This window comes from Coccinella septempunctata, chromosome 8 (genome assembly GCF_907165205.1).
Source record: "Coccinella septempunctata chromosome 8, icCocSept1.1, whole genome shotgun sequence".
Classification (NCBI taxonomy): Eukaryota; Metazoa; Arthropoda; class Insecta; order Coleoptera; family Coccinellidae; genus Coccinella; species Coccinella septempunctata.
The window spans coordinates 15,655,479-15,799,657 of record NC_058196.1 but is presented as its reverse complement, the minus strand read 5'-3'; the positions used below and the strand labels follow the sequence as shown (position 1 = coordinate 15,799,657).

At 35.3% G+C, this 144,179-nt stretch overlaps 1 protein-coding gene and 1 non-coding gene across 4 annotated transcripts; one reads left to right on the top strand and one right to left on the bottom strand.

The window, feature by feature from the left end:
* Nucleotides 1–16,558: 16,558 nt before the first annotated feature.
* Nucleotides 16,559–16,630, bottom strand: Trnat-ugu. The gene has a single exon. It is a non-coding gene; the product is annotated as a tRNA-Thr (tRNA).
* A 17,524-nt stretch (nucleotides 16,631–34,154) lies between these two features.
* LOC123318911 (pituitary homeobox homolog Ptx1) lies at nucleotides 34,155–124,722 on the top strand. 3 transcript variants are annotated; one of them, XM_044905693.1, is made up of 6 exons: nucleotides 34,155–34,510; nucleotides 42,358–42,715; nucleotides 75,381–75,515; nucleotides 89,961–90,214; nucleotides 121,405–121,785; nucleotides 123,666–123,803. In XM_044905693.1, the coding sequence occupies exons 2-5, from the start codon at nucleotides 42,439–42,441 to the stop codon at nucleotides 121,744–121,746; spliced, it is 1,008 nt and encodes a 335-aa protein (XP_044761628.1). In that variant the 5' UTR covers nucleotides 34,155–34,510; nucleotides 42,358–42,438; the 3' UTR covers nucleotides 121,747–121,785; nucleotides 123,666–123,803. The 3 variants fall into 3 exon arrangements, with proteins under 3 accessions (XP_044761628.1, XP_044761625.1, XP_044761626.1); XM_044905690.1 differs by having other exon boundaries at nucleotides 34,162–34,510; nucleotides 121,405–121,729; nucleotides 123,666–124,722; XM_044905691.1 differs by having other exon boundaries at nucleotides 34,164–34,510; nucleotides 42,358–42,712; nucleotides 121,405–121,729; nucleotides 123,666–124,722.
* The last annotated feature ends 19,457 nt before the right edge of the window (nucleotides 124,723–144,179 follow it).

Below are 144,179 nucleotides of genomic sequence, written 5' to 3'. Positions count from 1 at the left end.
CGAAGAGATTCAACATTGTGATAAAATACGTAATAACAGAAGTTTTTACGTAGAACGGGCAACATAGCGTTGATTTAAAACCCAAAAATGTTTTGACAAGCTTCATAACCCCACATTTTCTTACTATAAAGAGTGAAATGTGACAAATTTCCATGGCCAACCGACTGCTGAAATAAAAGTGAATGAAGTATACATAATATCAAATCCAAAGAGTCTCACTTTATATGTCAAGATCACAAAAATTACATTTCAAACTTCTAACATCAGTCAGGACTGTTCCAGAGTGTTCCAATAGAGCTTTAGTTTATAGAGGCCTGATGAGGAGATGAAAATCTGCGAAACGTCGCCAAATATATTTAGAAAGTTCTTAAGTATTTGTCTTTATTCCCACAAAGAATACCCCCAGTTAAAGAAGTGTTACAATAACCTAAATGAGAAGTCACTTCAACAGAGTTAACAAAGAGAATATGACAGAATGTGTTCGGAAAACACGGAGAGTGGGGCTGCTGCTTAGGTCAATTAACGCACCGCAGAATTGGGGTACTTAACGTGGCCATTGAAAGACTATTGAAAGGTCGGAGGGGAGCTTCACTCATATGAAGCAGTGAAGCTGCATTAGTAATCAATTTCTTGCAAGCTGCAAATTATCACTTCGGCAAAGAATTTCGTGCCGGCTGGGAACGGCGAGAACTGTGCGCGAGTACATGGGAAATTCAGAGTAACACCGTCTGCTCCGACAGGAAGTGCGGATAGAGCAGGAATCCAACAGACGCCGACGGCAGGGAGCCGAGGAGCTGCCCGAACCCGACCACCACGAGCCCGAAAACCTGGAAAGGGTTCCAACAGAGCTTAATCCTTTTGATATCTAAGATATCTGGGATAAGTGAATTTTCCTCTGGAGAGGAGTGTGAAAGCCGCAAGGCTAAAGTCATAATAATAATAATATTGAATCATGACAATGCTTATGTTCTGATCAGTTACATATTTAATTCATTTGAGTATTTCGTCCGAAGTTTAGTGCGAATTGTAAATTTCATCATCATTATTTTTTCTGTATCGGGTTGGTTCAAAAGATACAGGCTGTTAGAAAAATCATAAAAATGTTATTTTCAGTTCTATCTCACAAACGGTTTTGTTGAATGTAACCAATTTCGGAATATAGTTTTCATTTATTTGATTAATCTTTTTCGTACACAAGATTTCACACACGTCTGCCACTTTTCTAATTACTACCCTTACGTAACATAAAAATACCAAAAATTCAAAGAACCCAATTCTTGAAACTAAGTTGGACGTTATCTAATGAATATTTAAACGTTTTGTAAAATAAAAATATTCCTCATATTTTCCCGTATAATGCGCCGTTTTCGAGTAATTTGATGTTTAAAAATAAAAAATATCTGTGAAATTCGAGAAATTGGGTACTTTGATGGAATTCAAAAGTTGTTAAAAGATCGACAGATAAGTGTAGTGTCACAGATTAAGCTAATTATTTTAAAGTTGATTTTGTTTTTCCAGGGGTGGCACAGCTCATTTTGAAAACTTATATCTTTCTATCAGGGCCGAATGAAAAAAATTTGACACTTGTCGCGTACCCACACGTTATTCAGTATTTCAAAGAAGTCGAAAACTCTGGTTGTCGGAAGTTTCATTTGAAATCCATTGATGCAGGGAAAAATCGGAGAAGATAAATTATCAAAAAATGATGCGGCTTCAGGTACAAAATCTGGTAAATATTCTTGCACGTTTCATTTTGTGGTTGAACATTTCTCCCTTGTTATGATTAGATTTTCTAGCAAATACTCATTCAATATTTTCACGGTTGCATGTTGCATGGAAAACTTTGTTAACACAATACCAAATTTTTGAATTCTACTGAGTTGAAACTATCTTAGGGCGCCAAATTGGGGCTCTGCCTAGGGCTCCAGTTTGGCTAGCGTCGACCATGCGAAGACTCACCCTGTATAGGTCCGGAAAGGACTGTTAGTTATTAATTCTCAAAGAAATATTGTGTAACGGTGTAACAACAAAAAGAGTGTCCAATATTTCCAAGTTGTAATAAATTATGAATACATTTATGATTTTAAGATTCGTCGATATTCGCCTGCTATCCTCAATCATTAATGGTCTCTGCTCTTCAGAGTTATTTGCCAATAAAGATTAGAATGCTCATGCATTGATTCATCTTCCAAAATGAAACCAATCGAAATCAAATTAAATAAACGACCACCTCGAACAGAAAAATTACAGATGCAATCTTGCGAAAAGATTAACCAGCCAATTGAATCGAAATCCGATCCGAGTTACATCGTAATCTCAGGCAACCCTCCTTCCCCATCCTCCCCCCTGTCATATGAACGCAAACAATAGGAATATACGATATAATATTTGACGTCGAACATACGTATATCTGCGAGTCGGGCGGGAGCGAGTACACGTCGAGACCGGAGTATTCCCCCTAGATTTCGGCAGATCTCCCTAATCCTTATCTGAGCGAACCAAGCACGACCCACGCCTTAGCGTCACTATTGAGGCGCTTCGCTGTGCAACACTTCACATGCTTCATGCGGAGGATTATGAAATAAATAGATAGTGTGTAATAGGGACGTGCATCCCTTCTGGATGTGGAATGCATCCCGACGATAGTTTCCTGTTATGGGAGTTATGGACCGTGAGCAATACTGACTAAATTTTCCTCTGCTTTCGATTCGAGTTCAGAATTATCCACTCAAATTTTGTGAGCATGCTAACTTCTTTTTCCAAGTTATTTGAACTGGCATTCAGCAACCAGTTGATGGAATTTCACCTACAGTCTGCTTTCTTCAAAAAGAACCAACATGGCAAGTGGGCAGGTCCATCCAAACTGCGGTTTATGAGTTCATCAATAGAGTAACTAAGCATTTGAAGGCATTTGAAGATGGAGATTTGGCACTTGGTATATCTTTCCAAGGCCTATGATTGCTTAGATCCGGAGATACTATACTTCATTCAAATTCATTTTAGCAGTCGGTTGGCCATGAAATAATTTTCTCAAGTTTTCGTATACTTCATTCACTTTTATTTAAGCAGTCGGTTGGCCATGGAAATTTGACACATTTCACTCTGTATAGTACGAAAATGTGGGGTTATGAAGCTTGTCAAAACATTTTTGGGTTTTAAATCAACGCTATGTTGCCCGTTCTACGTAAAAGTTTCTGTTATTACGTATTTTATAACTATGTCGAATCTCTTCGGAAAATATGTGACGAACATAATTGAAGTTCATACAAACTGATTGAAGGCATACCAAATCCAGTTATTTGCATGGAAAATACAAGAGATTCAGTATAATATCATAATATCCACTAGCTTGAGGATAGTTAATGTTCGTTATCTTCTTTGGCTAAAGTTTGAATACGTTACATCATTTGTAGATTTCAAAAATATAAACTCGAAGATGAAATGCATATGATGCAGTGGTTGGGAATGGGTATCTCCCGAAGTAAATAACAGATAATTACAAGAATGTTAAATTCTTCAACACAAATCATCTTGCATCAATATAAGTAAAATGAATTGAAGGAAGTTTCAGGTTGAGATGAACTTCACCTTTGAACAAATACTTCAAATGAATAAACAAGTAACAGGGCAACTTGCGCGTATTTGTGGCTATTCATCTTAATACATTGATATAATAATGTATTTATTAGTATCTTAAGACATTTACATTGTATAGGACAAGTCAAATGAAAAATAGAAAAATCCATTTTAGGGAACTTATTCTCCGACGACATTTATCGAAAATCCTGTAGTAAACTTTTCGCATTAATTCACTCAAACATAAAATTCTCAAATGCCACCACTTTTTTGAGTCTCCCAATAGAAGGAAATTCTTTGTCATCCTCTTCATTCACAATCTTTCTGATTGTGGAAATATTCAGCTGAAATATAAGTCGATTAGATTCAGATGAAACATTATATAAATTCTCTTACATTGAATATGTTCGCTACCGTCTGACGTATTGTGGATTTTAGAATATCAGGGTATAACTATTTGAATGAGCGGACCTGAATTCTAAATAGCACTTCCTGAAACCCTGTCTTCTCTTTTTTCAATCTCTTTCGGCATTTTCGTAATAAAAATTGATATAAGTTGTGGCAACTGCGTTATGACATTAACCACATTTCATGAGTGCCAACCTAACTTCGTTCTAGTTACAAAAACTTGAGAAAATTATTTCATGGCCAACCGACTGCTAAAATAAATTTGAATGAAGTATAACTAGAACGAAGTTAGGTTGGCACTCATAAAATGTCGTTAATGTCATAACGCGGTTGCCACAACTAATATAGGCACCTTTAGGGTAATGTCAGACGCAGCGGTTTTGTCCGAGACGTTTCTCGAGAGTAGAACCGTATCGGAGAGTCGTCAATGGGTTTCAAATGGACCGTGTCAGACGTAGCGATATGAATCGCCAGGCGATTTTAAAACCGACTCGAAGGGTCGTCGGGACCACTATCCGTCTCGGTTTTTATGAGCCTTTCGTACAGTCATCAGTGGTATGTATATGGAACATGTCAGACGCGGCGATTTTATCGTTCTATTCACGACCTCACACTGCCTTGTATTTTGGATATAAACCGACGCGATTGAATCGACGCGTGTGACATCGAACAGGCGATCGCTAGCGGGAACCGTCTCGGTCAAAACCGCCGCGTCTGACATTACCCTTACACTAACGCTCTTTCCTGCGCGACTAGAACGCCCCATGCCAATCGCTTGCGAAAGAATGCTAGTGTAAAGGCAAATCATTCACTCGGTTTTTGGACGTGTAAAAATTCGCGAGCGACTAGCCCGAGTGACTGAGTTTGTTTGGATTCGGGGCGTTTGTGTATTCGCGCGGGTTTCTAATTGAATAAGTATATACGTTCAAAATTCGTAAGTACATGTAGGTATGCATTAATTAATGATTATTCATACAAGTTTTCAATTTATAAGAAACATGGGAGATTCAAGCTTCCGGAGCAGCGTCGGCATCCATTCTCAAATAGTTCCTGAAGTCCATAGTAAAATTTTCACGCAACTCATTCAAGAGAGGCATATGTCCATATGTACGATTTTCCATACATTCTTTCGCTCAACATCTTCTGTTTCTCTTCTTTGGAATATTCAGGTACATTGCCAAGCACAAAGCTACTTTCAGTTAGCGTATTTTATTCAATTTTTCCATTTCAAGCTATGGAGTGCCGCTAAAACCGTTGAAAATTTCAACATGCCACGAGTCACGCCAACCTCTCGCTTATAATGAGAGATTTCGAATTGGACGCTCCAAAGCACACGCAAGACTGCGCGAAAAGCCGTTGCGATCTCAAGACACAAAAAAGTTAACACGCGCCACTCCATACCGCGCGAAAACACGAGTGACTGGCACTCGCGATTCGATCGCGCGCGAAAGAGCGTTAGTGTAAAGGTACCTTATCAATTTATATTGACAGAGACTGGGTTTCAGGAAGTGCTATTTAGAATTCAGGTCCGCTCATTCAAATAGTTATACCCTGATATATTCTAAAATCCACAGACGGTAGCGAACATATTCAATGTAAGAGAATTTATATAATATGTTTCATCTGAATCTAAACGACTTATATTTCAGCTGAATATTTCTACAATCAGAAAGATTGTGAATGAAGAGGATGACAAGGAATTTCCTTCTATTGGGAGACCCAAAAAGTGGTGGCATTTGAGAATTTTATGTTTGAGTGAATTAATGCGAAAAGTTCACTACAGGATTTTCGATAAATGTCATCGGAGAATAAGTTCCCTAAAATGGATTTTTCTATTTTTCATTTGACTTGTCCTATACAATGTAAATGTCTTAAGGTACTAATAAATACCTAATTATTATTATAACATCAACGTATTGAGATGAATAGCCACTAATACGCGCCAGTTGTCCTGTTACTTGTTTATTCATGTGAAATTTTTGTTCAAAGGTGAAGTTCATCTCAACTTGAAACTTCCTTCAATTCCTTTTACTTATATTGATGCAAGATGATTTTTGTTGAGGAATTTAACATTCTTGTAATTATCTGTTAATTCCTTCGGGAGATACCCATTCCCAACCACCGCATCATATGCATTTCATCTTCGGGTTAATATTTTTGAAATCTACTAATGATGTAAGCCGAAGAAGATAACGAACATTAACACTCCTCAAGCTAGTAACAATTATGATATTATACTGATCTCTTGTGTTTTCCATGCAAATAACTGGATTTGGTATGCCTTCAATCAGTTTGTATAAACTTCAATTATGTTCGTCGCATATTTCCCGAAGAGATTCGACATTGTGATAAAATACGTAATAACAGAAACTTTTACGTAGAACGGGAAACATAGCGTTGATTTAAAACCCAAAAATGTTTTGACAAGCTTCATAACCCCACATTTTCGTACTATACAGAGTGAAATGTGTCAAATTTCCATTGCCAACCGACTGCTAAAATAAAAGTGAATGAAGTATACTCAGGAAGCTCTATCAATGTGGAATAAGAGGAACAGCATTACAGTGGATTAGATCTTATTTACAACCATCGGACCCAACTAGTAAAGTTTATCATGGATGGGATAGAAATAAAATCTGATTTGGAAAAACTTATGTTGGGGATATATATAATATAATAGTTCAGGGAAGCATATTAGGACCACTTCTTTTCATCATATACATCAATGATTATGGTATTGAAATAGACTGGAATCAGATCATGAACGTGCGTTATGCAGATTATACTAACCTTCTAGCATCAGAAATAATGAAATATTCAGAAGAATGGTTTGCAGACAACAACTTATTTATAAACAGCACTAAAACTAATATGGTTGTATTCAATCTAAACAGCTCAAGGCAAAACTACTCCGGAGAAATAGAGTTAAATGGAAGGTAATTTGAAATATCTAACGAATGTAAATTTTTGGGTCTCATTGTAGATTCTAGTTTGAGCTGGGTGTCGCATATAAAGGCTCTCAGAGGAAAACTTGGATTCTCCATCTATGCACTGACATTATTGGCCAATTAACTCAACGAAGGAATTCTGAAATCAGTATATCATGCTACCGTTGAGTCAAAAATCAGATTTGGAATAATTTTCTATGGTACAGGAAACATGACTACACCCTTCATACTTCAAAAAAAAGGGATTCGTAACTTGGGAAAATTAAAATATAGAGAATCCTGCAGAGGAATATTCAAGAAAATTGGCCTGCTCACAATATATGCTATACAAATTCAAGAGTGACTCGTATTTTTCCACAAAAATCCACTTCTCTTCGATAAATTCAAAATTGAGCACAGTTATGCAAAAAGATCCCTTGATTTTAACTACCCCAAGTATAATCTAACAACCACATTTGTTTGAATATTTATTGGAATTGGAACCTTATTCGATTTCAGAGTTTGTACCCTGAAAGTTTTTTTTTTTCAATTTATGTATTGTGACCCTATTTAATTTCATATAGCCTAAGTATGCTGTAGGTAAAAAGATTTGAAATTAAGAGATTGCTGTTGTTGTTTTTGTTGTTGTGGAGGAAACTTAATTTTATAAAAACGAGTTCGTTACTGTCTCATGAAAATAGTGTTGAAAGGGTATAAAAACAAGATTATTTCAAAGTTGAGTCTCTTGGTAGGTACAACTAGTAGTGGTAGTAAAAATAAATCATACCACCCTAAATCGTTTTCGAGCCGAGAGTTGATATTTCATTAACGAAACGACTCTTCAAGGTGTCGTCCCGTATGGAGTCTATCAGAAGCCCTCTGAATCTCTCGACTCGAATTCCCCACTTGACGTTGTCTTGTCCACCTAGATGCACGATGCGTCCGCCACAGAAGACTCCTTTCTAAACTAGAGCACTTTGGTATCAAATGGGAGCTGCTCCGTTGGATTGAAGCATTTTGGAGTGCTCGTTAGTTTTCAGTCAGAGTGGATTGGTCGTGGTCCCAGAATGTTCCACAGGGTTCGGTTCTTGGCCCGGTACTGTTTTTGGATTGTGTGGCATATCTTACGGATGTGATTTCTTGATCGCAGTCTACCTAAGCAAACGACCGCAAGATTTTCTCTTTCCTCGACAGTCCAGCGTAAACTGAATCGTATTACTGAATGGTGCTGAAAATGGTTCCTTCCTTTGAATGTTGCGAAGTGTAAATTATATCTTTTAGATAGATAATCCTAGGCGAAGCTACCATATCGATGATGTTCCACTTCAGGCTGTTCGACGACATTCTGAGCTCAGGCTGACCATCTCGGTGAACCTGTCTTGGTCCGGTCATGTAGATGGTGTTGTGGCATGGGCTCGGAGAATCATCTACCTGAGTAGAAAAGCATATCCTCGTTACTCTATCGATACAGCAGAGGCACTATATACCACCTATGTGCTACCAATAATGGAATTCGATGATCGTCTTGAACTTATCAAGATGTGCTTCGCGTATGCCGTTTGGGGCATCCTGTCCTTCTTACGCTGATATACAGCGTCTGTTGGGTCTTCAGTTTTTCAATAAAGTTGACGTCGTATACATGGCTTGTTCGGATGTGATCTCAGCCATCTCTTAGCTCTCCATGCCAATACCTTCGAGGGCACCAGCAAAAATTGTCTCAAAGGCAGCATTTCTTCAGCAATAGGATTTTCTGGAACTCTCTTCCGGACAGAGTTGTTTGTGGTCCAAGTGTCAACTCTTTTAAGAAACAACTGTACGTACTCAATTGAGTCAATTTGAACGTCCTTTCCTTTCGGTGTGTTATGATGTTGTAGTTGTATTTTTAATTTATGCTTAGGCTTAGTGTGAGTTTTTGGGACCAGGCCTCTCTTTGTAATAATAATGACAGGGTGTCTGTAAACAAATGCGAAGAACTTAGAGAGATGATTCCTCGATGAAAATAAGCAGGGGAGTTCCTATACGAAATCGACCTCCCTTCCAAGATGCAGCCTATGGAAGGCGATGGCGAGTTGACAGTTATAATTTTTTTACAGGTTCTTAAAAACACTGAGTCATAAAACTATGCATAATATACAGCACTAAGTAGATGTTTATCACACATTTTTTTAGATCTCATAACTTTATTATTAGGGGTTGGAAATAACAACCCCTTATGATTTTACTTCAAGAATTGTTTTCGTGGGATAGATTCTTAGAAAAATAAAATTCTCTCGTTTTCCATTAAATTCTGGAGAAAAAAAGCAAAATGCAAGATTTAGATACAGTCGATACTTTTCTCGAAATAAATGAAAACTTACAAGCAGTTCTGATCATTCCATTTCATCGATTCCAAGACTGAAGTCGCGTAAACCTTTATGGTCCAACTCTTTTCTTGATTCGAATATAAGGGACAAAGACCTTTGGCAGTCTGAATGGAGTAGGTGCACAATTTTCAACAAAGAATTAGTTACTGATCCCTCGAATAGAGTTCCTGGTTTTGATCTTCCCAGGAAAATTTGAATCGTATAAGAACAGGTCACGGACGTTGCAATAGTATGCTTTCCAGGTGGAATTCAGTTAAAAGCCCTAGTTGTGAATGCGGGAAACCAGAAGAAACCATAAATCATCTGGTTAATCATTGTCCGATTTATAAATTTCAGAATGGTTTTAGAGCTATACATGCAGTTTCCGAATCTTTTTTGAATTGGGTTGTCAATTCTAGGTCAATCTGACATATTGAATCTAATTTTATTATTTTACCTTTTTCTGCTTTTGTTTTCCCCTCTATTTCAGATTAAAGTTTCTGGTACCTTGGAGAAGGATTTCTGGATTTTCCTTTTTGTTGGAGAAAGAATCAATTTTTGCAGTGCCAGATGCTCTTCAATATGGAATATTTCAGCTTATTTCGTGAACAATTAAAATCCACTACACTTACGGGGAGAAAGGGTTTTTTTTACTGAGGTTTTCCCTAAGCTCTTGTATCATATACCAATTTGTATGGTACTATATCCCATACAGTTTTAGCTCTGACTCAGTGTTTTTTAGAACCCGTAAAAAAAATTAAAAACTGTCAACTCGTCATCGCCTTCCAAAGGCTATATTTTGGTCTATTGGTCGTCTATTTCGAAACAAATTTATAAGAACTATCCCTGCTTACTTTCATCGAGAAACCATCTCCCAAGTCCTTCGCATTTGTTTACAGACAGTAGAATCATAGAAAAAATCCTAATAATTATCAATCAACTTTATTTTAAATACATTTAGAATACATTTAAAATGAAAGTGGTGGTAAAGAGTAGGTAAACAAGAGCTCCTTGCGGCCGTCGTGCCGGCAATTTTCTGTCAACTTAATTTGAAAGCAAAATTATAACGCCTGATTCTTTTCTTGGTACCATTGTACCATAATCCAATTGTAGTATATTAAGCATGCCTTGAATTTCCCACCACAAGAAAAAGACAACACTCCTTCTTTGGTCTGTTATTCCTATTCGTTGGTTTAGGCTGAGTCTATGATCTAAAGTCAGTTGTCAATTGTCAATAGTTTATGAGAGTATCTTATGTCTAAGCCGCCAGGTCCGGGACCTGCGCTGCCTATCTGTCGTACATCTGTCAAGAACTTCTTTAATAGTTGGATGGACAGGAAATTTTCCTCTGGATGGAGCATAAGAAGTGGTCTCAGACAGTCGAGGCTTCTCATTGAGAGACCATCCTCTGTGCTTGAGGTCAAAAAACTCTTAGCTCTTGAGAGGAAACAACTGAGTCTAGTGACTGGAGCAATGACTGGCCATTCGTTTAACAAACACTTAAATAGAATGGGACTGACTAGCCGTTCCCTGTGCCGCTGGTGTAGGAGCACGGAGGAAACGGTTGAACACATTTTGTTCTTCTGTATCAACTTTGAGGACTTAAGGATGACACATCTAGGAAACAGAACACCCACAACTCCTATGGTGAGAGGGACACCTCTCTGTCGACTTGTGGCATTTTTGTCAGCATGTCACAGAGTTTAAGTCTCTCCAACTACAAGCGGACGAACAATGGGTCACGAGGCCTCAGTTCAGCCCGGTGGGGCACCGCACGTAGAAGAAGAAGAAGAAGGAAGCCGCCATTGCTTAAATTATGTTTTTATGTCGCTTGAGGTGAATAAATTAAAGTGGAGTTCATTTTATTGGACCCATCATTTTCATTATCCCTATACAGTATTTAAAATAAGACAATGACGCATGAATGCTATAATAAGAATAAAAATATTAGAAGCATATCACCATATCAATAAATTTCAATCGAAGTTGTGGAAGTGTGGCTCTGAAGTGGTCAAATTCTTCCCATACATGGGATGATCTTCCCGTCGGGGTCCTTGATGGCAAGTTCGATTCAGATATATTGTTATTTACATCCGCGGGTGAAATGCTTCTGAATTAGTTCAACTGTTTATCAATCAAACCAATAAACTGTGGTCGATTCAACGAAAAAGAAATTTTCAGATAAAATCACGATATCTTTATTGAACTACCCTTGCGATGGAATCGTTCGATAATGGGAAAAATCAATCCTCAGTAGATATGTGTAGGTATACAGAAGGAATAAATACAATACAAAATAGAATGTCGTTTATCTGAATGAACTGTAATGAAAGATAGGAGAGCTAATTTTCGGCGTCGTTCATATTTCACGGCACATTAACCACCAAAGGGTGTTTTGTCGGGAACCCCTAATTATTATAAGGGGTTGCCCTTTTCCGATTATCTCCGTTCTACCCCATCTATCCCCTCCGGGATCATTACCCGCGTTCATGTCTGGGTTCTGATATCGTAAATCTGTCATTCAATATTTCTCCATTATTTTTTCGGAAACTCCAGCGGAGATGAATCAGTGGAATAGTCAATCTTTTCTTTCACTTGTTTCAAACAAAGCAATAAAGACTAAAAATTTGAATATTTTTATATTCAATAAATATGAGGAGCTATAAAACATCAATTCCACCAAAAGCTGATTCAACTCTGCTGATTTATATATAGGGTGTTTCCTAATTGAATGTCAATACTTAGGGGAATGATTTTTGGGCCCATTTCAAGAAAAAAACTTTGTATGAAGATATGTCCTAAACGTCTTACCTTTTGAGATACAGGGTGCTAAAGTTTTAAAAATAAATCATTTATTATCAATATCAACAATACCACTTCAAATATTTTAATGAAATTTGTCATATATGTATACTATGAATCAAGAGGCATTTTTTGATGTATCACTTTTTTCTGAATTCCCACCAGTGGCGTTCGTACGTAATTTGACCTACCTATTTTGGCAGACATTGATGGTACGCCACAGATTTTTCCTCAAATAAAAATTATTTTTGAAATTCCCAATTATTTCTTACCAAAGTTGATCACTTGACTTTTTTCAATCCGATTCACGGTTTCCGCTTAAAAAAATAAAAACCGTTTCTCTGCATGATCATAACAATATCTTTAATACATACATATCACCATGCAGAGACATACGTAGATTTTTTTAGATAAAACCCGTGCGTCGGACTGAAAAACTTCAAGAGATCAAATTTGCCCATAGTTGAATACAGTCAGTGGCGTGCCGCTGACTGTATAAATAATACCACCCTGTATCTCAAAAGGTGAGACGTTTAGGAAAAGTTTTTTCCTTAAAATGGGCCCAAAAATCACCCCCATAAATATTGATATTCAATTAGGAAACAGCCTGTATATCAGATTAATGGTTGTATTCTTCTTTTCATCTGTAAGTTACAAATCTGTAGCGTACGATCGATCTGTCAGTGTCCGATTCATAGATTCATGAATAAAGCAATTCTGGAAATATTCCTGTAATTATCTTCTTAACAGTGTTACTTTTGAACTACTTATCGTAAATAGTTCCTGTAAGCTACAGATCACTAAAAACGTCAAGAATTGCAATTTTCCTTTAGGCTTATGAAAAGATACAGATTGTCTTACCGATAAAAGCAGAATACCACCATTAATTAACCAACATGTTTAATCAGAATTTTAGGAATCGAAGGTTAAACACCAATGCAACTTGGCATGTGCTCATTACTTTGTAATTAGGTGTTCATTTAGGGGAGACTGGGTACGGTTGAAACACTTTTGCGTTTATCGTCCATAGTATCGGGATTAGTAGGCGAGCAATGTCGTAAATATATTAAACAAAAGACTATTCATCTGTCTACTAATGGGCAATGTTATTTGATCTCAATATATTGTATTTTATGTATCATATCAAATTTAAAGAAAAAATCTAATTGGGTCGATTGAAACAGTGTTTAGGGTTAATTGAAATACATGAACATGTTCTATTGATCATCATAAACTATATTTAAGGTAACAAAATACATTGAATAAAATTCCAAAACATTTTTTTATAAACACCTCATTTTGATACAAATATGAATGATCAAACAAAACAACAGTTTCAAAAAAAACATTACCATTCAGACATAAAATCGATCAAAAAAAAATTGTAAAAACTATATATGAGAATCAATTATAATCAAGAGACTGAAGAAAATCATCCACGAAAAGGAAATAATCCCAGAAATTCAACACGGCTTTAGAAAGGGACATGGAATCGGAACCCAACTCACTAGAATAATGGAAACAATTCTGAAAAAAAAAAAACAAAGAGGATATAAAACAGCAGCAGTATTGATGGATATATCGAAAGCATTTGACAAAGTATGGCATCAAGGACTCATTTATAAAATGTTGAAAGCTGACTCTCCGAAAGAGTTCGTCAAACTTATAAAATCTTACCTGACAGATAGGAAATTTTACGTGAAATTTAACAATGAAACATCGCGCGGAGGTAAAAAATATAGAAGCAGGTGTACCACAGGGATCCTTACTGGTGCCCATACTATACAATACAACGTATTTACAAGCGACATACCAAGAAATCAAGAGGTCACATTAGGTCTCTACGCAGACGATAAGGCAGTCCTAGCCTCAGGAAAAACCGAAAACAGTGCAACCAAAAAACTACAGACAATTGACAAACTGACAAAATGGTACAGAAAATAGAAAATAAAAATAAATGAGAGCAAAATTAAAAGCAAAATGTTCCAATATAAAAACAAGAAACATAATCCAAAGATTAAGATAGCAATTAATGACAAAGAAATAGAATGGCAAAATGAAGTCAAATATCTAGGAATTACAATAGATAAAAACTTGAATATGAATAAACACATAGAGAAAACAGCAAAAAAAGCGAGAAGTATCAAAGGATATCTCTATTACCTTATAAACCGAAAGAGAGAACTGGACCCAGAACTGAAAGTAAGACTTTACAAAGCAATCATTAGACCGACCATGACATACGGAAGTGAAATTTTAATAATGAATACGAATCAGCTCAAAAAATTGGAAACATTTCAGAAAAAGAAACTTAGAGAAGCCCTAGACGCAGAGTGGTACACAAGAAACAAAGAGATCAGAGAGATGGCAAGAACCACAACAATCAAAGAACACATAACAGAACTGTCAAAAAGAGCCTACGAAAGAATGGAAAGCCATGAAAACAGTGGAATAAGAGAAAGTGTAAACTATGACGAAAATGAAAAACGAAGAATCAAGAGACCGAAAAACAGGTTGAGAGAAAACCTGGAGGAGAAACAGAAAGAGAAAAATTGACCGAGAATAATTTAAAATGAAAGAGATAAAATCACTGGAAAACGAAGTAGAAGATAGCAGCGAGAGAACCAAGTTCTGGTCTGCAAATACACAGACACAGGATGCAGGATAGCACTTCGTTGACGAAGGAGTTCTGTTGCTATGTCGAGGTCAAATAAGACCAAAATCGTGGTCAGCATCTATTCTATTCTTTGTCGAGAAATGAAAATTTCTGGTGATACTTCGAGCGATGGTAGTTTGTTAGTTCGATTTAGATCGTAACATTTGTTGATTTGACTATCTGCGGATGTTATGCATCTTAATTAATTCGTTTATTGATCAATATAACTATAGGTTTTCCTTCTGTGCACTCTTCATGACCTCACATTTTACATACTTGCTTTGAAATCATTGTATCCATTTTCACTTTGGTCCATATTCTGAATATGCGAACATATAAACAAGGCAATAGCCACACTTCTTCTGATGATGATGATTCATGTTGCTTGTTAGTTTTTTCCTGTTAGCATTAATTTTAGTCTTTCCCTCATCTAATTCATTTTTAGCTTTGATTAGTTTCAATTCCTTTTAGTTAAGCTAAAATATATATCTGCACAACTAATTAAATATCCAGTTAGCTCAAGCCAACCAAAGTATGAAAATCCAACAGATTCAGACAGGGGGTCAGTGGGTGCTAAAAAATTGGACTCAAACAACCAATCCATTTATCTGATATCGATTGAAATTTATTTTGGGAGGATTTTGCATCTCTTCATAAACTTTTTAGGGTTTTCACTCCCAATCTCTGAAACAAAATCAATTAAAAATGAAATCAACGATTTGCTCCTGCGTAAATTAGTGCAAGAATTTACGCAGGAGCAAATCGTTGATTTCATTTTTAATTGATTTTGTTTCAGAGATTGGGAGTGAAAACCCTAAAAAGTTTATGAAGAAATCCATTTATCTGTTTAGAAGGCGTCCAAAAGTAAGCGAGGACGCTTACTATATAGTTTTCAGGACATTCATCGTTTTGGAACTAATGGTTTACTTTCACTCCTTCGGGCATCTCTTCAAATGAAGTTTGCAATGGCAATTTCATTCGAACAAATAACTGGAGCTGGTAGTTCCCAAAAACTAAGACCTATTAGAAAGCTCATCATGAATGAGGATTCAAAATTTTCCAGGTGTAGGTTGTGCATAAGTCCATCTCTCTTAAGATTCATCAGTTTTATGTTGTTTTCTATGAAACGCTTATCTTCAGGACCAGGTCCTAGATATTAAGAGCAAAAACCATCGAATCCTAAATATTTTGTTATGTTGAAGAATTTTCCTGTTCTCTATTATAATAGTAATAACTGCGTATAATTTACACAAGTTATGATAAAGCATTGTAATATTTTAAAATCTGCATAAATGACGCATATTTTTTAAATATTTTGCCACTCAATATACTGATACTTTCATCCTATCTTACAGCGAAACCTCAAACATTGACTCAATGAAATATTTATCACATTTCATAATGAAATTTGAAGTTGGGAACAGCTGTCAATACCAGTTTTCAGCATATTTATTAGAGTATCCCACAAAGACTATTTCAGTAAAATGAAAAAAAAGAATATTGATATTTTAATCATTTGTTACCGTTGTCCTCAGAAAAGTAACTGGGTGTTTATTTATTTATTTGAAAAAGAAGACATTTCCACAGGGGATACAATTTTTCGGTAGTTTTTTCCGAGTGCTGAACAGCTCATCCATAAGGTGTTTTACGATTTTCTATTCATTCTGGGACACCCATATATTGAGACATTGTGATTACAAATACATACAAACAATACCTATACATTTTTCAAGCATTTCTTCTCATTTATTAAAGCATGTTACTTGTTCCACCCGTTGGATCTAGTTTTTATTGCCATATTAAACGTATTATCCCTCAGGTAGTCATCTAAAAAATTGTTTTTTTTTTGCCTCCTGTGAGGATTGAACTCACGACCCCTGGTTTACAAGACCAGTGCTCTGCCACTGAGCTAAAGAGGCTCCATACTTAGCGGCAAATCAGATTTGTATGTACAGGGTGGGCAAAATTGGTGATACCTAAACTACAACTTTTGAACCCAACGAGATAGAGGAAAATGAATGTGCCTTTCATGTCGTCTTTTCTCGAGAAACTAATAATGCCATCAAGTACATTCCTCTATCTTCTTTTATTTTCAAGTTATAGGCCAAAATTTGGGCGATTTCAACATTGGCAATGATCTCCGATTCTGTTTGTGCTAGGATGTTGAAATGAAAACATTATACAGACACTTTTTTAATAGCAATCCAGTGGCGTACACGTTTGTTTGCTGAGCTATAACATAAGTTTTGTTTTTTCTTATGAAAGCAGTAGTTTAAAATGACTTAGAAAGAATCGCAATTTTTTTACCGTGTCAGAAATATATCATACATCGTACATCGGCTTCAGTATTTCTGAGACATTTTGAACTACTGTTTTCATAACAAAAAACACATCTTTTTGTTATAGCTCAGTAAATATACCTGTTGGAAAAAATCATAGTACGCCACTGGATTGCTATAAAAAAGTGTCTGTATAATGTTTTAGTTTCAAGATCCTAGCATAAACAGAAACGGAGATAATGACCACAGTTGAAATTTTAATTTTGACCCATAACTCGAAAACAAAAGAAGATAGAGTAATGCAGGTGATGGCATTATTAGTTTCTCGAAAAAAGAGGACCCTAATGTGGTATGCATTTTCCTCTATTTCATTGGGTTGAAAAAGTTGTAGTTCAGGTATCACCAATTTTGCTCACGCTGTACAGGGTGGGAAAAATTCGTTTTCTACTAAGGGGCTCTCGAGAACTATAAGAGCTAAAAGAAAACTGATGACACATTTCCTTGCTCTTTTTCAGAGAATGAAAGAATGTTGAAAACCGTAACCTCCGTTCTTTTTTGTTTTGAAGTTTACAAATCTGAAACTTGATCTTTCTACAGGCACGTATTTACGTCTTCGACTGTGCTTAGAGAAATGAAGTAGGTACCTATTTGTAGTATCTCTTAGAAGTTGGCATGCCATTCTGCAAGTTCTGAGAGGCTGTCACCTCACGAATCAAAAGCGGTCTTCTATTGGCGTTGTATAGCACTTGGTCTACCACTTGTTGATCTTTGCGAACAGTACCAGGTACCAGTGGCTAAGTATCGTAAGAGTAAAAGTGATATCATACTTTTTGTAACATTGAATGAATTACGCCTTTGCATTTCTGTTCGATCAAACGATTGACAGTATCTATATGGACGAAAAAATATTGAAATTACTTAATAAGAACTGACTTCACGAAGAACCAGAAGACATTTAATTTTCAAGTTCGAACTGACGTTAAGTTTTAACCCCGCTCAAAATTTTCAACTTTGACAATTGCGTACAATTTTGACCTTGGAACCAAAGATTATAGATTAGAAAGATAGCAAACGAAGCGACTAGAGTGATGCGAGCGCCATCTGTGTTTCAAATGTGTTTTTAAGGCCCTAAGACTGGTTAAAATTTTAATTCGAGGGACATATGAAATTTTGCGAAATGTCAGAGTCATATGTTTTGATTCTCGTATCCATAGACAACCTCGTATCGCCTTTTGTTTTTCAAGCCCGTTCTAGTTGCTGATTATTGAAATTTGTGTCTAATTTCTTGGCGAAATATCGTTCGAAAATTATTGTATAGTGAAGAACTGTGGATAAAATAAAACGAATTTTACTAAGGAAAATGGGAATGTAAGTATTAAAACTGGTAACATGTGACTCGGTCATTCATTGATTTCTACTTTCAGTGCTACGAAGTGGATAAAATTCTCAGGGCGTAGAGGCCTGCAAACACTACTGACTACACCATGTGCAATGAACATTTTACTGCAAGTCTATTGAGAACTGTTCATCCACGTAAATTGTTGTATGCAGGAAGCATCCCTCGCATGAAGGGCTCATTTAGGGGAAATTATGACTTTTATACGTCCATTCAAAGATTCTCAATTGCCTTCAATATATTCAGAAATGCAAAAGTTTTATGGATTTCGATTTGGGAATCGGGTGATTGTCAAATTGTCGTTTGGAAAGTCAAAGTTTTATGAAACCTTCTGTGAGTGTTTTATTCATTCGTCAATCTGTATATTGTGCCATAAAGAGACCATACCATGAAGAAATCATAAAAAAGCATGAAGAAATTATACTGACGGGCTTGAATACAGGTCTTGTATACCTCTGTAAGGTTTTTTCAATTGTGGTTCTGAAAATTTTGTAAATAATATGTAAGTAACGGAAATGTGTATCCTATGACGGTAAATTCAATATTCGTTCATATCAATTTCTAATATAAATTGTACAAATTCAATTTGTAAATTTTTTATAGATTGCAAATAAAAATTTATCACATCCAACAGAGTATTCCATTGATACCAATCGATTCCAAACAATGTTCAGATGAAAACTAACATCCTGGTTACAAAACAAAACCATCCTCTTGTTTTATCGCTCAGGATGTTTGTTTTCCGATCTCAACAAGGTCAATATTGAAATTCAATACAAGGAATAGAGTTCGAATTTCGCGCCCCTCAATTATAAAACAGAAAACTGTTATTAAACAGTTTTTCTGTATTGATAATACGTTTTCAGCGCCATCTCATTGTCAAATGTGTTTTCACTGGCCAAAATGTAGTCGGTTTTTAGTACTAGCGATATGAGGGCGTTTCCTATCTTTCTACTCTATAATCTTTGCTTGGAACATAAATATGTACATGGAATTGACATTGACGTGCTATGAATCTGTTGAGGTACAAACATTCGATGCTTCTCTGTCTAGCGCGACACTAATAATACTATAATATCTGTTAAAGGATATGTGGAGCTGGAGGAAGCTGGAGTTGTAGTACATAGATATATTGATTACTCTCTAACCATCATAATTTTTCTGCAACCTCCACAATTCATCTCTTCTCAATTCACCTGCTAGGTACTACAAAAATCAATGCGACATACAAATGAAATAATTATTTGGGAAGCTGCTGAATACTTCTATGAGTTCTATGTTCGATTACAAGACAATGATGCATCAATAGGAAATTAACCAATAGAAGGGTTCATTAACATTGTATTGTATTGTTGAATTGTACAAATTCAACTTAGTTCATTAATTCAAAACAACGTATATTGAACAGAAATAACACCTTTGAAGTATAGCAGATCACCATATTCTTTTCATTTTTGTGTCCTAGTCAAAGCTCTATCCATTGTCCATAATTTCAAATTTTGTGAATTTTTTATAAATTGCAAATAAAAATATAGTACATCCGACAGCGTGTTTCATTGATATCAATTGATTCCGAACAATGTTCAGATGAAAACTAACATTCTGATTACAAAACAAAACCATACTTTTGTTTTGTTGCTCAGGATGTTTGTTTTATGGTCTCATCAAAGTCGATATTGAAATTCAAAACAAGGAATAGAATTCGAATTTCGCGCCCCTCTATTATAAAACAGAAAACTGTTACTAAACAGGTTTTCTGTATTGACAGTATGTTTTCAGCGCCGTCTCATTGTCAAATGTGTTTTCACTGACCAAAATGTAGTCGGTGTTTAGTACTAGAGATATGAGGGCATTTCCTATCTTTCTACTCTATAATCTTTGGTTTCGATGTTGAACTCGGTTCGAATTAGAACTGTAAAACCTAATCGAAAAAAAAATGAGGATACGGTAAATATTCATTCTCGGGCAACGTTGATATCCTCAGATTTTGTCCAGCAACTGCGTACTGCGTATATGCTGAAAATAGAAAACATTTAAATTTTTTTGAAACTGTCACATCCCCCCGTTATCAAGCAAAAGAAGACGAGACGCATTTCCGATGTACACCATAAGCAATCAATTTTTTACGCATCTATAATCGACTCTACGGGAATACAGTGGGGAAATTAATTCCCGTAATTCATCAAGTGTTTGTCAGGTGGAGAATGGAAATGTAAAACACAATGGCACATTTTTGAATGATTTTAAAGTGTAATCGAGGACAGGGGGACAGCGATCCGTAACAGATGTTAAATCGGTGTATGATGATGAACATGCAGAAAAAGGCACCTGGGGACTCAGACACGCGACAAGTGTATACTACGAGAAATTAGGGTCTGCCTTTTTTCATTTCTCTAAAAAAATACGCCCCATTATATTTTCACTTTTTAAATAATATTCACAGATTCGTTATTTAGCCTGGAGGGATTTTTCAAATAAATTTTTTTATAAAAATTCAAGGTTAATATTTTTCACATCACCCAGTTAATGAATATTGTTTATTCTTGCTTGCTGCATTACTAAGCTGATGATAGTCCGTTGTATACTACATTCACTTTTATTTTAGCACTCGGTCAGCCGCATGAAATAAACTGCTCCACAAGAGTTAGGGATATCTTATGCAATCGTTTTTAAAAGTATGCAATCTTCGGGAAAATCGCTGTAAAATCATTTAAAACTCAATAACAACTTGAATCGATCCAATAAAAATCAGTATGAGACATTTCGTCAATCTGGTCGCCGTTTTTTGAAGTTTGGTTCTTTGCATATGCTTCATGAATGTTCTTATTTTGAAATGAAGTCAGTTTATCAACGGCTTCGATTTGAAACGAGTTTTCTGAAAATGCCAAGACGTAAATTAACAAACACTGAGGCTAATAGGGCTATCGGAATGCTACAAGGTGGCCTGCCTAACTCGGGTTGTTGTAGCGGAAAGGCTCCAAGTTAGCCAAAGTGTGATATGTCGACTTTGGAATAGGTTCAGGGAGACAGATTCCGTGTTGTGAAGACCAAGGCTTGGTGGGCGACGAAAAACAACACCTGCTCAGGATCGTTACATCACCGTTTCGGCGAGAAGAAACCCTCCATCTACGTGTAGAATGCTACGGAATACTCTTCAAGTTTCCATCGAAACCATCAGACGACGTTTGAGAGAGGTGAATCTAGGTTCTAGACGTCCATTAAGAGGAGTTCCATTAACACGTGACCATAAGCGTCACAGACTGGAATGGGCAAGGCAATATATCAATTGGAACGATCAATGGCGTAGTGTTCTTTTCACTGATGAATCCAGATATGGACGATTTTTAGATTCTCGAAGAATAAGGGTATGGACAATCCCACGCATACCCCGTAATCGTCGCTATGTTCAAGAAGTCCATCCATTCATTCCGAGGGGGTAGTGTTATGGTATGGGCCGAGATATGTTTCAACGAGCGCACAGATCTACACATTTGTCCTGGGAATATGACCGCCTTACACTATAGGGAGCATGTCATTGACAATGTTGTGCCAAATTTTCACGCTGCTAAGGGTGAAACTCTTCAATTCTTAAGCTGCATTCACAATCAATTTGCGGGCCGAAGTGCACTTCGGCACGAAATTTACCATTCGCAATAATCTTGGTACCAAATACTCAAATGAATCAAAAATGTAACTGATCAAAGCATAAGCATCAGCATCATCTATAGCCGACACGAAATTCCTTGCCGAAGTGATAGTTTGCAACTTGCAAGAAATTTTGTCTTGAATTTCATTGTGAATGGTAACGGAGAACGCCATCTGCTAAGCTTCCGTGCCGAAGTGCACTTCGGCCCGTGAATTGATTGTGAATGTAGCTTAAGACGATAACGCTAGACCGCACCGTGCAGCCAATAGTTGAGAATGCGCGCGAGGAGCTTGGTATTCCACATTTACCAATATACCTCCGCACTCACCAGATTCGAATTGCATAGAACATGCATGGGATATGTTCCAAAGAAGATTAGATAATCATCAATCTACCCCAGAATCCTTAAATGATCTGAGAGAGCATCTGCCCTGTTTATGGAACCAAATTCCTCAAGAAATGTTCAACAACCTCGTGTGTAGTATGCAAAGAAAATGTCAAGCTGTTATTGATGCCCGTGGAGGCCATACATTGTATTGAAAGTCTTAAAATGCTTGAATTCTCTGGGAATAATATTTCGTTATTTTACTCAATTTTTCTTAACCACCCTGTATACGCTGCAGACCTACAGGCTAAAATTAATTTGCAACTTGAATCATATCAATATAAATTTTCACAACAAAAATCTTATTTCTATTTATTATATCTATATTTTTTTGCAATTTAAGTCAATATCCCTAACTCATGTGGGGCAGTTTAATTAACTAGAACGGAGTAAGATTGGCACTCATGCATGAAATGTCGGTAATGTCATAACGCCGTTGCCACAACTAATATCAATTGATATCACAAAAATGTAATACATTTCGAAAAACTACTTTTTTGGACTAGAATGTCGAAAAGCTGTCTGCCTAAGAAGTTTCTCAATCGACATAGTAATTTATAATGATAAGTTTTTCATTAACCCCTGGAATGGGCAACATCTGCTACGAAAATCCCGGTCCTCTAGGACCCCGGCGATTTGTAACAATTATAAAATCATTTTCGACCGTCGCGTTCGGTAAAAAGCGAGAGTGATTCTCGGAGGGCCCGTAAAAAAAAGGAGGACACCTTCGTGTCCCGTCGTGATTTGTAGCCCCATGCTGAGCCGATAAACGAAGCGGTGTATACACATTAGGGTCCAGATGATGATTGGGAAGCTGCCGCTGTCGGAAAAAGACGAATTGTCACCCGAACTGTCTGGACATCAGTCATTTCATGACAATATTGGTTTTTTTTCTACTCTGCTCTGGTAGGTACTTTCGTCTGGTTTGATGAGCAAAAGGGAAGGATTTGTTGAATATGGAGCTCTTACGAAAATTATCTGAAACTGGCAGTTTTCTGAATCTCCGAATTTAAATTGGAGATGTTATCAAAAATCAATAACATTTCGCATAAAATTGCCTCCGAATATCATAACTCAGTCGACATTTTGACAGTTACCTTGAACATTTCTATTTCCTTCTTATACAGGGTGATTCATAACTATTGGGACAAAGGCTAAGGGCAGATTGTTTGGACCAAAATATGGCGATAGGACCAAATATACCTCAATAAAATATTGCTGTGGAATAAGATAGAGGGCGTTAAAGTTGAATTTTTTATAAGGGGACAGAAAGTCCTCTATTAAAAGAATTAGAAAAGGCACAGAAGTCGGACTATAGGCCACGTAATTTAAGTTTATTCTTTTTATGTTACATTGTTTTTAATTATGCTTTATTGTCGACATAAATAGATAAAATAAATAAATCGTTACTTCAAATCCCCTTCCGATGCTCTGAACTGTTCAATTGATGTGTTTTTCTTGAAAACGGATTGTGTGGAAGGATGTTTCGTTTACTAGAAAACATGCTGTCAGATAGAAGGTTTCGTACGAAGGCGTAGAAGGGCCACATAATATTTTAAAAATATTTTTCCTTAAATTCCGACTTTGAAGTCGGAATTTAAGGAATTTAAGGATAAATATTTTTAAAATATTATGTGGCCCTTCTACGCCTTCGTACGAAACCTTCTATCTGACAGCATGTTTTCTAGTTCTATCTAGATCTATCCTTCCTTCCACACTTCAGATGTGTTGAGTCATTCGGGGCAACTGTGCCCTCTTTTGCGTTTCAAGCCATACCCTGTTTCAAATGTTGAAGCTAGGAAAATTAAAACATATTCATAAGATAGAGAATTTTCTAATCTATAAGAAAACATCAAAAAGCAAACAAACAAAAACGTTTTCTTTCCGCAAACAAGAATTTAATAGAGAAAGTCGGAGTGCGTTCACATGCCCCGTATTGCGGGTAAGTGTGCGCACCCTCACGGGGTAAGTGAACGCAGTGCTTAGTGAACCACACAATCAAAACAAATTACAAAATAATGTCATCAAAATGTCACAATATTAGAGAAATGCTGTTTATTGTCAATACAGAAGCGCCTTTTTACAAGCAGCGCATTATTGTTCTTGCCACAATTCTTGGTGAACACAACACTTGATACATTCCCCTGTTGGTGGCTCTTCATATTTTTCTGAACAAATAGGACAATATTGATCGAGTCTCAACCAAGAAAATCAACAATGTCATAATTTATTCCTCACTGAACTAATGCCCATATAAAGAATCTATGCGCACACTTACCCGCGCACACTTTCCCCAGTAAGCCAAAATTTGAATTGACGTTCTTATAGAGTTAAGCAGCTAAGAGAACCTAAAATTTTTTATTATATATTTAGATTAATATGCCCATGATCGAATAAAATATTGTGAAGGACTGAAGGACTCGGAACTTGGACCTGGCAGAATGTGCAGAGATACTAAAAATTAACAAGAAAACTAGTGAATTTGATTGATTGCAAATAAAAAGTCAAAGAAACGTCGCACGGCGCACTCCTATGAAAAACTAATATGACGATTCTGCGCCCTTGCTTCACCCAAATGAACCCCTCTTTCATACATTGCACAGTCGAGATATACGCACTGCGCACACTTACCCACTGCGCTCAGTTACCCCGAATGACTCTATAAAGTTTGAAAATAAAACCATCCTTCCATATTGTGCCACATGCAGCAGATAAATCCACAAACATAGGTAGGTATATCTTACGACGTAGAGGCTCCAAATTGTTTGATCCGAATTTCACTCACCACTACGTATAAAAATCCACAGGCACAGGGAAAATGTATGTGGAAAGATAAGTGAAAATATAAATATGAGAATCAAAGTTTTTTTGTAAGAATGTGGATGTATCTTTTAACATTAAACATACAGTCTCTGGCCATATTATTAGACGCATTGATTCGATGCGAAATCTCAATTAAACACGGTTTGAAATTGGTTATTAGGATTAGGTTATTGGTTTTTGAATATTGAATTATTAAATTGAATGTATATGTTAATTATACTTCATTTGTGAATGGTTTTCACATATAATATATCATATTCAATAAAAAACATTGATTTATTGATGATTAAACATGAAATTCTAATATTTTGCTGAGCCACCTTGTGTAGCTATGAGAGCTTCATACTATCAATGCAGAATTGTTGGGTTTGCTGCATTCGAGGATGATGATTTCATATGCGGATTATCGGAATAACGTTCGAACCTGCAGCATGCAAGACGTCCACTGGAAGACATGGTCACAAACTTCATACCTACTTTAGTACTGATATTACAACATCAAAAATAAATGCCAAATAGAACAATTTAATGAGAGTCGTAGATAAAACTGACATTCTGTGGAAATGAAATTCAAATATTCTGCTTTTTCCTCGGGCAATACCAGTAAATATAAAAAAAAATCCTCAGTGCGTCTAATAAACTGGCCAGGGACTGTAAGGTAGCAAAATTTGATTCGGTGCCTCTGATCTGTCACAAACGAATGAGCAGCTGGCGAAAAATGGAAAAGTTTTCGGAAATTTTGGGCGTGTGAAAACAATTTTTCAGTTTCAAAATAATAGGTAAGTGGTATTTCGAGGGTAAATGAATTTTATGTTGGTTAAAGCTCAAAATTGTTTTCTCAGTATAACGGTGAAGCTGATTATTACAGTCCCTGGCCATATTATTAGACGCATTGATTCGATGACAAATCTCAATATTGAATTATTAAATTGAATGTATATGTTACATATACTTCATCTGTAAATGGTTTTCACATATAATATATCATATTCAATAAAAAATATTGATTTATTGATGATTAAAAATGAAATTCTAATATTTTGCTGAGCCACCCTGTGTAGCTATGAGAGCTTTATACTATCAATGCAGAATTGTTCGGTTTGCTGCATTCGAAGATAATGATTTCATATGTGGATTATCGAAATAACGTCCGAACCTGCAGAATGCAAGACGTATACTGGAAGACATAGTACTGATTCATACTTAAGTACTAATACTACAACATCAAAAATAAATGCCAAAAAGAACAATTTAATGAGAGTCGTAGATAAAACTGACATTCTGTGGAAATGAAATTCAAATATTCTGCTTTTTCCTCGGGCAATACTAGTAAATATAAAGAAAAATCCTCAGTGCGTCTAATAAACTGGCCAGGGACTGTATTTCCCAATCACGCTTCATACTTGCCCCAAGCCAACATAAATCTAGGTATCAACTTGCTTATTATTCCAAGTGAAAACTAATCACAAACTGAATTTATCAACAAGAAATTGGCATATCTGAAGAAGAACAAAGCAGAATCACCGATCCGTCGGAAACTATCCAGAACGCCATCCGTAGACCTTTTGCTAGACGGCCCGACGCTCAGCGCCGTCGTCCCCCGCCGCCATATTGAATCTCATACCGTCGCCCCTCCCCCTTCCGACCGCGGCCGATCGGCGTGGGCGGCGCCTGGGCCGCAGCGCCTCAGGCCCCCGCTTTGATTGACAGGCTCTTTGATAGCGGCTTCCTAGGTCGGCTCCCTGGAGAAGGGCCCCGACTCTGTTTTATTCCGATAGCGGGCGCGTGTGTGTATGTATATGCTCTTTTTCCGTGTTATTGGGCGCGATTCGCCTCGCCCCGATGGCTCGGGTTATTCAATTATCTCGTGGCGTCGCGACGCCAAAGGGGCCCGTTATTCTGTATACGAATGCGACTTTCGGGTTGTTACTTTCTGGCTGGGGATATTTCGGTTGACGGGTACGCTATAAGTATTTATTCATTCTTGTTTTGTTGTTGTTGGGGAAACCTCGTTTTCTATGAACTCGCGTATCTCCATAGAGTTGAACATATCCATGAGACATTAGGATATCCTTTATAGTTTTATTGATGTCCTACTGGATAATGATGGATGTATTCCACACATATCTAACTATGGAGAGTAGAGAGAAGGAGAACGATAGCCGTACTTAAATGTGTCTCCAAAAACGGGGAACGTAGGGTAGGTGTCGCTGCGATCGCTACGTTTATCGATAAGGGGTGGGGATATAAGCGTCAACAACCTTCATTTTATTTCAGGTTATGTGTCATCGTAATTTTTTCTGATGATATTTCAAATACGTTTCTTCGAATCTATAATAAATATGAATTTTCTGATTTATATGCAATAAAATAAAATTCACTTTGTAAAGGGGACTAAGTAATCAGCTTTATTTATTCATAATAAATGACGAAATTAATGATATTCAAAAGAAATCAGTGATAAAAAAAAAATATACCTACATAATATGTTCATCATTTTTTATTGAAAACATGATATGTTAGTTGGTTTAATGTAATCTTCAAAATTATATACATTCGCAGTGAGGACTAGAATATATCAAGAGCACAAAAGGTAGTAATCTTAAATTTATCACTTATTAGAGTAGATTCTGTTTCCAATACTCAGCTGAGAACCGTTTCAAACGATATATTATGTTATGCCAACAAAATTTTTCAAGAATATCTACTTCTGAACCATGTAGCTTTATTGGTTAGATATTCTTATTCAGAAGAGTCCACTTCTCACTTGGGATGACAATTTCCATTTCGTTTATAATGAATCCATCATCTTTTTTGATATCTTCTCAAAAGTGCTCTTAACACACAAATTGATTCCGAGTCGATTCTTGAGGTGAGGTTTTTTTCAATTTTCTCTCAAAAATGCACTCGGAAATTTATCTCTTCTCCTTTTCTTTCCGATTCCAAAACACTCTTACACTAGCGCACGCTTCAACATTTCACCATGGTCATATGTTGTTCTCTTATTGAAAATCGAAAATAATAATATTGTTCTAATCATTTGTCACCAGGAAAACAGTTCGCTCAGCCAACTTCAACAAGTTTAAATCAAAATTTCGTCATCCCGTGATCGCCAGCGTGCCTATTGGCAAAAACATGAACTACCTCATTGGTACATATTTTAGGGGACAAAAAATCTATGGTCTCAAAGCAGCGATCGTTCTCGTTCTCTCTACTCTCCATATATCTAACAATGGATATCCATAATGTATCTTCTGAAATCAATGTGGATGATCCATGGATATTCAGTGTTAATATAGCATCATGGATGGGTATGTAGGAAAAATAATCTTGGAAGTAGGATTTACAATCCTTAGGAATGAAACACCAAATTCGCCATTGCACCAGCCGAAGACATAACAGATATGCCCGATGATGATGTTATCTAATGATAAATAAATATATCTACACAATATAGGTATTGAACTAGGCCAGCATGCCCCACTTAAATGACCAACAGTGGTGGACTTGCCAAGGCCAAGTAATCCCCGACCTAGGGCGGCCAGAAAACGGCTTCCACAAGGATCAGTATATATGTTTAATTTTACCAATTCAATTTATATACGCTGATGATATTACCTTCGCATATCTACCGTCATTTTGACGATAGATGTATTAGAGAATGGGGAATTCTCATCAATTTGGGTTATCACTGCATATGCAAGTTTAAACTGAATAATTATGAGTTTCATTCATGATTTTTTCAAATTCACCGCGGAAACTATTCAAAATCATTCAAACATTGGGTTTTAAAATTTAAATCGCTTGGTTCGGAGTTTACGATTTGGCAACAGCGTCTACAAGACAATGAAGAGAACAATGTCCGATCAGTTTTTTATAAAATAACAGGTGTTGATCTACAGGCGCGTACTTACTGATGGCGAGTTTCAACTGCAACCGGCCATAAAAATCCCATAAAATTTTACGACCTTCCTCGTTCGTCGCAGACTTCAGAGACAGCCATCTTTGTCTATCTCATCAAACTAATGTATTTGTTGTCTTTTATTATCAAGGCATATTTCAGTCGATGTTGCCAGCTTGTGCAATTCTCACAAAACGGGTTAAACTTTAAATACCCATTTTTATTTTTCATTTTTAAGTGCCTAAAATATACTTTTTTTGGGAAACGGTTGAAATGGTTATTTCAAAATGTGACTTTTCAAAGATATTTCATAAAAAATACATCATTTTCGTCAGAAGGAGTTTTCCCTATTGATCTCTCTGCAGATTTGGAAATTTTGAGAAATTACTAGGCTTGTTCGTAGAGTGGTTCACAACGGTTATGAACTGTACAGAGCAAGCGCAAATGCATGGATTTTCGCTATATCCTAAAATGGAATTGGGCTTGCTCTGTACAGTTCACAACGTTGCAAACCACTCTACGAACAAACCTACTATTTCGAGTGGCGATTGCGTCTCAACCTGAGTAAAACCGAGGTTTCGTGTTTCCATTTGAATATATAGTCATCACGAATATTTATAGAAAACTCAGCGTATTTTTCGGTAATTCTTGTTTGGAACATAACTTCAATCCGAAATATCTAGGAATAAAGAAGGATTCCTAGCTGAATTTCAAAGTTCATTTGAAAATTTGCGTCTGAAGTTATGACAACTAAACTAGGAAGAATATCCTGCGAATAAACTAGCTGGTAGGTACTTCATGGGGTGCTGATGCAACTACTCTTCGAACGGAAACCCTAGCGTTGGTTTTTTCGACCGTTGAATTATGTTGCCCCGTTTAGGATAATAGGTAGTGCTTTTGTGTAAAAAATTTGTTGCTCAGCTAAATCTGAAAAAATAAAAAGTCTGAATGGAATAAGTGCACTATTTTCAACCAGGAATTAATTAGTCATCCCTCGACTAGAGTTCCTGGTTTTGATCTGCCCAGGAAAATATAGTGTATTCTGAATCGTATACGAACAGGTCACGGACGTTGCAATAGTAGGTATGCTTTTCCGATGGAATTCGGTTGAAAGACCTAGTTGTGAATGCGAGAAACCAGAAGGAACCATAAATCATCTGGTTAATCATTGTCCCATTTATAAATTTCAGAATGGTTTTAGGGCTATTCATACAGTTTCCAAACCTTTTTTGAATTAGGTTGGAATTTTAGGTCAATCTGACATAAAGAATATTTTTATTTTCTCACTTTTTATGCTTTTGTTTTTTTATTTCTGTTGAAATTTTCTGTTAACTTGGAATGGGGACTCCCGGATTTTCTTGTTCTTCGGGAAAAGGTGCAATATTTGCAAGTTTCTCGTTCGCTCCTATTTTATGTTGTTTTTTGTATCATCTATTTATGAAATAAAAAAATTATTTTTTTAAAGTTTTTTCTTATTTGGAATTAACCCCTGCTTATAAAAGTTGGACTTGATATTCTCACAGGGTATAGATATAAATGACTAGAAAAATTTAAGGAGTGATTCCTTGTGAAAAAATATTGTAGGTGCGTTATTTTTTTTTTCTTGCCCCTGCTTATATAGAGCTCCCTAAAAATGGCATCTGAAAAGCAATTTCATTACATACATTACATACATAGTAGTATGTACTAGTATCTTTATTTATACTGGTATAGGTATTTAAAGCATCAATAACAATAACAATAACAATAAAATTACCTGTATTCCCTGAATCCTGAATACATATCCAAAGAAGTGGGAAATCGTCAATTACAGAGAAAACAAAAAAAAATCATATTATCTACATGCTAGATTCTATATTACAATAATTCATAAATTCTGAAATCGAATATGGTTCGATATTTATAATCAAGTCTGTGAGATGTTTTTTGAATTTCCTAAAATCAACTATGTCTATAGTACTTTTTTGGGTAGATTATTATAAAATTTGATACACATATACTTGGTATTTTTTTCCGTTAGTGTCATTTTATGTATAGGAAAGTGAAAGGGAATAGTACGTCTTGTGTTATTTACGTTTCTCAAATCCTCAAAATAATGGGGACTTGTTTTCACAAATAGAATGCACTCCGATACGAACAACCCAAAGAAAGTCAGAATTCTATTCTGTCTGAAATGCCCTCTACATGATTCTCTATATTTTAGACCAATCATAGATCTTAACGCAGACTTTTGCAGCACAAACAGTTTATATACCACTACCCCAGATCACGATTCCGTACCTGAGTATAGAATCAAAATTCGCAAAATAGATTGATCTTAAAAGTTGCCTATCTACCCGTCTAGATAACACCCTTATCATATAAAGTGCCCGATTGAGTTTTTTACTTAGCTGATGAATATGTTCACACCAATTCAATTGACTGTCCACATAAACTCCTAAAAATTTAGTGGTCTGTGCTATTTCGACTATGGTATTGTTGACATCTAATGTTTCCGGAAAATTTTCTGTAGATCTATTAGTCCTGAACATGACACACTCAGTTTTATTAACATTTAGATGGAGCCCTTTCTGACTACACCAAATACTTAGTAGATCAAAGGCTGTTCTCGTCTGTTCTACAAATAAAAGTATATTGACAATTATTTGGATTAAATTAGATATAGCTGAAGGTAGATCATTAATATATAAAAGAAAAAGAAGGGGTCCTAAAATACTCCCTTGAGGTACACCTATATTAACTACTTCTTCTTTGGACGTGTGAACTGTCTCACCGGTGCTAACTGAAACTTTTTGCGTTCTATTAGTTAGGTAACTATACGTAGCAGTTCAAGTTGGTTGTCCTATATGAGAATTAATCAGCATTAGACGAACATCATATTTGATTATGAATAGTTACCTACCTTTTAGAATTTTCAGGAAAATATCTTATTGACAAACAATATTGGTATCCGTACTTTTCCCCCAAATCCAGGATAAACATTGTATAGGTATATTATTTCAGAATTTCAATCTAGGTAGGTATGCATGGACGCAGAAATAATAATTTTCATCATGCAGGTTCAACATAGAAAAACAATTCATTGTTTCAATACGGATATGCAATTAAATATTTTCATTAATTGGTCCCATACATAGATACATATATAATACCTAAACCTATATAAGTATACATATATAGGTATGCAGAGAATTCACGGTGCATGAATTCACGAGTAAATTCTCTAGAGAATTTTCGTCTGTAGCATACGGGATTAATGACAATCAAATATTGAATATCTACCTTGAAGCAATATAGGTAAAACTTCTATATCAGAAATAGGTAGGTATACTCTTACTACTACCTATAGGTAGTAGTAAAATTCTCTAGAGAATTTACTCGTGAATTCATGCACCGTGAATTCTCTGCAGTTTTAACGTAATTTTGGTAGAATTCACTGTTCAGTTTTGCATACCTACAAAATAATTTTTGCCGTTTTCTTGCCAAAATTCTGTAGAGAATTCTCCAGAGAAATTTCGGCATTAGACCAAAAAAGAAATTACTAATTATGGGGTAAAAATTGTAAAATGTTGACGTTTCCTACCCTATAGCCAATATACTTACAGGTGTCCCAAAACTAGTGAATCAAACGTCACACGTCACAAACCCAACCTAACCTATAACCTCTAATCTATATCTCATCTGCACCAAGCAGCTCATACTATAGATATTCAAATAAGTATGTATAATGTTTATATGCTGGATATAATAGAATCTGAGCCTATTACCTAGGTCTCCTAGGACTAGGTAGGTACTATGAAAATACCAGAAATGATTTATTAGCCTACAACCTACAGTTACATATACATCCATTGCACTTTCTTCTCAATGTTCTCAATTTAACTGAAAATTCCCTGTGACACATAAATAGATAACTATGACTATAACTAAACGTTCAATATCTGTTTGCATGCATGCATGCACTTCACTTTCCGTAATCCACTATTCAACTGTAAAAATGTCCAAGTATATTACTAAAAAAATTTAATGATAATAAATACTAATAAAAAAAAAGGTGTCTATAGCATTTCTCACAATCCTCCATATTTGTTTACGTCTTGCAGCGCCCTTGAAGGTAGTTAACTAAAACGTTAATGATGTCAGGTGTCATAATGCTCTCTCCATGATCTTAAACTGATACATGTCAAATATAGAAAAGAGTTACAAATATGTTACGTGGGTATCATGAAGCGGGAATATGACATTCACAAAATATGGATATAATTCGCATACAGCACGGGCACAACCCAAATATGGTATCAGACACGTAATGGTTACAAAAAAATAACACATAACAAAAGTTCTCTATTGGATCTGAAAAAAAATTGATATGTTACTGGTCACCAGGGATGTTTGATTCCGAAAGGACATTTGAAGTAGAATTATGAAATATTTGCCAATCCCGAAAATCATTACAAATTTATAGGAAGATGAAAATGGTAATTCCACAAAAAGGACATATAATCGACTTGAATCACCCATCAACAAGTTCCTCTTCCAAACGGAACCTAAGTTAATCCAATCTACCCCCAAAGGCCGAATTCCCCTTAAAGAAGCCACTCTCGTAACTACATATATCTACCACCGAGGCAGGTAACACCGAAAACCATTCCCAATAATACAAAATCCTCCGGAAATAACGACAAAAGAATTACGAATAACATTCAGTTAATGGTTTATAAGAGATATACAAGCATAGGACGTCGCCCAAAACTCCAGACTCTATTCCCACTGATTCCCTGACTTAGCGCCTTCGGAAGACTCACTAAACCCCGCCCACCGACCACCAGAACGTGACAGAGCGAGATGAGGGCACAATAAGCGAGTGTGCGCTAACGTCACGCACGAGGGGGCGGTCTCTAGTTGCATAGGAAACGAGAGAGTTCTATGTTACACGCGACGAGAGCGACAGAGACTGACGATTCCGAGAGTTGCCGAACCTCCGACTCGAAGGACCAGAACGTGGAACGGCCGCCTATGATGATATATAGAGTAGACGACTTATGGTTAAACCGCGCTGGGAAGTGGCCCAGATTATAGAGACTTTGTCGTATCAAGTCGTGCAGCGCTTTAACCGATATCAGCGACCCGATTAAGCGCTTAAGACTTTTTAATACTTTCGCAGACCGATCTGGCGTCTGGCCGTCTTCCGCGCTGATTTGTAAGATATTAACGAGATTAGTGGTCGCGGCGTCGGGCAGTTTTTGTATGACGGATTTGTGCCGGATCAATCGGTGGATTCAGTTTGTTTGTAAGGATTGCCGAAGGTTTCTGTGACTGTGATAAATTCTGTGATCTCGGACTGCGTTCCAGGAGGATTTTTGTGACAGGTGAATATTTTAAATTTGTTGACGGAAGGCTCAGCACAGGTTACATTTGATCCTTCCAGCTTATGTTGGATCTGGCGATGGCTGTGATAAACTATCCGGAATCATCACACATGTTGTATTTTATTTAATTTTATTGAGGCTGAGCCGGTTGAAACCCAGCAGATTTTATCAGTCTCATAAAAATACGGACTAAGTCTCTTTAACCTAAGGTATAAATTATGTCACAAATTTAGTTCATTGCCAGAAAAATGTGTTGGGTTAGGCATTCCACCATAAATAAATTTGTTGATAGAAAAAATCAATGGAGGAAAAGGATGATTGTCTCAGCCATATAGATAAAGGCATCCGCAGTCAACTGAAACGTCGCTAATTTCACCAAATGGTCTATTATTTCATAAGTGATACCTATGAGTAGGAAACATTCCGAGAAACATTCAAACTCAAGTACAAATTTCAAATCAACGTTGAAAAAAAATTATTTATGACCTCAGAGTCATGCTATTTTATCACAACGTGAAAAGTGTGAAGACCTCGGTGAAGACTTCCAGACGAGCTTTCACATTTTCAAAGAATAATCTGCAATAGAGCGTTAAAAAATTGCGTATTTACATCTCTAACTGAAGAACTCCTTTGACTAACTTTATGATCAATTTTCTACCCTCAGAATGGATCGATCAGGGCCAAGAAAAGGAAGAATCTCTGCCGATTAGTCCCCAATTGTTTTACCAAATTTTAACGAGCTACCTCAGATAGTTTTCGAAATATGTATATCACCTTTTTTATTAATCACTTCACTCTAGATTGTTTTAAACTCTGTGTTAAATATTTGAAAAATCTCAATGAGTATACACCTACATAAGAAACCATCGATTAAACCAAAACACAAAAATTTTAAATTTTCCTCAATATATTCTTCATCAAATTTTACTTCTATTTTTTTCTATTTTCATTTGTTTCATTATGATATACACTGATATACACATTATGAATATATAATGCAAATTCATACATAGGTATACTTTTGGCGACATTCATAAACAAATTACCTACGATATTTTATAGAATGAGCTTAGGTCATGGGATAGAAAAAGTATCCCAGTCTATGATACAATATTTAGTTTACGAAATATTATGTTTTTTTATGCTTTAATCTGCAATCAACTCACCAAATCAGTCGAGAGGGAAGTAACAAACCTATCAATCTATCTCTACAGGTTAAACCTATATAGACTCGTTCCTATATAGACAAAATACAGATTAATTCAGAGTTTATGTCATTCTATGTATACCTAGATACCCACTTGTCTTTAAAAAAATCTTGAAAGGTTAAATAACTCTTCCTGGATATATTGATAACAATGATAATAACAGTAAAGAAAAAAGTCAACGTAGGTATCAGTATCTAATAGGTTGGGATTGCTTAGTTGGGATATCATCTTGTAATGAATAAAATAAATACACTTAATCCTTTGATTTTTGATTCCTTTGCCAAACTGTTAAGTTGCTTATCGTATATTTTGCCTAATCAATACAATCATAGATCCCAAAGGGTTGCCATAAATCATCACAACAATGTGAAATACGAAAATACTAAAAACCTTTGTCCAATAACATCTTCGGAAATTTAGGGTTAGTCATATTTTTCAGCTTGGTATAGTCCTCGGTATAGTCCATTCAAGATTGATTGAGGAAATCCCATCAGTAGGCCTTGAAAGTCCAGTCGCAGCTTGTTATGATTTTTGGAACTACTAAACATTAACTAAGTATTTGATTTGAATTCCTTGAAAATTGAACCGTTAGAGAAAGCCTTGGTATTCAATTGAAAAATTTTCAATATCTTCTTTCATTCGTTCAATCGAACCAACATCCACTTAGGGAACTCTTCAGTCAGTTATCAGTTAACACCTTAATAAAATTAGGACTGAACAAATTTGACGAATACCTTAACAACGTTGACTATGTTTCTCTACATCAAATATTTAATATTCTTTTAGGATGTATATGCTAACAGTCAGAATGCTTTTACGCAAATACCAGCTAAGTTTTGTCGTATTTGTTCTACTCTTAATCTCTTCGTTGATTATTTGGAGTGAAGTTTTTGATCACATTTCGTTGTTTGATCACTTGTCAGATTTGACTTTTTTTTTGGAGTTGAATTAGATAGAGCAAATAACTTCTTGGGTTGAAACTATTTCTTCCTGAATAGGGCTAGTGAAATATTGCTGAAACATCATCTAATAAAATAATATAAAATATGGAGATGGCCTGATTAATCTTTCAATACACACAACAAGCATATTTTAAACAGCAATTCAATTTGCAAGTGTTTCAATTTTTTGGCAGTAGGATATTCGTTTACATTCATTCATTTGTTCTTCATAATTTTTCATTGTTATTCATAATTCATTTTAAAAATCATATTGAAACGATTAGGTATTAGAAAAGTTAATATTTAAAATTATCAATAATAGATAGGTAAATAATCAACCGTCCAAAAATTTTAAAAATTTTTTCGTTTGCACCTGTTTAAACAGTCTCCGAAAAGGTAAATAAAACAAACTCGTTTATTAATTCTAGATTTTGAGGATGAACTTTCGGCACTAAAAACAACTATATTTTTCCTGGAACTTGCATGGAATTCCTCACTGTTTTTGGATATCTGGAAATTTTCTGAGTTATCGATCAATGAAACTTTTATCTGATTTAATTTCTCATTACGAAATTGAATTCAATACGATTTGTTCGATAAGAGGCCCGATACGAGACTTTGGCGGCAGATTTCAAGAAGGTCTTGAAATTTTATTGCTCTATTATTTATTTTTATCGGTACTATCTAATTTCAGGCTTCTTCAGTCGAAAATGATTATCTGATAGCAGGTTCAGAGGCTATTTTCGAATGATGACAACAACCTTTGTTTTCCTTTGTTCTCTTTCAATTTTGCCCAAGTTTTTCAGTTAATAATTTGTCGTTTCATGATGATTTTTTTTTCCATTTTGGTGCGTGATTAGTTGAATTAGTTATATATCATGTAGAAGGGATTTTTACTCATTATCGTTTTTGTACTGTTCTGTTCTTGATAGCTTAGTTTTCACCATATACCTACCTAGTGAAACAAAAAAGCTTAGAGTAATTCTGCCTGTTTACTTTCACAGTACTATAATAAGGATAAAAATTCCCAATGATGTGAAAATACCGAGAAAATACAAAGATTACAATTATAAGAGATCCTTCAGAGGATTTTTCACTAAAAATAAACTGAAAACCGAAGGATATTATTTGAATATCCAAATAAATATACCGTTTTGAAATGTGAAAGTCCGTTCAAAATTTTAAAACTATTTTGTTTCGTATCATCCTCATAAAATAATCAAAATATTCTCTTGAAAGCTTCTTCTTTATGTTCTTCAGTGTTATATTGAATATGATGAAAAACTTCTGAATAAGAAGATTCAGGAGAATAACTCTGAAGATTTTGAGTATTGTCTGTGTAAAGTGTTAAATTCTAAAGGTTACGATTTAGTAATATTATTTCAATACAGTGTGAGTACGAAGTAACGCACAAAATTTGTATCTTAGGTGATTACTATTTTGTAAAAAATGCTCGAAAAGGCCGCTTCGCAGGACAAGTTTGCATTACTTTCCTTACTTTTTCCATGATGGCGGTGGAATGGTGGGGAGTAAAATGTAGTCTATATAGCTTTTCTTGGAAATTTCTCTTTTCACAAGACAAGTCTCTTGAAGATCGGTTATCCGACAAAAATTTCAATAAGGGTTCATTAAATTTAGGATTTAGCTTGCAAATAACCCAAAAAATAAAAAGTCAGATAGTGTTTGTCACACACCCTTAACGAGGTAAGGATATTTTTTGAGTGTTTTTGTACAGCAACCTTACTTTTTGTGACATAAATGTTCAAACCTTTTGATGCTGATCTCGATAAGATTTTGTTATCGATAAGGTTTTTTTATCAACTGTTTTGTGTGATGGGGATGACTACTCATTAAATTAGAATTTTCACAAATTTATGAATTCTGAGGTCTACGACATACATTCAACACTTTAGAAATGATTGTTGTTTTTGCGCCTTTTTCTTAGAGTACTAAGTATAAGAGGAAATCTTCTTCTTCTTCTTGTTCAAATGAGCACGTAATTGGTTTTGTTATTGAAATTTTTTTCAGATAATTTAACAACTAACCCTACCATGTTTTCGATAACTTTTCAAAATCATAAATCATTCCAAATGTGTATGCCAATAACCTCAGAAAAATTTGAATTCAATAAGTTTATTTTATTCCTATAGTGAAAAAAGTGTTGGTGATAAAAAAAAAACTGAGGTATGACTAACACCTCAATTATACATAAAAAGTTACGTAATTCGAAATAAAAATTGAACGAGTAATTTTGTACAGAATAGTAAAAACCTCGATACATACGAAGATATGAAGTTTTTGCGTTACTTGTAACTCATCCTGTACCATTTATTAGACTCAGACAACATTGTTTTGAACAAACTGATTAAGAAAAAAAATGTCTAACTTTTAATTCACAAGCATCGGGCTCAATAGGCTTCATCAATTAATAACGATGCAAATTAACCCTATAAATGAAATGAATCAGCAACGCAGAATAAGCATTTTCTACAAACAATATTTAATTTTGAATTCTTGTGTTGGGGATGTTGAGGGAAAAAAATCTATAAACATTTTCTGGTGAAATCCAATCTCAACAAATACCTTTAATCACAATGTTGGTATTCTGTAAATAAAAGTTTGGCTTTATTTTTTTTTCATTTCCCTTTTCCTCTATTATAAATTGTGTTTCCACCCCTGACTCCAATGAAAACACTCAATCGTCTCTTTTTGCAGGATTGCAGATTTTGAAATTATTATTTATAATCGAAACTTCGCTTGAAACGTGTTTTATCGTCCTTTCATAATTAATTAGTAAATTTTTATTGATAAAGATAGGGACCTATCCGAAGTCGAACATTCTCATGAGATTCTACTACCAGATAAATAGATAGAAACACTGGAAATTCTTTCTTGTTTTCTCGAATCAAAAGATCCTACAACAACAAAAATAGTCCATTAGTCTCATCACGAAGTCCCTTGGACGTTAAACGGAGTATAAAAATTCTCCTACTGGCTCAGTTTTTAGTCTGAGGATTTCCCGAGGATCTTCAGTCAGACGGTGTGAAGGAAATATGGCAATTATTAACTCGGGCTCACCATAAGCATTCCGGTCTCAAGTTAAGACCGCGGCTTTGCGATGGATAGTGAGGATTTCGCTTATTGCCAGATGCCGTTTCAGACAGGCGGTCGGCCGGCGCCATGAAAGCGTCGTGATGCTGCTACTGAATAAAAGCGACGATAGATGTCATTGTTATATAGGGAGAGAATTGTATGGAATCGAATACTACTATTAACAAATTGGTCCATCGATAACGGGTAAGATAATAGAAAAAGATTTTGCTTTTTACTTTCTTACGATTGCATTCAAAATTTCACCCGAAGTATCATCAAGTCAGTGAATCTGCAAAGAGAAACTTTTTTCCTGTCAACAGACAACAGTCGAATGAACAGGACGCAATAATTATTCCGAGTTTCAAAGAGTCAGCTTCAAAAATTCCCAAAATATGATTTTTTTTGTTCTCCCTTTGATTTTCACCTTTTCTCAATTCAAAATAATATTCTACGCACTTCAAAAATATAGTCAAAGCATTGTTGGATTCTGAACTCATTGATTTATTTCCAGCACTTTTCGTTTTTTTTTCATTTATTCACTAAGGAAATAAGAAATGTAAAACTACATCAGTAAGATTCATAGCTATATTTCCACTCCAAACATAAAAAAGTCCCAGCACAATTTTAGTAAAAAACAATTCAATAATTAACAGATATAGGTATATATATATACAATAGGTAAATTTTATTTTACAGATGAAATACAAAGTAAATGGAACTTAGAGAAAAAAAATGTGAAATTAATGAATTTGAAATTTTACAATGTTGAATTATATTTATTTTTCTTTTCACTGTCTTTTCTCTTTTCTAATTTCATTAATTTCACAATTTTACATACCACACTAGTTTCACACACATTTGTGCGAGCATTTGTGAGAGCTTTTAAATCTTGGGATTTTCCCTTCATAAGGTTTTAATCTTCCTCAGATTGTTCTCCCTTCTATGAATGACTTTTATTAATGGCCTTTTTCTTGGTGTATGTACTATCCATTATTGAAAGTTCATCAAAATTTCTGAATATTTTCTTCCTTGATACTAGGTGTGGCCAAATGTGGGGTTTTTGAGCAAGGCTAAGATCATCCAAAGCTGCCTCAGTCACTTCATCAGTCATAATTTCTGAAACAGTTTATAACTATTCTTCAACAACTACAAGAAACAAAACTTTTGCAAAATGAGTTGAGATGTTATGTGTTATCATATGAAGGGTTTCGTGCCAGAAGGGCGTATACACAAAATCGCAATTTTCAAATACCTTTTTCAGATTCTACAGATGAAATTCCATATTTACTTCATGTGTCTTAATAGTTCTTGCAGAGATTTGCCAAGGAATAAGAACTCCGGATCTGTGAAACTTAAATCTGCTTAGATCCATATATGAATCTGGTGAAAAATACTTATTACGGATCTTGAATGAATGCAGAGATTCACCCGCGAATTCCATTCCTAGTATTTCTTGCCATTCCTTAGATCTGAAAGTTTAATAATATTAGCACATTGCAAAAAAGATTCCATTCATAGATCGACCATGCTTATAACGACTATTTTACATATCATTCTATAAGATTTACGGAAGACATTATTAGTTCTTTGGTTTAAGAAACAGAACAACCTTAGCAATAATTATATATTAACTTACCTTGCTGGATTACGGGGAAAATTCAGAGATATATCTGTATCTCTGGGAAAATTATGCAATTTTTGAACATTTGTCTCATCACCACCACAAAGTAAACAAAGCAAGCTTGGCATTTTGCTATCTTGGAAGATTGTCTTCAAATTGTCAAAATAACTTCAGAACTTTGGTTGATAACTAAGTCAACCTAGAAACTTGGAATAAACAGAAAAGAATTGAAAATCATGCGAATTTTTACACATTCAAACATAAACACAACCTCAAAGCTGTCATGTCAAAATTGTCAAATGACGCATGTGACAACTAGGAAATGCTTCCTACTGGGGCGACCTCTGCAAATGCTTATCAAGACGTCCTTGAACTTCAATTAAAAAAAATCAAGGATTTACGTCAATGAAAGCGTAAATTAAGAACTATAGTGAATAACGTTTTTGAATGCAGATTCTTGAGGTATTACTTTCCTTCAACTTCTGTTACTGAGATTATAATAATTCAGTTAATTCATCAATTGTTATCCTACGAAAATCACGTGTTTTCGATAATATTTCAAAAACATCAACACTGCATTGTATGTCATTCATACCTCAAAATACATACATGAAAAAAGTGAAAATTCAAATTCATTGAGTTAAACAATCTCATTCCTATAATAAACAATCTCATTCCTATAATAAGGTTTTTTGATGAAAAAACCTTATCAAAAACCATCATCATCAACAAAAGATCTATCCATATCTGACACGAAAGTTAAGGTTGTCCTTCAAAAAACTCAACTGCCCCCCACCTCTGGCAAAATACCAAATTTACATGAAAAGTTGCGTAATTTGAAATGAAACTTGGGCATTTTTCTACAGAATGGTGAATACCAAAGGTATTACTTTTTAATAACTCATTCTTCTGTTATTATTTCATGTTGTTTCTATAAAAAATAATATTTTTGGTCGATTTCTTTCAAATTTTCTTCTGTTCCAGATGGTATGAAGCAACAAGCTAATTCCATATCTTAAGCGTCAAACCTCGAGAAGCTCCTAACTTCACATCTTTGACACAATAATGGAGCGTATGGAATCCTTATCCGATTCGGCCCTGTGTCTGCAAGACCTTGTCAGTGGCGTAACAACGAGCACATCATCCGATCTCCACCACAGTAGCGTTCATCACCTTCACGATTCTGTCAGTTCAGCAGTGTCTGTTAATTCTGCCCTTTCGGGAATAATGTCCGGAGGTACCTCTGTGCTGGGTCATCACCTGGATTCTCCCCATCACCACGGAGTGGTACCCCACACGCCGTCCCTGCACTCGCACGAGCCCTTGGAGAAGCTGAAACGTGGTGAGCGAAACAATTTTTATTTGGGAGTTCGAGAAATTCTTAGTAATTCTAATGTTTCACTAGGGAACATTGAAAGAATAAGTTCGATTTTTTACCACACACAATTCTTTTCTGTTGCGTCATGTCACTGAAAACAATAACTTCACCAAACTACACGCCGACCTATACAGAGCGAACAAGATGGTAGAACAGAACATAAATAATATATGATGAAAAGGGTCGTGCCTAAATAGTGAGGCAATGAATACAATAATAAGAATTAATTCAGATGCATACCACCCGCTGATATGAATATCAACAAGTGTTACTATCTGAATTGAACTAGGCAATTTGCCATCGTCAGGGCCCTATATGGAGTACGCTCCATCGAAGAAAAGCAGATGCTGACCAGGGTTTCGGCCTCATTTGACCTCGTCAGCGCAACATAGCTTCTTCTCCGATGGTGAACGTTTGGAATTGATGGACCCTTATTCTATACTGGCTACTGACTAATACTAACTATACAGTTACACAGAGCGCTACCCAGTATGAAACGAGATCCGATTCAATCCCCTCCAGATAGAAACCCACACGAAGACATTAGCATATGTCCCATATTGTCTCTAATTCAGTACGCCGATTCGAATATACTATTGTCTTCGTCTGGGTTTCTATCTGGAGGAGATTGATGATATCGTTTCATACTGGGTGGCGCTCTGTGTAACTATATAGTACTCAGTAGTCGCTGTGTTACTGGATAGTACTCAGTACCGCTTCCCAGTATTGAATGAGGGTTCATCAATTCCCAACGTTCTCTATCGGAGAAGAAGCTATGTTGCTCTGACGAGGTCAAATGAGGCCGAAACCATGGTCAGCATCTGCTTTTCTTCGATAGAGCGTAATCCGTTTAGGGCGTGCAGTTCCGGAGCCATAATATGGCTGCTTTTGTTGTTATTGTTTTCATAACCTCAAATGCTTATCGTTTCATAATGGAAGGTTTTAATATTTTAGTGAATAGTTGAATAAATAGTATTCCACCTAAAATTCGACTGTATAGGTTTACCTTTTTTCAGTTTGAGTTGCTAAGCTTTTGCACGATCCTTCAACTCTGTGTCCTTTTTCTATGCCATATTTGAGTTACTGCCACCAGAGGGCGCATGGCTTATTTTACAACGCGAATAATCTATAGATTTATTAATCATGAAAAATACCAAGAAAAAAATTATTTTTCTTGAGCCTCCACTGACTCAGAGTGAGTCAATGGTTGTACCTTGTACTTCATTAAAAAAATCTTGAGAGTGTAAAAATTTTCACTGCTTTCCTTCTTCATAGTTCGAAAAACTTATAAATTTATTTATTTATTTATTTATTTTTATTTATCAAATAACTATGTACAGGGAATTAATTTCAACAGCCTGTTTATTCAAAACCAATATTCGGATAAACTTCCGTATGAAGTTCTTCTTCTATATGTTGATGTAGGCACCTAGTATACAGGGTATCCCTGGAAGAATGCGCCGAACAGAAACCATTAACAGTAGTCATGAGGGTGAACTCAAACTAAGAGATATTACTTGCTTAAGAGCTTTCGTTTAGGTTATACAGGGTGATAATAAGATATTGATTTCAATAAATATTTTACTATTTCAAATTTTGCAGTGGTGCCACTCAGACTAAAAGATTTTACTTGCTTGAGAGCTTTTGTTTTGGATATACAGGGTGATAATGAGATGTTGAATTCAATAAATATTGTACTATTTCAAATTTTGCAGTGGTGCCACTCTTTAGGAAAGTTTTTGACAATTTCTATATACGTTAACATAAGATCATCCTGTACATTGGAAACAGCAACAGCCGAAACATGTCGTGGAACCTTTATGTTATAAAACGTTCCAAAAAACATCGAATTGTTTCAATACTTTTACTGCTCCCTAACCTCAAAATTTCATGAGATGACATTTAATGGATTGCTACGTTAAAATCTTCTCATTTTTGTGACCATGAATATCAATGCAACTCAGTCAAAGTAAAATCTAAAAATGTGCTTAGCATGATCATACAGGGTATGTAATGTTAATGTGAAAACAACAAGTCATCACGAGTAGAAACCAAACAATAATTTCCTATCATCATTCTGCACGACTAAATAAACCGGATTACATATTTTAAAAACATTTTATCCTCAATCTTGAATTAATTTCGAGTAGGTTATCGTTTTCCTTTCAAATCTTGAACACGATCTAACGAAACGCTCTCGAAAAGATACAAAACTAATCCTTTGGTCCCTTTGATCCAACGCCGGTAGTTGTCGGGATTAACTGTATACTTTAATCCAAGGAAAATACGCCACTCATTCCTGTTTTCCAGATATACCTACCCGTCATTTTCGTAACGAACACCGTTCGAAATAACCTACCTTCGTTTTATATCGATACCTACATGACAAATTATATGCCGATAGATAATTTTCAAATCAAACAGAACCGCAGATTAGATAACGCGTTTCGTTTATCTGGGTTGCATTCTGCTGTTAAAACGTTGCTGTTGGTCTGACCGCTTGATGGATTCGATGCGATAGATTGTCACACAAAGTTTATTCACTTTTTTTCTCGAATATTTTTCCAATTTTGGCGTACTCTGATTTGACCTCACTGTGACCCTTCTAATGGGGAATTCTCCTCAATTTGGGTTATCACTGCATATGCAAGTTTGAACTGAATAATTATGAGTTTCATTCATGATTTTTTCAAATTCACCGCGGAAACTATTCAAAATCATCCTTCAAATATGGGGTTTCAAAATTTAAATCGCTTTGTCCGGATTTTACGATTTGGCAACAGCGCATACAAGACAATGAAAAGAACAATATCCGATCTGCTTGTTTATAAAATAACAGCTGTTGATCTATAGGCGCGTACTTACTGGCGAGCTTCAACTGCAACCGGCCATAAAAATCCCATAAAATTTTACGACCTTCCTCGTTCGTCGCAGACTTCATAGACAGCCATCTTTGTCTATCTCATCAAGATGATGCATTTGTTGTCCTTTATTATCAAGGCATATTTCAGTCCATGTTGCCAGCTTGTGCAATTCTCACAAAACGCTTTAAACTTTATATACCCATTTTTATTTTTAATTTTTAAGTGCTTAAAAAATTTTTTTTTTGGGAAACGGTTGAAATGGTTATTTCAAAATGTGACGTTTCAAAGATATTTCATAAAAAATACATCATTTTCGTCAGAAGAAATATTCCCTATTACACACTTATTGAAGTTACAAGAGATTATACGACTTTCACAAAATGAGTTTTAAACCACAATATACGTATTTCGCTATCACAATAGCATCTTCAGGTGGGTGAAGATAAACTTTTTACCTAAAAAGATGTAGTTTATTAATAAGGCACATGAAGGTCTGTAGGTCAAAGTTCACTGGAAGGAAGACGTCCGGTGGCCAAAAGTTCTGAATGACTGCTTCTAAAAAATTTTATACCTCACCCTTTTCTCATTCTATATCAAAACATCATCCTGAAACATTCATAGTCGATTTTTCCGCAATATATATGTGCACCAATTCGGAAAGAGGGGTAGCACACAAGTGCACCCCTATTGTAGCCGAACAATATGCATTAATTTCTGATGGCATATTGATGGTATCTTCATACCCCCTCGACGGCCAATTGGACCGTGTAATGCGAGAATTCAATGGCTTGATGGCCCTTTTGCGAAGATCTCCATCTGATGGTGTTGAACAGCTGATATGACTAAGTGTTTAGTGATACAATTTGTATGTTCATTTGTCAACGGTACGAGGGGTTGATTTGCATGCTCGTGAGTGTTCTAGGAGGAAAAATTTAAGTTGTTTTCACGATGTTGGTTTTATTGCCGAATCATGTGGTATCCATTCTCTTCAATATTTTCAAATATTTTTGAACTTTACATCTACCGCTTTAAAAATCGTTCCTTTTTTTGGTTTTACCAGTCAGCTTTGTGGCATACATGACGTATTTGAAAATGAAATGAACTTATGCGATCAGGAAATTTTGTTTGCAATAAATCCATTGTTTCGGTAGATGTGTGACTTCTGGCACCGTCTTGTTGAAACCACATATTTATGATCTCCAAATCTTCAACAATAGGCCAAAATTTAGTTGTTAACATCTCTCGATTATGTTGACCGATCTGTAAAACTTTTACAGATCCACCATTTTTATAGTGAATTTTTATTATTTTGAAATGATTTTTGAGTGAAATGGAATTCATTGCAACAATTGCCAAAGTTTCTACTATAGATATGTCAGAAACCAAATGTCAAAAATTTCATGTAGTTCCGGTGGGGCCATAGTGAAAAACAAAGTTCTTGTTGAAAAACCCTATATTATGTATAATTTTGACTTTAGCAAAGGTAATGTAATAGGAAATACTCCTTCTGACGAAAATGATGTATTTTTTATGTAATATCTTCGAAACGTTTCATTTTGAAATAACTATTTCAACCGTTTCCCCAAAAAAAAAATTTAACCCCTAAAAAATGAAAAATAGAAATGGGTATTTAAAATTGAAAGCGTTTCATGTGGATTGCAAAAGTTGGCTGAAATATGCGTTGATGGAAAAGGACAATAAATACTCTATCTTGATGGATAGACAAAGATGGCTGTCTATGAAGTCTGCGACGAACGAGGGAAGTTGTAAAATTTTATGGGATTTTTATGGCCGGTTGCTGTTGAGGCTCGCAAGTTAGTACGCGCCTTATCAGCAGTTGTTATTTTATAAACAAGCCAGTGTTCTCTTTATTTTCTAGTAGTTGCCAAATAGTAAACTAGAAAGGAAGCGAATTGAATTTTGAAACCTCATATTTGAAGAATGATTCTGAATAGTTTCCCCGGTGCATTTGGATAATTCATTAATGAAACTCATAATTATTCAGTTTAAACTTGCATATGCTGTGATAATCCAAATTGAGGAGAATTCCACATTATCTCGGGAACGGATCGCACGATTTTTATAGATTTTGGTGTGCAAGAATCTTGTGATATAGCCGATATAATGGTGGTATTCACATTGTTGTCAGATCTTTATCTTTTCCGGAATAATTATGAAGAATTTATGTCGACCATCCTGTATATTTTTGTATTTGGAAATCCTCAAGAAATACAAAATATTTTTATGTTATGGTCCCTATATCTAAATGCCATAATTTCAGAGTTATAACTACAATGGAGAACTCCTCATTCTGGGTTATCACAGCATATGCAAGTTCAAACTGAATAATTATGAGTTTCATTAATGATTTTTCAATTGCACCGCGGAAACTATTCAAAATCATTCTTCAAATATGGGGTTTTAAAATTTAAATCGCTTCATTTCTAGTTTACGGTTTGGCAACAGCGCCTATTAGAAAATAAAAAGAACAATGGCTTGTTTATAAAGTAACAGCTGCTGAAAAGGCGCGTACTGCGAGCCTCAACCGAAACCGCCCATAAAAATCCCATAAAATTTTACGACCTTCCTCGTTCGTCGCAGACTTCATAGACAGCCATCTTTGTCTATCTCATCAAGATAGTGTATTTGTTGTCCTTTATTATCAACGCATATTTCAGTCGATGTTGCCAACTTGTGCAATAGGAACGAAACGCTTTAAATTTTAAATACCCATTTTTATTTTTCATTTTCAAGTACTTAAAACAATTTTTTTTGGGAAACGTCTTTAGATTTGCCTAGGCAGATGGGTGTCTATACTGTCTATGTCTATGCGGTAGGAATAGGGAATACTCCTTTTGACCAAAATGATGTATTTTTTATGAAATATCTTTGAACCGTCACATTTTGAAAAAACTATTTCAACTGTTTCCCAAAAAAATTTATTTTAAGCGCTTAAAAATGAAAAATAAAAATGGGTATTTAAAGTTTAAAGCGTTTCATCTCGATTGCACAAGTTGGCAATATCGACTGAAATATGCGTTGATAATAAAGGACAACAAATGCATTATCTTGATGAGATAGACAAAGATGGCTGTCTATGAAGTCTGCGACGAACGAGGAAGGTCGTAAAATTTTATGGGATTTTTATGGCCGGTTGCAGTTGAAGCTCGCCAGTAGGTACGCGCCTGTAGATCTACAGCTGTTTTATTATAAACAAGCTGATCGGACATTGTTTTTTCATTGTCTTGTATGCGCTGTTGCCAAATCGTAAACTCCGCACAAAGCGATTTAAATTTTAAAACCACATATTTGAAGGATGATTTTGAATAGTTTCCGCGGTGAATTTGAAAAAATCATGAATGAAACTCATGAGTATTCAGTTGGAACTTGCATATGCAGGGATAACCCAAATCGAGGAGAATTCCCCATTGTATGAGGCATTTCCAAAGGCTCCTTATCGCTCCAGCGCCAAATTACAAACCGTTAAAAAACTTGGGAAACAAAATTTTCCACACCGTAAAAACAGAAACCACCCGGTAATTATTCACCGTTCCCCCCGCATCCCTCCAATTCTTCGACGGCGCTAATCCACCGCGGCCGATCGCGGGGCCCGTAACAATAACGCCATCCGGGCGGAATAACGCGCTAATCTACCGCCCGGTCGGGAGGTGTCATAAACCCGCACGCGTTTCCGCACACACGCATCGCCACTTGGCCGGATTCTCATACGTTCCTTCTTTTTTTTGCGCCGATATCAATTTCGAATTACTCGGCCGTGTCTGATCGGAAAACGTGGAAAGTTCATTTTTCTCGCTTCGGATAATCCCGCCCGGGTCGGGGAAGCGATAAATAGCCTGCTAAAGGTCCCGTTACGCGTCCTGTCGCAGGATGTATGGGATGGATGATTTCGCCCCTGTCTTTCGATTGAAAAGGGAGAAGAGGAAGAGGAGAGGCTTTTCTTCTCCTCAGATATGCGAAGACGATTGCTGTACGGAGGAAATGTAATCAATTACATTGATATGAATTTATCCTAAAGATAGAATAGAATAGAAAACATCTTCATTTTTAATCACTACATACAAAGAGCAAAAATAGTGTCAAAACACAAAAGAATTACAACTTATTATAAAAATTATTAACATTTCATATATTGCCTTTTAAAATTTTTTTACATTTGTTTCCCTTCTAATGTAATTTGCCAGTCGGTTGAACATTTTCAAGCAAGAATACTTACAACCTTTCTCAGTCATTGTGAGGTGATGCTTAGGATATATGTAGTGTGGGTCTCTTCTCTCATAATTGCTTGGGCCCAAATCATTTTCGAAAAGGTGCTTATTCTGAAGAACAAAATTTAGGCATTCTTGGATGTAAACTGCATAGACTATGAGAATCTTATTCTCCCTGAATAGACCCCTACAAGATTCTCTATACTTGAGCCCAAAATAATCCTCAGAACCTTTTTCTGTGTTACAAAGATATTATTGATATTTCTATTCGATCCATAAAAAATTATTCCATAACTCATTTTTGATTCAAAGTTAGAGAAATAGACTGTTTTCAACAGTTCTTTCCTCAGGTGTTTGGACAGCACTCGGATGGTATAGCATACGAAATTTAAGCTGGTGTTTGTTTTTTCTATATGCTCTCCCCAAGTGAGATGTTCATCTAATGTCAATCCTAGGAATTTTGTAGTTGTTTGTAGGTTAAAATGTATTTCACCTATAGTTAAGTCTTCTGGTATATTCTGTGTTGAGTGTTGAGTTTTAAAGCATACATTATGTACCTACTTGTTTTTCCAGCATTGAGTTGTAGTGTTCGAGATTTCAGCCATTCTTCTATTCTGATGAAGGTATCCGATTTTTTTTTAATTAATTTTTTTTACCTAGAGTAACACATTGGTATCATCAGCGAACAATACCATAAGTTCTTCAATTCTTATTACCCCTGTTAAGTCATTTATGTATATTAGGAATAAAATACATCCTAATATACTACCTTGTGGTATGCCTTGCTTGATTTGGCTTTTGTGCGATTTTATTCCTTATCCTCTTTCTGCTATCAATACTCCTTGTTTACGTTCCGTTAAATATGATCTGAACCAGTTTAATATCCGTTCTCTTATCCCATAGTGTTCCATTATTTCCAATAGTATTTCACAGTCAACGCTGTCATATGCCTTCGAGAGATCTAGGAATAATGCAAATATATGTATGTACTTTCTCTACTTTCTCAATGGACTGATATATGGCAGTTTTTGTAGACCTGCCCCTGATGAATCCATGTTGGCTGTTACTTAGTATATTGCTACTAATCAAAAAGATAACAATAGTAAACTATTTATTATTTTATATACAGAGTGAGTGTTTGACTCGTACACATATTTCAACAGTACAGATTCTTGAGGTCGAAATGAACACTTTTTTTCTATAAAATTTCTCCGATTCGGCCCTGATAAAAAGATATAAGCGATTTTAAGCTTTCATAATGAGTTGTGCCACCCCTGAAAAGCAAAATTACCTTCAGAATAACTGGCTAAATCTGTGACACTACACCTCTGTGGATCTTTTAAAAACAGTTGCATTCGGTCAAAGTACCCAAGTTCACAGATACTTTTGAATTTTTGAACATCAGTTTACTCGAAAACTTTTATTTTGCAAAATTTTCAAATATTGAGTAAATAGCATCCAACTTAGTTTCCAGAGTTGGGTTCTTTGAATTTTTGCTATTTTTATGGTACATAATGGTCCTAATGAGGAAACCGGAAGACGTGGGTGATATCGTGTTTTCGAAAAAAATTCATCAAATAAATGAAAAACCATATTCCGAAATTCATTTCATTCGATAAAACCGTTTGTGAGATAGAACTAAAGATAACATTTTTTTATGGTTTTTTAACAGACTGTACATTTTAGACAGAGCCGATTCGGAAAAAATTGTAGAGAGGAAAAGTGTTTCTTTTGACCTTTAGAATCTACTGTTCAAATATTTGTACGAGTCAAAGACTCACCCTGTATGAAGGGTATCTTAAATTCGATGTTCGCTAAGAGCTTTTCGAGAATTATAAGACTCAAGCGCAGTTGCAGTGAAGTCCATTAAGATTTGATGCCCCATCAAACACCACAGGAGAATCGCTCGGACCCGTCAATTTCTGCTATTTCCATTCCCGTAACTGCAACTCTCTAACGGGGATGAGCACAATCCCTTGATTTTGAACAGGAATAACGGGTGTTGCGTAATCGTAATCTTATCGAGTACTATCTGATCTTGAAAGTTGGCTTCCCAATTTCTATCGAAAACCAAATGTAGGTAGAATAGAGATAGTACCTACTTTTTTTTATTAAATGCTGAAAATGGGCACCATTCACATCCATGCAATAATAAAAGTTTTGCTGCGATTGTTCACCTACATTACTCAAGATTCCTGGTGTAATTTCATGGCATTCATTATTGATCTGAGATCGAAAATCATCCAGTGACTCAGGCTGGGTAGCGTAAATCTTAGATTTCAGGTGACCCCATGGGAAAAAGTCCAGTGGAGCCAGATCAGGGGATCTAGGCGACCAATTAATATGTCCCCTTCTTTCAATACAGGTGTGAAGAAAATTTTCATCTAAGAACTGACGCACCGGTTGAACGAAATGAGGTAGTGCGCCATCTTGTTGGAAAATGATCGTTTGAAGGTCCTCTGAATTCTCCAGTACTTACACGAGGGCTGAATAAATAGCGTTCTCCGATAGATTTAAGTAATTTGGCCAGTGGGATTACCGGGTATAAAAATAGGGCCGATTATGTGATTTTTATAACTACCCGCCCAAACATTTCATTTTTGGGGAAGCAGAGTACGCACCTCACGAAATAGTCTTGGGTTTTAATGTGACCAATACCGACAGTCATGGCGGTTTACAATACAAAAATGAACACTCGTCCGAAAAACAGATATGGATCATGTAGTTTTGATTACCGTTAATCATTTCACTGACCACTTCACAGAACTATAGTCGGTTATCAAGATCATCCTCATTCAGTGCCCGAACCAATCGTATCTTATAAGGATGGAATATATGTTATTTAAGGATTCTCATGATTGGTGTGCGTGAAACACCAGATACATCGGACAATTTCCTAGTACTAAAGGTCGGATCCATTGCTACATGACCTAAAACAGCCAAGTCCTTCGCTTCGTCTCTTTCATGCACCATTTTTTTGTTTCCGAATACAGTCAAATTTGGCAATCGGTTGCACAACGTAAGCAGCGGATGCATTTTTTCCAGGATCTCGTTCGTTAAATAAAGCCATGCATTGTTATTTGAGCAGTATCGTTATTTCTACAAAATAATTTTATGATTTCCACCCTTCCATCTACGGAATACACCATTTAATTTCTACTACAAATTTATTATCGCTTTGACACAATTGAAACATTCTCAAAAATTCACGATAGACTAAGGTAAATCCAAAACATGGTCCGTCTACTTTTGGACGAAAAATCAATAATTTTTTGGACAAAACATTAACAACATAACTTCTAAATACCTGTAAATGTCTCGGATACGAAAAGTATTTTCGAGATAAATCCCACAAATTCAACTTAACGCCCTATCTTTTTCCACAGCAATATTTTATTGAGGTATATTTGGTTCTATCGCCATATTTTGGTCAAAACAATCTGCCCTTAGCATATGTCCCAATAGTTATGAATCACCCTGTTTATGTATATGTTACGGCTAAAGATAGGTGTGAACATAAACTTAAGATTAGCCGGCTAAACTTAGGTTTAGCTTCGGGTATTTGCTAATGTTAGTTTCTTCTATCTTTAGCCGGCTAAACTTAAGTGTAACCACATCCCATCGGCTAAAAATGTAGAAGGCTAGAGGGGCGCAAATTTTCGGCAATTAAAAGAATGTAAAGAAATAGTAATACGAGTAGAATCAAACTATTAATGCAATGCATTTTTTGTAGGAACTTCACATATTTTAATAGCAGAAAAGCATTCTGTTGAGCAGTTGAGAAATTGGAGAATGAACATATATTCTTTTCAACTGTGTCTCAACGAATTCTTATTGACGAATCTAAAAATCTAAATGGTTGATGACAAAATTAGAGAATTGCTATTTTGAGTGAGAGAAAACTGTAGTGTTAATGATTATTTTTCATCTTGTTATTATTCATAATTTGAAGGGAATTGAATTAGCAGAATGAGATAATGAAGACAAGAATGATGCCGCGAACTTCTTCATCAAAATACCAAAGGTCAAATTCTAGAAAAATTCAAGTAGAAGTACCCAATCATGTTTGTAGTTAACTGGGCTATTTGGCTCAAAGATTATAGAGTTAACTCTATAATCTTTGATTTGGCTGATAAGCTTTACGATGAATGCACTTGTATCCTCCGGGATGATTCATCAAGGGTGGAGACAGGCCATATTTTGGAACCCGTTTAACAAAATCAGCTAGAGAAAGTGTTCTCAACTATGTTCATGTTCATAGTTTTTTTTGTTCTTTTTTGCGAAAGAATTGGTTGGAAAAAAATTGCAACGTTAGAAACTATAGTTCCTATTTCGTAATTTTTCCTAAACCCAATTATTGAATGGTAGGGAAAATATACTTTTGTTTACGGAAACAATTTTCTATGTCTAAAATCTCATTTTTTTGTGGGGTCTTATTACGGTTTTTCACAAATCAGACTCGGTTTGAAGAGCATTAATCTCCTAAACAGATGAAAATAACTCGTTAAATATTGAATTTAAAACACATGGGCGTTATGTAATACAACCCCAATACATTCGATGTTTTTTTCCATATTTCGATTCTAAAAATTTAAACAAAAAAGTAGCCGTGTGCGTTCGTCCTCTCCCATCCGACCATTCATGAGACATCACTCTCACGCGTGTCCATCGAATACATTTTTAGCCGTTCCGTTTTGGGTAATGTGCACATTAGCCGGCTAAAGATGAGAAGACCTGACGCCGATGAATATTTTATCGAACTTTAGCCGATCCTCTAATATAAAACTAAGTTTAGCCGGCTAATCTTAAGTTTATGCTCGCACCTATCTTTAGCCGTAACATATATATACCAAAGAGGAGACCGTGATGGGACATATCATAGTTTTACACCAAATTCAATCGATTTCTACTACAGGAAAATCCTGTTTGGCTTCCAATAATGAACCAACACTTCCCTCAATAAAAATCGGGTTGATTGTTATCACCCCTGAGCGGATATGGAGAAAATTTCGAAGAAAATCCTATACCGATATTAATAATATCCTAAAGTGCGGTGTTTAAATGAATCCGGGGATTTTCTGGGATTTCCCGGCACTCTGCCGGGGCAGGTAAACAAAATATCGACGTAACGAGCCTTCCCCGACGTGTGCGTTTACCGAAAATCTGTTAATTTTTTCGAGAGAAATTGGATAGGGACATTGGCGTATCATATGCATATTTATAACGGACGAATATGGAAAATTTCTCGTTTTCAGGACTTACTGCTCCGATTTATACGTTTGTGAGGAGATGAGGAGTTGTTTGGAGATAAAAAATTCAGGGAGATAATTCTTAAAGATAAAGAATATATATCTAGACGAAAAAATATGGAAAAATACAACTGATATCTATATAAACAATGGTGAAACAATAATACAACTCATATTAATCACAGATTGAGAAACATCGAAAGAAAAACGACAAGACAAACACCAGATACTTTGGCATATTATTAAAAACTTGTCTCCTGCAGACAAAAAAAATTAAGGGCATGCCTCTCTTCGGGGTTTCAATAGAGAAAGCATACATTTATCCCGAAAAGTTTTCAAGATATTAATTGATATCTAGTTAAAACCATCATAACCATAAAATGTGTAAAAAAAAAAGTTGTACGTGAAAAAAGCACAAATTACAACCGTTGGAGTATTTCGAAATCATAATTTCATGCAGATTCAGAATATAATATGAAAATTATGTATTTTTTTTTAGCTCATGAATGGACCACTTGCACTTGTATTTGACCAGCCTGAAATATTCCAAGGCTCTTCTTCAGATAAAACTTACTCTTCGCATAATAAAAATGCACGATTTAATTGCCTAAAATCGTTTGATAAACATGGACGAAAATTAATTAAACTTGATAAAAACGTCTTCACGGTGAACCTGAACCAGAAGACGTTTTTATAATCGCCATAAGTTGATGTACTTGATGATTGAAAACGCAGGGTGGTATCGTTTTTCACCACTTTCGGACCACCGATAAAGTCAAAAATGATTTTGGATTATGCGCTATGTAGGTATAGAGTATTCCGCCAAAGATTGAATCATTATCCTAGCACAAAACTTCTGGGAGAAAGATCCAGCACTGCTAACTTACCTTGTATGTATAGTATAAACAAGATTACAATATATACTGCTCCACAAGATTTAGGGATATCGCATTCAATAATTTTCAAAAGTATGTAATCTTTTCAAATGAAGTCAGTTTATCAAAGGCTTCGATTTGAAACGAGTTTTCTGAAAATGCCAAGACGTAAATTAACAAACGCTGAGGCTAATAGGGCTATCGGAATGCTACAGGGTGGCCTAAATCAGGTTGTTGCAGCGGAAAGGCTCCAAGTCAGTCAAAGTGTGATATCTCGACTTTGGAATAGGTTCAGGGAGACAGGTTCCGAGTTGGAAAGACCAAGGCTTGGTGGGCGACGAAAAACAATACCTGCTCAGGATCGTTTCATCACCGTTTCGGCGAGAAGAAACCCTACATCTACGTGTAGAATGCTACAGAATACTCTTCAAAATGCAGATGGGGTCCAAGTTTCCATCCAAACCATCAGACGACGTTTAAGAGAGGTGAATCTAGGTTCTAGACGTCCATTAAGAGGAGTTCCATTAATACGTGACCATAAGCGTCAAAGACTGGAATGGGTATGCCAACATATCAATTGGAACGATCAATGGCGTAGTGTCCTTTTAACTGATGAATCCAGATATGGACGATTTTCAGATTCTCGAAGAATAAGGGTATGGACAATCCCACGCATACCCCGTAATCGTCGCTATGTCCAATAAGTCCATCCATTCCGAGGGGGTAGTGTTAAGGTAAGGGCCGGGATATGTTTCAACGGGCGCACAGATCTACACATTGGTCCTGGGAATATGACCGCCTTACACTATAGGAAGCATGTCATTGACGATGTTGTGCGAAATTTTCACGGTGCTATTGGTGAAATTTTTCAATTTCCAGACGATAACGCTAGACCGCACAGTGCAGCCATAGTTGAGAATGCGCGCGAGGAGCTTGTTATTCCACATTTACCAATACCTCCGCACTCAGCAGATTTGAATTGCATAGAACATGCATAGGATATGCTCCAAAGAAGATTAGATAATCATCAACCTACCCCAGAATCCTTAAATGATCTGAGAGAGCTTCTGTCCCGTTTATGTAACGAAATTCCTCAAGAAATGTTCAACAACCTCGTGTGTAGTATGCAAATAAGATGTCAAGCTGTTATTGATGCCCGTGGAGGCCATACATTGTATTGATAGTCTTAAAATGCTTGAATTCTCTGGGAATAAAATTTCGATATTTTACTCGATTTTTCTTAACCACCCTGTATACGCTGCAGACCTACAGGCTAAAATTAATTTGCAATTTGAAATCATATTAATATGAATTTTCGTCACAAAAATCTTATTTTGATTATATTATTTTGCAATTTAAGCCAATATCCCTAACTCATGAGGAGCAGTTTATATACATAACCAGGGGATAACTTACCACATTGGAATAAATTAAGTATATAAAAGAATTGAACAGAAATATCATGATGAACAAGAACAACTTTCCACAACTAAAAACGCGAAATACAGTCTTGGACAACAAAAACCGGACAAACAAAATGTTCACCGAATTCATTCTAAAATAACAGGTTGCAATGAAAAGGGTGCAGTCTTCTGGTTCTTTATAATAACCATTTCACAATTAGTCATCTTTCAATTCCAAAGATTACCCACCTGTACCTAACGCAGCTACGGCAATGGCCCCAGACGACATCATTTTGAATAAGCGAGACAAGAAATTCGCAAGCATTAATGCCTGCTCTTAGATCGGGGAGCTTACAGATGTAATACTTTGGATTAGATGGGATCATTAAAATTATGCTTCGGAATTATGGGTATAAAACTTGTTAGCGCATCGAAGATTAAGCAGGATCAACGTGAGACTTGCTTTCGGAAACCCCGCCTCGTATCTTGCCCTCCCCGCGGTTTTGATTTATTTCCTTCATTGTTACGATTTTTTCACTTCATACCTTCACGATTTTGTGGGATCGACCATTCTTATTTTAAAACCTTGTTTCTTTAATTATCGCACATTTGTTTGGGTTCAACTGTCTGTCCTGTCTATAGATGTTCTGGAATTGAAGTTTTTTATTTACCTACCAATAACTCGAAAACTGCTTGAGATATTATTATATTGATGCGTTTTTTTCCATATGCAATAAATTTGAACATTGCATGTGGAATGACAAACAACATATGTAATCATAATTCAAAGGAATATCTCCATATGCTTACTTCAAGTTTTCATTGATTGGTAGTACCAATTTTAACGTTAGTTTTATTGGTCATCATCAGAGAAAGGAGAAAGCTTTTCTTTGTTCTACAGGCACAGACATCAATTAACTATAATTCTATGTTTTTTCAGAATAATACGATTTTATAACTACCATATCGACATTTTTCAGCTGTCATTGGCTGCATTCTTACTTTTAGTCCTTTCAAGAATGATTGACATCTTGAGTGGCTATGGAAAATCAAATTTGAGTTGGTAATTGCTTATAAGTTGAGATTTTGTTTTGCGAAATTCAGGTTGGTATTGTGAATAAACAGTGATCTATAGTCCTATTATGTGTGAATCTATGCACTGACCGACGACAATTTGAATTTTGTATTACTATTTATGTAGTTAATATAATCGTACAAACTGGAAACATAAGTGTTTCAATTTTGAATGCTGTTTAATATGCTCTGAATTCGAATATTTCTTTTTTCCAAATACTTATTTAGGTTATTTGTATATTCCTGTTCTGTGAGTGAAACTACAGAAATTATTGGGAATATTTTGTGATCAGATATTAAGCTGCGTCTGGACTTTCAAGACCTACTGGGATATCATTCATTCTTGAATGGACTATATGTAGAAATTATGTATAGTCCATTCAAGAATGATTGACTTCTCGAGTGGCTATGGAAAATCGAATTTAAGTTGGTAATAGCTCATAAGTTTAGATTTTGTTTTGGGGAATTCAGGTTGGTATTGTGAATAAACATTGATCTATAGACCTATTATATGTGAATCTATGCACTTACCGACGGATATTTGAATTAAGTACAGCTGTTTATGTTCTTAATTTAATCGTATAAATTGGAAACATAATTGTGTCAATTTTGAATGCTGAGTAATATGCTGCAAATCTGAATATTTCTTAATTTGATATACTTTTCTAGGTTATATTAATATATTCCAGTTCTGTGATTGAAAGTACAGATATTTTTAAAGATCTTTTGTGACCAGATATTAAGCTGAGCCTGGACTTTCAAGACCTACTGGGAAGTCAATAATTCTTGAATGGACTATATAACTTTCTGTATTTTTTTTATGGCCATCTGATTTTAAACAGCTGTGCTATTTTTTTCTTGCTTAATTTTTGTAATTATATTTGAACTCACAAATGTGTAGGTTTCTTTTTTTCTTCTTCATTTATTGTGAGCCTTGTACGTGGGTGTATTTCTATTGGGGTTCCTATTTCAATAAATAAATAAATAAATGAATAAATAAATTGAACCTATACCAAAATTCAGAACTTCATTATCGAGGAAAAACTTAAATTACCAGTAAGGGAAAACAGCAATGTTGAACTGCTTGATTAGTCTTTGACACACGGAAACCACAGAAGGAAATTCATCTTCTGTGTTTCGATCAATAATTTTTACTTTTCATTTCATGAATTGAACCTAATAAATTATTCGTTCAAAATGTTGGGAATCCATGAGCAATTAATGAAATGTAAAGATTATTTATGGGGACAACGAACTTCAGTTTCCATTTGTGGTCCCTGACCAATTAAGAAGCAGTTTGAAGTGCTGTTTTCCGTTATTTCAAGTTTTTCCTTTTTTTGTCACTCAGAATGGACTGAAATAATAAGGAATTTAGGTTACACTTGATTTGAAAATATTGAGTTTTGTTGAATTCTATTTGTCTTATTTGAAGATCTTCTTATAAACATCCTGTAAATTTTGGACTCAAATAGTGTTCTAATTTTAATCTACCTAGAAAAAAACTATTTTCTCACTAGTATTTTGTAGGCATACAATAACACTTTGATAAAATCATATCTTTGCTGTTAACTATTACCTATTGTTAAATTTTTACTATTTCAAACATTTTTTTTGAAACGGAACTTGAGTGAACTGTGTGAATGCCATCACAGTCAAGAACACAGCAGTATATTCTGTAGTCCTTAGTTGTTAGGAAGATCTGCATAAACTGATTTTTAGGCGGAATTGCGCTGAGCTAACTCAACTTCTAAAACCGAAAGAAAGTTGAATATAAATTCAATGACTAACCAAAATCGTAATAATGATCAGGAACAACCAACAAACCATCGAGAACAACCAAATTTATTGAATGTAATTCCTTATGTTAATGGCTTTTCAGAAAAAATAAGAAGAATCGGTTCGAAATTCAACATACGAACTGTTTTTAAAACGCAAAATGATTTAAGATCTATACTAACAAAAACTAAACCTTTGAACGAAAAACAAAAATCAAAAAATTGTATTTACAACATACCCTTTTTATTTGTGGTAAAACTTATACAGGTGAAACGTCCAGACCTCTAGAAATAAGAAAACGCGAACATAAAAATAATATTAAAAATAGAGAAATTAATCGATCACAAATCGCAGATAATATTTGTTCTAATACGGGAGACCACATGATGGATTGGAACAACACTAAAATTTTAATGACGGAACCAGACCATTATAAACGAAAGATCAAAGAGTCTATATACGTGTATTCTATTAGATCAAGATAATAATTTGGCAAATTGTGCGGTAGGAATAGATAATATGGATCAATTTACTAAAGAAGGAGCTGTCATCCGGTAATTTCAAAATTAAATGAATCAACGTTTCTCTGCAGTCTCTTTTTCTATGTATTGACAATTAATGTCAAACAAAAGTCACAATTCAGAAGATTTTCGAAAATATAATAGATTTTTCGTCTGATGAAGGAGTCTGATATAGACTTCAAAACGTTACCACTTAAAATTATAATTTCAACGTTATTTATTTCCAGTTCATTGTCAGGCAACAATTTTTTCTAGTTAATTTGCTCCTGACAAATTAGTGCAAGAATTTACGCAGGAGCAAATCGTCGATTTCAATTTTAATTGATTTTGTTTCAGAGATTGGGAGTGAAAACCCTAAAAAGTTTATTAATAAATTCAATACTTTATGGAATTTGATTTTCACTAACATAATCATTTTAGTGTTTTCAGTTCAACCGAAACAAAGGTTTTCAATGAAATAAAAGCCACAAGATCCGAAGTACTGTTCCACTTAGGATCTGATGTACTATCTTTCATTGAAAATCTTGGTTTTGAAAGTTGACTTAGCTCCGATAGGTTATTTGAATCAAAAGATCGAAGATGAAAACATATTCCATCCACGTTTGAACGAATTCTGACCAAACAAACCAGGAGGACACATACCAAATCATCCCCTTCGATCGTTATTCAGTACCCTGTCCGCCAAACTAGTCATCATATAATTATTCGAAACCGTATCTCTTCGGAATAAATCACAGAGATTCGGCGCTAAGCTCCTATCCTCCCGTATCCGCAGACATAAACACCCCTTCCTGCACACCCCAAATCACAATGGATGATGTATATGTATGCGCTTCGACCAAAACTAATTTATTTTCCGAGGTGACTTCAATGAAGTCGAACGACAGATGCGTCGTTTCGACAGAAAGAAACTATTTAGGCACGAGGGTCGGAAAATGACCGTCCGCAAACTGTTTATATGTCGGAAGCGTAAGGTGTCCGGCGAGCAAAAGGGGTTAAGTTTGGTTTAGTCATTTGTCGGCGGGAGGATAATGAAAATCGAGAGGTGTTGGGGTGGACGAAGAATGAATCCGGGTGGGTTAATGGGTTTGTCCGGATTACTGTTTGCGGATATTATTGGAAAGGCCGTCTGTTTTGGTTTATCTTGGATATCTTCATTTCGATAACCCAGAGGGTCTTATTTAGGAATTTCTATAGTAGATAGGCTTGTTCAGGTGAGGGTGTCCTGTTTAGTGTTTGCCTGAATGTCTGTATTTTTAGAATTTTGATACGGAAATATTCTTCAATGACTGATATGCTTTCTCGATTCTAAGAGTCTGTTCTCGTTTTTAAGACGAAAGCAGAATACCCGATTTTAATGAATTTATTACAATTCTTTGGTGTACTTACATGTTTTGAAACACAACCTAGGATTAGGTAAGCAAGCGATCAGAATTTGCGGAAAATCTAACCATGAAAAGCGGGTCAACATGACTTTCAAATTTAATAAGATGAGATTTAAATTACGAAAAATTTATTGATAGTAACACGAAAAAATGTTTGCTCTTTTATCTTATTCTTTTGAGATTGTCCGATGTTGTTTTGATGTGTATCTGTGTGTATATGAGCATGCAGCATTTTTCACTGAAATTTGTTTATCTTCCAAATACCCTTTGTATTTACTGCAAGCCACATTTGTGGCCCGTGGTTTGTACAGATTCCGAATAATAGTGCAGTTTAAATAAGCTTCGTAGGCTTCACATAAATGCACTTTTATGCCCCTTAATGCCATTTTATTTACCTATAGTTTAGGCTATTGAATACTTTAACGATTGGCAATAAACCGACCCTGATCGTTCAGAAACATAAACTACTCGGTCTTCAGTGACAAGCAAAACGATGAATGGTTATGAATATACCCAAAATAGTCACAGGGCGGTCATTAAATTTTACAAACGAATACTTTATAGAGGATGGATATACCGGCCCTTAGGTACTTTGATAAATATATCTAACATATAAAAAATGCGTCGGGATCATTTTTATTCTTTCTTGACGACATTGTAACCACTTTCGAGTCTTCTAAAAAACAGTCAACTGTATGTGGTATAAGTACTATATCTTGCCCTCCTGTGCGTTTTTGAATGAAACAATGTGACTCAAAAAACCAAATTGAAATATAGGAACAATCACATCCTCACCTGTTAGTGTTATAACCTTGGAACATAGATACAAGGAATGGAAACATTTGTTGTTGTCCAAAGACTGAAGTGAGATAGTTGCTTAGTGTCGCCAATCACAATTGAGATTGAGTTGAATATGACATCATTATCACGTCAATTTTCCGTAAAAAAAGGTAGGAGCTACATAAATTAATTTATTTTACGCCAATACCGTAGTGTCGCGCTAGACAGATCGAATTTTTGTACCACAACAAATACATTCATAGCACGTCAATGTCCGTTCCATGTATTTATGTTCTAAGGTTATAACTGATGAGCAAGAATAATTACTTTCAGTCCTACTATTGACGTACACAACACATGCGATGTAAAACACTGAAATTACAATAACCTAGGCGAAAACCGAGTTTTTGAGCATTAGGTCGAGAATGCGCAGATTCACGTAAGCTGGTTGCAACACTGATGTATCATTAAGAATTAAAAAAGTTTTGCCCTCCTTCCCCTACCTCTCACCTGTTTGCTGACCTCGGCTACGTCGCCACAATTGCCAATCCCCTCAGCTCAGAAGGAGTTTTACTGATGCCCATACCGCTACCATATTATTAGTAGATGCCGACGAAGAAGTACTTATGAGGTACTTACCTTTTTGTGAAAAACGACACTGTTGGATGATTGAAAAACTCATCATATCCTATCCTGACTCAAACAAACATAAATTCCTAGAAATTCTCTGTAACAAACTCATTAATACTGGGTGTTCTGTTTTCCATGTGTATATATTGTATGTATATTTTATTCACGAGACGACATATTTTTTGGTCTGCGGAAAACGCGGAAACTGCGGAAACTGCGGAAAACGATTGACATCAACTCAGATTTTTCAATTGGAATAACCCGTCTATCTAAAAATTTTCGAATATTTCTTCAATTTGAGGTATATTTTATTATTTATTTTCATTTTCGAATTATTAAATGTCTCTTGAAAAAAAAAATAATTGAGTCTCCTAGGAAATTCTTTATTTCTTAGGAGTACAATGTCTAACACTACACAGATTTGTTTAACATTATATAGATTTGTTTAGTGATGATAACTCATTACCATTCCTGAGATACTTTGAAATAAGTGTGAAGAACGTGAGAACAAATCATCAATTTATATAGGTACAGGATGTAAATAAAGTAAGGAATAAAGTTAATAACTGTGTTATTGAATGTTTTCAAGCAAAAGGCTCGGAAATGTCAATTTTAGTTTTCACTTGAGTATTAATCACTTTATAGAATAAAGATTTTGCTTATGACTTCATTCATTTTTACTGCTGCTTTATTAGACGGTGTGTGCAACTAAATGATGGTGTAAAAATTTGGTACCTGTCGTACATAGATAACAATTTTTTGTCCAGAGTAAATGTGTTATCTTCTGAAAAAAAAAGTTACCGTTGTTGAAATATTTTTAATTTTTCCTCAATTTATTTTCTTTATTGACGTGTAATAATTTATGATAGTGTAGCTACACACTATTAGATTCAATTGTCACAATTTAAACTTGAGTTGTGAACTATATTGAAATGCCAGATAAAATGCGTACTATACCTTGCTGGTGGTCCTCTGGGAAAATTTCAACAATATCATTCCCAGATTCTCCTTTTGATCCGAGAAATCAGTCCTCAGTATTGGGCGTGACAGCAATTTGACAAACTTCATCTTCAAAGACATCGCTCTCACTAAATCACCTGTGTCCGTGATGGAAACAAGATATTTTGTAAAACACTAGAAATTACAACAATATTTCTTACTGACCAGATGTTCATAACGCACCCCTCTGATAGCCCTAAGGCTAAAGGTCATCCGGCAAACAAATCCCTAGTTGATCTCTGTTAGTCCCGTGGTTAAAATATCCGATTTCTTTTCCTCGTTCTGCATCGATTAATTTTATCTTAAACATATTCTTTGACAACTTGTTCCATAACCATCATTGGTATTAATACCGCATAAAAACGTTTGTGAATTATCCCATCAATCCATTTTTGATCACATCAACTATCTCACTTCTTAGAGATTTTATCAAGGAATGAAATCTAAAGACGTTCATTACCTTTGTGTATGATCAATTATTGTAGTGTTCATTTAAATGATGGTGTGAAAAAAATGCAAGAAATGTTTATTTTCTGTGACCATTATTTGTGGTTCTTTCCCTTCTGGGTTAATTGTTGATGTGTTGGGTTTAATTTTTTAGCGGTGCGTTCAGCTTATAAATATTATTAGGTTTTGTTTCCCCAAACTCAAATAATGTTACTTTTTTTTAAATTTGTAAACCGAATAGAAATTATTATCATCTAACCCATGTCGCTGATGGGTTCAGATAAGAGCGAAACCATTTCCAGCATCTAATTTCCTTCGATTAAATTATATTTCTTTTGGACGGGGAAGGTTGTGTGGCTATTTATATTAAGTTCACAACATCGAATGTTAATTATATCGGCGGCTGTTATTTGCCTCAAATGATTTAAAATGATAGCGTAGATATGTGCCAGCAAAACAACGGTAGCCATTTCCGGAGGTATTATACCGTAAATGCTATCCTATGTACAGAGGGGGCAAATTTCGATGTTTTAGCACTACAGCTTTTAAACCAGTGGAGATAGACAAAATCTGATACTCCATCCTCGTTCTCTTTTTCTGAGAAACTAACAAGAGTAGTAGTCATTTTTTGCCACCTTCTTTTGTTTTCGAGTTATAAGCGAAAATTGGAAAAATGGCGATTTCGAAATAAATTGATATCTCCGCTAATACTGATGACAGAGCTCTGAAATTGAAACATTATACAGGAACTTTTTTAAGTAGAATCCAGTGACGTGCTTGCCTTTTTAGCAGGATGTTTAATTACGAAGCTATGACACAAAGTTATGTTTTTTAAAGGAGAACACCAGATTTCTGTGCAAGTTTTTGAAAGCTTAATTTTTACTGATTTCAAAAATATATAACATCATATGGTTTGTATTAATATAAATAATAAAAAATGGTCAAAAACCTTTTTTCTCAATATTTCTATATGGTTTCAACTTTTGATGAGAATAGAAAAATGTAGCATCTTATGATTACCACAGTCTCGTTCTATTAGTCCTCTCATTTCTATGCTTCTTACACAATTTATCCAAGATTCAAATTTTGTGGAAATTGGTAAAAAGCATAGAAAGAATGACATTGCCGGAAGGAGACTGCTTTTGTTATAGGAAGCTCTAATTTTCTGTGCTCGTCAAAAGTAAAAACCATAGAAATATTGAGAAAAAAAGGTTTTTGACCATTTTCTATTGTTTATGTTGATACAAAACATATGATGTTATATATTTTTGAAATCAGTAAGAATTAAGCTTTCAGACAATTGCACAGAAATCTGGTGTTCCCATTTAAAAAAACATATCTTTGGGTCATAGCTTCGTAATTAAAAATACTGCTAAAAAGGCAAGAACGCCACTAGATTCTACTTAAAAAAGTGCCTATATAATGTTTCAATTTCAAAGCTCTATCATCAGTATTAGCGGAGATATAAATTTATTTCGAAATCGCCATTTTTCCAATTTTCGCTTATAACTCGAAAACAAAAGAAGGTGGCCAAAAATGACTACTACTCTTGTTAGTTTCTCAGAAAAAGAGACCGAGAATGGGGTATCAGATTTTGTCTATCTCCACTGGCTTAAAAGCTGTAGTGCTAAAACATCGAAATTTGCCCACCCTGTACATACTTTATGATTCCACAAAAAATTACAAGGTAACCCCCGTTTGCCCGTTTGCAACAGCCGAGAATTCTCTGGAGAATTTTGTACCAAATTTTGGAAAGAAAAGGGCAGAGATTATTTTGTATGCAACTGAACAGAGAATTCTACCGAAAGTGCGTATGTAACGGTAAAGAATTCACGGCGCATGAAATCTCGAGTAAATTTTCTAAAGAATTCTCGGCTGTTGCAAACAGGCTTTACATACCAAAAACTGTAATTTTTAGTTAATGCAACCAGGTTACGAATTTTAAACTCCCCCAGTCATGAAACTCAATGCATAATCAAGCAAGGAAGATTTAAGTTTGAATTTGCAGCGTTCTCCAGAAAAAATAGTTATCCTGCTCACGGTGAATTAAAATGAATGAGGCAGTAATGACTGAAAATGAGAGATGAGGACTTTTTTGCCTATAGTCGAATAAGGCGATTTTGTCACGCCTGGTTTCTTTCTGGTCTCCGAAGCCATCAGGTATTCGAATTTTTTCGAGAGACCCGATACTTGTAAAACATCACGTTTTATTTGACACCCGCCACACCTCCTAAGTCCCAGTTTTCCAACATCGTTCGCGGGCTAAAACATTGTGAAGGGGCGAGCGAGATCGTGATTTCTCGCGCCTGGCGACTAAGCCCCTAATCCGGCCCTTCCTTTTCAGGATTTTAGGAAGTAATTTATCAGTAACTAGTCGCGCATCTCTCCGTCGGCAGGTGGCGCGGCCATAAACTAACGCCTCAGAAGTGTCTTCCCAGATTAACTGGGGCTTATGCGATGTTTACTGGATGCTTTGGTCGATTACTGGACGAAATATTGTCTATTATTTCCGACTAGGAGGCGTTTGATGTTTGGATGACAGTGCAAGCAGGAATTCCTGGTTATTGATGGTGGGATTAACTATGAAGTTCGCCAAAGAGGAACCAGGAGATTAGATAGTTCTCTTCTCTGGGACTTCTTGGTGGCCGAACAAAAACAATACCTTGGTAGAAATGCAAAATTTATAGAGACTATAGAATAGTGGATATATTCTAGTGTAATATTTAAATACTCCATATTATTTTCGGAAAATAATAAAGACAAATCTAAGACATTTGTTAATAAAAATATCATCTACATTGCATTTCTTTAGATCTACGTGTTGGTGGCCATACCCCAAATAGACGAAAGAAATTGTCTTTTAGTCGTATTTTATCACAATTTCACAATTCATTAACAATTTAACGGATAATTTGTGATATGGTATTTAACTAACTTGCGCCCGGTGATAATGATATAGTCTCCTCAAAGAAGAGACCGATTTTTTTGTTGTTGTTACAACATCAAGAATTGCAACAGATGATTGCAGATTTTAAAGAAGAATGGTATCATTTTTCACTTGATTACAATTTAGAATGATCTCTGTGCTCAGAAAAGATCTTGGTTGAACGATCATTTCGGGTATTGCTTCTATTCGCCGTGTAAAACCACATGCAGGACCTTACTCATATTGAACGGCACTTTCTGATGAAGAGTAAACCATTTAGCATATTCTCTATACATATTCTCAGCTATTTCTATTCAACAGCTAATTTTTCCCTAGAAAATGGACGGTTTAAATCATGTCTAAAATGCTTTAAAACATTTATCAGGAAGTTCCACATTCAACTTACTTATACTTGCAATATTTTATACTAAATTTTGAAATTTTATCCACTTATTCTTTGAGGGATGTACAGCGTGATTGTTCACAAATACCCCTCCCATCAATATTTTTTTGCAACTTTTGGAAAAAAGGGATGAGGAAAAATTTTATGATTCAAAATAAATTTTCAGAAGATCTTTCCTTTATCTATACGGGGTGTTTCAGAAAGCGTGACTAAGTATGATGATACTTAATATATATTTCAAATGAGTACCTATTTTTCTTATTCAATCTTTCCAATATCCTGAAAATAATCAGTAAACCTCGCAGTAAACTTTGTTTGACAGATGAAATAGAAAGAAAAAAGATGAATTTTATAGAACAATGAATGTTATTTTGCTGAAAAAATCACGCTGGTATCGAAGGAAATACTATTCATTCAAAAGTTGGATTTGGATTTCATCGAAATGAACATCTTTTAAACCCGACTCAGAGAAACAAATATGTGGTAGAATAATAAAAAGACAATATCTATGCTGCTAATGAGAATTAATAAGGTTAATGTATGTACTTTCCGTCAGCCAAGTTCCAAATATGTACTGACTTTTTCTCTAACAAAAAAGTTTGTCCGTTTATATAGAATTATAATTAGGTGTATTTAATAGTTCATGAAGTTCTTCCTTTTCATTCGCAAAATAGCATAGAAGATAACAACTATATGATTTCATTGTTTTATACGTTTGTAAGACTCTTACTTAGTGATTCTCTAATTACCCTTCTTGTTCTTTTTTTCTTTCATTTCAACATGCTTCTCGCGAGAACTGTAAAATTTTTCTTATACAATTTCGAATATGTACAATATGTACATTATATAAATGTTGTTCATAGTTCAATAAACATTTGATATTAAGTTTTATCAATTAACATCAATTATTTATCGGACCATAGACAATATGGAGATATATACATATTTTCCGAATAATGATATCAAATTTTAAATTTTCATTATTATAAAGATTGTTTATGGTTCGATAAACATGCTTAACAAACTGTAAAATTTTTTAGTTTTATCAAATATGACATCAATTATTTATCGGACCATAGACAATATACAGATACAAAGTTTCCGAACATTGATATCAAATTTTAAATTTTTATTAATATAAATGTTGTTTGTAGTTCAAAAAACATTTGATGAAAAATTTTTAAGTTTCATCAATTATTAATATTTATTAATATGGATGTACATATTTTACGAAAGTTTATTTCAAATTTCCTGAGGGTCATCTAGAATGAAAGTGCTCGAAATAAATATAAAACTGTAATTTTCTTTATTTATTCGAATTCAGAATTGATTGAACATTCAGAAGTATAAAGGGTGTAAATGAATAGTTGCCAAGAAAATTAGGGGGTGATTTCTTGTCAAAAAAATAGTGTGAGTTTTTTATATAATTTTTTAAGCACTCCCTGCTTAGATACACATTCCCTGAACATGTCACCTGGCAAGCAATTTTCAAATGACTTCTTAGAATTCAGAAAACTGTATTTAATACGTAGTGGCTAAGACGTCGAAACGTCGGCATTTCATACTGGATTTTCATTTCAGTCCTCTTAGCCAATGCATATACATACAATATTCCTTAAAGAATACACGACACTGAATCAATGATGAATTCAGAAAACTGACAGAAATAAAATTGAGCAGATTTTCCATGGGTGCAATAAAAAAGTTTTTGATGTGAAAAAGTCACCCTTAAAGTTTCTTTCGCAGCAATCCGCAAGTAATCTCTTGCTAACACTAAGGTTTTCTAGAAAAAAAAATATTAGCAGGGACGTAAATACGTGAGTCGTACATGCTAGAATTATCTTCGAAATTCAAATTACCTACGCGGTTATCATGCTGACAAGGGAAACACCACCATTTTTTTCTGTTGCCTTCATCTACAATAGAATGTCTGCTCAATTTTATTTCTGTCAGTTTTCTGCTTCCTTTGAAGATAATTATAAATTGCATTTTAGGTCTCATCTTTAGGGAGCTTCATCTGATCAGGAGCTGATGCTTAAAAAAATTATATGGGTGATGAGGAATCGAACTTTAATTTTTTTCGCAACTATTCATGTCTACTGTATATTGTGCAAGAAATATTTTGCCGTTTTCGGGAAAAATGGTCTGGAATTGTGTCCATACCATTTATTTTCTGAAACCGGTCGAACCTACATAAATTATTCTATTTTCTTGAAAAACGTTATAACTTTCGATGCAAACTTGAGATCAATCTGATCTGAATGAATATAGCCATTGGTATTCTGTGGTCACATACTGCCGATTCTGTCTGACTTTTTGAAGGTGTCCCTATCGATTGATTGAAAAATTTCACAAGTTACCTTTGAACGCGTTCCCTCCAGAGAATATTTCACGAATTCAAGGGGTGTTTAGAAACCATTCGAAGGACTTAATATTACTGCGATATGTTTTAATTGGGACACCCCGTATCCTACTATATTCAATAAAATCCAAAATCTCGATTTACCTTCAGCAGGATGCGGTGGCAGTAACTCATCCCTAATAGCTCCCCGCCCTCCTAATTGGTCCGTTAACTGGTCGTCTCCGAGAAGGGGGGTTCTTTTTTTTCGTCATCGGAAACACATGCTAGGAATTCCCCGCGCATAACTACACGGCAACGATTTGTCTCCGAAACGATGCGAAGCGGGCCTGATTTATGTGCGACATAAACACACAGACTGTCCACAATTTTCGTGATTTATAGAGGGGGCTTTTCTGTGAGCTCTCCGCTCTGAACGTCGAGACGATTTTCTTTCAATCTCTTGTCTATTCAGCTATTGCTTCGATTGTGAGCCGATCCTATTGATCTCGTCTTCCAAGTACAAGTTCTGTTTACGAATAAAATAACATGTAATAATAAAAATACTGATTTTGAAATAATAATAAAACGAAAACAATGAATAAGCATTATAAGTAAAATAAATTGAAAAGCGAGCAAAAATTATCGACTAATTATTAACAATTATTGAACATTTTGTATTCTCGTGAGCGTTAAGGACCAGGAAAATTATTCATTCAACATTTCAAAATTTTTATGACTAACAAAAAAACGTAACTAGATATTTATACACAAATACTGTTACGATCCGTTTAAATCTTTATTTTACTATATTTTACAATATGAACTTATCAAAAAATATTCAATTCCCAACTGACTTTTTTAACATATCTATGACATTTTTTTTTCTCCGTTATATCATAAATTTCAAAATACTGAGCATCTATGATATCTGAATAATTCACATTCCTAATTCATAATTTAACAAAAATCTGACACTCATTGAAAAAACTAAATTAAATAAGTAAAATTCGAACAACAATCCATATACAGATATACATATATACAGACTATCTGCATATATACAGATATAGTATTTGAATTTGTATTCTATCTTGGAGCTTATTAGTTCTAGCAAAATTCCACCCGACCCATTGATCAAATTATCAATGTAATAAAAATTTTTAATATGTGGCGTGTTGCTAAAAATTTTTTTTTTCGACGAAACATGATTGTGTATCTTCTATCTCTTCAGAAAATTTGGAGGTATATGTGAAAAAATAGTGCTGATCAGTGATCACTATTCTATATTTTTCAATAGCAGAAATCACATTTATAACGTAATCTAAAGCATTAAAAAATTGAAGGCAAATTTTATGATAATCGATGAAAATGGGCTGAATAATTATGTAATTACATAAGCAAATATGCAAACACATAATCGAGTTTCGCATAATTGATAATAATTGTAATTATTCAAAAGAAGAACATAATAATGATCACACTATAAAGAGAGCGATATCAATATCAAGTACCGGATTGGTTATAAGTCTGGAACAAAATAAATATTTCTTCAACCAATAATAATTCAAAGGAAAATCGCCGAAAATATTTAATATGTGGTGTGTTCCTCAAAATTTTTTTTTTCGACGAAACATGATTGTGTATCTTCTATCTCTTCAGAAAATTCGGAGGTATATGTGAAGAAATAAAGCTGTTCACTGTTCTATATTTTTCAATAGCAGAAATCACATTTACCTATAACGAAATTTACAGCATTAAAAATTGAAGGCAAATTTTATGATAACCGATGAAAATGGGCTGAATAATTATGTAATTACATAAGCAAATATGCAAACACATAATTGGGTTTCGCATAATTGAAAATAATTGTAATTATTCAAAAGAAAAACACAATAATGATCACACTATAAAGAGAGCGATATTAACGTCAAATACCGGATTGGTTATAAGTCTAGAATGAATTAAATATTTCTTCAACCAATAATTCAAAGGAAAATCGCCGAAAATTTTTAATATGTGGCGTGTTGCTCAAAATTTTTGTACATGATTGTGTATCTTCTATCTCTACAAAAAATTCGGAGGTATATGTGAAAAAATAGTGCTGATTGTTAATTACTCTCATTTTCTGGAGTGTTTTTCTTCAACCCCTTAGTCGCTACCCCATCCAACTTGGATGCCACCATGATCTTTGTTTTTATTTTTAACAAGCTGACCCAGCAGAAGTTGTCCTGCCATAATGAGGGGATATTCAGTACCTAATTGGAAGTAAAATGAGAGATGAAAAAATTAACTGATAATAGTATAAAAAACTTATCAAGCACATATTTATACATACGCTGAAACATGTCAAATTGAGTAATTTTTCTGGCAATAAAATTGGATATTTTCCTTTAACCTCTTAGACACAACTACTTTCAACTTCAAATGGAAATGGAAACATATCTTGTGTGAGCTCGTTGGAAAGCTCACGGAAACTTACTTCCATAATCTTTATTTTTTATATATTTTGAGGTTATCAAAAGGAACATAATATATTTTGATGTATCACTTTATTGGATTTTAATTGATTTAATGATTACTACAATCGTGTTTATTCTTTATTATTGTAGTGAAATTTTTTATATAATAAATCATACTATTTCACTTTCATGAACGATTAGGAAAAAATGAAAAGGAAAATTATTGAAATAGAAATGCTTCAAATTTCATCAACTGTCTTAGTGTTTCTCGACTAATAGGTTTTTCGAGGTTTCGAGGATCTACTTTCAATATAAAATAGGAAATTAAATAAGAATTGTTTCGTATATTGTATAATAGCGAATTATATGTTCATTGAATTCTTTTGTAGTGAAATTTGTAGAGTCTATAGCTTCAACTGTGGATTTTTATCAAATATTGAATGAAGTACTTGCAGATAAAGGTATCAAGTCAGGTTTCTAAATATAACGATATTCGAACGTGACTTATTTTGTGATATATTGCAAATAATGATAGGTAAAATTGGTCTTGTTGGTCTTTTGAAGATTTGCTTCGTTTTCCACTTTATGCGATCTCGATCGAATCCGACTATAAATTAAGGATTTTAAAGGTTGACGAGTAGAAAATAAGACTCCGGGGATTAAGTTTATTATTATACTTAATGTATTATCATTCTAAAGGATGATGTTAACTCAAGTAGGAACTGGGGCAAAAACCACTAGGGGCTCTGGATGATAGATGTTTCGTAAATTATGAAATATTTCATCAGAAAACAGTTGAATATTTCATCAGAAAACAGTTCATCCATTTCACCGGGAAACTTTATTTTTAAACCAGCTACGTTAACATTAGTCTATAAAGAGTGGAATATTTAAACAGAGCAGACGTATCCACGATGTTTGCACACCACGCCGAACAAATAGTCAGAATTTCAGAAAAAATACATACACCAATTTTAAATTCCTAATTTGTGTTTGTCCGCCAGCATGCATAAATTCATGAAACACATCACGGAGCAAATAGAGGCTAACAATGAGCACTCGTGCCCAAAAGTACACAAAGGCCATCAATTTATCATTATCACACACATTTAACCAAATAGTGGCTCGTATACGAATTACGACCCGTGTTTTTATGGTGCTCCTTTCTGCCGTTCAAATATGTAATTAGGATTTATATTATCGCATCTTTATTGCTTCATTATTTTTCTGGCATATGGCAGATCGGTGTTTGACGTGTCGCTAGAACAGAAATTGCTAGTTTTGGGTATTTCACAATGCTTTTTTGCGTGCGTTCTTGGATCTGAATTTTATGTGTATCTGGGGTACTGAATAATTTTGTGGAAAATAGATAAGTTGTTAAAATTTTATTTAGAATTGCTTTATAAGATTATTCGCTGTTTCCAATATTGCCCTATTGTTCGAGCACAAAAAAAAACATTTCCCGAAATGTTTCGGTTTTCGTTTCAGAACAAAAAATATTATACTTCGTCTTGTCAGTTTTCTCCCGAAACTACTAGAGGTTTAAACCAGGAAATTGAAGGAAATGAAATTGAAGAAACTTTCTGTAATAGTGAGAAAGCAAAATTGCTGGTGGTGTTCCCCTATAATTGCAAGGGGTAGGAAAAGCCACCAGCCACCCCTACCATTTGTTCCTCAAGAAACTTAGTCCTTGTTCGTATTATACCACTGAAGAATTAATTGCTGATAGCTTGAGGTTTCTGGTAATTTCTTGCTGAAAGTAACGGATTTTCAGAAAAAAAAATCAACAGGTACGAAACATGAGTCGTTTGGACTGGAATTATCTTGGAACTTGACTTGACTTTTCTTTATGGACTTCCCGCTTCATTTCTATCAGGTTTTTCCAAAATTTATTTCCAGGTGCCATCTTTAGGGACTGTATAGCTAAGCAGAGGCTGCTCAAAAAATTATATGAAAGACCTACAATATGTTTCTCACAGGGAATATCCCCTTAAATTTTTTCGCAACTATATTTACACCCTGTATCATCACCGACTTTTTGCGAAATCGTGTATTTTCAGTTTTTCCGATAGAGAGTTTCTTACAAAAAAGGATTTTATGAAGAAAATTCAGAGCCTATAACTCCTACAATCAAAACCAATATAATGGCACGTCCTATGCTAAAATCCGTTTTTAATTTACGTTCGAACCTTACAGTGAAAATTTCTTGACTTGTGTAAACTGTTTCCCTAAACAATTGAGAATTGCGAGCAACGAAGTTTTTTGTTTCAGTATGGGCGGAAACCGGGGATTTCAGAGATGCACACTCTGGGGGTATGTCAGGAAGTACAGGATCTAATTCTTTAGATCATCCCCAGTTACCTTTCAGTACTGCGTCAGCAAGAAGCAGGACGCGAGATAGAAAAGGTGAGTTGATATTGATATACAGAATATACACTGCGCAAAAAAATTAAGGCAAATTCTGAAAATCTCAATTTTAATCAAAATTAACTCTACATTGACTTTATAACTTATTTTTTATGTTCTCTCGGGAAGGTTTTCAACGAAAACACATTAAATGGAAGAAAAATTCAGGATTTCACCGAATCTTATGTGGAAGAAGAGATATGAACAATTTTCAAAATACTGAAATGCTGATAAGTGATTTAATACTTGGTATTTCCACACCTTGCGTTAATAACAGCTGATAACGACGGTTCATACTCGAAATGAGTGATCTTAAAGTGTTCTGATCTAATCCTTCCTAGATTTCTCCGAGTTGGATTCCTAAGTCATTAAGAGTAGCTGGATGATTTTCTGAACTTCTCAGCCTTCTATTGAGGTTGTCCCAAACCTGCTCAATCGGATTGAGATCTGGACTTCTTGCTGGCCATTCCATTCGAGAGACTTCAACCTCTTCAAGGTACTCCTGATCGATGCGCGCACGATGGGGTCTGGCATTATCGTCCATAAAAATGAAATTTTCACCAATGTATGGGGCAAATGGCAATACATGCTCTTCAAGAATGTTCCTTATATACTTATCAGCATTCATAGCTCCATTATCAACGACCACTAGGTATGTGCGAGCAGTCAAAGATATTCCACCCCATACCATAATCGATCCTCCCCCGAAACCAATAGTATTCAGGAAATTGCACTGAGCATATTTATCTTTCATGTGGACGTCTGTATACAAGGGAACGTCGATCACAATGGTAGAGGCAGAATCTAGACCCATCTGTGAAGAAAACTCTTTCCCAATCGGCCTCTTCCCTATGGATATGCTCTCTCGCAAAATCCAAACGCGCCCTTCGATGGGCTGGGGTAAGAGCTGGGCCACTTGCCGAGACACGAGGCCTGAAATCATATTCTCTGATGCGATTTCTTATTGTCTGAGTGCTAATTTGCACCTCATGAGTTTGCTCAAGCTGAATTTGAAGGAGGCGAGCGGTTGCAAACCGTTGTCTCAACGAAGAAACTCTCAAGTAACGTTCTTGAATGGCAGTTGTTACCCGTGGTCTACCCTCTGTCCTGGTCTTCGGACATTCATATCTGTCTCCCTGAATCGCTGCAACATTCTGGACACACTTGTATGGGAAACTGCAAACCTTTCTGCAATTCTTGTGTATGTCCACCGTTCTTCTCGCAAAACTACCGCTTGGGCACATTCCTCTTGGGTCAAATTGCGTGTTTCGCGTTGCTTAGCGATCGAGTGTAGAAAATCAAACGAAAGAAAAATTATTGATCACTAGAATTGATCGAGAACAACTGATTTTAAAATGGAGCCAATACATTCAAAATCTGATAATATATATCATCTTTTTTTATTCCTACTGGGAAAAAACATCTGTATTGAAGAAAACCGTTGAATGTGGATAACATATGCATGCATAATTCCTATAAAAATAATTATCATTGAGAACACCTTCAGTTGTAGAATAAATTTGAGATTTCCATAATGTACGTTAATTTTTTTGCGCAGTGTATGATATTGTATTACCTACTACAGATTCTGATGCAAAGATACTGGTACATACTTCTCGAATTTTTTTTTTGATTTGTACATAATTTTTGAAACAGACATTTGTAGATATGTACATAGACATATTGAAGAAGGTAGTGAAATTCATTACCAGATCCAAGGATTTTTTTGAGGTGAACTTTATAAAATGCCAAAATCATATGACCTCATATGAATTAATTTCTCCAAACTCATCTAATTTTTTCACATGGAAATTTCATTTTAAAAATCTGAATACGGATAAAAATGTTCAATGTTTTTTTTTCTACGCAATAATCCAAAAATATATAATTTTTTGCTCATATCATTCTTGCTTATCATATCTCCACTTGTCCTCCTATGAAAAAAAGTTTTCAATTCCTATACGATATAACGGACAATTGTATATTTCACCATTTAGAAATTTCTACGAAGCCAACGACTCTAATGATTTTTATTTAGCCTCATCTCGTTTATTATTCTTGGAGACGAATGGGTCTCAACGAATAAAATGTCAAATAAAAACACTTACTTCATCACTGTTTCGGTATGTAAACAACGATTATTTTTGAATTCGTTCGGGCTTTTTTCAACGTTGTATTTATCAGATGGGCACTTGCATTTTCGAAGCCTCATATGCATGTATTCGACCTAAGAGAAAGAAAAATCTTGGTGAACAACTTTGGAAGAATATTAATCCGGACAAATACATTTTGTTGTGGAAAAGGAATAAAAAACAAAATACATACTTCGTGAGTTGAAAAATTATGTGTGAATCCATTTTTTAATTATTCTGTAGAAATTTTTTTACCATATGTCCAAACGAATCAAAAGTATGGACAGTTAGAGTATTGTAGTAAATTATCCTAGAAAACATTTTAGAGTACCTATCCATTAACCATTACTGACCTGATGAACAACAAAGGGCCTGCTGGTCAAGTCCCAGCTAACCAGCTTATCTCGTATTTTGAGTTCTACCATTGAGTATTGAGGGGTTGAATACCCAATGAGTATTATGATGGGAATCCACTATAAGATTTTTTCAAGAGATTTTACTGCATGATATAACAATCTAATGAATACCTCTCATATTCATGAGGTTTTGTACCATGAAAGAAAAATTCACATTTTGTAGTCCCACCATTAAAGTATAATACGTCTTTTATATTTTTCGAGTACCTATGGTTGAAACGTTGTGAAGTTTGCAGAGGAAATATAATAAGTCTAAATTGAATTAAACTTTTTCACTTCCAGCTATTGAAATATGAAGTTTGTCTTTATTATGTGATATTTTTGTTGATATTGTACCTACATATTATTTTAGGATATGGTGTTTTATTTGATGAGAACGCAATACGCGAATACTATTCATTATTGGTTAATATCTTATTTTGCATGGAAATACTTCATGAAAACACTGACTAGCTTTGAGTACTTATTAATAATGAATATTCAACATTATACTCGTAGGTATATCCACATAATAAGTAAAGAGAATAGAGAACGGACAGACATAAATGAAGTGTTTGACAAGAGAATATCAACTCATTCGTAAAGAAAATTTTCAGCTCAGGTTTAAAACATGATAGAACCTCAAGAAATTTGATCTTACGCATAAATGAAGGAACGCTACTGTAATGAGTCTAATGTATGTTTAAACAACACATCAGAGTGGTGTTTCGTATACAAAAAAATTGAGCATCATTAGGTACCTATGCTTGATAAAATAAGTCACATGGAAGAATTGATAATTGCATACAAAAAAATTAATTATGATATTACGAATAGTTACTTTGTATTCCTCGATAAGGAGCTAGAACATAAAATAAATTTAGATGCACAAAAAAATTGCCTAGCATATAAACTCCGCATAAGTGTGTCATTGGTCTAATTGGAATTAACTAATTAAAAGAGCTATTGGGTCTTCTACTTCTACAGGGCGAGTCTTTGACTCATACAAATGTTTTACAGTAGGTTCTGTAGATTCTTGAAGTCGAAAGAAACACATTTTTCCCTAACCATTTTTTTATCGGCTCGGTTTAAAAGATACAAGTTGTTAAGCACCATAGAAAAATGTTATTTTTAGTTCTATCCCACAAACGGTTTTATCGAATGAAATTCATTTCAACATATAGTTTTTCATTTATTTGATGAATCTTCTTCGAACACAAGATATCACCAACGTCCTGCAGTTTTCTCATTATGGCAATTACGAACCATAAAAATACCAAAAATTCAAAAAACCCTTGAAACTAAGTTGGACGCTATCTAATGAATATTTAAACGTTATGTAAAATAAAAGTATTCTTCATATTTTCTCGTATAATGCGCCGTTTTCGAGTAATTTGATGTTCAAAAATTAAAAAGTATCTGTGAAATTTGAAAAATTGGCAACTCTGAAAAATCCACAGATTTAGATAGTTATTCTTGAAAGTCGAAAACCTGTTCGAATTAGAAAATATAAAATTCACTCTTCTTTAAACTTAAATTCATAATTCTTCAGTCTGACTGACACTATTATAACAATTTATTTTCTGATCAAACATTCAATCTTACCATCTTACGTAAATGATCTAAACTGACATCGGAACAAGAACGATGGCATGTTTTTCCAGACAATCGAAATGATACATATTCCCAACGAATAATAATAATCTATGCTCGATATGATTCTTCGTTGCGATATGGCAGCTTAATCCCACCACGATGATGTGGAACGTTTAACACTGAAATAAATCAAGTGTTTTTCTTTGAACGTCACGTTCTCCATTCACCGAATGCTTTACTCCCGTCTTTCTTTCGTCAACATCGCCAAATATCGAACATGTTCGTGTGCGGCAAGTTGTTGTACTGTCATTCAAAGCTTCGTATTACCCATGCATTTCAAAATTTCGAAGGAGTGAAATAAGTTCAATTCAGCCTTGTTCATATTCCATTATATTATTTTCAATATCTTTATTTAATTGTATTATCAATGAATTTTATATTTTACAATAAAACTACACGCGATTCACATAAATTTACAGATATGACTCAGAATTTTGAAACAGTTTATTCATTATTCAACAATTCTGTTTTGAAAACGAAGTGTTCCTGATTTAATTTTTCATGTTAATCGAACATAAAAATTGAAATAATACTAAACAATTTTTTTTCCATGTATCAACAAAAACTGAATCTTTCAGAAAGTTTGGAGAATTTTGGAAATACACTAACTTAACGTTCAGGTTGACCAAAATAACTCCTCATTATTCGATAAAGATACATATTTGGATATTTGTTTATCACCAGGTAGCATTTTCGTAGGTTCGCTTGCTGATATGAATCTTTCTTTGGAAAGGCCTATCCATTCGTTCATGAGATTTCTGAATTTGAATTTCGTATAGAATTAGTCATTACGTTAAACTTGCTGTGTGAATTAATCAAATTTTCACTGGTTTCGACGATAATCTTTAACTGCCATATAGAAGATAATATCATGTTTCTTTTATCAACAATTAAGGTAAAAATAGTTTATACAGTAGCAAAAAGAATTGAATTAATTTTTTATTTTCCTGAAATAACCAGTGCTATAACCGTACAGTAGATTCATCTTCGAAATTGAAAATTTTATTGATTTACACAGCATGCTGCCAACGTTGTTTGAAATTTAAATGTGAATATTCCGAAAACGATTTGATTGAATTACAAATCAAATACGATGAGCTCAGAATAGATAGACCTTTCAAATGAGGTATCCCTCCATCTTTCGAAATTAAGGGGTTGTGGTTGTTACAAAAAGAGTTGAAGCAATACGGTTTTGAATTTGATCTTAGAAGTTGTCCCCCTCGAATGAAAAATTCACGTGTATGAGCGTTTTTAAGTGTATAATAATTCGATTCTACCGACCTATAGAGCAGTTGTTTCATTTTCAATTGCCCACTTTGTTTAGTAGATGTATTTAGAACTCATCATTAAAGTCTAAGGAAAAAGTATACTTTTCGATGCCGTGAAAGAATATATTTTTCATTTGGAAACTATAAACCAGGATGGAAAATATGATTGAATTGATGGTTGACAACCTTTTCGGAAAAGACTGAATAGCATTGTGTAGCGTCTAGAATTCGTATCTCAACAAGGTCATTTTGAAACGCATTTGAATCATTACTTCTCAGTAGAATTTTAGTGACAAAGAAAAGAAGATAGTTACTACGAGTAACAAACCCATACTCCATTCACATTTATTTTGGCAGTCGGTTGGCCATGAAATAATTTTCTCAATATTTGTAACTAGAACGGAGTAAGGTTGGCACTCATGAAATGTCGTTAATGTCATAACGCCGTTGCCACAACTAATATCAATTAGTGCCGAAAGTGATTGAAAAAAAAACAGGGTTTCAGGAAGTGCTATTTAGAATTCAGGCTCTCTCCTCATTAGTAGGTAACCCTGATATTCTAATATCTACAATATATCAGACGGTAGCGAACATATTTAATTTAAGAGAATTTATATAATGTTTCATCTGAATCTAAACGACTTATATTTCAGCTGAATATTTTCACAATCAGAAAGATTGTGAATGAAGAGGATGACAAAGAATTTCCTTCTATTGGGAGACCCAAAAAAGTGGTGGCATTTGAGAATTTTATGTTTGGGTGGATTAATGCGAAAAGTTACTACAGAATTTTCGATGAATGTCATCGTAGAATAAGTTCTCGAAAATTGATTTTTCTATTTTTCATTTGACTTGTCCTATACATTTTAAATGTCTTAAGGTATACCAATAAATACCTAATTATCATATCAATGTATTAAGATGAACAGCCACAAATACGCGCCAGTTGTCCTGATAATTGTTTATTTATGTGAAATTTTTGTTCAAAGGTGAAGTTCATCTTGACTTGAAACTTCCTTTAATTCCTTTTACTTATATTGATGCAAGATGATTTTTGTTCAAGAATTTAACATTCTTGTAATTATCTGTTAATTTTTTAGAGAGATACCCATTCCCAACCACTGCATTGATATGCATTTCATCTTCGGGTTAATATTTTTGAAATCTACAACTGATGTAACGTATTCAAACTTTAGCCAAAGAAGATAACGAACATTAACTCTCCTCAAGCTAGTGCATATTATGATATTATACTGATCTCTTGTATTATATTTTTCATGCAAATAACTGGATTAAGTATGCCTTCAATCAGTTTGTATAAACTTCAATTATGTTCGTCACATATTTCCCGAAGAGATCCGACATTGTGATAAAATACGTAATAACAGAAACTTTTACGTAGAATGGGCAACATAGCTTTGATATAAGATCCAAAAATGTTTTGACAAGCGTCATAACCCCACATTTTCGTACTATACAGAGTGAAATGTGTCAAATTTCCATGGCCAACCAAGTGCTAAAATAAAAGTGAATGGAGTATAGAATCAACGCGAGGCGGTAACGTTGCCATGAAACTAGGATAGAACGTATTTCCTAACGATATTTTTCCACGTATCTGTGTTAATTTGCAAAGCAAACCACTATTTTCCCTTTTTTATCTTTCATTATAATACCTTGATAAATAAAGTGACTATTCTTCACATCGAATACCCTGTAGAACAGCACCAAAAGAGCGGTTGACAGCGACAGTTAACCGGTTGATTTACCAACACATTCGAATGTTAACGGTGCCAGAGCAACGATCTGGAGGTGCCATACGAAGAATTTATGCGTTGGAAAAGTTTAGCAACAAGATGCACCAGCTTCTATCGTAATCCCGTCTAATCCCGAGGGCTTGACGGATGGAGACGTTCACGGGACGCGGGAATATGTAGCCCGGTTATTTTCGAAACGAGTCAATGGCTCTTTAAATAATTACCGGGGGGATTAGGGGGATCTGGGTTGGAGTAATTGATACCCGGAGAAGTTGGTGGGTGGGTGTGTGTGTTCCTCTTTTTCGGTTGGATGCTGTAAACGAAAGGGAAAGTTGAAAGGATATGAATTTAAGTTGATTAGATATAATTCCATGAATCATTAAGATGATCAGTTTTTTTATGAAATACTGATGACCGCTGTCTAGAGATTGAAAAATTCTTGAAATTCTTCAGTTTATATCAAGGCCAGGACTGTATATTGGTAATAATGGTATTATTGAATACAGGTGATCATTTTCATGAAAAGGCGCAAAAAAATTCTGCCAATTTCCTCAAGGGGGAGGTTGTAAATGAACTTGAAAAGCTCCTTCTTCGATGATTTACTGAATGTGGGTTACAAAAAAATGCATTATTATGATTGTTCTTTCAAATTGATCACAATATAAACATACAATCAAAATATGTTTCATCTATGCCTTTTAGAAAATGAAAATTTTCTATTCAAGTTTCAGTTGCTGATATTTTGGGTAACTATCGTGTTTTACTCTGAATTTTGACTGTCATCGAATAAACCACAAATATTTTGAAAATTTCGGGTGTAATGAAACTTTGTGTGTTTTTTGTTTTGACATATGTCTGCTCTTTATGTTTTGTGTAAAAATTTCGTTGTTGTTAGTTTGTTCTCCACTTTTCCGACTCCCATGTTGAATGTCTTCTTGTTCATATATTTTCCGATTTATGGACATTTCTGAATGAATTAAATTTTTGAAATTTTATTTTCTCTGAATTTGTCTAGGTATGTAGTTTATTCCTCAATCTTTATTGTGAATTTAACTCTTCAGTATTACAGAGTTGGTGTAGATTATTATTGCATTAAAAATTAGGCATTGAATAGAAAATTTCAACTTCATTTTTTCCTGAGTTTTTATCGTAAAAATGGTTGTATTTCCGTGAAAATGAAATATGTCCTTTGATCTGTTTTTGAATAACCAATCAAAACCGCCATGATTGCTTAGGATCGACCTTTTTCAATTTCGTATATCAGTTTGACCATCAGCATAGTATCAAAGATTCAGTTCGTTGTATGTACTTGATTTTGTGCACAAATTATGCCAAATGAGGAATATGCTAATGTGATGTTCGAAAACAGACCAAAAGATCCAATTCATTCTTTTACGGACAATAAAGTAATTTCAATACATATTTTTTTGATGAAAGCTAATGAAAAGTTATGTTGGAAAATAAAAAGAGTTGCTGATTTCACCTCTGTGTAGCTATAGAGAATCGGTGAAAAATTTAGTTTTAGGTGCATCTATTTGAATAATACAACTGCAAAATTTCATTTGTTTATCTCTGCCCCTCTGAAAAAATTGAACAAATTCATAATCAAGTTGTAATCTTTGAAGCAACTTGACTCTTTTTAAAACTAACTGACGTTTCAAAACGTTTTACTTTTCATGACCAGTTACGAAAAGTAAAATATTTCGCAAGTGATGATGAAAAGATACTAGCTTCCATAGTAACGGAGTGAAAAATTAATTATTTCCGTCACAGGACAATTTAAAAAGAATCTGTGAGAGAAGCTTTTTTCGTTCTTTTAATTTCCTATACAAAATTAGAAAAAATATTGTGTGAAACACGTTACGATACACTATTTTTCGTATTTCGCCTTCTGTTGCGCAACGAGCGAAGCAAAAAATAATGCCTTTCCCAGCTGGTTGCACGAATAACTATTAGAGAAAGTAATTAATTTTTCAGAAAAACTACCCTTAGTGAATCTAAATATATTACGTCTAGGATATGCAAATATACTCAAATAATAATAGCTATAATTTGAATGTTGTAAGTTATATTCTTTTCGCAAATTATTAAAAAAAAAGATTAAAAAAAAATTGTTTCTGAAGTTTTTACCATCTTCAAAGAAGCGATTTTCAGCATATACACTATACAGGGTGTTCCTAAATTGAACGTACAAACGAAAAGGGAGATTCCTTAAGTGAGTTCAAGAAAAAAAAGTCCCATAAACATGGGGTCGCAAACGTTTCGTTTTCGAGATACAGAGTGTTGAAGTTTGAATTTTTTTCAAGTTTTTTTCTCATAGTATCTACACTTAAAAGATATTCAACTGAAATTTGGCATAGATATTACATTTTAGAGTTCTCACCACGTGAAATGGCAATTTCGATAGAAGATCTACAGGGTGATATTTTTTCTGGAACACTGCCACCTGTTCTTCTGCAGAACTTTTTTTTGGTGAGCAATTGTTAATTTGAAAGAAATGTAAAAAGAAGCCTTACTCTCATACTAAACTTTTCGGTCTCTTGTAGTTTTGTCGTATCTACCAACGATTTCGAGAAAAAAAAAATTTGAACGATTCTCTCGAAATCCTCGTGAAAAAGTTCTGCAGAAGAACAGGTGCCAGTGTTCCAGAAAAAATATCACCCTGCAGATCTTTTATCGAAATTGCCATGTCACGTGGTGAGAACTCTAAAATGTAATATCTATGCCAAATTTCAGTTGAATATCTTGTGAAGTGTAGATACTATGAGAAAAAAACTTGAAAAAAATTCAAACTTCAACACTCTGTATCTCGAAAACGAAACGTTTGCTACCCCATGTTTATGGGACTTTTTTTTCTTAAACTCACTTAAGGAATCTCCCTTTTTCGTTTGTACGGTTAATTTAGGAACATCCTGTATATACCTATATTTCTTGGTTTCCTATTCCTTCAGCAACATTTAGAAGAACCTACTCTTGAAATACAAATATTTGTATTTTAATCGTTAGAAATCTATAGAAAACGGTTATTGTTAGACGATATATCAAGTGTCTCGAAACATTTTTCGTTCAATTTTTTTGGTTTGGATGTAACCTGTTCCAACGGAAGCGGAAGAGCGACCTGCAATAGGGGGACAATCCCTGCAACAGCCCCTTCTCCCCATTCCCGTCCGAATAAAAAGAAAAGAGCAAATAATTGCGAAATCTTTCGATCAGGTGTTCCGGCACTTCCCGGGGCTTTGCGGCTGAATTTTTAATCAGTTTCTCAAACACCGACGCCGTACGGAAAACGTTTTTCCGACCTGGGCGAAAGAGGGAACGGCTTTCCTTTTGTTTTCCGGTGTCGGTGCACTTCAATTTTTCCGGTTTATTCGGACGGATAGTGGTCGGGAGGGGGAGAGGGAGGAGGGCGGGGGATTAGATTTGTTTTATAAATAGATTGGCGAGGGAAAGAGATGAGAATGGGATGTGGAATTTTAATTTCAATTTTTCGTTGGGTAAATATTCGAGCACTGTAAGTGGGGGATTAGGGGTTAATGCCTTTGCATTAAAAATTATTGAGTTTTTCTTCTGCTGCGACGGAAGATGAGGGATAGGGATTGGGAAGGTTCTGCCATTTCTCTTTTTCAGTGCTGATCGACATTTACATTTCATAATCGGCATTTCATTAGTTTTTATCTTCTTCTCTCTCTGTGAGAGATTACGAGGATTACTTTGTCCGAACAACGAATGGATGAAATCTTATGAGAGTTCGTGACGGATTTCGGAATTTCCATTGATATAAACAGAAGTTATTGCTTAGGTGTGGCTGATAAAGAATGAAGTAGTCAATCTTTGAGGTATCCTGTGTAGTTTAGATTTCATAATCGGTATAACGGGTGAGTCAAATCTTTTTGACGTTCATGGAGGAGGAATAATAATTTTTTGCCGAAAATTCGCTTGTTGGGATAAGACAATAAACCTTCTCCTAAAAAAATGTTCAGACCGGAAACAGCCTACTACTTTCTTACTTCAAATGTTACACCTCTTACCTAACTATGTCTTTGCATTGTTGGAAAGCTGATTTGATGGCTAACTCAATAGTATACCACACCTCTTACCTTAATTAGTTAAAGGGATTCTTATGGAAAAATAAATAAAATGCCTTAAAAGGGAGGTCACTCTTTTTTTTTACAGGTGACCTAAATAAAACCTATATCTGAAATGAAAACTTCCCGAGTGATTTACTCGAGCGTCGTGGAGACCTAGTGGATTTCGAATATTTGATGGTAAAAAAAAAAAGGTTTTATGTATGCACTTTCAGGGTTGGGGAAAGCGTCTACAGGTTCTTAAAGATGTAAAAAAAATCGTCACGTGTTCATACTAGAGCGATGTCAGGTTAAAATACTGTATATGCTCTATGTGTCTCTGATAATGAATTCATATTAATCTGACAGTTTGCGTGATGGGGCTAGCCGTACAGAAGAGTTGAAAATGGTAAAAAAAATTTTCGAGCGTGTCAGATTTTTAGAGGATATGTTAATTGAACCCAAAGGAAGCTACTTTTCAAGGGACTGATATTTGGACGTGACAGTGGTCCTTGGAAAATGCAGAAAAATTGTTACTTATACATACTCGAGCGTATCAGATTTTTATGCAGATGGTTAATCTGGGTGTTGCAGACGTGTTGACTCATTAATATGACACAAATCAGGGAGTTTTTCCTGATCTGACACTTATCAGGGGGGTTTTCTTAATCTTAATATTTTTTCAAAATATCTCCCTTTCTGTAGGTACATTCAATCGTTTCTGTATTCATTATGAATGTCGTAGATAATGAATGTGAAAACAACTTGAAGCCCAGGAGAGGAGATAATTCCAAAAAAACTGATTTTTATTGTTTCCGTTTGCTGAAATTGGCAATTCTCCACAATTTGGGTTATCACAGCATATGCAAGTTCAAACTGAAGAATTATGAGTTTCATTCATGAATTTTTCAAATGCACTGCGGAAAATATTCAAAATCATTCTTCAAATATGAGGTTTTGAAATTTAAATCGCTTTGTTTCTAGTTTAACATTTGACAACAGCGCCTTCTGGAAAATAAAAAGAACAATGGCTTGTTTATAAAATAACAGCTGTTGATTTACAGCCATCATAAGGCGCGTAGTCATTGGCGAGCCTCAACAGCAACCGGCCATAAAAATCCCACAAAATTTTACGAGCTTTTCCGTTCGTCGCATACTTCATAGACAGCCATCTTTGTCTATATCATCAATATAGTGTATTTGTTGTCCTTTATTATCAACGCATATTCCAGTCGATGTTGCCAACTTGTGTAATAGAAACGAAACGCTTTAAATTTTAAATACCCATTTTTATTTTTAATTTTTAAGTACTTAAAATAATTTTTTTTGGAAAACGGTTGAAATGGTTTTTTTCAACACGGGACTCTTCAACGATATTTCATATAGAATATATCATTTTCGTCAGAAGTAGTATTCCCTATTGTCGGATCATATTTTTTCCGTTATTCTCGAATCACTAGCTTCAATATAAGAAATGAAGCTACCGCGCTCGAGATTGTATACCGAGTTGTATACGTGACTTTTTTTTTTTGCAAATTTGGCGCCCACCCACACATTTTTGTCACACTTAAATTGTCAGATAATTAATCACATATATAATATATTAATCTGATACTGTCGATTATGTACAATGATAGTTTTTTTTATTTTTCGGGTAGGCTGTCCCAGACAATTCCCCCTATATACAGGTCAAATTTTTGAAAGAGGTACTCTATACAGTGTATATAGTATCTCATATTAATCTGACACGCTCGAGTAAATACCTCTCGGGCTCCCCAACTATTCCGAATGTTTGATTTGAGGCTTGATTAGTCTGTGACATCTGGAAGTCACAGAAGGAACTCAAATTTCGATAATTAGTATTGACATTTTTTGAATTTTTATGGATTCTCAACAATCCCAACTATAGATATAGGGAAACGGACTGAGCAGTACCAACATGACATTGGCTCTTTTATAAAAAGAGAAAAATGATCGTCAGGCCAATACCTGCCTCTATTGCTGTTGTGTATATTTATGCGAATTTATGCGAATAAACTTATTATTATTATTCTATCGACATAGGGGTGAGTGTGAACCAATCAAAATTCTAGAGAAAGATAACTAGCTGACCTGATGTTCAGTTTTTTCTGTTCACTTTTTGTGGTCGTATTTCATGCACAATGAAAAGGCATAGACATAGAGACATGGACTGAGCATTGCTTTTCCATCTGTGCATAAAATATGGTCACAAAAAGTGACTTGAAGAAACTGAACATCAGGTCAGCTAGTTATCTTTTTTTAAATTGATCCACACCCACGTCTATGTCAATAGAAAAGAGACAGGTATTGGCCTGACGATTACTTCTCACTTTCTTCAAAATAGCGAATTTTATGCCTTTATTGTTCAGTCCATGTCTATATGTGGAAAGGAAATGCTCACTCCATTTCTCTGTGTCTATGATCCCAACAAACAATTCATTAGTTACAATTCATGGAATGTCAAGATTATTTATAAGACCTTGGAATTCTATTTTTTTTATTCTTTCCGGAAATCAGAGAATGTTCAAGAGGTGATTCGAAACGACTTTTTTCCTTTTTTTCAAGTTTTAGATTGATGAATCTGAAAGTTTCTATTTTGGGTATAGGGTTAACTTAGCAATGGCGCTCCCATTTTTTTCTACGTAGAATCGACTCGGATTAAAAATATAGGTTGTAATTTGAAAATTTTGTCTTTTGAGAATTCGAACCTCATGATCTTTCCATGCACCCTGTACATTTTAGGTGCAAACAGCTTTATAATACTCCATGATACAAAAATTTAATATGAAAAAAAAAATTCTTTTGGAAGAACCTCTTCTTCAAGAATATTCAGAAAATTGTAACCTATTTTTTCATGAGAATGCCAATAACTTATAGACCGTATAGTTTTTACCTAAGTTATGGCCTACTGTTGAAATTGCCAACAAATCAGCTATCTAACAATGCAAAAATATAGGGGTTGTACCATTTGAAATATGAAAATAGTAGACTGTTTGCTGTATGAACGAATGTTGCAGTATGCGAATATTTTAGGGAAAAATACGTTAATTAGGCGAGTGATTAGCGAAAAAATGTCATTACATATAACATCAAATTGAATCGTTTTTGTTTATTGTCCAATTTCTGTTAATCTTGAACGAATTTTTCATTTTTAGTCAGCCGTTCCCTGTCAGATCCCATAAAGACGGAATCTGGGGTTGGAGTGGAAAACTCCGACGGCTGTGCCGGTAACGAAGGCGAAGCCGGAAAGAACGACAAAAAGAGCAAACGGCAACGTCGTCAAAGAACTCATTTCACCTCCCAACAATTGCAAGAACTGGAGGCCACCTTCGCCAGGAACAGATATCCAGACATGAGCACGAGGGAGGAAATTGCCATGTGGACGAACCTTACCGAGGCTAGAGTCAGGGTGAGTTGATTTCATTTCCTATTCATACTCGCTTACGATGTTCTTAACGCGTGTATATTTTTGGTCGCATATTGGATTGCATAAGGAGCCAAATGAAAGAATCTTTCTTTATTAAGATGATCTAAAATTTAAATCTAAGTTTCATTTAGATTCTAAATGAAACTCAGCAGATTAAACAATCAACAAGTAGATCCACCTTTTTCTTTTCGTAATACAGATATTGAATTGAATCTGTTATTTCCCTGATGAAAGAATTTTCATAAAGTTATTTTTCACTGAGAAATTGCTGTTGGATATTTTCGTATCTATTCAGAAATTTCCCGTGTGATGGCATTGGGTATTGAGTATTAAATATAGGTGTACTACTATACAGGGTGATTCATAACTATTGGGACATAGGCTAAGGGCAGATTGTTTGGACCAAAATATGGCGAAAGGCCAAATATACCTCAATGAAATATTGCTGTGGAAAATGATAGAGGGCTTTAAAGTTGAATTTTTTTTTCGTTTTTTGCTAATTTCACTGTATATTTTTTCATCCGTTTTCAAGAAAAACACAATTGAACAGTTCAGAGCATCGGAAGGGGATTTGAAGTAACGATTTATTTATTTTATTTATTTATTTCGACGATAAAGCGTGATTTAAAACAATGTAACATAAAAAGAATAAACTCATATTAAATTATTATTAATATTTTCATCCATGTTCATCAAATTGGAAGATATAGCAGGAATTTGGACACTTTTTCTTCAAAAAATCTTTTATTTAAAAAATTCTCCGACGTTTCGGAGAAACTTTCTCCTTTCTCAAGGCTGTAGGGACAAGTAAACATTAAAGGATTTTTTGAAGAAAAAGTGTCCAAATTCCTGCTATCTCTTCCAAATTAAATTAAATGTTCTACGTGGCCTCCTCCGACTTCTATGCCTTTTCTAATTCTTTCAATGAAGGACTTTCGAAAAATTATTCTGTCTTCTTATAAAAAATTCAATTTTAACGCCCTCTATCTTTTTCTACAGCAATATTTTATTGAGGTATATTTGGTCCTATCGCCATGTTTTGGTCCAAACAATCTGCCCTTAGCCTATGTCCCAATAGTTATGAATCACCCTGTATATATACGATTTATACGAATATTACAATATTTTTCACTTTCGTCGAAATGATGGCAGCAGTTAAAGAACGTCTTTTTTCAATTTCACCAGGATACGAATTGTAGCCAATGGCGAGACTTTTTGAGAAATTTGTTCATGTAGAAATTCATAGAAGAGATAATTACAACTCGGAAAGTTGATAACATGGATAAATATTTGTTTTTCAATGAAACAAATTTTTTTTCCGTTTGAAGGGTGGATCCTGACATGCTGGGTCTTCAACCATTCGTTTCGATTATACAGGGTGATTTCCAGTTTTGGGTCATATTTTGAAAATGCTCTAGTGTACGAGCGAATGATTACAAACCCATCAAATTTGGTACATCGAAGAACTACACTAATCCCCATACAGCAGATGTAATAGTTTATCAGTTTCCAGAACCGGACTCTAGTTTTTTCATATTATCGGAAATCATATAGAAAATCACCCTGCAAATGGAAACGTTTATAAACCTATTATGGCAATTCAAACTACACTAAATACATTTTAAATAAGATTCATAAAATCTCGTGGCACACCTACAGATTTAGAGAAAAAAAAATTTGAAATTGCGTACTCGGAGATGAATTTTTTGGACGGCTTGAAAAACCATACCGAGATGTATCAAAAAGTGGACACAGATGAATATTATCAGTTTAGATCCACTCGATGTGCAAGTATATCAATATTCATTACAGATTGTGTTTTTCAATAGCGGATAGGTCAAAAAAATCGCCATGTATATTGACTTCTAAAAGAAATTAATACACAATTCTGAATATCGTTCACACATTTTTCATTCACAGGAGCTCGTTTTTATTTATTCGATATGGAAAAAATAAAATTCATTTGAATAACAACTTCGTACAAATCACTTTAGTTATTCGGCACGGAAGGCCTATTCCGAAATTATTGATATCGATAGGTAATTTTTATCAGTGCATCGGAATTTATTAAATCAATTGTTATTGATAGAAGGAGATGTTAATAACACTATTACAAAACGAAAAAAAAAAACAAATGTGAAAGATTTATGAAAGATGCTCGAAATGTTCTCCTTACATCTCAATACATTTTCGAGCTCTGACAAAAATATGATTGGTTGATTTCCTCATCACTACGGGATTGCTCCTAATCTTGATACAAGCTGCTTCAATTCTTCCTTTGTGTTGTTCTTCGGAATTTATTTCAACGTTGTAACTAATGTTCGCTGTAACCCCATAATGAATAATCTAGGGGCGAAAGGTCAGGCGATCTTGCTGGCCATGGAATAGTACTCCCTCGACCTATAATACGACCATCATAGCGGTTATGCAAGAATTTACGGACCTGCAGATTGTAATGAGGCGGAGCTCTGTCGCGTTGGAAATAAATCCCACGTTGGTTATCATTTCCAAATAATTCAGGTAAACGATGATTAAAGAAATCTAAATGAATTCAACGTACTATCGAAAAAATGTGGTCCAATCAATTTATTATCCTTAAGACCAATATTCAATGAAATCTATTGGAAATGAAAATGGTGAAGATTTGGAAAATGAATGAAATGAAAAACTAATGCCTTGAAAATGAAATAATTGAATAGTGAGTGAACCTTATAATATTCAACTTCTTATACATTCAGGTATGATTTTTCCATAAAACTTTGGCTGCTTAAAAAAAATTCACTATTGAAAAACCCAATCTGAAATGGGAGTCCGTCCCTGAATATTGCAATACTTGCACGTCGAGTGGATCTAAACTGATAATATTCTTCTGTGTCCACTTTTTGATACATCTTGGTATGGTTTTTCCATGAAAATCAAGCCGTCCAAAAAATGTATCTCCGAGTACGCAATTTCAATATTTTTTTTCACCAAAGCTGTAGGTGCGCCACGAGATTTTATGAATCTAATTTAGAATGTATTTAGTTAGAATTGCCATAACAAGTTTATAAACTTTTCCATCAACAGGGTGTTTTTCTATATGATTTCCAAGAGTCCGGTTCTGGAAACTGATAAACTGTTACATCTGCTGTATGGGGATTAGTGTAGTCCTTCCATGTACCAAATTTGATGGGTTTGTGATCATTCGTTCGTACACTAGAGCATTTTCAAAATATGACCTATAACAGAAAATCGCCCTGTATAATCCAAACGAATGGTTGAAGACCCAGCATGTGGGGTATTTTTGGAACCGGCTAAGTGTCCTATACCTTTGTGTGAAGTATGTACAGATCAGCAGGATTCAACCTGTATAATCAATTGTGATAGATAGTGGTGTCTCCCTTGCAAATATAACATAACTGTCAATTTTCCATGTACTATGACGTAAATTATTCTAGCCATTATTCCTTCTTAACGAATTGTCGTTTGAACAAAAAACACCAAAATCACTAAAACTCATCTTATGTCAGCACTTAACTTACAGTTGTGTTTCATTTTCGAAGCAAAAAGACGTTAGGTAACATAAAAAAATTGTCCAAATCCGAAATATCGGACTTTTAAACGGCAAGAGAATAGAATTAGAACGTGAAACGTTAGATCACTTCATTAAAAATAAATTCCGGTGAAGAGGTAGCAGTAGTTAACGGAGTATCCGAAATCCTCCTGGATTTCCCGGATTTCTGTGGCTCAACCTCCCGTCTGATCTGGAAAATCGCTTCGTATCTGCTTTCGCGTTTGCTAATCAACCGAAGACGGTGAATTTGCGTGGGTGTAAATTTAATTTTGGTCTATATTAAAGGCCATTCTCAATCTGAAAAGTTCCTATAGGAACCTTCCTAGAAAATTAATTCAGTCATATATTGCGAGTTTCGTGTAGATTATTAGAGTTACAGGAAAGCGTGTTCGTTATTGAATTCATATTGGTATTAATCAATCAATTCAATATTTTTATAAGTAAAAACACAAAGTGATATAAAAAATCATCCCCATTGAAAAATAATCATTTCATCAATATTTGACCTCAATCATCAATATATAGTTTTATTTATTTATATTCGCATCATTTTTCTCTTTCCTTGGACAAGAATTACAGGAAATATTGACATAATTATATGTAGCCTACATTATTACTAATAAACCAATTAATTTTCAATAAATGTTTGGTGGAGTAGAAATTTTAAATATTTGAAAAATCATTGCCATCTTTTCTTCTGAGTATATCCTTGTGTCATGTATTGATTATTTACATATATTCAATCATTGAGAATCCAAATGAATTCCTTAAATTTTTTCTTATTAATTGATGACGATCACCATAATCGAATGAGAATATCCGACATAGGTATGAATTATATATTTTTCATCAATTTTGATAATGCGAATACAATAATTGAAGAATTTATATGAAAGAAGAATGTACAATGTGATTCACCACGATGGCCTATTAAACGCTTAAGGAGAATTAATCATCATTTTGGTTATGGTTTGAAATTCAATCTGGGAGAACTCTGATTATTCAAGAAACAGCCAACTACTTTCTTATTTCAAATGGCACACCCATATCTTCGCATCCTAATATAGCCTATTTGAAGGCAATTTCAACAGTATGCCATACCCTGAGTAAAAGCTCAACGGTTTATGAATTATTAATCATTATTGATATTGATATTAATCAGGGATAGACCTCAGAGATAAAAGAATAATTTCAAATCAGAAACCTATACTAAGGTCATGACTATGGAAATTCAAAGAGGTGTACGTCAAGGGTGTATACTGTCACCAATCCTCATCAACTTATACTCAGAAGATATAGTAAATAAAGCACTGGATGAGCAGGAAATAGAAATAGAAATTAACGGTGTGACAATAAATAATCTGAGATACGCGGACGACACAGTTATTTTAGCTGGAACACATGAAGATCTACAGACGCTAATTAATGAATGGTCGCAGTTATTGAGGAATATGGGCTACCACTGAACATAGGCAAAACGAAGTATATGCTGGTAACAAAAACACCTCAGGGTAGACGTAGCATATATGTAAAGAATCGTCCTATTGAGGGACTAAGGGAATACAAATACCTAGGCACAACCAATAATGCAAATAATGATAGCTCCCAAGAAGTAAGAATCAGAATAGAGCAGACCAGAAGCACATTTGTAGGAAAAAAGAGACTTTTCTGCTGTCGAGATCTAAGCCTTCAACTGAAGGTGCAACTGATGAGATGCTGTGTGCTGTCTGACTTATGGGATGGAAGCATGGACTCTGAAGGAGATTGACGTGAAGAGATTGGAATCATTTGAAATGTGGGTACACCGGAGAATACTGAGGATTTCGTGGGTGGAGAGGGCAACCAACGTGGAAGTGATGAGACGTATGCATAAGGAGAGAGAAGTAATTTCAACAATACAGAGATGAAAATTGCAGTATATGGGGCATGTCATGAGGGGAGAAATATCAACTATTAAAGACCATCATGCAAGTAAAAATCCAAGCAAAGAGATCCATAGGAAGGAGACTAAACTCATGGCTGAAGAACCTTAGGGACTGGTTTGGATGCAGTAATAGCGAATTATTTAGAGCTGCGGTCTCAAAAGTGAAGGTCGCCCTGATAATTGCCAACCTGAAATGTCTTCAGAAGGATCAACAAAGTGTGACCTCCTGTTTTTACCATTTTTTCATAAGAACTCCAATAACTTGTAAACCGTTGTGTTTTCACCCAAAGTATGGCATAGGTACTGTTGAAATTGTCATCAAATCAGTTGTCTAACGGGGCAAAGATATACTGGGTGAGCCATTTGAAATAAGTTGTATCCGGAAAAACCGAAATTTACACAGGACTTGGAAAGTTTCAGGGAAAAAGCTCATTTTCGAAAACCCCAACATGTGAATTTTCAACACAATAATGTAATTAGTTTACCATAAAAAACCATCTCGGCGATTCACCCTATATAAGAAATGATGTGAAGTGATTGAAAACGTCGTCTTATTGGAAGCAGTTCAGATGAAACTATTATTCATATTCTACAAAACATTCATTCACAATATAACTTGATCATGATCGCAGAATTCCGAGAAGGTATACCTATTATTATGCGAAATCCATAAACATCGATGATCTCAATTAATTGATTTGGTCATGTTATTATTACTTTCAAAAAATACCTTCGAAACAGAATGCTACAAAATTGAAACTGCATAGATTTTTTCATAGCACGTTTTGACACTCGTTGATTCCAAAAAATAACAAATGGTTTAGAACCCATTATCTATGGATAGCTTCATTAAAAATGAATAATTGTGTGATTACATATACGGAGTGCTCATAAACGTTCGAATTATCTCACGTCAAATATCATGGATTTTCGAAATTTTAAGTTATTCTTATTTGCATGTTCAATTCTTATTAAAATTTTATGCACCCACCTTTTTCCAAAACCGCAAAAATGATCTAAGTCTGCGAAATGAGAATATTTCGACAACCACTGAACCGCTATGATGTTACATCATTTATGAAAAGAAAAGACATATACCCAGAGCACACAGTACTCCGCCGTGAAGTGTTACACTGCACTGTATTGATGAGGGACAATGATCCCAAAACCAGTATACTGTTTGTGTATACCTATATGTTTCAGCCTCTCTGGGAATTCTTTTGCTGATTCATGACTAGCACACAATAGGGAATACTCCTTCTGGCGAAAATGATGTATTTTTTATGAGAAATCTTTGAAACGTCACATTTTGAAATAACCATTTCAACCGTTTCCCAAAAAAATTATTTTAAGCACTTAAAAATGAAAAATAAAAATGGGTATTTGAATTTCAAAGTGTTTAATTTCGATTGCACAAGTTGGCAACATCGACTGAAATATGCCTTGATAATAAAGAACAACAAATGCATTATCTTGATAGATAGACAAAGATGGCTGTCTATGAAGTCTGCGACGAACGAGAAAGGTCGTGAAATTTTATGGGATTTTTATGGCCGGTTGCAGTTGAAGTTCGCCAGTAAGTACGCGCCTGTAGATCAACAGCTGTTATTTTATAAACAAGCTGATCGGACATTGTTCTTTTCATTCTCATTGTCTTGTATGCGCTGTTGCCAAATCGTAAACTCCGCACAAAGCGATTTAAATTTTAAAACTCCATATTTGAAGGATGATTTTAAATGGTTTTCTTGGTGAATTTGAAAAAATCATGAATGAAACTCGTGATTATTCAGTTTAAACTTGCATATGCAGTGATAACCCAAATTGAGGAGAATTCCCCATTCTTCGAGTACTATGTGCTCCGGGTATAGACCTTTATATCCTGACCGAATGCGTTCTGCGTGCGAACCCTTATACTCTCCTGTAGTCTCTCAGCGAACAGTTGTATTTTCGTTGACTGAAGGTCATGTGGTATTGTTTGGAGGGTCATGGATAGGTGTTGGATATTTAGAAAAATTTATGGTCTTATTCATACATTTTTGTTGACTGATAATGATCTGCTGATATTTCTGCTTTTTCTTAAAACTAGTTGTTCCAACGATTTTTTTTTTCATATATTTTATGTACTCCATGCCCTGGATGGAGTACATGGATTATCTTGTATTTTCCTGGTTAATATGGAGAAGAGCCCCCAATGAAAACTTGCAGACTATGAAAAGTGAGAAGATTTTGTTTGATTTCTAAATAAAAAATATTATGAATAAACTGATTTTCTTATCCAGAAGGGAGTCGAAATCTTGTCTTTTCGGATTGACATCTACGATTTGATTGACGAGTATACGCTCCTGCTGAGCGATTCCGATCTTACCCCGTTCGCATCGAAACAACCCGACCAGATGGCAGGGGTACCAACTCATGAAAATTGACGGTCCCCAGGCATGGCCCACGGTAATCCCGGCATGATTAACACCATAAATCTGGCAGTTGGATTAGCGCTTCTGACGGCCAACTGCGGACGATCCGTACCGGACTGCAGCCGGTCCGGAATCTGCATGATTGAGTGCTCCGGACGCCTCTTTCGACGTCCTGTTAATTCCGGTTTGTTTACTGGTGCGGCTGGGGGTGGGAGTATCGAAAGTTGAAAGAGGTTTTGTTCGTTATAATGTATTATTTTATTTTCCACCGCATCGACCTCATATTAATTATAGCTATACTCCATTCAGTTTTATAAAAGCACTCGGTTGGCCATGATAAAATTTTCTCAAGTTTTTGTAACTATAACGGAGTAAGGTTGGCAATAGTGAAATGTCATTAATACCATAACGACTTTGCCACAACTAATATCAATTAATATTAAAAAAATGCAGAATATTATTGGAAATGAGAGTAAACAGAGCACCAAGAAGTGCTATTTATAATAGAGGGCTGCTCATTCCAAAATCTACAATACCTATATCAGAGGGTATCAAACATATTCGATGAAAGTCTTATATTATCATCTGAATCAAAGTGTTAAATATGTTATATTATAATATGAGCTAAAGAGCATTCAAGGGAGGTTTTAGTTTTTTGATTCAATTCAAAGAAAAGCGCAGCTGATATACATTGAATGCTTGTGGAACTTTATGATAACAATGCTCGAATTGACTAATGATGTAAGAAATTCTTTCGACGCTTGCAGGATCTTGATTTCAGCGTTGAAGACAAGCCTCTTTCTGGACGGCCAAAAAAACCGAAGACAAAGAATTGAAGGCACTACTCGATGATTCGAGTAGAATAATAGGGGCTGACTCAACAAGCAGTTTTTGTGCAATAGGGAATACTCCTTCTGACGAAAATGATGTATTCTTTTGAAATATCTTTGAAACGTCTCATTTTGAAATAACCATTTCAACCGTTTCCCAAAAAAAATTATTTTATGCACTTAAAAATTAAACCTAAAAATGGGAATTCTAAGTTTAAAGCGTTTTGTGAGAATTGTACAAGCTGGCAACATCGACTGAAATATGCCTTGATAATAAAGGACAACAAATGCATTATCTTGATGAGATAGACAAAGATGGCTGTCTATGAAGTCTGCGACGAACGAGGAAGTTCGTAAAATTTTATGGGATTTTTATGGCCGTTTGCAGTTGAAGCTCGCCAGTAAGTATGCGCCTGTAGTTCAACAGCTTTTATTTTATAAACACGCTGACGGGACATTGTTCTTTTCATTGTCTTGTATGCGCTGTTGCCAAATCGTAAACTGCGCACAAAGCGATTTAAATTTTAAAACCTCATATTTATTCAGTTTAAACTTGCATTTGAAGTGATAACCCAAATTGAAGAGAATTCCCTATTTTGGAATCCATGGAATCATTCATAAGCAAGGCAGTTGGATGGATGTCTGATGAACTGCAGTGAAATGATGAAACGCCTATATCGCCAAAGTCGTAAAAATTTATTCAGAAAGGCCGAAGTGAAACATTTTCCACGTCCTCTCTGTTCTCCAGACAATGATCAGTGATTGAAGAAATTAAAAATTTGCTTTTAACTGGATCACCTCAAAAGACATTTTCCGTGATGGAATTGGCAAATTGCCTGAGAGGTGGAAAAAAGTAGTAGCCATTGATGGAGAATTCTTTAATGATCTGTTCATTCATTTTGTTCTGAAATAAAACCATACAGAAAGATCGAACTATGTAATTTCTACTCCCAATAATTATAATACATTTTTGATAAACATACGATAAGGTTCGGTTAGATGATAGTAAGTTCGGAAAATTAAATAAGAAATTAAAATGTAAGTTGAATGAGCGCGAATAAGCCATTCTGGTGAAAAAGAAGAATATGAAGAAACGGTAAACAAAACGAAGGATATAATTACATATGTGTTTATGGCATTCAAGTTATTCTTATGGGTAGCTAGGTACTTTATGAACATCAAGTGGAAATTATGCGATCAGCCAGTTGACACCGGAGTATGTGCTATGTTGAGACATTCATAGGGCAATATCTACCGAATGGTCATGAATTTCGCTGGGCTCAAATCGCCCTCACCATCTCACCCTTCAACCCCTCTAATGTATGCCCTGCGTTGTTTCCTTTATTAACTACATGGAACCGTCGGGGGTCCCTATATGAGCTGCCTGTGGTGGCGAACCCCCATATGACTTGTTAATCGGCCCCGGTTGTGACATGTGATTGTTCAATTAAATCTGAAACGCATCCCTGTTCGGATTTCCCTCTGCATAAGGATCTTGCTGGGTTATGCATAAATATGAGTAGCAATAAAACAGGCATTATAGTTTTGGTGCATTGATTACATCATCAGATATGTAACTAAATCTAAATTATTTTCATCTACCGATTAAATAAAACTGTAGGGTGTTAGTTTAATGCGAATTTATGGAGCGGAAATAACATTAAAAACCAAAAATTGAGCAAAATATCTTTTGTATTCCATGCCAACGTTGGGTTTTGGTTTTATATGAGATTTTATTATTTTTGACAAATACAAATGTTTTTATTTGGCCCTTTTAATCGTAATCATGATTCCCATAATTGATTACTAGTATTATTTCTAGTAAACTTGCATTGTGTAGCATTGTTGGTTCGATGACAATTTTGGAGATCTTTCCGTGAGAAATATTGTGTATTTTATATTTTGATTTGTGGATTGTTTAGACGTATTTCCATTATTTTTATCATTATTTTTGTTTTTTTTTCTTGAGCCTGAAGAAGGTGATAATATCACCGAAACGTCGCGAATACTGTGGTTTCTATTTGTTCCTTGTGACCAATAATTCTACTTCTAGAAGAAAACTGTTCTTGTTCAAATTTCAATGATTTGATAATGAAGTATTTACATTCAGATTACGTTAACCTATCAGATACGGCGATGAAATGATAACTACATTTTCGTCATAAAATAACATAAAACCATACCTATTTCGAATATCTAATTGAAGATTGGAAATTTATTGCAGGATTTATCTAATATTGAAAAAAATCGTAAAATTATTTTCATTGTTTATTGAGAAATAAACAACTCTCATTAACCGTTTTATCTAATGAGGTGAATATTTTTTTAATTCGGTGTTTTTCTTTTCTGGTTTGATAATAAGCCAAAATTTTTTTGTATGAGGCTTTTTTATTTTCATGCTAAAATCTGATTCCAATTTTAGCTCTGAATTTATTGAGGTAGTTTTAAAGAAATCCCTGTACTTTTTTTTTTTAATGATTTATGGAATGACATTTGCAAGTACAAAAAAAATTTACATTTACAATCCCCTAAACAATACACTAAACTGGTATCGAGGACAGTAAATACAAAATTCCATTTAAATTAAACAGTGCCTTTGTTAGCAAAGTAAATCTTATTGCCAGTGGCGGCTCGTGATCTAGTTCACTAGGGGGCTACTTTTAGAATAAAATATGAAATTTCAAACTCAGTTTTCCGCAAAATTTGATGCAATTTATAATTCTTTTTAAAACATACCTGTTCTTATCTACTTGCTAGTTGTGCTTAATAATATTATTCCGGTAAGCTGAATCTAATTGAGCAGCGATATTAGTCGTAACCAGAAAAGCTAATTCTGTGGAACAATTTACATGCTTGGCAGATAGCTCATGCTTCTTAATTTTTTCATTAAGGTGCTTCAAATCTCTAAATCCTGCCCTTGCCCATACGTTATCACTTGTTATACTTACACGTTATACCCTTGTCTTGAGAATCGTCTTGTGTAAGAAGTTTTATCTGCCTGGGTTAAATTTAAATCGGGAGTAGGTCTACCCAGCAGTTTAATACGGCTTTTTTCCGCCAGCGAAAGCCTCGCGAAATCAGTTTATAAAATATTAACACTATTGTCGGACAAAACGTAAACAAATTCGAACACACGCTAGGTTGTCTATACGCTAGCGGGCAGCGGCTAGACTGAAGCGGATAGGGGCGACTTTTATCGTAGCCCTTTTACTCCTTTAAACGACCGACACGAAGAGTTGCGGCTGGAGCCGAATGACTGTCCGAATGCAAGAATTCGGGGCTACACGATTCATCGCCCATGCAGGGACGAACTGCTAGATTATGAGTGAAATAAGCAAAACTGCAGGAGTCGCATGAAAGTTTTAGATTATTAAATTATATAAATAACCGTGGAATGTAATATTTTCATTAAAAATCGTATGGGAAGGAAAATAACATAAAAGAATTGATTTCTTGTGATTTCTTGTATAGGGGGCTGTAGCCCTATAGCCCTCACAGACCAGCCGCCACTGCTTATTGCGTACATACACACTTGATGTTTGATGGCATCGCAGTTCCACATCAAGTCAAAATTTCAAAGAAGCGAACTTTACATCTGTTAATATTCATATTACGAGCATTTCAAATAGTTGCAACTAATTTTGATACCGTCCGATGACAAGTGTAAAAATACTTTTGTCTGGGAAACGATGGGAAAAGAAAAGATTATGTTTTTGAGATCAAAACGTTTGATTTTCAAAATGTTGCCTCTAATTTGGAAAATAAGGCTTTGATAATTACCCCTGAAGGCCCCAGTTTGAGAAGCACTGATTGAAATTCTCGTGATACATTCACAGTCGTAGTTTGAGCTCGCAAGTAAAAAAAAATGTATAATTATTTAAACTCCACCTGATATTCTTCATCGCAGAATACGGTGATGAATTATTGGACCAGTAATTCTGCAACACCTGTATATTTATGAAATTTTACATAAGCATTATACCCTATATCTACTGTACACCGAAATATTGATCATTTCGGATCAATATTGAGACAATTTTTGCATTGTTTTTCCATGATAATTGAAATTTTGAATTTATACAAACCCATCGACCTGTTTTCCCGTACTATCGTCCACATACAAAAAAAAACTCATTTATCTCTCATGGATCATTGGCTTAACAGGTTGATCTCCCTTTCCCCATATTGAGCACAATAACGTTGTCCACCCTATGGTCATCACCAGTCAATCGTATAATTTCTAATCTCGCCCAGAAAATCGACCACATTTGATGTATTCCTTTGGTAACGAGTGTTGAACAAATGGATTAGGGAACCGTATTATTTGTTCGGGTAATCTCTTATTTATATTCACTTATGATCGCTTCTCTGATCGGAAGTTTTAGGTACTGTACTTAATTTTTGAATTTTCTGCCTGGGATATTTTCAATAGCCTTACTCCATAAATTATTGTGGACCAATGACATAAAAAGATAAATAGAACCCGGGCATTTCATTCATGATATCGGTATTGTTATAAAGCCAATATCCCTATGTGCTAGAGAAAGACAACAACACATTAATTCTGCTGCTCTGGCAACGCTGCTTATATAGGGTTCATATAAGCTTATACAAATTTCCAGGAGGTTCAGAAAGTTAGAGACTCTTATGAAAGATTCCTAATTTTTTTCACCAATTTTTTGAATATGGTTAATAAATTTCACTTATGGAACTCATTATTTTTCTACTTTCTCTATCAGTCAGTAACTTATTAACTTTTTATGGATTTTTCAATTTCATCTCGTGATCGAATAATCAATTGAGTTATTTTTTCCTCTTATTCAAATTGCATGTACTTAGTTGCTTCATCAGATATTCCTATTCTCATAATCACAGGACTTCGACATGTGAAGAAACATAGGAAGGATTATATTTTATTCCATTTTGACATTCAAAGACGACGTTATCCAGCTCATAGCAACAAGAATAAGTTGACGTTTATTCCATTCAGTGAAATTTAAGTGAAGTTTTTAATTCACAAGTGAGATAAAATAACTTGAACACGAGTAGATAAACGTCATCTTGCTGTTGTTGCTATGGATTAAAAAATGCCCTAGCAACAATCAATCGAAACGACACCTTTCATGTCATTTCATAAATCAGATAATTTTCTGGAATTTGTTATCATTTGAATCCTAATCAAAATACATAGAATAAAATTTTGTGTATACAACAAGAGAGTTATAAAGCTTTATACATTCATTTAACTCACTTGTTGTATAAATAACTATTATCTACGGTTCATCTTCTTCTTACAAATCTAGTAGTTTTTTTAATTCTGAAATGGCTTCTCGTGCTGATCGTCTTCTTATTCAATTATGGAGTTAAGGGGAATTGAAATGCTGAAAGCTGATGACTGAATGAAGCATTCACTTTGAGTAAGTGATAAAACCACTTGAAAGTTGCTTTTAGATCGGGAAACATGGAGAAATACAGTCGGAGAAGCAAATCAGAATTCATTGAATGAGTTTTGAGAAGAAAAGGACATGAGGATATGAGCTACGACTCATATCAACGCAAAAGGAGGTTTCACAGACAACTGGTCTACAAATTTTCCAAAATTAAGTCTTCTACATCACTTTTCCAGATTTTATAGCTATAAGTAAAGGGCAAATTTTCGATTGAATTAATATCGAGGACCTATCTCGTCCAATTATTTCTGAGCAGAATGTCGTGTTTTTCTTACATTTTCCCGAACGACGTCAATACGCCCACCAATTCCATTGTTCCCTTGTTGAACAAACATAGGTACGCGTTTCACGGAAAATGAAATCTTATCTCTTATCACGACCTCCTCTATTTTCGGGAGCCATATTTTTGAACTGAAAGCGGTCATATCATTGGTCGACATACTTGTACCTCGGTCCAAGGGTAGTCTTATCTTATCGTTTTGGCAAATTTAGATGTTTTCGAGACATATCTGGAGAGTGTGTCGTCCATTGTAGATAATTTCAATGTTTATTACTATAAAGACAACTGATACAGGTGTACAGATAATATAGTCTGCCAATCAATGTATGAGCAGTTTCAAACTATTTTCTCGATTTTTGTATTCAATTTGTCATCTTCGGGACGGAAAAAGAGGGGAAAATTTATATCTGGAGATCCACTCAAACATGAAGAGCCGAAACTAGAATAGTGGAGCTTCTAATTTTCGTCAAATAATCTCCTATGTATATTATAGGTTATGAGGACAAATCCAATCAGTAAAATAAATTGAAAACGATGAAAGAAGAGAACCGTTAATTCAATTTCAGAATAATATTCATACTCGGTGTAAAAAAACAGTTGCGACAAAAATTGAGAAGTGATTCCTTGTCGAAAATTGATGTGAGTTTTTCATAATTTGTTTTTCTTTGAGCAGCCTACTTCCATACAGCTCCTTATGAAGGCACCTGAAAAACGCAATGTTTTTCATGTTTTCTTAGAAAGCAGAAAGCTGTCGGAAATTGAAGTGGGTAGACATTTTATGGGGGCGAGAGGAAAAAAAAATAAAATTTGATGCCCTTCAATTGCAGGGGGTAAAAAAACCACCCCTAAAAATTTTTTCGCAAGAAATTTATTAATCGTGCCTTCTATTGCAAAATTATAAGAATTTTTGATAATTGATTTGCTTTGAACAAATAAGGGTTCTTGTAATTTCGTGCTAAAAGTAATGATTCTTGGGAAAAAAATAATTCATCGAAAAATACGTGACAATTAATCTATTAAGCGGATATAATGCTGATATTATGGGGCACCACAACCAAATCTTTTTTTGATTGCCGATTCTCGATCCTATTGAGTTTCTGCTCCATTTCATTCCTGTCAGTTTTCTGTTTTCTAAGCAAAATATTAAATTGCTCTTCAGGTGCCATTTTGAGGGGGCTGTATCTAACCATTTGATGCTAAAAAAAATATTTTATATGAAACACCCACACTATTTTTTAATGAGGAATCATCATTTTCATTTTTCCACTCATTATTTACATCCTAACACTCTATACCTATATTGAAGTAGGTTTATTAATGTTCAAGAAGTTATCAAAAAATATCATCTCCTTCGAGATTTCATTGATTTCCTTATGCTGGATATGGCGATTTGAAATACAAATTATTCACAAAATCATCCAAATTTGGAGTTTCATTTGATTTCATTTCAATTTGATCAAATAGGTAGAGTAAATGAAATAAGTTTATTCGAGATGTAATGAATTCAGTCCTTGAATAACAGGTTTATCGAAACTGTTCAATACATAAGACATTTATGTATTTTAAATTTCCTTTTATACAGGGTGAGTCTTTTACTCGTACGAATATTTTGACAGTAGATTCTTGAGATCAAAAGAAATTCCTTTTTTTCTTTACCATTTTTTTTCCATTCGGCTGGGTTCAAAAGATACACGCTATTGAGAAACCATAAAAAAATGTTATTTTTATTTCAATCTCTAATGACCATTACATACCATAAAAATACCAAAAATTCGAAGAACTCAACTCTTGAAACTAAGTTGGACGCTATCTTATGAATATTTGAGCATTTTGTACAATAAAAGTATTCTTCATATTTTCTTATGTAAAATGTGCCATTTTCACGTAATTTGATGTCCAGAAATTGAAAAGTATCTGTGAAATTTGGAAAATTGTGTACTTTGGCCGAATACAACTCTGTTTAAAAGTTCCGCCGATGTATGATGCCCCAGATTTAGCTAGTTATTCTGAAAGTAATTTTATTTCTGCAGGGGTGGCACAGATTATGATATCTCAAAATGGCTAAATCTTTTTATAAGGGCTGAATCGGAAAAAATGGTATGGAAAAAAGTGTTTCTTTCGACCTCAAGAATCTACTGTTAAAATATTTGTAAAAATCAAAGACTCACTCTGTATAATAGTCATCATAATATGCTAGTTGAAAATAATGTACTCTCCCTCTTCATCGCGTTGGATTCACGCCTTATAGAGGCTAACTCGAACAAACAGCTCACATTAATTTCACCCCTCCTTTAATTCCTCCACAGATACATGATTTTTTCAACAAGTCTCTTCTTTTTTCAACCTAAAACATTCGGAAACTTCCGCTAGCATCTTGAATATTCTAGAATTGATACAAACACTTCTCATTTTCATTCAGAGCGTCTCAGATCTCACGTTAGTAGAAAACATGATTGACCTCTGAGAGCCGACAAAGCGACAATAACCCTCTCTGTAACTTCTCCAGGCACATCATAGTTGTACCAACAACACAACTAATCGATTATTTGAACACCTACAAAAGATACGTATCTTCTTATCATCGAACACGAGTTAAGTCAACAGCCAGTACATCGTGTTTTACATAGGAACATCGGTCTCCCTCAGGGCCCTATTGTACCGAAAGACCGACATCTCTGGCGTATATTTGAACACGGTCTTCACTCATCGACCTTCCTTTAATGGTAGCCGCCGTGGCCCTTATACAAGTACCTGAACAAACAAGACGTTGTGTATCGGTTACTTTCGAACCTGATATCTCTGCGTACGTTGGAAATGACTGATTTATTGGAGCGACTTCATCGTCCAGGAAATTTCGGGATTTTCAAAGATAACGTGAAGTTTTTGTAATAGGAGAAGTAGAGGTCGACTAACTGAATCTACACCTTCAAGCCGGCCACAGACACAAAGAGAAGACGGCGTGCAACATGTAAAGAATGACAACCATCAACTTTCGCCATTAATTGAGAAACAAAATACAACAATGACACCGGCAATATATGTGCATGAACGATTGACTGCTACGCACTTCGGTATTTAACAACCGGTAGAAATTACGAAGATTTGTAAGTTTTTTTTTAAATTCTTGTCGGAAACCACCACGAAGGGTGTTAATTTTTGATTTTACAGAATCAATTGTTGCGGATTTTTCAACATCTTTCAACTGCGACCTCCACAATTCATCTCTTCTCAATTCACCCGCTAGCTACTACGAAAATCAAGGCGACATACAAATAAAATAATTATTTGGGAAGCTGCTGAATACTTCTATGTTCGATTACCCATGACAATAATGCATTAATAGGAAATTAACCAATAAAAGGGTTCATTAATAGCTGATTTCGTGTATATCGGCAGAAAAAAAAATTAGATTTGCATTGAATAATATAGAATATATCGGCTGATGCGATTCGAAAATCTAGTGGAGGATATTATCAACATCTGGGAGCATGCCAAGTAGAGTAGCTGGGGGACATTTCAGAATACCTATGTATTTTTCGATTTCAAAACATTTTCAAAATCCTGACAATCACTGGACTGAAATAAAAATGAAGATTATGGTAGGATTTGTTTTTCAGTGCATGAGTTGTTGGGTAGGGTTGCGGGTTGGAGAAAAATGTTTAAGTGTTTCAGCGTCTTGTCTTAATTTTAAGTTATTGGTTGAAAAGCTATTGACTTTATTGTTTTCAAGAGACTTGTGTGTTTCGTCTGATAAGTACGAAACATAATGTAGATTCCATTTTTCGTGAGATCTTCAACGAGCACACACATAGATGGTATATGTTTCCATTTGAAAAACGGATGGAGTGGCGGTTCGGGGGTTGAAGAAAACACTCAATTTCATTGCAAGAAAATGAGGTTAATTGAAAATAAATTGACGGTTTTCCGCGTTTGAATTTTAAGTATTGGTTGAGAAACAATAACTTTATTCCAGACTTATGCCAAACCCTGTGTTATGGTACACCTTTCGGAAGTTATATAGACAGCTGTTTACAAAGCAGTCGTCCTCCCAACGCTTCTTTACTGAAGCGAAAGCTGGACGCCCTACAGGCGACGTATTAAACAGCTTGAACCTCGGCTTGAACAAACGCAACAACGTCATATAAGACAAATAATGCACATCAGATGGCTCCACAAAGTTTCGAATGCAGAAGTCTTGCAACGCGCGAGTTGTACAACAATTGAGACTCAAGTAACGAGGGCCCGACTCAGATGGAGCGGCCACATTCTGAGGATGCAAGACACAAGACTCCCCAAAATAGCTCTGTATGGCGAATTCATAGAGGGAGCCCGAAAACCAGGAGGCCAGTATAAGCGGTTCAAGGATATACTGCATCAATTCCTAAAATCAGTTAATGCCAATCATAACTGGGAACAACTAGCGTTGGACAGGTCACAATGGAGGTCTTTGGTACACAGTTATAATGGAGACACGAGAGGAAGTATCTATAGGTCACGGTTGGGTCTCTTTAGTCACAGGGGGACACACAGTCGCAACTAGCCCTAAGAAATTACAAGTCTGTTCGCAATTATTTGTTTTTCTTCTTTTTGTAGATTTATTCCCGGTAACGGGATTCAGCAATGAATGAATGAATGAATGTAGAGAAATCGATGATCGTTATCCCCGATAACCGATTCCGGCCAAAGATCATTTAGAAATGTTACTCTACCTTATTTCAGTTCCTATTTTTAGCCTCTAATAGAAAATCGATAAGCAAAACTGTATCTCCTATATTTCGCTTTTTACTGGCATTCTGCTTTTATCAAGTTGCTTTCACCAGAATATGTCCGAGTCCTCATACCATTTTATTTGAATTTACTTCTCGATATCCGAATCGAACAGACGCTGAGCAATAGCAATATAACCTCAAACGTCAGTTTGACGTCTCAATTCGGGAACGCGCCCTGCAATAAGGAAATCGGCGTGATCTGCAACGAATCGTGAAAATTGAGCTTTAATAAGCAAGACCCGCACGTGACCGTCGCTATGATGGCGCGTGTGTACGTTTGCGATCCCCTGTTAATGCGCCTAATCGCGTTAGATACAGGGTGAGCATTCACACGGCCCGACGCGCTAACGGGATGATATATCTGGGAGTATCAGGTTGCGGAACAAATTGCCGGGTAATTTCGGACCTAATTGATATCGATGACGGCAAGTAATGCTGGCGAAAGTTTCCTGGCTGATGTTCTCATGATATACTATTGATATAAAAAATGTGACATTGCCAGTTACCTGCGAAGGTGAGTTTTAGCGTGATTTCAAGTATTTGAACTTGAATTCTCAAATTATGAGGATTTATTGATATCTAGTTAGCCTATACCAGTTCCATGCATAAAAAAATATTACGTTACCATAGCAAAGAACAATAACTCATTAGAAGTGTCAGTGTGGAGTTTGAGGTCAAAAAAGTAAACCAGAGTTACGCAATGAATTAAAAGAAAGAAGATGCCACCGAAATTGTTAAAATAAAAAATTGGAGGATCGAGCCATCATCAAGTACCTGCATTTAAAAGGGTTAAGCAGATTTACCATGATATGCTCAATACCCTTGGTGATCCATGTCCTTGCGTATGCGACCGTGCAAAATTGGACTGCAAGCTTCAAAAGAGGTAAATTTTCCATTGAAGATAATGACCGATCGGGAAGGCCAGTTTCTGTGTCAGTCCCCGAAAATATCGATGCAGTTCATGACATGATTTTATCAGACCGTCGAATTGTTCTTAAATGGATATCTGAAGCACTGAATATTTCATAGGAACGCGTTCATCATATATGTAGTTTACGTCAATTTGGACATGAGAAAATTTGCAGCAAAATAGATCCCCAAATGTTTGAATGTTGACCAAAAGCGTGCAAGGGTAGAAGCATCGCGTTCGATCTGTGCTCGATTTGAAAACGATGTAGACTTCTTAAACCGAATTATTGCTATGGATGAGACTTGAGTACATTTCTACGATCCAGAAACAAAGCAACAATCGATGGAATGGCGACACTCTAGTTCTCCAAGACCTAAGAAGTTTCGTGTCAAAAAATCTGCTGGAATAGTTCTTGCTTCAGTTTTTTTGAATTGCCATGGAGTAATCATGATTGATTTTTTTGGAGGAGGGAAGAACAATAACCGGAGATTAGTATTCGACATTACTGACCACTCTCCGGGAAAAAATTAAAGATAAAAGACGCGGAAAGCTTTCCGAAGGTGTTTTGTTTTTGCAGGACAACGCCCCTGCACACAAATATCCTGTTGCCATGAAAACAATTCGTGATTTAGGATTTGAATTACTAGAACACCCCCCTCATTTACCAGATCCGACTATCATCTCGTTCCTCAACTGAAAAAAAGTTTAAAAGGTCGTACATTTTCTTCCAGCGAGGAGGTAATAAAAGTTGTGGAGGTTTGGTTTGCAGAGCAAGAAGAAACATTGTTTTTGAAAGGTCTAGAGACGTTGCAGGTTCGCTGTAATAAATGTATCCAATTAAGAGGGGAATATATTGAGTAATATATTTTGACATTGAAATTTTGTTTGGTTCTGTAGACTAAAAATTTTTCAATATATCCTCTCACTCACGATTCACTAATAGATCGTATGTTATTATGATGAATGATCATTTGTCCATCCAGTTATTAAAAACGTATTCACTATTTTGTACTTGCACTCAAAAAACCTTTTTTCCAGTAATAATATATTTATTCGAAGATTATCTTGTCATATAGCATTCTATACTTTAAAAGGATTATAGGAATGTGGATTGTTACAAACTCAGTTCAACCCTTGAGTATTAACCCCCGGGGTTGAATACTCAAAGGTTCAACTCTGTTTCAACTAATGCAATATTTCCACTTCTTCGTGGCTACAAAAAAGAAATTTACGAAGATCAATATCTCTGAAATGGACATAAATACATACATACTATTTAAATTGAAGAATTGGTTCAACCAGTCCTCACAAAATTTAAAATATACACACAAAAAATTACCAGAACAACATCACTTAAAATACTCTGTAATTGAAATATTTTTAGGAAATTGACTGAAAAATTATTTCAGGACTGGTGGAAAGTGTTTTTCAATTTGAGGTCTCCCAATAAAATGGGATTTTTTGTTATCCTCTTCACTCACTCTCTTCCGGATTGTGGACACATGTAGCTAACAATAAGTAGTTCAGATTAAGATGAAACAAAATATAAATTCACCTACATCGAATATGTTCGATACTGTCTAATAAATCATAAGTATTCCTAATACTTCTTCCTTGCTTTTTGGAAAATCACTTTCGGAATTTTGCAGCGTAAAAAAATAGGTACCAACCTTACTTCTTTCTATAGATACAAAAAGTTCCATTGTCGACCGACTGTTTTCATAAATGTGATTGGACTCTTCTATTTCACAATTGAAATAAAAACGCGAGAAAATATGCACATTGGCAACCTAAGCATAACTGTTGAAAACAGAAATTTTTGATAATACACTGATATATGTAGATATACGCCTGGACGTCATGCTATCTCTCAAATAAATAGATTGTTCCAGTTTGTTCACAAATATCGAAAGATACAATATCTCGTTCTTTTTAAATGTTCACTGTCCGTTATTACAAAGGAAAATGCGCATCCCTCCAACTGTTAAATATTCAACACATTTTTTCCCCGGCAAAAACCGAAATGAAAAACGTCCATTCTCCCTCTTTTAGACGTGAAATATCGAATCCTTAACGAAGACGCAAAAGCGGGTTCCGAATAATTGATAAAAAATAATTTACATTTCCGGCTCTTGCGTCACGCACTCCGGAAAATGGCCGTGGTGGAAAAACGATAATTTTTCAGCGGCACCCCTGCCATTTCCCTGCCATAATTCGAACATAAATAAGACAACAATATAACTTTTGGGGGAAAATGAGAGTGGAAAACGTAGAGGTATCCACGTGCCATCGTTCTCGTTTTCTGCAACTGGAAATCTTGGGCAGTCAAAAAAAATCTATAAAGATATGGAGGGTTCTCTTTGTAAATGTGACTCGTTTCCCACAGATGATCGTTGGAGCATTCCATTTATTGTGTTCAATAATATAATAGTTCTTCCTGCTTTGGGAAAATTATAATATACTAACATGGAAAACAGAACACCCAGTATTAATGAGTTTATTAGAAAGAATTGCTATGAATATACACAGTGTATATGAATAGTTGCGAAAGAATTTAGCTGGTGATTCCTTGTCAAAAAATAGGGTGGGTGTTTCATATAAACTTTTCTTTTTCGATCCCTCCTGCTTGGTTTCATTACAACCCCCCAAAAGTGACCACCGGAAAAGTAGTTTTTAATTTTTTTCTCGAAAACTCAAGAAAATACAATCAAGCAGATGTTTTATGTGCGCGAGAAGGCACTCAAAAATTTTTGGTGTTGTGCCCCTATGCTTGCAAGGAGTAGAAAAAGCCACCTCTAAAGCTTGTTTCGCTAGAAACTCATAATTCGCAATGAAAAAAATTAATTTTTGATAGCATGTTCCATTCTCAACAAATAAGGTCTGAAATAATTTCTTGCTAAAATTCACGCCCGAGTTGTAGAGACTGGAATTATTTTCGGCCTCAAATTTATCCAAAGCGGATGTCAAGTTGACATTTTCCTTGAGAACTGGTACGAATATAAAATAAATGTAACTAAATAAACAATCTTGAACTTTCGCCAATTAAATATCATATTATCGATAGAAGATACACTCCGGAAGGCCTAATGCAATACATCTCAAATAGCAAGAAAGAAATACTCATCGATTGTAACCGACAAATTTGTTGATTATTGTCCATAATGATTTATTTCTTGCTACTTGTGGTCATATTAAATCGAAAGTGGGATTAACGTGTCCGGCTCTGAAATATTGAAATAATTGATATATCTCTGACACGATCTCAGCATGTGTCAGTAACCTCCCAAATTTCAATAAATTCCGCCGATAAGTTTGGCCTTTATGATGGTCTCAGTATTTCCATAAATTTCTAAAATCAACCTGTATCTTTCTGGAGAAAGTCAGAAATCATTTTTTGTTTGTTTTTTTCTTTGATTGTTCTGAGAACGAAACAAACGAATAAAATCATCAAGAAAATCGAAAGAAACAATAGATATTAATGAAATCAACAGGGCGGGCTATTTTGAAGAGATTAAGTGGAGAAATCATCCCATTTCAATCAATAAATGCTTCAAAGAAGGATATTTGCCAGATGAGTTAAAATTACCGAAAATTTTTCCAATCTATAAAAATAAAGGTGAAAAAAGTAATTACAACAACTACAGGCCGATTGCCATTTTACCTTGCATATTGAAAGCCATTAAATAAAGAATGTTGAAATGGATGGAAAAAAAGAATCTTTGGAATAATACAGCATGGGTATAATAAAGGTCGAAATACCCCCACTGCTCTCATCGAAATAATTGAAAAGATAAGAGAGGTAATAGATAATGGAGATGCTGTTGAGATGCAATTTTGATTTGAGCAAGGCATTTGATATTGTACCACATATGAGCTTTTGTTTGAGAAACTGAAATCATATGGCTTCAGAAGAAATGTACTTGAATTGCTGCAGTCGTATTTGCAGAACAGATACCAGAAAGTTGGTTGGAATGGTGGAATATCCACTCAGCAAAAAATCGAGTGTGGTGTTCCCCAGGGATCAGATTTGTGGCCACTCCTATTTTCAATATGTTTGTGTACTTAATTGCGATAATACTTCCATTTTAATAATATCGAAATGTCAGAAGGACTTTCTGGAAAGGAAAGAATTTGCTCTGAATGAGGTAGAAAAATAATTTTCGAAAAAACCTCAAATTAAATACAGAAAAAACAACTAGTTTTAGTTTTGGAAGTACACGAAGTCGAGAGTGCCAAATTTTTGGGTATAGTCCTTGGCAATAGATTAGATTGGGTCTCCCATATAAATCTTGTGTGTGCTAAACTGTCCAAAATTATTTTTCTATATGTGGTACTATCGAAATGGTCAGAAAAGCATACATTCAGAGTTCTCATTCTGCACAAGAAGGCCATTCGCATTATGTATGGAGTCAAAAAAATGGAATTATGCAAACCGATTTATGTTAAGTGTAGAATACTACATTCCCATTAATTTATATAAAAATACATATGTTTGAAATACGTGCATTTAAATAGGAACACCTGGACGCGAAATGGGTCATACAGCACTTTTTTTAGCACCAGATACGACCTTGGTATACAGTTAAGCCCTTTTGTAACAGCCGAAAATTCTCTGGAGAATTCTCTACAGAATTTTGGCAAGAAAACGGCAGAAAATATTTTGTGTGCAACTGAACAGTGAATTTTAACGAAAGTACATATGTAACTGTGGTGAATTTAGGGTGCATAAATTCACGAGAAAATTCTCTAGAGAGAATTTTCGGCTGTTGCAAATAGGATTTACACAGAAGGAAAAACATCCAAAACTTCTCGAATTACTGGGGTAATAAAATGTACAAGTTGCCAAGGGATGTGAAGAATCTATCTGAACGAAAATTTATGAAGAGTATTAAAAATCTAATGGTTAAAAGTGCTTTTTATTCCGTAGAAGAATTTTTGAGTTATTACTTATAGTAAATCCATACTCAGCTAGTCGTACCTACTCTATCTCTGATAAGAGTATGTACAGTTACTCCCGGGACAGTTAGGTTTCGAAAACACGTTACGTGATTAAACCAGTTACCTCTATTCAATGTTCCCTACCACATTTAAACTTATATTCAATAATGCATTGAAAATCGGGGGAAGTTTTTCATTGAATCGTTAGGTTTGTCAATCGGATATTTTTGTGGACAAAAATGAATTTTCTTTCTGATCTCGGTAACAAAACGTAACAGTGAAACATTCTATAATCTTGTTTATCTTTTAATCCCTGAAAACTTCTAGTGAATACTTGAGAAAACTTTGGAAATAATGATTCAAAATGGAGGAAAGAGCCCAGTAACCTTGCAAAAACCTTCTGATGCGTCTATATCTTTTTCCAACCGCAGACACTCCTGTGTACTTCCCAAATTTGAAAGCTTTGTAATGAAGCCTGAAGCCAAAGTTGTTTTTCACCAAGCCATTAGGTCAAACACGAAACAATTCTTAGGCCCTACCACTAGATCAATTCCAAACTGGCCACAATAGCAGAGACCCAGATCACGCCACCGCAACCGCCTCCGGGACCTCCGAATACAGCCTCCCTTACGGAAAAGCCTCCCTTCGTCCCCCTCGGCCGCTTTTCCAGCGGAATACCAAACGGGGTTGTTTCGTGTCTTGGACGATCGCCCCTCTCGTCGATCTTCATTCCCTCTGCCGCCAAAATTGGACGGGTCGTTGGCCACGGTTTGTCGAGTCAAACGGGGGCGGCGTGGGCGATTATCATGGCCGCCATACCCCTCGAACCCCGGAATGAGATCGAGCGAAGGGGTGATCAAAGATGACGTTAAATGATAAGGGGAGTCTTCCGGAGAGATGAGAAACGATGATGCATTGTGGCGTCCCCGTCTCGCGAACGGATTGGAGGAGTTTCACTTCGCTAATTTGTTATTTTCGCTACTTCCATGCGAACGTCTTGATTGATATGAATTGTTTAGTTCCAAGCTGACGATGATAGTTCTCGAGCTGTTGCCGTAATGTCAGTCAAAAGTCTTCAGTTAGGACTCGGAATAGTTTTCGAAGAATTCCAATAATCAATATTCGCAATATCAGGGAGTTTTTAGTAAATATTATAGTGGTGATTCTCTGCATATTGTTTCTTGTGTAGGTATCTAGTGGTGAATCCAACTACGGATGAGGGCGCTGCGACTTGTCAACCAACATGGCGTCAAATGAGTAATCATCGTGAAAATTCTATTGTGAAAGCAATGTTATCGTAGATTTCATTCGATTATCGAGATATTTGTGAAGGTAGTGAATAATTATGGGATTACTGATTGTGCTCGAGTTCCTCCAAAACTTTCCTGAACATGTTGGTGTCGTTTGATTAAGATTTTACAAGAACTTATATCCAGAAAATTTCATCATCATCTCACTTAGATGAATAATGTAATTTGTGGAAATAAATGAATGTAAATATTTCAGATAATTTATATGGATGAAAACATACTATGCAGTTCAAAATGCCAACACAGAAATTATTTTCCAGGAATTACAACCAACTCAACAAGACCCCTGAAAATTGATTCTACGGTTGTAATTTCATTAACGAAATTTGAAATTTTTGTCGAACGGTTTAATTATTGATCACTTTTAACTGCTTGCAAAATTCCAAGTCAAAGCACCACTTTTCATTTGAAATTTTCCCACCATATCATTTCTTGAAGATTGCAAGTCCAGTAATGCATGTACAACTTAAGTTAGGTCAGAAATTTAATCTCATATACTTTATTTTGCTCAGGTTTCTCGGGACTATAAAAATCATGGAAATGAATATATTCGCATTGCCTTTCTTGATCGTCCAACACCAGAAAATTCATCTAGAACAAAGATATCTCCTAACCTAAAATTATAGTGAAAATTGGTAAATAGTTTCTCAACTGAATGACACTGATATATATACTCCCTCAAATTTTTTAATACCTATTTTTCTAGTCAGACATCCAAAAAATTTTCTGAATCTGAATATAGTTCACTGGTAACCGAATATATAATTAATGAAAATATCTAACCCAAACAAGTTAAACTCTATTTATTACTCACTTTGTAGGTTAGTAATTTGGCCGCTAGGCGGCGTTCAGATTTCCGGATTCGCCAATAGGTACATGCATGTTTTTAAATCTGAAAAATGCTGAAAAACATAATATGTAATTGGTTCCATTCTAATTATGTGCTAGAAATTTTCGGGAGAGATTTGTGATTATGATTAGAATAGAATAGAATTGAATAGAGTTCATTCGTAAAGCACAATATAAACTCAGTACAATTGTTGAGTCCGATATTAAATATCAACTGTGCACAGTTCGTACAAACTAATTTTATTCTCTTAATCTGTACCACAAATTGTCCCCTAAAAGTTTATCAGCACAACCCACTCAAGAAACTACAGAATCGACCAATAAAAACACAAAATAAGCCCTCCACATGAAAACAATTTATTATCTACAAATATGTTATCACCAATAGAAAAATTTCATGAACATACGATGGTGATGAATGGACAATAAGAAGAAAAAAAAACTGAAATGACACTAGTACAATACGTATCGTACATTCCGAATTCTACAAAACCTAATCGTTAGATATTCAGTTACATTGGAATTGTTTTTTTGTAAAATCCGAGCATTTTGTTATTAGAAACACATTTTTTTAACAGTTAATCATTCTCCTGTGTAACCTTGTTTTGTCATAATTCATTATTCATTCTTTTAGTGCTCTTTTGAAGGAAATTTTATCCTTTTTATTCTCTAATTCTTGGGGTACTAAATCAAATATTCTGGGGGTAATGTAACTGCAGCATCTCTGGCCTATTCTCATAATTGATCTTGGTTGGCACTTGTTTTGTGTTGATGCTGCTTTTTTTTGACACGTATTTTTCCCTCAAAAACATTCAAAATGATCCTATGTGCAAGGAATTGCCTGACATCGGGCCAGCTCTTTGGTGGGGAGGGATATCTTCTTTTTATGGATCACTTTCAAGAAATATTTTCAAATGACATCAAACCTTTTTTTATGGCAGTCTAGTACACCACCCCAACCAATTATTCCATATGACAACTGTGACTGTACCAGAGCATTGTATAAGATGTTAAAATTACATATCAATATAATTTTTCATAGTTTTATAAATTATTGAAACAATCCCCAAACTGTCACAGAATTTGGAATTTCTTTCATATTAGTTGTTAAGTGTGTTATGATACACAGTTGACGCCAATTATCTATTACGGAATTTTTTGTTCGACCTGAATACAAAAGTATTTTCGATGCAAAATCAATATTGAAAAGCGTTATTCATATAAAAGATTAATATTACAAAATGGCGTATGCGCCGGTCATCAACCGAACTTTTTTTTTATTGATATTTATATGTATTTTGTAATATTTATATGAACTAAACGGTGATATTAGAAATCTTAGAAGCTTTTGTAGCATAATAAGAGAAGATAGAAAACAATCAGTGACATATGACAAAATAAAACATTGAAAAAACTATAGAATGTAGTGTGAAAACAACTCAGATCAAGCAAAACACCTGTATCGAAAAACAGGGCGAAAAAAGATATATTGAAAATCGTCATACTGTGCAGTATCTTTGTCACAAATTAGCATAATTTGGACAATACTTGGCTACTACGTACTACGTAAAAATTCATTGTCAAGTAGACTATGGAAAAGGTTCATATTTCTTGTCTAAAGGTGCCGCTTTATTACTCACGAAATTATACATATACATACCAATGACACTAGCCTGTGATAAAATCCTAGCTGATTCACGCAAAATTCGAAACACTTGCTCAATAGTCAAATTAGAAAGATAACCTCAAAATTTTAGAAAAAGCTAAGCGTTACGTTCAAGCCTAGAATATCAACCTTCGAAATTCCATAGTAAGCTCGTTTTAAATTTACCAATGCTATTACTTGAATGGAAAGTAATAATAAGAATGATTATAAACGAACTCTATGTCGCGGAATATTAATAATTACGTACCAACACCAGTAAAGCGTTATATACAGGGTTAGAACTATTTAAAGGCTGACTATAGGAATATCGAAAACCGTTAAAAATAAAGGGTGGCTTAGATTACAAAAGAGTAGTAGACCAATATAATTGCATAATTGCTATATAGGAATATGACTACACACCGAATTTCGTGTAGTCATCTCCAAAAACAAATGAGTTATGAAGAAAAAATGATAATCTTGATTTTCAGTTTTTTCGAGATATCTCAGGATCAGAGATATTTGGGAACTGTTAACACCCACCCACTCATCCTTGAATAACGCAACTTTTTCGTAATTCAAGCTACCCTGTATTTCTAACGGTTTTCGTTAGAAATAGTAGTCCCCCTTTAAATAGTTCTAACCCTGTATTTCATTGTTGAGTGATGAACGGAATTCATTAATCGAGCTGAATTTACCCCAAGACTATATAGCAGACTTGATTAGTGGCACTGATTATTTGAATTATACAGGATGTCCCTGAATTAATAGAAATGAATTTGGATATAGGTTCAGAAATTAAAATTAGACGAAAAGTTTCTATAGAGGCATGTCTGGAAAGGCTTTGATGACGAGTTACATTACTTCAAAGATGACGAAGGGATTATGATTTATTTCTTTTTTTCAAAGTGGGGTCAAGATAAGCATGCGAAAATAAAATGTATATTTCAAACAAAGATGCACTAAAAACTCAATTTTTCACTCATTCCCTATAGGTACGGAGGGGTGTAATCGACAACCCTTTTCTGGTTTGCTACATAATTAATTAACAATAATCATAGTTCAAAATCTAATTTGCTTGAAGTCTCCTGCTCGGAGACAAGCGTAGCATCTTCTAATCATGGAACCAGTGTCTGAGCCACATTCTGCTGCTGCTAATTGTTAACAGGCTTGAATAATTCTTTCATTCAGTTATTGAACGTTGTCAACTCTCACTTCATAAATTTTTGTTCGATATAACCCCAGACAAAGAAGTCTATCGGTGTTAGGTCTGGTTAGTGTAGACGCCAAGCGGCAGATCAAGCACGACCGATCCATCCTCCAGGCTATCTCATTCTCACAAACGGTTTTATGGAATGAAATGAATTTTGGAATTAGTTTTTCATTTATTTGATTAATCTTTTTTGAACACAAGATATCACCCCCGTCTTCAACTTCTCTCATTATGACCATTGCGTACCATAAAAATACCAAAAATTTAAAGAACCCAACTTTTGAAACTAAGTTGGACGCTATGTAATGAATATTTAAATGTTTTGTAAAATAAGTATCTAATGTTCATATTTTCTCGTATAATGCGCCATTTTCGAGTAATTCAATGTTCAAAAATAAAAAAGTGTTAAATTTTTTTGTGGGTACTTTGGCTGAATACAACTCCGTTATGTTGTATTGTGTAGTGTCACAGATTTAGCTAGTTATTCTGTTTTTCCAGGGGTAAGATGAAAACTTAGAATAGCTATATCTTTTTATCAGGGCAGAATCGGAAAAAATTGTAAAGAAAAAAGTGTTTCCTCAGATCTCAAGAATCTACTGTTGAAATATTAGTACGAGTCAAATACTCACCCTGTATACAGGGTGAAAACCATTAATTTGACCCTTCATGAACTGTTGATGTATTTTCAACAATCCCAACAAACAATTTGTTAGACACAATTCATGAAATGTTAAAACTTTTTATGGGAACATAGAATTTCTTTATTAATGTGTTTATAGCTATTAAACACTTTATCAAAAAAAAAACCGATTTAATAACTCAATCAAAATCCTTAATATTCATCATACTTATGTCATTACATTGATTTTTTTCATAATGAAGGGCTCTGCGATTGTCAAATCTGTATTGAGGTTGAGTGGAATGAGTAAAAATAATAATAAAATTATTTTACGAATGAGCATCCCCTTCAACAATCCCGAAGAAATATTTATATATAATATGTCTCAAATTAAAACTTCCACAAACATTGCTAATTGAAAATTTTATTCCTTTCAAACTGTCATTCTTCATAGCCTTCTTTTTGTTTCAGGTGTGGTTCAAGAATAGGCGTGCAAAATGGCGGAAACGCGAACGCAACGCCATGAACGCGATGAACGCAGCCGCAGAGTTCAAGACTGCCGGTTTTGGCAGCCAGTTCAACGGCCTGATGCCGACCTTCGGTGATACCGATATTTACTCGTCCTACAGCTACAACAACTGGGCGACCAAGGTTCCAAGTCCCCTTGGCACCAAACCTTTCTGGCCCGTGGTTCCCACCAACCACCATCAGTCTACTGTCAATTGCTTCAACGCAGCCACTTCTGTGGCCGCCTCAATGTCTGGAGCCGCAGGTTCGATGCTTCCTGGAGGCATGGGTATGTATCTTTCATGAAGATTTAAGTGTCTGGAAAATTACGAGCCGTAGTTATAGGTGAGTTTCTGCAAGAACATCCTTGTTTAGATCATCTCGGGCTCGTGTTCGATGAGCTAAAAGAAACACAGTGAATATCTCCCGCTCTTTTTTTGTATGCAAAGACTTATTCAAGGCAGGTTTAACGTCAAGGCTTATGTATTTTTCTGATTTTTATAGCAATCGATTAAATACTTATGACAAACTGTAACTGTATGTAATAGGGAATACTCCTTCTGACGAAAATGATGTATTTTTTGTGAAATATCTTTGAAACGTCACGTTTTGAAATAACCATTTCACCGTTCCCCAAAAAAAAATATTTTAAGCACAAAATGAAAAATAAAAATGGGTATTTAAAGTTTAAAGCGTTTCGTGAGAATTGCGCAAGCAGGCAACATCGACTGAAATATGCCTTGATAATAAAGGACAACAAATGCTTTATCTTGATGAGATAGACAAGGATGGCTGTCTATGAAGTCTGCGACGAACGAGGAAGGTCGTAAAATTTTATGGGTTTTTTATGGCCGGTTGAAGTTGAAGCTCGCCAGTAAGTACGCGCGATTTAAATTTTAAAACCCCATATTTGAAGGATGATTTTGAATAGTTTCCGCGGTGAATTTGAAGAAATCATGAATGAAACTCATAATTATTCAGTTTAAACTTGCATATGCAGTGATAACCCAAATTGAGGAGAATTCCCCATTGTCACAGCTAAGCTGGGTTCAAACATAAACCTACCTTGAACTTGAACTGTACAACTGGTCTTGAATGTTGAGCCTGCCTCAAATAAGTCGATGCAAACAGGCATCAATGGTATATTTAATGAATGAATCGTCGCAGCAAAAGTTCCAGAAGAACTGAAAATTATAATTTGAAAACAGCTGTATTTGTCATGGTTCACCTTTTGTGGAACATAGTTTCTGCTCTTTTCTTCATCCTACTGATGTAGGAGTAAATATAATGTTACTCACAAAATTGATATCATCTCCTTATTTTCTAGAAGAATGCTCGTTTTCATTTTGAATTACCTCAATTTTCATGTATAACTGAGGGGTTTTTCATGCATTCCCTACGAGGATTAGTTGAGCCTTCTTAAATGACAACCTTAAATTTTGGGCCAGAAATGGATAGACGTTTCATTGATGATGATTTCGTCATTGATGAGTTATTTCCTCAACCCTTTTCAATTATACACAAAAAAATTGCGTAATTGATATAAAAATTTCCATGTACGAGAATTTTTCTACAGAAAAGTAAAAACCGAAGATATGAATATATGCACAAACATATTCAGATTATAAAATGATAGTTTACCTCCCCTTCTATTCAAGAGATCGAAAGGGTAGCTTTGGATGCTAGAAGGTAATTAAAACCGTAAATTCTTCATTGAAATATACCCATTCAAACAAAAAATGACTTGTCATTCATCGTGGAATCGGCTTTTCTTGATTTCATTCTCCTGGTATCACACCCAGGCTCTGTTAAATACCCTGTGTATGAAGGAATTAAGTTTTTTCTTCAGAAATTCACTTCAAATCATAAAACCGACCATATAACTTTTGTTCGAAACTGCTTTCCTACACAGTGGCGCAGAAAATTTGAAGGGCAAGGGCATTTATTACGATCCTCTTGTACAATATCGATATCTACGTAATGATCTCGTGAATCGTTTAAGATTTCATCCATACTAATATCCGTTCTATATGCAATATTTCAGCGTGGATACAGAAATTCACTGTGCCGTTCTTCGAGCTCAAATCTTCGAAATCCTTGCCAAAAATTGGCCAACCTCATCTTGCAAAAACATTCCATTGTACAGAACTCCAGTACCATTTCGAATCACATAACCACATCTTCGACGATATCATTAGTTTATAACATTTTTTCTGTTGTTCCAGGAGGATCCCCTGCATCCGTATCTGGCCAACCCTGTCCCTACACCACCCCAACAACCCCCTACTCGATGTACCACCATAGAGCTGCCACCGAACCTTGCTCCGCCATGTCATCAAGCATAGCGTCGTTAAGGCTCAAGGCCAAGCAACACACAGGCTTCGTGGGATACTCGAGCGTCAGTCCTGTTCGATCAAGTTCGAGCGGATTATCCGCATGCCAGTACGCGTCCGGCGGTATCGGAGTGGGGGAAAGACCCGGCTGAGATCAGGCCGAGGCCCTCGCGGTCCACATGAAACAGGAGAACCAGGACGATTGATCGTTTCTGGATTGTGGAGATCGTTATTGGTGATACGGTACAATCGCGCGGTGCGAGATGTGGATTTGAACTGAACCGTTGTAAACGTGAATTGTTGTTCCGTTTTGTTAGATAGTGAGATTAATACTCAATGGAGAAATGTGGACGAAATGGTGGATTGTTTATGGTATTGGTTTTTATAAATACTGATTCGAGTACCCTTGTATGATTGGAGATTTTTTTTTGTTATTATTTTATAGTTTTTCACTTGAAACACCCGTCGGAAATATCTTTAAAGCATCGAGATCGATGAATGTGCAGGTGTTCGAAGAATGAGGGGTTATTTGCTTTCTCAAAACGGCGTTTTGGTTAGGTCTAGCAATAAATAGTTGTTAATTCGGTAGATGATGGAATAAATCGTGTTCTGTTCAGTTTTCGATCATTTAATGATGAATGGGTAATTGAACAGTTTCGGGTACTCCCAGATTGAAAACCACTTAAGATTCCAAATGAAGAATGTGCCTACAAGTCTTGAATATCATACCGCAACAGCAAATATTGCAATTTATATATCTACTTTACTAGGTAATAATTTAGTGACAGATGGACCTCAAGCACTGTTTGAATTAGGTCGTTCGACAATTATTTTTTAGAAATATTAGTTTCACAATGATGATATGTACAGGGTGGGCAAATTTCGATGTTTTAGCACTACAGCTTTCAAACCAGTGGAGATAGACAAAATCTGATACCCCATTCTCGTTCTCTTTTTCTGAGAAACTAACAAGAGTAGTAGTCATTTTTGGCCACCTTCTTTTGTTTTCGAGTTATAAGCGAAAATTGGAAAAATAGCGATTTCGAAATAAATTTATATCTCCGCTACTACTGATGATAAAGCTCTGAAATGAAAACATTATACAGGCACTTTTTTAAGTAGAATCCAGTGGCGTGCTTCCCTTTTTAGCAGGATTTTTAATTACGAAGCTATGACCCAAAGTTATGTTTTTTTAAATGAGAACACTAGATTTCTATGCAATTTTTTCGAAGCTTAATTTTCACTGATTTCAAAAATATATAGCATCATATGTAAATATATGAATAATAGAAAATGGTCAAATACACATTTTCTCAATATTTCTATGGTTTCCACTTTTGACTAACACAGAAAAATAGAAGTTCCCATTACAAGAGCAGTCTCCTTCCGGCAATGTCATTCTTTCTATGCTTCTCACCAATTTCCACAAAATTAGAATTTTGGAGAAATTGATTAAGAAGCATAGAAATGAAAGGACTAATAGAAGGAGACTGTGGTAATCATAAGATACTACATTTTTCTATTCTCATCATAAGTAGAAACCATAGAAATATTAAGAAAATAAGTTTTTGACCATTTCCTATCATTTATATTGATAGAAACCATATGATGTTATATATTTTTGGAATCAGTAAAAATTAAGCTTTCAAAAAATTGCACAGAAATCTAGTATTCCTATTCAAAAAAACATAACTTTGGGTCATAGCTTCGTAATTAAAAATCCTGCTAAAAAGGCAAGCAGCCCACTGGATTCTACTTAAAAAAGTGCCTGTATAATGTTTTCATTTCAGAGGTCTATCATCAGTATTAGCGGAGATATAAATTTATTTCGAAATCGCCATTTTTCCAATTTTCGCTTATAACTCGAAAACAAAAGAAGGTGGCCAAAAATGACTACTACTCTTGTTAGTTTCTCAGAAAAAGAGAACGAGAATGGGGTATCAGATTTTGTCTATCTCCTCTGGTTTAAAAGCTGTAGTGCTAAAACATCGAAATTTGCCCACCCTGTACACTTCATAGGTAAAAGAAAGTTCAATCAAGTCATTCGATCCCTACTTCGTTTTTTTATAACGACAACGACATTCAGTAAATCAATAATAATTTTGGCCGCCAATATTGAAGTCTGTCTGTTTGTTCCAGGGATTTTCAAGTGAAAAACTTTGTATATGCGTTTTGTACATAGATTTTCTAGTTATATTGAAAGTATACTTCTGCAGACTTTCGAACTTGAACTCGGTAAAAAGAAACGTTTTACCACTTACAGGAAGATCAAATCAAGGTGACTCAAACTTCAGAAACGCTTACCCAATTAAATATTTTGTTCCACTTCGATTCCCGGAGTATAATTAAAATCTCCTCCAATTGGGAGAGGTCAATCAGAATCGCCAAAATCCCCCTAATTGAACCCTTAAATGAATGTCCCTAATTTAAAGATGGCTGCGGAATTCAATTAATTTCTGAAGAATTGTGAATTCACATTTCTGAAAACAATACTTTTTGGGTTCGACTTCGAAAGTTTCATTTTATGTATAAATAATGTGTATCATCTGCAAGATTGTAGATATTCTGTAAATATCATGAGGTTCTCAATGTTACTTGTAGATTTAAATGAATCCATTTTATTAGTTGGAGAAAATCTTGAATCTTCTGGTATAAAATTCCTCATTCTTCTACGAACGAGACGTCTTCTAGGACAATACGATTTTTAACAAGAAATCAATTGTTGCATGAGTTGGATGAAATTGAAAAGACTGACTTTTTGTTGAGAGCTTCCGAAGAATTAGTCCGAGTGTAATAGGCAATTGCTGAAGCCCGGTAAATTTGTAAAATCGAACAAAAAAAATAATTCCAATGTTCATTTTGAACAAACATGTCTTATGTTCATGATAAACTCAACAATTATTGATTTTTTTGTACCTGAGAAAGCCAAGTCCAAAGATAAGCCAAATATCATGAGATTGTGCCAAATGTTGAATTTCCAAAGAAAAATTCGATGTAAGAACCAATGGATGATGGAAAAACGAAAATATTCGAAGTATAGTGGAATTTCGAATAAAATATGTACTTTTTATTTCCCATTGTACTTAAAACATATCTCCCCCAATTCATCAATTTTCCATTGTCCAATGGCTGGCAAAAATTAAGATTACTACGTGCAATGTAATAAAGTAAATATAATTGTTATATAATGATGATAATGGAGATAAGATTGAATGAATGAGATGAAAAAGTATTTAATCTTCTGTAATATACCTGAATAGATTGTATAGTGTTGCCAAAAAAATAAGTACCTAATTCTAGTATTTAATATTAAACATACTTCGATTATACTCTGTGCATATCGTTTGTAACTGTTCACAAATTTTCATCTAGTCAGAATAAATACAATCAATCCTCAATATTTCTCTCATTTCCTTTCGTGGTCCGTTCATTTAAAAACATTTATTGTGTTGACTCATAGAAGATAAAGAAAAATTTTTTTTTTCATCTGCTCGAAAAATTGGATATTCGAGAGAAAACTTAGAAAGGTTCACTACTGAATCAAACTTTCAGTATTGCAGCATATGAAGAGGCGTATGTTCGCGCATAGACACACATAGAACATAGACAATGAAGCGTGGACTCACCCTGCGAGAGAGAACATTGATCGGAGAATAGGATGGAATGCTTTTGGGCACTACCAAAAGATGGAGTTAAATATATGTTTACAAATGCAACTTTTTTGCGTTTTTGCTTGCGGCAGTGGAAAAGAGAGTAGGTATTTCTTTTTCAAGCTGACAGGCTAAAGTCGAATATTCAATAAAAAATTAATAAAGAACTCATTGAAATTCCATGTCCATTAAAAAGCCAGACCATAATAGCCGTTATACAAAGGGTTATCAGAACAGACAGTTCATTATAAATTATGGAAACATCAAATTTTCCTATTCATAGTGTTGTACTTCATTAGGTGGTAGGCACATATTCAAGTAATGGATGCATCTTATAATCAGTCTTTTACTGAATAAGACTCATTAATATGGTTAGGAAATGACAGATGGTTGCGAATTTAAATTATTTGTTTTATATCTTGAATGACCGAATTGGATTGAACTTCTGTGCGATTTTTCTTTTTTTACATCGACAGGTGTTTCTTCAACGATCTTTGTTCTGGAAGGAAAACTTTCTCTTTTTCTTCTTTATTTTATTTTCATTTGTCTTGTTATATTGATGGGGAAGTAAAACTGACCTTTCAAAGCGATGTGTACGAATCAGTCTACATTTTATTTTTACGCGTCCGCGGAGCATACTATCAAATTTCTTGTAGGCTGGAAGTTACATTCTTCGTTCAAAACAAGCTTTTCTTCTTCTACGTGGTGTGCAGCACTGGGCTGAACTGAGGCCTCGTGACTCATTGTACGTCCGCTTGTAGTTGCAGAGACTCAAACTGTGACATGCTGACAAAAACGCCACAAGTCTACAGAGAGGAGTCCTTTTCACCATAGGAGTTATGGGTGTTGTGTTTCCTAGGTGTCTCATCCTTAAGTCTTCAAGGTTGCTGCAGATGAACAGAATGTGTTTAACCGTTTCATCTGTGCTCCTGCACCAGCGGCACGGAACAGCTAGTCAGTCCCATTCTATTTAAGTGCTTTTTAAACAAATGGCCAGTCATTATTCCAGTCACTAGACTCAGTTGTTTCCTCCCAAGAGCTAAGAGTTTTTTGACCTTAGGCACTGAGGATGGTCTCTCAATGAGAAGCCTCGACTGCCTGAGACCACCTCTCATGCTCCATTCAAAGGAAAATTTCCTGTCTAGCCATCTATTGAAGAAGTTCTTGACAGATGTACGACAGATAGGCAGCGCTGGTCCCGGACCATCAAAAGCTGGGCGGGCACCCCGCTTTGCAGGTATATCTGCCTTCTCGTCCTGCGTGCGCCGGGCACCAGAGCCTCCCTGCATTCCTCTACTAGGTGTGAGTTAACCCTTTCCTCAGAAAGGGATTTCAGGGTTCCCTGAATGTCATAACAAATATATATGTGTTTGCAGGAGTACCCTCTGCGGATATTCTCCAGTGTGCAGGCCAAAACAGCATACAGTTCAGCCTGCACTATGGAACAAATCTTCCCTAGGGGAATGGACAGATTAAAACGAGGTCCCACAATTCCCACTCCAGTCCCTGTGGGCATCACAGAGCCATCGGTGAACAAAGTGGGACCTTCAGGCTCAAAAAGCCTGTTTGGTGTTGAGCATAAGTCCCTGTCAGGAACAATTAGACATGCGTTCCTCTGACATTAGTCATAATGGAGCGGCTCCAGTTCTTCCCCATGGAAGTCCAACACACCAGAGATGCATAGGTAAGGATAAGCCTTACCACTACAGTGTACAACCAGTGCATAATGTGTGGTTTGAAGCCCCATCCTTTACCAAGCACTCTCCGAGTGGACCAAAAAATTACATTAGCCTTGCGTCTCAATGTGTTTATTCCACAATAGTTTGTGGTCCAGTGTCACACCGAGATATCGAACTTGTTCGGATAGGGTGAGCCCAATCCCAAACAAGCTAGGAAGCTTGATCTTGTGGGGCACCCTCCTCCTAGTAAAAAAAAAGAACCATCTCTGTTTTACCAGGGTTAACCGAGAGTTCGTTCTCTAAGCACCATCATTCAATTATACGCAGAGCATTCTGCATCAGATCGAAGATGACTATGATCAGTAGGACAAGGTTGTAACGTGGTTTCCTCGGAGAAACTTATCTCGAGCGCCAGCTATTCTTTTCACTAGGAAGAATAGCAAACCTACCAGAGCAGCTGCTAGTCGGAGACAGAGTTCGCTGTTATCTAGGGTGGTAGCGATAACGAAGTAGTCAAAATCAAATTATGTACCAGTTTATTCAAACCTTCGGAAACTGGGGGGAACTGGGGGGAGGAGTATGCATTTATCTTCTGGATGAAACCTTTAAGAATTTTACAGTGTCCTCCGTTGAGGAGGTCTCCCTTGGATTCGAGATGTTGTGCCTTCAGCTGAGTTGTTCCGGTCTTTCCTTGACTGTTTGCGTTGTTTACAGGCCATCAGATTTGTGTCATGAGGATAACGTATCACTATTCGCTAAACTCACTGAACTATGCACTCGTTTCAGTAATTTGATAATCGTCGGTGATTTCAACCTTCCCGGTGTGACGTGGCCTCACTATAACTCGCAGGTTTCTTCGCCATCGGCCCAGCCTATGATAGATCTGTTGAACGACTCCCAACTCATACAACTTATCGATAAGCCCACTCGTTATAGAAGCGGACAGCAGCCGTCTACTTTGGATCTGGTCTTCACATCTAGTTCAGATCTCTTGGCTGACATAGACTACCACCCACCAGTCGGCAAATCAGACCATGCAGTGTTGGAGTTTAATGTTCAATTTTCCCATACACCCGTGATCAAAAAAACTTTTGTCTCCAGGGAAATTGTAAACTACGATAACCTAGCGAGTGATCTGGAGGAAGTGGATTGGTGTGGGCTTCTCCTTCACGAGAAAGTTCAGGACAACTGGGATGTGTTTTTGGCTACGCTACGTGAGCCAATTACTAAGAACACACAAACTCGTATACACATTTCCTTCCCATTAAAGCCTTGGATCAATTGTGGACTGCAAAGAATGGTGAAGCGAAAGAGAAAAATATGGCAGCGATTCAAACGATCGGGACGCCGGGTTGATTTTGAGAAACATCGATCTTTTTCCAATTTGTTGAGAGGGGAAATAGCAGAGGCACGGCGAAGATACGAAGGAAGGATCGCGAGCTCCGGTAATCCCAAAAAGTTCTAGAAATATGTAAGAACGAACCTTACTGGTAAAGTTAGGACACCGCAGCTCAGAGACGAGGATGGTAACATTACGGCGGAAGAAGAAGTTGCCGAGATCTTGGCCAGTTCATTCTCTAGTTCATTTACTGATGATCAGGATAACTTTTTGCCAGGGGTCGATCGGCCACCTGTGGATGGGGATATATTGAGTCATGTCGAGTTTGAGGACCATATAATTCTTGAAAAACTGGTGGCCCTGGATGTTTCCAAGTCACCGGGGATAGACGGTATCTCAGCTAAGTTGCTTAAAACCTGTGCAGAACAGCTTGTCGATCCGTTGCGGATTCTCATGAAACAATGCTTCATAACAGGAGAATTACCAGAGATGTGGAAAACGGCTTCTGTTAAGCCTATCTTCAAGAAGGGAGATAGATACAATCCACGAAATTACAGACCTATAAGTCTGGTTCCTATTGTATCGAAAATTATGGAGTCGATTGTTGCTGATAAGATGCGTGATTATTTCTCCTCCAACAATACAATACCGCAGCAGCAACATGGGTTCACGCGAGGGAGATCGGTCGTATCAAATCTTTTGAGTTGCCTCTCACATTGGACTGCAATGGTTGATCGTGGGGGGTGTGTGGACGTTGTTTACTTGGATTTCTGCAGTGCTTTTGACAGGGTTCCCAGGGGACGACTTCTTCACAAGCTTCAACATATTGGTATCCGTGGTGACCTGCTGCGGTGGATTTCCTCCTTCTTATGTGGGCCTACGTTTAGCGTGAAGGTGGGTACAACATCTAGTGCCAGAAAACCAGTTCTAAGTGGAGTACCGCAGGGCTCCGTGCTTGGCCCAATATTATTTTTGGCTTACATCTCGGACATTCCATCCTGTATTAGATCCTTCTGCTCCTTCTTCGCGGACGATGCAAAGATCTACGACGATCCACTCCAGAATCCTCTAGGCATACAGGCAGATCTGAACAGCATATTCCGATGGACGCAGGATTGGCTTCTTCCTCTTAATTTGGAGAAGTGTGTGGTTCTTCATGTCGGTAGAAATAACCCGCGTTTAAATTACCATCTAGATGGAGTGAGTCTGCGCAAAGTCAACCGACACAATGACCTCGGAGTGCTAGTGAACTCGAACCTATCGTGGAGTGACCATATCACCAATCAGGTGAAAAAAGCAAACACTAGTTTGTACCGCATAGGTAAAACATTCCAAAGACCTGACCCGGCTACATTGTGTAGGCTGTACAAGTCGTATGTTCGCCCCACTCTCGAGTTCGCGAGCAGTGTTTGGTATCCTGTTCTCATCAGAGACAGGAATCTACTGGAGTCCGTACAACGTAGAGCAACCCGGATCCCCTTCGGTCGTGTTCGCCCCAGTTACGAGGAGCGTCTTCGTTTGATGAAGATACCGACAGTTAGCCAAGGCAGTTGAGAGGTGACCTTATCACAACCTATAAGGCACTCCATGGCATCTCAACTTCAACCAGGCACCTATTTTCCTTGGCTGGCGAGAATCGTCTTAGGGGACACGAACTAAAGCTGAAGAGAGAGTTGTTCAGAAACACCTGCCGAGAGTTTTTCCTGCCAAATAGAGTGTTTCACCACTGGAACCAGTTACCCGGGGAGGTGGTCATGTCGGGGAATATGAATATTTTCAAGGCCAGACTGGACATGGTTTTGCGAGAATGAACTTTACTTTTTTTTCCATTCAGTTATTGCTGATCATGTTTTTGTGGTTGTATATTTTTCTGTAAAATGAGCTTTATAGAGATTTTCCTTGCTCTTATCAATTAAATAATAATAATAATAATAATATATACAACGGAAATATGTGTAGGTATGAAATATGAGCGAATCAATCATCAAACATACATTCGGGAAATTCGATCCGATCACGAGCACTTTATAAAGTTTATACCGGGTACAGTGAAAAATCAAAGGTTGTTCAATAAAATGCGCCAACCAGAACTGACGAAATGGACACCAAGGATGACCTCACGAATTGAAATGACTTGCTATACGGTATCGGGATGTAATTAATTGTATTTCTCCAGAAATGAAAGAAACACAACCAGGGCGGATCTACTCGAGACCTTTATTCGCTACCCCAAGGGCTACGCTCCATGACTGAAGAAAAGGTCTATTTTGAGCGCAACTATTATACAAAATTTCACTGACGACGAGCGGTATCTCTTATTCTCTAAGCCAAGGGCTTACGCACCATGACTGATAGAAAAGAAGAGATTTCTATTCCAACACTTATGACGCGGGAACGCGAACAGGGGGGTTGACGGGACTTCCTCTTCACTACCCCAAGGGCTTACGCACCATGACTGATAGCGAAGGGAAAAGTCAGACTCTCGAAACAGGGTACAGTACAGCAAAAGATAACAGAGAGCGATACAGTACAGCAGTGTCAAAGAAGTAACCGGTGTAGGTCTAATAAAGAAACTGAACGGTATAGACGGGGACCTACCTCCTTTATTTCAGGCACTCGCGGAAAACGAAAAATAAAAACCAATTTCTAAGAGCACTCTCTTCGTAACACAAAATTTATTCTAAATTCGCTGATCGGCTCGTCGGGCACACAATCGCAGAGACAAGAGAAAAGAGAGTAAAGAGCGTCAAGTGACAAAAGAGTAAAAAAAGGAGTAAAAAAGGCCGTCTGCTTTTATAGGCAAATCCCCCCACACGTTAAAAATCTGAAAATTCCAGAATGCGACAAGAATGAAAAATGTCGTCAGCTCCGGTTTATCGCATATCAACATCAGAAAAACGTCAAAATCTTCAACGGCATGCAAGAAAAACAACGTTAAACACAGTTACACGGTTTTTTTACATTTACTCTGCCTATCGGAATGAATGTACTGAATATTTGATAATTGAATATTGAATGAAAGGAATGCACTAAAATGAGCTCCAATTTTCTCAGAAAAATGGGATTCATTACAAGGTCATTCGCATAGGCCACAACAAGCTGTGCGGAGTGAAGTGAAAGGTGAAGAGCTAAAATTGACATTCACTTCTGAGAAATGAACAGACTTCAGATAAGCAGTTGCTTAACTTCACCAGTTGCTTAATTAAGCAACTGGTGAAATTTCACTAGAAAATATAACAAGATCTCCCAAATAAAAATAAAATATACAAAAAAAAAGGATAAGTTTTCCTTCCCGAATAAAGATCGTTAAAGAAACACCTGTCGATTATAGAGTTGTAACGAATAAAAAATCGCAAGATCGATTTAATCATTTAAATTCTTACCCATCTGTCCTTTCTCAACCATGATAGATGAGTCTAATTCAGCGAAAGAATGATTATCAGATTCATCCATTACTTGAAGAAAAAGTTTTTTCTTTACAACGGTACATAAATAAAAGATTCTTCGAATTAATTACCTATCAAATTAATTGAAGTGACTAATAACAGGAAGATGATAATTTCGATTATACGAAAAAACGGAGATTTCCGTAGAAATTAGTTCAATTACATAAATAATCTATATTTCTATTGACTTTTACGATTTTTCATTAATAGCACCAGAAAATGGAAATAAAAATCATTTTTTCCTCAGATGGATTTCCAATCAAATTCGCCAAGTTGTCAAAATAGAAAACAAATCATTATCTCAAACTAAGTTTCTATCAGGATACTAGAAAAATTTATGTTTTACCAATGCTTTACCCTATAGCAGAATTGAATATTTTGCCCCATGTACGTCTATCTCCCTCGGTGATTTTCTTTATCTAATGCTCCGGATATACACTTCTTCGCGAAAGTCACGTGACACCAGTCCATGTATTATGAAGTCTGTGAAAACATACAAAATATGGTCCTCATAACTATTATGCTTATACTCATGGGATGGGCTAATACGATTAACTGTACGACGAAATCTCTTCTTCACATACCGAATTAGTTGCTCATTTCGGTAAGCTACCTTTAGTTTATTTGCTGGTCAAACAATACGGAATAGGTTGCATTGCTTCAATGTAAGGGCAAGAAGATCACCCAGGCACCCGCGGTTGAGTAGGGAGCAACGGCGTGTAAGATATCGTTGGGCTCTCGAACATGGGAACTGGAACACACATCATGGACCGGCAGATTATTCGTTCAATTTCTGAATCACCTTGAATTAGACAATATGACAAATTTTCTGTATTTTTTTTTAATGATGTTCAGATTTCCAACAAAAAGCTATGAATTTTCTTACGTACTGGATATTTCGGCATTTTGCTTGTATCATTGAAAATAAATCTTATGTCAAAAGACTTTCTCACCGCCCCTTTCAAATAAACAACTAAAACTCACCATCATTACACACATTGCAGAAGGGACTAGGAACATCGAAGGTTTCAGATCGTTTAGAATAGATTTAGATGTACGAATCGAGAAATGCCTATGAACTTTCTATATGAACCTCCAAGTACGGCAAAAGCCATTCTGCCGACCCTGTGTATCAAATCAACAGCACTACACCATTATAATGGGCAGTAAACTTTAAAGTTGTTGAGTTATTCTAGATGATGGAAAATTTCTTAATGTTGTATTGGAATGTAAACCAGTTATATTCATAATATTTTGGAAATTCATCAGGGATTCACCAGGATACGAATTGTAGCCAATGGCGAGACTTTCCGAGAAATTTCTTCATGTGGAAATTCATAGAAGAGATAATTGCACCTCGGAAAGTTAATAACATGAATGAATATTCGTTCTTCAATGAAAAAAATTTTTATAATTTTTTTTCGTTTGACGAATAAAAAAATTCTGACTTTCCGAGGTAACTAACTGATTGAATAGAATTATAATGAGAACCCCATATAAATTAGTGGTTTTTGACGTAAGATATTCATTTTCTCTTTTTGAACTGACCACTATAACGGTGTAGAACCCTCTTAAAGACTACAAAGATAGGTACAGCACGTGAATATTTTATCATATAGTATCATAAAAACTTAACAATTACATAAAATCTAGAAGTTGAAGATTACAAAAATATCTTCGTGTCATATTATTCACACAAAAAAATAAAGAATTCGAGGTATCCCCCTATTCACCGAACCCTTCATAAAAAGATTCATTCTCTTACGACGAAATTGATTAAGATCAATGTACTCACCCCCCCAAAACAAACACGGGAACGTACGCGTGCACGCGCGCACGCTTCACGCCGCAAATCGACGCTCGGCGAACCGTGTGATCGATGGGACTAATTCCTGGCCCTGAATCACTGCCAGAAATGGTCCTGATACCGCGACGCGACCCACTGCGACGCTCATTTACATTACAATCGAAACGTACATAATGAAACTGTACAACGTTCTATGAATTATGCGGGGATTTGCGACTGTCGAGAGTTTGTATGTTTAACCCCCTAGAACGGCGATGCGAGTAGTATCTTTTATAACGAAAATGCTGCAAATTTAAAATGAACTAGGCAAAATTGCGGGAATAGGTTTCAGACCCTTAGCATCAAGTCAAATGCGAAGTTATACACATAGGCAAATTAAAAAAGAAAAAATGAAAATGTGTAGACATAAACCTGGAAAGAAACTATCGGAAATGCGACGTAGCGATCCTTTCTGATACGAGCTGCTATCAGAGCACTGAGCTCACATTCATCGAGTTGAATGAAATAGGAAATAAGAAGGAAATAACAAGTTATTTCTGTTCTGGGTTCTCTGTCACTAGCCAATCAAAGGAAACGAAAGTGCCAATACACTTGCTAGAAAGGGGTCACGAATGTCACTTACTTGCTCAGAAGCTTTATGTGGTAGGCATAGAAAAATTCACCTATAAGAACTTGTACAGAAAGGGTAAGCCGAATGAGAAACCTCTGGTGGAATCTTCCAGAGATGGATCACTTTGAAAACTTTTCTTGTTTATCTCGGTTTTATTTAACCTCTTTGTTCTTTTCAATCAACTCAATAGAACTTTTATTCCTCTGGGCGTATAACCGCACTAGCCGGTGCTGGTCTTCCTATTTTCTTCGTGTTTTTTTCATAGGCTTTTAGGCTGCTGACTCGCTGTGTTACCAACTTCACGCTGCTGTATTTGCCAGACGGCTAATGACACCGCAGTCTATTTTATGTTGTGTTCGAATTCACAAAAGGACATTAGCCAGTGTCTTAATAGAAGAGATATATAAAAATGAAATTCAAACGTCATAGTGTGAGTACCTTATAGATTTGGCCGGAAAATCGCTACCAGCTATTTTTCGTGAGCTACGGCATTTATTTGTGAATAAAATGTTCGTGTACCGGACCAAGTTACAATGATATCGCAAAACGCCATGGTGGTGGGCATAAAAGAACAGCAACATCTCTGGAAATGGTCTGCTGAATTGAACGAAATCCACGGCAAAGCGCGACAACATGGATTGTAGCCTCTCAAAATACAATAAGTACAGGGTGTCCAAGTTAAAGTGTCCCTATACCTTATTGTGGAAACTAAAGGAGTTAGAAGAAAAAGTTGAATACAAAACTTGTCTGCAATCGATTGAACTTTTATTTTTTATAACCCACCCTGATACAGGGTGCTCTGTTTTTTCCCTGTTGGTATCAAATTTTTATTTTGAATGGAACACCCTGTATATTATTGCATTCTTGAATTCCTTGTGAAATTGTAAGGTACCTTTGGTATGACAACCATGGTCCTATATAGCACCGATTCTGAGATATTCGATTTCTTCCTAAAATTTTGATAGCTGTTGGTGCTCACTAAAATTGCTGATACTAGTTTTCTATTGAATGTATCAAAACCAAATTTTGCCCAGCTCTTGCCAACATATTAGATCATACGTTACATCTCTACAGGGTCTTCAATAATTGAAGTTATAATTCAAATAGAAGTTCAATCAAAACTTAATTTTTTCAAATGGCAACCTATATTTTTTTCGTATTAATCATGTACAGCAGGTTGAAATGAGCAAAAAATGTATTCAAACTTTTTCTGTAAAGCGAATAGTTACAGAAATATGAAAGAAAAAGTGCATTATCCCGCAAGAACCAAGTAATTATGTAATTAGTTTGGCTGCTATATAGTTGGCTTTGATTTTTTTTTGAAAAATTTAATTAACTAGATTGACTAATGAAAAACAAAAGCAACTCTCCTAATAAAATTAATTTATTTCAACTTAAAAGGGGGACTCAACTAACAGATACATTTTTCTAAAAATAATCAAGTAGTTGTCCGACAACACAAAAAAAAACTCAAAAGTACACAATTAGATAAGTGCTAGTTTCCATAGTTACAATATTCTATCAGCTTAAAAATGCACTTTTTCTATTTACTTCACAGAAAAAGTCAAAACTTTTTTTTTAAATGTGTTAAAATACATTTTTGAGGACCCTGTATATCAGATTGCCAGAAATAGAGATGTAAGGTATGATTCAATATATCGACAAGAGCTGGGCAACATCTCAGAATCGGTGCTATATAGGACCATAGTTGTCAAACCAAAGTTACAAGTTGACAAGGAAGTCAAGAATGCAATAATATACAGGGTGTTCCATTTAAAATATGAAAGTTGATACCAACAGTATCTCGAAAGATTGAAGGATTTGAAACACTTACTCGAAACTCATGCTGCCTAACATCGTCTTTTCGGTGAGAAAATTTTCACTATTCAACAATGAACAAAAAAAACGATCTTTTGTTATTACCAGGAAGGACGAACGACAATCTGCAACAAAGAGTGGACACCAGATGCAAGGACCATGGCTTTGGCTCGCTTCATTTCCAAACAACAGTGGCTCCATATTCAAAGTGTCCTAGAAAAAACCTCAGAGTTTGGAGTCGCTGAAAGAAAGTCTTCGCCCTGAATGGAATCGAATTCCTCAAGCCCACATTCGAGAAGCGTGCGATGGCCTTAATTCGCAGAATCAAGGATGTCATCTGAGCTTTCATATAATTTCAACATTTTCACAGATTTTTAAATAAAAATATTTGAAATCGACGATATAACAGCTCATTGATATGTCATCTCCAATTGTTTCAAAGGGTTTATTATCTTGTTTGCATGAGTTTTCTTGACACTTCTTCAATTGTCAATTCGACGGGGTTGTGGTTTGAGGTTCCTTCCTAAAACGTTTCAGTTGAGAATTCTTGAGGGATATTCTTTATTATTGCGATATCAATCAGGTAATCCTACCGTATGCGAAATACACATGTTGGCAGTTCCGGTCCGATCACGATGGTGTCTTGTTTTCCAGCGAAATCCTTTCTGTCCTGCTGTTTCATTCTGGAAATTTACTGTTCAAGTCTCTTCTTCCAGAATATTGTTCGGGGGTCGCTTATATGCCGAGGTGATTTCGACTTTTTGTCGATTCGTTTCAGCGACAATCGTCACTGTTTCAATTTGTGATCCATCAGATCTAGTTTTGAAATAGTGTTTCATATTTCTTCTTATTAATATTACTGATTATTGTTTGATGACGAAATTTTTTATTATTCTTTACCAGCTTATATCAATATGGCTACGCCGGTGCTTGTGATTCAGTCGCATCTGTATGTCTCGTAGTATATGAAGATCAATAATTTGCCATCGTCAAGGCCGCAAATGGAGTACGCTCCACCGAAGAAAAGCAGATGCTGACCAAGGTTTCGGCCTCATTTGGCCTCAGCAGAGCAACATAGCATTTTTCCACGGTGGAGAACGTTTGGAATTGATGGAACTTTATTCTACTATGTTCTACTGGGTATTATTTACCCAGAGCGCCACCCAATATGAAACGGTGTCCGATTCAATCCCCTCCAGATAGAAACCAAGACGAAGACAATAGCATATGTCCCATATTTTCCCTAATTCAGTACGCCGATTCGCTTTGCGAACAACAGACGTATGACGAATCGAGAAGTCTGGGACGCGTTCAGATCACGGCAGAAATGATGCAAGCGGGTGGTATGCATCTGAATTTATCCTTCTCATTGTATTCATTGCCTCCCTGTCAATAGGCGTGATCATTCTTTATTAAAGGTCATACCATTGTATAAAGACTACTACAATGGTCACAACCCCCATATGAGACAATTGTCAGTGGGATTCAAATCATAGCAAAAGCACGATCGGTTGGTGCAATTCTCACAGAGCAAAAGGTGAGAGATTTCTGGTTTAACCTAGATTTTTGGCAGGTCTTGCTTTTGACCTGGTGGGTCTCCGATTAGGTCCGGTCTTCCAAGTGATTATTCTTCTGTTCTCAAGTTGTTCGGGGAACGCTACAGGACCCTTATATTCTGAAATCATTACTTATCATATATGGGTTTTTTGGACTCGCCTAAGGTAGCTCTGGCTCAGGTTACTGTATTTTCATTTACCAATGAGACACCCAATATAAAACGGTTGTTATTCATTAGGATATACTTAGGTGTTTTGAAAGACTCTCACGGCTTAAAACAACCAACATTTAAAATATTCCCTAACTAAAATATTCAGAGCATTTATGGAAACAAGCGAATTTTCGTTTATTCAGATTTTTAAGCAACATAAAAAAAGGATTTATAGTTCGAAGAAAATACTTTAGAAACAATGAATCTATGTGCAGCATTTTCACCGGCTAATCCATCCACCAAAACTTAACCCTTTCGTGACTGCACGACTGCAAAATCGAGCATCCAATGACATCTTCTCCATTCTGGTAACTTCAATATGAGTCGGGGTTGGGGTGTGATGGGCGGATCGCAGTGTCAGCGCCATAAATAAAAGAACAGGGTGGCAGGGTATAATAATATTGAGGTTGCATTGATATGATTGTATCCGCGCCGGTTTTATTGCACGTGTAATCCCGTTATCATGACCCCATCAGCATAATAATAGTTTGAATGCCAGCCCTGAAACATCTGGGACTTATTTCGTTGCATATTCGATGCTGTCGGGGGTGGAAGATGTATTATCTGTTGGAGATTTTGCCATTCCAGTTTCTTGAAATTGTAATTATTGCAGTCAGTTTTTTGCTTGTAATCATTTTATTCAAATGCCATCAATTTTCTAGTTTCGACCCAAAAGATCGAGGATGAAGATAAGCATCATATTGAGGAGCGAATTCATAAATCTGCTTTTATTGAAAATTTCATTTAGTGGCATGAATAGATACGTAGATGATATTCCGGCGTGCTCGGTTGGGACTGATCATCAGTTGAATCAATTCTTTGAGTTCATCAATTCAGTACCTCCTGGTATTCAATTCACGATGAAAATAGGATCAAATAATATAATACATTTTTCAGAAGTAAAAATTAGTGGAGAGTAATGATAAACACGACATCGCGATTTTTCATAAATTTATTATGAAATATTTATTATGACAGTTATCACAGAAAATAGCAGTATGATTCATAGATTGACACATATTCTTGTTTCAAAAAGTAATTTTACGAAAGAATTAAACCTGATAAAACAGTACGCGGTGAATAATGGTTACAAAGTGGAATAAATAGACAGGATACTTCTTGGGAAAAAATTATTTGAAACGGCAATCAAAGAAGTTTATCATCCCTCTCTAGGGAAAACTAATCACAAATATAAAGTACATCATATCTCATTCAGAAAAGAGTGCTGAAAAAATATCTAATATTTTTTAATGAATTCAGCTTACTGTAGGTAAATACCGAGGAGAATACATAAAGAATAATAATGATCAAACGAATAAGGTAGATAAATCGATAAATGTGGAGTTTGTAAACTAACTTGTAGATATTGTTCGTCATTTTATATAGGTCAAACTGACAGAAAATTTCAGAAAAGAATATTAGAATACAGAAATTGTTTCATCAAGGACACAACTTCAACGAATACTTGAAGACTTCAAAATTTTAGATATAGAAGCTAAAAGTCGAAAACTGAATATTTTAGAAAGTTTGAAAATTAATAAATATAAGTTATTGCTGGAATTACGTAACGACCAGTATATATATTTCACAATCTGTCTGGTCTTTTCTTCGAAAAGTTCTGGGTGCTGTATGAGAAATTTAATGCTGTTATATACGTAAAGACCCATAAGGGTAAGAATATTATTCATCCGGAAAACACCTCTACAAGTCTGTCTGTACTTCATACCTAGCATAGTTCTCAATGCAATTTTTTGTTTAACGAATAAAGAATCAGAAAATGAACTATTTCCCCAGCAGACAATACCATATGATAATATTGATTGAATATTTGCAAAATATACAGTTCTCAAAGTTGATACATCAACCGACTTTTTTAATACATTAATGGAATAGATAGCAGAGTTAAGTCTTCTTTCTAGAGACTCAACATGAACCTTCCACTTTACATTGCAGTCCATGTGAACCCCAAGAAATTTGGTGGAGTTGCATACCGTAACACATACACCATCCAGCTTTATTTCACAAGGTAATTCATAGCTAGCTCTATCTGTATGAAAAATAACACACTCTGTTTTACTTGCATTCAAGCTTAAATCATTGCTAAGGCACCAGTTCTTCACGCTAATGAAGACATCATTCAATTCAATTGTCACCCTACTCAAATCTTTCAAAATTTTGACTATATTAGTATCATCTACAAATATAATTATATTAAGTGATTGATCAATGTAAAATGGAAGATCATTAATATAGATTAAAAACAAGAGAGGGCCTAAAACGCTGCCCTGTGGTACTCCACAAATAATATCTCCCTCATCAGAGATAAATGTTTCAGAGTCTATTACGATTCGAACCTTTTGTTTTCTATCCTTCAAATAACTTTTTATAAGATCAAGTTGTTTGCCTCTTATTCCGCATGTTTCCAATTTTTTTATTAGTTTTTCATGATTAACACAATCAAAGGCCTTCGACAAATCCAAAAAAAGACCAACAGGAATATTTCCCTTCTCTATTGCATTCAAGACAGTATTTGTGAGTTCAAAAATAGCAGTAGTCGTATTTTTTTTGTGCATAAATCCATGTTGACATGAGGAGAATACTTGATGTTTCCTGAGGAAGGCTATTAAACGCATCGCAAGAATCTTTTCAAAAATCTTTGAGAATGTTGTCAGCAAATTTATAGGCCTATAGTTTGAGACATCATCAATATCACCAGATTTAAATAAAGGTGTCACCAATGAAATTTTCAAGCTGCATGGAAAGGTTCCAGCAACAAAGGATCTATATATTAAATACCTCAGTGGTTCTTCAATCAGATGTATAACCTCTTTAATGACAACACCGGGTATTTCATCATATCCGGAAGAAAACGAATTCTTTAATTGCTTAACTGCTTTAAATATTTCAGCTTTTTCTATTTCGAAAACAAAAAAGGATTTATCCACACATCTAGTCTTAGTTGTCGATTGCTCAGTTCCAGGTTGGGTGTTAATATTCGCAGCAATATTAATAAAATGGTTGTTAAATTTTTTTACTATATCTTTAGGGTTACCTCTTGGTACAATTTTCTGCGAAACTTCATTCTTTCCAGTTAATTTATCAAAGACCATGTTGTCTTCGTTTTACAACTTGAATTCCGAATTTTCTCACCAAGATAAGTTTGTTTCAAATATACCAACTGTTTATCATACATATTTTTCATCCACCTATATTGGTATAAATATTCACGCTTGAATTGTGAGATCACATAGAGAAGATCTAGCTTCTGCTTAAGATCTAGCAATAGCGGATCCTTATAACATGTGGAAATTAAATTTCTTTTGAATTTACACCCATCATCAGTTTTAACAGTAACAAAGGAAAAAGAACATTGAAACATTTCATTAAACTTGTCATAAAAGAATTTCCACATAGCATCTATATCACTTTCCTCAAAATCATACAAATGAGACCAATTGAGAACTGACAATTTCTCCATGAAATTTGATAAATTTTTCTTGCTGAAATTTCTTATTTTCTTCTTAGAAGGAATCGAATGAAGCTTACTGCAAGTTTCAAGGGAAAAAATCTGTCCCAAGTGATCTGATAGATGAGGCTGAACTACCTGAACTGAACCTCCCTCTATATTCGTACAAACATTATCTAGACATGTAGCAGAGTGACAAGTTATTCTTGTAGGTTCCCTAACAAGAATATTTATATTGAAACCTTCCATAATTGTGACTAATAACTTACAATTTTTATCATTCTCGTTTAGTAAATCGATATTGAAATCACCCAGAATAACAATTTCATTATTTCCTATAATCTGGAGAATCACAATTAATCTCTCAAAAAATAGTTCAATATCAGCAGTAGGAGGTGTATCTGGTCTATAGATACACAAAATAAACAATTTCAAACCCTTCTTCAAACAACATTCAATTGCACAGCATTCAATAACCCCAGATACAGAAAGGTTGGAAATGTCCAACCTATTTTTACATACATGCTTGTTTCTTGAATGAATCACGACACCACCATGTTTTTTTCCGCCCTACAGAAACTAGAGATCTGTCTATAACCATCAATGTAATAGCCCTTCAATTGTTCATCACTTTGCCAATGTTCTGTAATTGCCAAAAAATCCATTTCTGCTCCACTGTTGAAATCCAAGAGTCTATCGAAAGATGTGCTCAGGCACTGTATATTTATGTGAAATACCTTAATCATATCCAATGTTTTCGCATATTCAGATTGCTTATTTATATGCATGAGATTGTAGCTTGCACTATGCTGTTTATTTGCTG

Excerpts from the sequence above, each read along its gene's own strand:
- LOC123318911 (XM_044905690.1), top strand. The coding sequence starts at position 42,439 with ATGGAGCGTATGGAATCCTTATCCGATTCGGCCCTGTGTCTGCAAGAC. Across the intron at positions 42,716-75,380 it reads CTTGGAGAAGCTGAAACGTG|TATGGGCGGAAACCGGGGAT; the intron begins GTGAGCGAAACA and ends TTTTTGTTTCAG. Across the intron at positions 121,730-123,665 it reads GATGCTTCCTGGAGGCATGG|GAGGATCCCCTGCATCCGTA; the intron begins GTATGTATCTTT and ends CTGTTGTTCCAG.